This window comes from Tachysurus vachellii, chromosome 21 (assembly GCF_030014155.1).
Source record: "Tachysurus vachellii isolate PV-2020 chromosome 21, HZAU_Pvac_v1, whole genome shotgun sequence".
Classification (NCBI taxonomy): Eukaryota; Metazoa; Chordata; class Actinopteri; order Siluriformes; family Bagridae; genus Tachysurus; species Tachysurus vachellii.
The window spans coordinates 8,455,104-8,596,663 of NC_083480.1; the positions used below are offsets into that span (position 1 = coordinate 8,455,104).

Below are 141,560 nucleotides of genomic sequence, written 5' to 3' on the forward strand. Positions count from 1 at the left end.
TGTCAAACAGATTTATTTAATCTTTAATTTTATCCTAATCTAGTGAATGACAGATGCGACAGCTCTTTAAGATGGAAAGACTGAAAGATAAAGACAAATGATATGACAATATGCTACATTATATGGCAAAATGTTTTGAAAATCACTGAAGTCAATTCCCCCAACAAATCGCATATATATGGAATGTAAGAGGTATAAGAATAAAGACCCATATTATACCGTATTTCGCCTTGTTTCTGCTTCAACTGTCCGTATGCCAATGCAAGCAGATATATGACGACTGTTCCTTCACATTAAAAAACTCTGCATAGCCTTTTTGTCAGCAGCCTGAAATAGTTTAAGTGCTCTGGGTAAAATGTCACAGTCTAATTAAATGCGGATTAGTAATGGTTCTGAATCAGACTTGATTAAATAGCCCCTAAAATACCAGAGCCATAATCAAAACCATGTTTAAAGGTCCATGAGTCAGACCAAACGTTACTCTTGATTTGGAGTAGTCATAATATTCCTTATAGGAAGAGAAGGTGGGGCTGGTGGTCAAAAGTATCCAATTTCAAAAAATAGACAGAAGAAGATGGACACCTTATAAATTATCATCAGTTACAGTTGCTGCCAAAACTGTTGCTATTGCAGATACAGTAGCCTACTCATCAATCGATAGCTGTCCTGCTGTGTGTGCCTGAGATTGTAGCACTGCGGCAACAGGACCCCCTCCTTCCCTCACTGGCCGTTAACACTTTATGATTGATTAGGCATGCAAGGAAAGAACAGCCTGCTAAAAGCAAACAAATTTAATCTACATGAGTATTGAAGAGGGCAAACCATTTACATTCACACATTTATTTGGGTATGTGATAAGCAATAAGTCCGTGTTACAATCCAAACTGCAACAAATGTCAAATTCAGTGCAGCTGTTTCCATTTCAGGAATAGTGACACATAGAGATAAGAATGAAAACTCCAGCAAAATAGCTACAAGATATAGAAAGTTTGGAGATTCCTACACAGCCATCAGGCTTCCTGATTCAAATACCTGTATTGTGTTTTTTTTTTTTTTTTTTTTTTTTTTTTATGAATATACAGTATGTTGCTTATATGCGGTTTTAGGACAATCCTTTTTGTACCTCTGACCTCTCTGAATTTATGAATATTTTTGCTCACACTCGTGTAAATCTAGACTAGAGATAGAGGAAGCTATATTATATATCATGTTTATATTTACATTAGCTTAAAAACTCATTTGTTTATAGTTTCATATATGCACAGTACAAAGCAGAGGTGAGACATCTGGGTGGCAAAGGAATAGGAAGAGCACAGAGGGCAAAGTTTCCATGGCAACAGCATAAGGATGTACGTGTGTGTGTGTGTGTATGTGTGTGTGTATGTGTTTGTGCATAGCAATAACCAAATGGCATTTTTAGCACAGATTAAAACTGTATTGTTCCTGGTTAGCTTGCATGGCACAAGGCAGCCCAAGAAGAGGAAAAATAATTGTGGCGTGGCATTGCCGTCTCACAGCTCCAGGGCTCCTGGTTTAATCTTCAGCTCAGCTTACACTCCGAATGCTCTCTATGTTACTGTCTGGCTTTACTATGAGTCCTGTTTTCCTGTGTGTGCATGATGACCTGTGAGTCCCATCCAGGGATATTCCTGCCTCATGCCTTTTGGAATACTACTACTGTGACCCTGACCAGGCTAAAGCAAAATTACTGCTTAATTCATAAGATGGATGAATAAATGAACAAACAGCTTAAACACACATTTATGCTTTGCGTTTAATGATTGTTATTTATGAATACATGAAAACTTGTTCTCTTTCAAATTGAGTGAATCCTACATTATAGTTAATAGACTTTCGAATTCTAGATGGTCCTAATGGTCCTACACATTTGATTTTGAATGAATTTATGAGAAGAAATGCCTTAATAAAATGCCTTAACAAAAATATCTTGCCTTATCCTAACATTTGTAAAATACAATAAAAGAGAATAGTGGCAACAAAGCATGGGAAATATTACAGTAATATATTTTCACTATAAAATGTTAAGAGTACTAGTACTCAGTGTTGCAGTTATAATTAAGGAATATTTTATACAATATTCAATGCCATTTCTTCATTTTATTTTATTATATTTTATTTGACCATGATACGGTCCACAGTCAGTGATGTTTCAGTGTTAAAGGGACAGAACATTCATTATTGTGGCACTGAATATAACTTGATTATCTTGTGTTCAGTGACACACTGGAGACTATCGTGTTCATTTCTACTGGTCTATAATGTCTTAGTGTGTCTGCTTTGTTTGTAGTAAGGGCTCTGTCTTGTGTCCACCCACTGCCCTCTATACTGAGACACCTAAGTGAGCTGAGTCAGTATCATGTGTATTAAAAGTTAATTTGATTTAAACCAGAGTGAATGTTCTATAAATAATTGAGAAAAGAAAGGGACAAAAGTCTAAAATGACAAATTGTTTTATAATCTCTGTCAGATTACAAAATGACATTGGAAGATTGAAAAATGAAAGTTTTACTTATGAACAAACCTGAATGAGCAGGTTGAGGGAGCCAAGTCATGCTGAATATGATGAAGGAAATCTGTGCCAGGTATATCAGAAATCTACATTCAGAACAAGATTACATACATAATGTTTTATAACAAAAGGAATTATTGTATTTCAGTTTTCTTTCACTGTAATGCAGAGTTCCAAACCTGCTCCTGCATGACATTGCTCCTATACACAATGCAAGCTCTATGAAGACATGGTTTAAGTTTGGCATCCTGCACACAGCCCTGACTTCAACCTCACTGAACACCTTTGGTATAAATTGGAACTCTGACTGCAACTTAGACCTTCTCACCCAACATCAGTGCATATCAGTGCACAATTATAATTTAAACACAATATAATACACATTTCAAACTTTTAATCAATATTCCACTTTAATCAACTTTACAGACTTTTCTTGCTTGTGTTTTTTGAGTTTGTTCTTCATGAACGTGATAGGAATACGAATGACATAGGCCCTTCTTGGATAGTTAGTGAATTCGATGAGGAAATCCCCTAAATAATCCAGAAACTATTACAGATAGTGAGGCCAGAGTGATTGTGTGATCAGTCTGTTCTGAAGCACATTGTACAGCTGGATTAATTAGCAGCCCCCTGCATGGATAGATCTTCATCAAGCTATTTCCAACATTTATTGGCATGAAATCGTTATCTCTGTGATAATGATTCAACAAAGTTCCAGCAATTACACAGTCTTGGAGCAATCAGCAGCACTCCAGAAACTCTTTATTTCTTGGATTAAATGTCTCAGAGAATTAAAGGATCAAGTAATGACATTCAGACTCAGCCCTGATTTTAAAATGATGTGCAGAATTGGGTTTATTATGGAGAGTGGCCACTTTCTGTGTTCAAGAGTAATGCACATTGGCTCCTATCACAAAGTGGTGTTAATCAATGCTCACCATAATTCACTTAGCATCACTTTAAAGAACATTGAAAAACAGAAAAACAGGAAGTAGGAGAATGGAAACCCAATAATGTGACTATTGCTAAAAAGGTAAATATTTAGTGTTTTGTAGCAAAGTAGGGAAAATTGGGATAATATTTTTATTTACACATATTTTTAGTAAGGGTATGTATGTGTGTGTGTGTGCGTGTGTGTGTGTGTGTGTGTGTGTGTGTGCAAAAGACAGAGGGAAAAAAGAAGGATACTGATCATTCAGCATCTTATTCACTTTGTTTTTATTTGGTATTATACACTATGAAATTAGAGCACATAAGGAAAACCAGAAAGCAGAGACAGTGCCACCAACCATAATCACCATAATTAAGAAAACCAAGCAGACAAACTATAAATTCATCATAAATTTCTTTTGTGTGAAATATTTAATATATATTTCAGAATCTGGGCAGTATAAATTGCTGAAGCACAGGCTCCCCATATGACAGAAGGCCATTCTTTTAAGAAGAATATTGCAAAACTATTTTTTCTCACCTTATAATAACACATAAAGCAGATAAAAAGTAGGAAGACTCCCTGTACTCTTTACACATCTCATTTTATAATCTGCTGAATTTAAATGTTATTCTGTTATTAGTAAAATGGCCTGAAAAAGACTGAGAAATCTTGTACCACGATTTCACAACCATCTGAAAAACATTCAAATAGTAAGCAAGCAGAAATATATAAAAAAACGTAAATCTGCTTGGTTCCTTATTATGTCACGCAATATTTTTTCACCCAACAGCACTAGTCTCTCTCTCTCTCTTTTTCTTTTTGGTTGGAGACATCTTAGTCTCTATGTTTAAAGCTTTGGGGTTTCATTTTGAAGGACATAAAACAAAAAGAAAGCAATTGTTAAACTACAAATTCTCTCTTATTTGGTTCTAGCCTGCTAGCTGTCTACAATTTTTTTTCTTATTTTCATAAACAGTGGGTCAAAAGTGAAATATTTATAAAATAATTTTACTAAAATTATTAGTATAGTCATTTGTATTTTCCGCATTTAATTTTGGTATTAACAGATATTATGTTGAGAATAATCTCAACGTTTCAGATTATGAATAATAAATTATGCCTTTTAAAATAATTCTCTGCTTTTAAAATGTTTTGTGTCTTTATGAAATGTTGGTTCATTTGACCCACTGTTTTTCACAAGATTCTAAAAAAAAATTTCACATGCTCCTTCCACTGAAATAAAAATAGAATTCAAAAGGGAAGGAAAAATAAAAAAAATAGCAATAATAACAATAATAACAATAATTATAATATTAACACTTTGAAAAAAAAAAAAAGGTTCCTGACCCTTATTTTCTTTAGCTACAGTAAGTGCAGCTTTTTGGGGGAAAATGGTCAAAAAGAAAGCAAGTTCTACTAAAAGAACCAACAAACACTGTATTTCAAAAAAGAGAAATCTATCAGTCTACCACTGGAGAAAATAGACAAAATTCAAACAATCTTGTTAGACATATTTTGGTAGCATATTTGCGTCTTCAGAATAATGGACAGGAGTAAAACTTGGGGTCTGTTCAAGCTGAAGTAATCATGGATAAACCTTTTAACACCTGGTTGTGTAGGTTGTGTAAACCTTTGGCACAGTATGATATATTTACAAAACTAGATGTTCTTCTTTCAACCAGTGAAAGAGTTGGCCAGATCAAAATATTATCTAACCCTAATGAATGAAGTGTGCAGACTTTGGCCAACTTGTAAAGCTTTGCAAAAGATATCAGTCAATTTCCTGATAGTTCACCATAAAAACAGTTATGTTCTTTGGTTCCATTTATATGTTACTGTAAAAACACAGAATCCCTTTGAATCTGTTTTGTAAGGTAATCTAAGAAAATGTGACCATTACTGGCCCAAGGTTTAGCCAACTGTTATCCAATCACAGAGAACACACTTATACATACATACTGCAAACACTTATAATGTACATATATGCATGATTCTGTGCTTTGGTTAAGGGAGTGATATAAAAGATAAAGTCAATAAATGTTAAAATAGGTACAAGTTATTTGGTTACAGTATTATTAGTCTACTTATTTGGCAATTTCATTTCTATCATAAAATGAAGACACAATTTCTCCAATATCAACATAGAAAATCTCCTTGAAAATATATCCCATTTTCATTTTGGTTATTCTTTAAAATTTATATTCAAAAACGGTGACAATTTCATGTCAATCAAGGAAGTCTGAAATGAGGATGTCACTGAAAACGGACAGACTGTCAGTCAAGGCTTATTCACACATCCTCATCAAGGCAAAAAAATGGTATGAAGCTTTTGGTTTGCTTCAGTTAAAGCACTTTCACAATGACTTCCTTTCATAACAGGAACTTAATGGTGTATGTTTCTCTTAAACAAGGTTGGATGAGCAAAACAAAACAAAAACCATTTTCATTTTTACATCTTTGGGTATCATAAAGCGTGGTTTTCGTTTCAAAAGCTTTTTTGGAATCTGGTGCCATGCCTGTTTGTCCAGAGGGAAGAGCAAATCAAGGTCCTACATCCTCTCAGTGAGCTCAAAAGCTTGTTAGCCGTTACTTCACCACCTCCATGTTCCCATGGCTACCGATTTGGCATCTAAAAAGCTGACCTTCTGGCTTGGTTTGGATAACAATCTAAGAAGTGTCAGGGCAGCTTTGGTGCACATCCTGTAGTCTCCAGGCAGCATGTTTCAGAAGGATGGGGTTGGGCTTTTGGTTTTGCAGCATTGATAAGTGGTACTCCATATGAAGGCCAAAAACTTTCAAACTTCCCACTAGGCAAAAGGTAATGAATAAGGTCCTTACTTTCCTTGAAGCACTCTTCATATGAAATCTCTTCTGTTAAGTTGAAGCTCTCTGGAATGTGATTCCTGTCTCTGTTTACTTTGGAGGGTAGTACAAAGAGACAAGAGTCCTTCATCAAGGTTTGAATTTTGACAGGCTCCAAATCACTCTTAGTGCAATGTGGCTTTATACACACTGTTCACAGTGAAGGCAAAAGAAAATGTATGAAAGTGTTTGTTCTTCTGTTCCACCACTGATGTACTTTGTGCTCATTTGAAATGCAGTGTGACAATCAGTCGCTTTGGTCCACTAAGGCTAAATTTGGGTTAAAGGCAGCAGCAATGTGAAGTCAAACCAGGGTCACACTCTTCATGGCAGTAACCAGGTGGGCAATGGAGGGCGCTGGAGCAGGCACTGGCATGGGCACTGGCACTGGCATGCAGAGTAAATGAGATAGGGCAGCTAATAGATCAAACTTCTGATAGTGAGAGTGCTGAAATAATCACATAATCACATAATCATCTATCATATGATCCTAGGTCAGCATTCTTACTCAAAGAAATTTGATAAACCCAGAATCTTTTTTGGTTGAGGTAGGCTTGCTTGAACAGCAGCTGGCTTACAAGAGCAACAATGGCTCAGACATTCCAATGTAGCTATCTTTGGAGGTATTCAGCTTTTTGGTGGGTTACTTGTGGAAATAGGAAAGGGGCAAGGTACAGCAAAGGGACCACCTTTATGATTCCTCTATCTCAGTCTGCCTCAAGGCGTGTATGGTGTTTAACAAGGCAATGTATTATTCTTGGTACTGAATTAAGGTCAAAAGAGAAAAAAAAACCTAAAAGATAAAGCTAGTCACAATGTGGCTAGAGTATTTGGCACACTCTGTAGAGACTTCATCTGCCTCTAGCACATACGGTAAATATTTATTAGGCCTCAGTTTGTATAGTCCAAGACTAGAATGTCTTATTACCAGAGGAAAGCTTTGCTAGAATGAATTTTGGTTTAAGCAGAAAGTCCTTCGATATTAAAACATAGTTTGGGTTAAGTTGGCTCCAGTTTCACACCTATTTTGGTGCACATGCCTGACATAAAGCTCTCTAACACTAACTCTGTAATGTGATGAATACTTCCTAATAAGGTTATCACTTTGTGTTCCAATTTTCAAGTAAGATCACAAGGATTTACAGGTTTTAAAGCTTTGGTTATGAAAAAAAAAAGGTGAATTACTAAATCTTGTATTAGGTCAGACTAATTGTTCAGCACTACTATCATTCTGGCCCAAGACAGGACCAGTTAAGCCCTTATTCATTATAGCAGCATTTTTTTTTTTACACAAACAAGACATGTAAGTTGAGGGGGTTCAATGGAGGACTTTGGTTGGCAGGCAAGATAGAGAAACCACAGGGAGGCTGAGTGCTGCTGAAGTGGGTTTAGAGACTGTGCTAGCCAGTGCCCGCATCTGTGCCAGGCAAACCAGATGAGTGCTGCTCTATGAGAACTTGGCACTGTGTTGGGGAAGCCTGGTTTTGACCCTGGGATAGAAAGCAGAAGCAAAAGTCAGTAGGATTCATTTAGAGCAATCAGTCAGCTAATTGCCTGAACAGCAGTCCCTTAAACTGTAAACTTCTTTCTCTGTAATTCTCTCAAGTTACAATACATTACCATGTCACAGCACTTGACTAAACCTTGATGGTCTCACATTACTTAGTGAAAATGCTGAGAGCCCTAAGAAAACAAAATTCACTTATTCTGCTCCTCTGCCAACAATCTAATATTTCTAAGTGGTAGATCAAATGTTACAAGTATGTCTCATTACATACATTTACAGTTAATGGCCTGGAAATAATTTCTTGCCAAACAAGACAGATGTTTGACCTTATTTTAATATAATGAATACATATGGTTGTGAACTAGACCCAGAAGGGAAGATCTTAATGATTCTTTTATGTAATAAGTCTTACCTGAGGGACAAGTTCGATGGCTTGGGGATGTTGTGCCACATGTTTAGAAATGCCATTGTTTTGAACATGGTGTCCTCCATCCTCACTTCTGGGCACAGACCATCTGTCATGAGTCCTCTTCCTGCAGAGGAAACTAAAGATGCCCAAGATTTAAAATTTTCCACTCATGAACTAAAATATCATAATGATCATTTCAATGAAGTAATCTTACCTGTGGCGGTATCCAAACATAAGGAACAGCACACAGAAGATGATGCAGGCCATGCCGATGTGGATTCCAACCACCATCCCCGCTAGTGAACCCTCAGTTTCCCTACAGTTGCACCTGCTCTCCTCTCCTGCACAAATTGTAACATTAAATTGATTATCATTAGCACAATTCCCCAAACAGGTATCAAAAATGTAATATAGCAGGACATTCCAAAATATCCAAAACATCCATTCAATGAACTCTTACCAGCACTGGCTTTAGCAGCTGTTCCATCCTCTGCCAGTGACACCAGTCTCTTGGAGCAGTCACTCTCTCCATTACCATTGTAGGCCACCAGTTTAACTTCATACACAGCGCCAGCATCTATGGCACCATCACAAAAACATTAATCACACAGGCCACCAAAATATACTGAAGCTCTCAGAGATTACATTAAAACATTAATCACAAAATCACACCAAAACTATTGGACTGGATTTGTGCATGTACCCCTTGTCTCACTTTTCTGTTTTTATATCACTGTCTGTTTATCGCACTTTTCTTTACTTCCTGTCTGTAATACACTCCATTTACATCACTGCATTCTTTTATATCCATCTTTTAATGAGGTTAACCTTGTTCTAGGGTTAATAAATATGTAACGTAAATATATCATGCTCAGTGGCATAATCAGCTGTCAAAGAGTAAAAGCCCACTGTCATAGATGTGTGCCGTTTGTGATCTGTAAATTAATATATATATAGTATATAACATAACAGATTAATGACCTGTAAAGGCTGGTCATGATATTAAATGGGAGGATAGCAGCTAATATCTATCAGTACTTAATAATTAATCTGTCAAGGACAATGCATTATACTCTGAGTCTCATAGACAGAAAATCATGTGATAGGGAAATGTATACACACAAACACACACACTTGATGAATTAAAGATTTCCATTTTTAAGTGTTTCAATTGCCACTGTTGGTTTTATTATGTGTACAGAAATATTTGCATATAAGAACATAGACACTGTGTCCTTTTATATACTGAATGAAGTAAAGCTCAATAATAGCAAAAGTCAATAATACAGAAGCATTTACAATCATTCATAAGAACATAGTGTTGTCCTGGCTTAGGATTTGAAATATTGCATAATATGTGTTATTTACAAGAAACCATACATACAGATCTTCTATTCAATGAAACATTTTGTGAATACACCAAGAGCACACATTTATGTACAAATCAATCCATATAGAAGCATGTGATCTCACACATTCTTACACTTACCAAGTTGTGCAATGGTGTGGATATTAGTCTGGCACGACATCTGAACTGGCCCATGAAAATCTCCATGAGGAACTCGGCGGTAGGACAGTCTGAAACCCTCAACTTTCCCTGGCTTGTTGGGCAACTCCCACAGGACTTGCACTGATGTGACGTTCACCACTTTAGTGAAGAATGCAGGTGGACTAGGAACTAAAGACAGAGAGTGATATTATATGTACAGATGTAGCATCTATTTCAGAAGTGCCCAGCTCCATTTTTGGAGTTTTTTGAAGTTTAGTGATTTCCCTGTTTGGTGATGCCTGATTCAATTAATTACCAAAGTAATTCGGCATATTAGAGAAGAAAAATCACCAAAAATAAAGAGACTGTGATTCTCCACAATAGCAGCAAGGGATCCCTAGACTATATGAAGGCAGTGCTACAATATCCAAGTAAAAAGATGAGATTTAAACACAAATCTTTAGGGCATCCATAAGGGAACATCCACAACAGTAAAAAAAAAAAGAGTCACAAATGCAAAAGCTCCAAGGAGAAGTAGATCAGCAGGAAAACAGATGCTCAAACATCTGTACATTTCAGAATACTTAAACATCTCTGAATTAATGAAGAAAGTCTGAGAAGTGTACACATTTGTACAGAGAAATGAAGTGAAGCTATAGTCTATTCTCATAAGTAAAACATGAGCAGAAATCTCACCAACTAGATCTAAGTTCTTTTGGCATACACAGCCAACAGTTACTTACCGCCCCCTAGTGTTGTAGCAACCACAGTGCGGGTCTCCTGGCTTGCACCCACAGGTGAGTAGGCCTTCAGGTATATTGAATAGGTGGTAGCAGGTTCCAGGTTGGTGAGATCATGCTGGTAGGTTGTCTTGCTCACAGCCTCCTGAAGTTCTTTGTTTTCTGTCTCTATAATTAATAAATCATCAAATACACGTATGGTTATTAAGAGTTTTTATGGAATGAACATGTATAATATTAAAATGTAAAAATCTCAAAGGGGCTTATGGTATCAAAAATCAAATGAGTCAAATGTTAAGATGTGTATCAATTTAAATGGATCTTGATATTCAGACATATGACACAGTAATCCCACTACTTACCACCCATTTTGCGGATGTGTAAGACATATCCTATGATGCTGTCTGTCACCTCTATCGGAGGCTGAGTCCAGGAAAGCTGCAGGGTGTTTTTGGACAAAGGTGTGGCCTTCAGGCCTTGAGGAGCATCAGGCAGCTCTGTGGCCAGAGACACAGCCAGACGAGCACTTGCTTGGTTGGTGCCAGCGCTGTTCTCAGCTATGCACTGGTAGATGGCCTCATCTTCAGACGTGATACGAGTCACTGCCAGGGTACTGGACATATGTTTGTACAGAGACAAGCAGGATGCAAAGGGCACATGTGCATTAATATAAAAAAAAGCTTCATGGGTTTAACATTTTTGTCATTTGGTACATGGTGGTGGGAAATATGTGGAACAATACTCCAAATACTTGACTTATTACAGGCATGTTTAATACAAATATTCTGATGTCACCTGAGAAATATTGATGATCAATTATTATTATTATTATTGTTGTTGTTGTTGTTTTGTTGTTGTTAGTTTTTATTATTGAGTATTATAAATATATGATACTGCTACTACTACTACTACTACTACTACTACTACTACTACTAATAATAATAATAATAATAATCATAATATGAGAATGATGACAAAATATTTTACTTTTAGATTAAAATTTAAATTAGCAGCAGTTCACATCCTTTTATTAACTTGAGACTCAGTGAATTAAGTAGTAGACTGCCATCTTGTGGTGACTCGTATGAATTTCCCTAAACTTAGAACGGGACATACTATAAATTTAATTAAACCTACATCGATCAAATCTCACTGTGCATTTTAGATTACTTTTTGAGGATGAATATCATTAAGCTATTGTGCACCTGTTGTTGTTGGTGAGCTTGACATTGTCTCCAGGCGTGAGGATCTTGCCATTCTTTAGCCAGATAAGATGAGGCTCAGGAACTCCTTGAGCTACACATGTGAACACTGCACTGCCCCCTACTGGTTTAGAGACAGACTGTGGCCACTGGATAAATTCAGGAGGAGCTGAAGAGGCAAACAGATGGCATAAGGACAAACGCAATGAAAACATGGACGAGGGAAAGAATACAAAGAAAAACCTAGCAGAAAAACTGCAGTGTTAACATTTATTGCAATGCACAGTATGGATATGTGAAAAATTGAATGCTAATGACATGACACTACATCAGTATATTGTACACCTATGTAAATATATCTTGGTAAATTTAAAAAAACTAAATAAAACACTAATAGGTCCTATATTTGTCAAGGTGAATAAGGAACAGACTTGATGTGGTGCTCTTGTATTCTACTTTTACCAAAGGGGCTTTGAAAATGGGTTTAAAAATGACACTTTTATCATATTTGAGAATCTGTAGGTTTTGAAATCAGGTTTGTGTTAAGACAGCCAGAGACCTCATTTTCAGAAAAGGGAAGTGCATATGAATGAGGTTTCATCAATTGAGTCTACCATTCTTTGAATGCATCCTTAAATATTTGATCTTGAACTTAAATTTTCCAAACGTGCTCCGTCTAACAGAGTGATGTTTAAGGATCGTCCGTATGCACAGCGGGGCAGATGTGGGCTCGCCGTTCCGCATGACACCCTTTCAACGGCCTCACAATAGCCGTGCATATATATCCAGACCCCTGAACCTTGCATCTTATTAACCTATTGACACTAGCTAAGGCTAAACCCCCACCAGACCTCCAACACCCCCACAGAAGATCCATGACTCCCCAACCCTGGGAAGAGGGTCTGCGGGTGTCCATGGAGGTGAGGAAGGTCGAGGGTCAAAGGGAAGATTATTTCAATAGAAGACCATTCATCAGTTTATTCAGTGAAGCCCTTTTTTAAAGACTATAGACAAATATAGATCAGCTGGATGCACAAACACCCTAAAGGGGGAAAAGTTTAATTGTGTGTCTGAGCTGATTGATTATGGTTTCACAATTGAAACCAACTCAGTTAGAAAGATTATTTCAGAAAGGCAAGAAACTGGTGCCCCACATAAATTCTCTGTGTAAAGCGTTAAAATAACCTTTTTAAATATTTGCAATATAGACTTATTTTAAGAAACATGGGTCTCTAGTATGTCTGAATCCAGACAGAACCATGAAACATGGAGATTTAAACCCCCACATGACATATTGATATTTAACCCTGCATCATCAACCAAAAGCAAAGAATGGATATGTGTATAAGGTTGTGAAATAATTCTTGTTGCAAACCTTTCAAATTTTAGGACAGTTAATGTATTAATTTAAGATATTGTATAGGATTTATCTACTTTTGTCTACTTTATTTCCATTCTAAGCCTGTAGTTATTATATAGTATATCAGAAAACAAATACTGCACATGATGACAAATAAAATAAAGAAAACAGTGAAAGCACAAAATCCTGTCAGGATAAGTACCTGCTCTTAGGCCTGATCAGTTTTATCTTTACAGCTGAGACCTAACAGACAGCTTCACTAACCTTCACATCAACCAATCTTTCGAAGAGTATTGATCAGCTTTCCTGTCTGCAGAGACTCAGTGATGACCTTAGTGATGTCTGATCAGATCATTCCACATGCGTATCTATAATTGTTTTTTGCTTTCGGTCTTAATGTCATAAATTATTATTAGTATCATTTTTTAAGAACCCTTACACACAAGAACACATTGTATATAATAACATTTTAATAGAAGTTTTAAAGAATCTCTTGCTGTATAGAAAACTGAAGAAATTATAGTGAAAGCTTTGCAGCTCTTTTGCATTTGACACTCATAAGAACTTAAAGGGTTATCTCAGACACTCACATTGTAGAATAATATTTTCCTACATTTTTAGAGAAAACCTGGTGATCTGGCAGCTGTGGAATCTGCATTATAAAGCCAGTCAATGGCTTTGCTATAATATTTCATATGAAAATTTTCACCCCAGATATAAAGAGAATGAATATCAAAGGGTCTGTCACACAAAGCCACATGTCCCCCCGGCACCTTGAACTTCGTCACTCTCTGTTGACTCCCAGCTGTGAGGAAAACGACCAGCCCTACTGCTGTGGTAGTAAATGTGGGGGCAGGGGCATGGGACATGGTCACCCTTTCTCATTTGGGAGTCATAAATTTGGCTGGACTCCACCTCTCATCGGCTGTCTGTCAGACCAGGCTCCACCCCACCCCACCTCTTTATAACCGCCACTGGGTCAGTGTCAAAGGTGAGAACCGACAGGTCAAAGGCCAGAGGTGATAGCTCTTCACACTAAACACACAAACACACGTTTTTGTTGTGACTGACCCTTCCGTCTATTCTTCATTATACGTTTCTAAGTAGGCATCTGTTTGGACCAGGATGTCTGTCCAGACCAAAATGGGTCAAGTACACAGGAAAGTGTGACAGCTTGAGAGGGGTAGCTATGTAGAAGAAGGGATATCTCTAATGTTCTCAATCATCAATGTCTTAGTCTGAGACATCAACCTGTGCAGGAGGTTTAAACTTCAAGGCTTCAAACATACAATGTAATACACACAATATAAATAAGATTAAAAATAAATCTTTAAAATAGCCTTTAAAAGTAAAAAACTGTTGTGAGTGTACCTAGTGTGCATTTAAAATGGTTAGGCCATTATTATAATTTTTTTAAATACAGCTAGAATGTGGCAATAGACGTTCTGCATAAGTTCTTCTTGGAAGTGAAGTGAAATCCAAAGTTATGAAATTATTATGAACTTCCTGTTTGGAAATATCTTGAACTTCAAATCTGCAAATACAAATTTTTTTTATTTCTTATTTTGGTTGAAATAAACTCTTATAGGTAAAACTCTTTGTTCTACTCTTACCAAATAGTAAATCAATAAATTAATGAATATATTACAGATTAATCCCCATGGCTATATTGCTAAACCCGTTGCACAGGGCAGATTGGTAGAACTATTGATTGAAAAGGTTAAGTATGGACACATGGTATATAAATTAAAAAAAAAACAGCTGAGTGCAGGGATTTAGCAAAAGCAAAGCAGTATTAAGACTAATTAAACATAAGCTGATAGATTACTAGTTTAATTAAGAACAGTTAATTTGTCTCCGAAAGCACAAGATGAGCGTCACAGTTTAGAATATAACACCATCTTTGTGTTTACTAGCATCAGATGTTTTTGCAATGTTTAAGTCTCACTGAACATTATAATGACTTTTCCATCCGGTGTGCTATTTTCTGTGTGCTCTCTAAGGCAAGGCAAATTATTCCCTTGATAATGGTAATGCAATAAGGTTTAAATTTCAGGAAGAAAAAGTGTTGGTTTACAATTACAACAAATCAGTTTTAACAAAACTGAATACAGTCTGAAATTTATGATACGTTTATGGCCATGCTGTGTGTCCAGTTACCCTGAGGACATCCAATTAGTGAAGTCATGTCATAGAGAAATATGAGCAGGCTAAGCACAGAGACAGTGGCACGATGATGGATGAGCCATGTCAGCCTGAGGCACAAAGTGCGAGGCTACTTATGGCAGGCTTCATTGGACAGCATTAGTGCTTTGTTACCAAAATGCTAGTTATTTGTCTCATGGTTTACATGAAAAAAAGAAAATAGGAAGACACCATTCAGGTCTGGTGGGAGAGACTGAATACCTCCTCCTTGCAAAACAGCTTTCAGAAAGAATCACTAAACACAAGTCAGGTTTCATCCATGGACATTTTTGTACTCAACACTGCAAAAAAATGGCATCTTAGCAAATGAAAACATCTTAAATCTAGTCAAAAACTCTAGTCATTATAAAGCATTTTAAATTTCTAGACATATTTTACAATTTTGGAAGCTTTAGATTTTTCTTATTCTTTTAGCAAATAATTTTGCTATTTACTAGAAATAAGCACTTTAAATAGCAAGATCATCTGCTAACACAACAAGACAAAATTCAATCTTGAACGTAATGTTAAAGTGTCTTCTAATCTTTGAAAAGTAAATACTAGGTCATTTCAATGAAATTTCATATATTTTAACTTGCTATGAAGTCATTTTTTGCAGCGAAGGTGTCCATAATCTTTGTACCCTTTCATGCACAAATACAAGCATCTAACATGTGTCATGTAACTCGAGCTCAAGATTGTACATCGCCGCTAGAGTAATTTACATCTTCATAGTTATACATGTTGTACATCATGGTAGCTGTTTTATTTCTAACTATCTTACCTTGAACTACTAGCCTGCCAAGCGCTGTTCTTCTCATCCTGGTACCAGGACGATTGGCAGCGCACACGTACACTCCAGAGTGCTGCAGTGACACATCAGAGATCATCAGGTTCCCAGTGCCCAGGACCTGGATTCCTTCCACACCTATGGATCTGCCATCTGAAGCCCCACATACACAGAAACACAGGTGAACTACAGTACTGTATATCTGAAATCTACACACCTGTTCATTAAAAGCAATAATATTTATTAAAAAAATAAAATAAAAAAGCAGTGTTAGAGGTGATACACAGCTGTACAAGATGTTACAGGATTGTTCTAACCCAGTCTGCTCCAGGACACAATCGGTCTGGGGTTTCCTGTAGCAATACACTCTAAAATGGCTGTCTGATGGACGGTAATAGTGAGATTCTGGGGGCCAGACAGGATCACTGGTTCCTTGTAGATGCGTGGAGCTCCACCTGACAAAAATAAAATAAAATTGTGAAAATGTTACGGTGGCCGGGAAGTGCAAAACAAATTAACAAAACCGAAAACACATTAACAAAACCAAAAACACATTAACAAAACCCAAACCAAATTAACAAAACTGAAAACACATTAACAAAACCCAAACCAAATTAACAAAACCCAAACCAAATTAACAAAACCGAAAACACATTAACAAATTCGAAAACACAACGACAAGTCAGACAACCTAGAAACGGTAGTGTATCGTTTTTGAATGGAAACTTACCGATCATTGGACAAGACACCTGTCACTCAAGATATACAGGTATGGAATCTTATGTGTAATGTGTAAAGTTCTCCGTTTAAATAAAGTTCTCCGTTCAAGAAAATAACAGAATTAATCCACAGTAATCCATTCCATCAATCCATTCCAGCTTTTCCCTGTGGCAGACTGTTGAACTTCATGTATACTTTGAGTGACAGGTGTCTTGTCCAATCACAAACTATACCAACCGCTTCCGGGTTGTCTGAAATGTTGTTGTGTTTTCTGATTTGTTCATTTGATTTCTGATTTGTTAATGTGTTTTCTGATTTGTTAATGTGTTTCATGCACCGGTTTAGACAACCCGGAAGCGGTAGGTATAGTTTGTGAATGGAAACTTACCGATCATTGGACAAGACGACTGTCATTAAAGATATAAAGGTGAATGAAAGGTGTCTCCTCCGATGATGGTAAGTTTCCATTCACAAATTATACCAACCTCTTCCGGGTTGTCTGACTTGTTAATGTGTTTTCGGTTTTGTTAATTTGGTTTGGGTTTTGTTAATGTGTTTTCGGTTTTGTTAATTTGGTTTGGGTTTTGTTAATGTGTTTTCGGTTTTGTTAATTTGGTTTGGGTTTTGTTAATTTGGTTTGGGTTTTGTTAATTTGGTTTGGGTTTTGTTAATGTGTTTTCGGTTTTGTTAATTTGGTTTGGGTTTTGTTAATTTGGTTTGGGTTTTGTTAATTTGGTTTGGGTTTTGTTAATGTGTTTTCGGTTTTGTTAATTTGTTTTGCACTTCCCGGCCACCGTAAAATGTGGTTAAGAATCGAGCATTAAAATCGAATCTCCAAAATTTGACAATATGAAATCATGACATTTCAAACAATTACTATCGTCGCTGTATGATTTATTTATGATCAGCTTCATAAAATAATAAAGATGCAAAATGTCAATTATCATCCAATATTTTAAGAGAGATTTGTATAATTATTATTTTCTGAAGCACATATAGCTCAAACCAATTGATAAGCTGAAATGTCACAATGTCATGATATTACCAGCATGATTTCTATCTGTTTGTAAATAGGAATTGTTCACTGACCAGTGACATTGAGCAGGGCTTCATGGCTGTAGCGGATGTTAGCAATATTGGTGGCAACACAGCGGAAAATGCCAGCGTCTGATTTCTTCACCCCAGTGATCTGCAGGATGCCCATGGGGAGAAGTGTGTACCTGGATTTGACAGAAAGAGAGAGGAGAATAAGTGACTGTCTGTGAGGGAGAGAATAGGACAAAAAATATGAGTCCTCATATTACCTTTCATTTGATGTGCTGACGGCCATACGATCCTTCTCCCAGGTGATGCTGGCCTCGGGAATACTGTTCACTTGGCACTGAAAACGTGCCACTCCTCCCTCATCCACTGTCATGGACTCTGGATGAGTGTGAAACTTAGGAAGAGCTATGGAACAGACAGACAGACAGACAGACAGACAGACAGACAGGTGAGTGTCTTTTTAAGCTGATAGCATGTGTTATACAGTCAATACTTGTTTATCTCACTTACATGCCAGCTGAACACGGGCCTTACGGCTGACTAGCATGCCATAGCGGTTCTGGGCAGCACAGTGGTATTCTCCAGCATCAGTGGAGTCTCCATCTCGTTTCTTCTGAAAGCTCCGAATCAGCAGGGTGCCATTGGAAAGAACTGTGGCCCTTGTGCCACCTCCTGTAGGCACTGGTTTCCCATTCTTAAGCCACGTCACTGTAATGGGTTCCTCGCCCTCCACCCGACAGTCCAGCATGAGAGGTCTCTCCCTTACAGCAATCACATCAATCGGCTGGAGCAGAAAGGCCAACTCTAAGCCATGACATACACCTGACCATAAGAGAAAGAGACAGCTGTTTAGACATCAACTGTAGAAAACTATAATATTGGTATTATAATGTTCCATCTGTGTGGTTTTTAGCTTAGATAAAGCCTTATAATATTATGGTTAGATAATGAATTTGTTAACTTACAACAATGCAGTGACATTTCAACACTAACAGTTATTTGACTTCAAATGTAATATAGATCAGGGTTGCTTAAACTTTGTTAAATGATTAGTGTGTAGACGTTTTGAGTTTTAGTAACTGATGTCAGTAGTTCTTACTTACAATGTAGAGCTTTGAAAAAAGTGGTGTTATATCAAACCATGAAAATAAGATGAGTTACCAGACATAGAGACAGTAACTTCCCCTGCACTGTATGGTGTCCCTGCTCAGAAATGGATTGGACAAATTTCACAAACACCAGGCAACTACTGAAATGTATGCTCACACTTATCCTCATATAATCCTCATCATTTCATTCAGTTCACAGGTTTCATTTCAGTCTTTGTTAATGAAACAAATGCCAAGGTACACTGTTACTTGAGCAAAAACTTTATCTAATATTCTGAGATATAAACCTCACTCTCACTCACTCACTCATCTTCTACCGCTTATCCGAACTACCTCGGGTCACGGGGAGCCTGTGCCTATCTCGGGTGTCATCGGGCATCAAGGCAGAATACACCCTGGACGGAGTGCCAACCCATCGCTGGGCACACACACACTCTCATTCACTCACGCAATCACACACTACGGACAATTTTCCAGAGATGCCAATCAACCTACCATGCATGTCTTTGGACCGGGGAAGGAAACCGGAGTACCTAGAGGAAACCCCCGAGGCACGGGGAGAACATGCAAACTCCACACACACAAGGCGGAGGCAGGAATCGAACCCCCCAACCCTGGAGGTGTGAGCAAACGTGCTAACCACTAAGCCGCCGTGCCCCCGAGATATAAACCTTTAAACACCAAAAACAAATCACTGGAAAATATGTTTTTCTACTCCATGAATAACCATGCTCACATGGTTATAAATAATATTAGTAACTACAATATTCTACACCAGTCCTACTATATAAGCAAGCTTTAATTCATATCTACATTGCCTTGATAGATTGAGGTGATATATCCTCCATATCCTGTTTAGCTCTGTATCATCAAACTAAGTCTTTCTATAACAATAAGGCCAAATGCCATGTGGCCACTGAACCAAAAAGGTCTGAAAAAAGACAAAACAAGGCCTAAAAAGTGGTGAGGGTTACGAGGTCAAGTTAAAGCAGCCACTTTTGAATAAGCCCACACTAATGTAGTCAATAGCAGTGTCACAACTCCCGAAAAAACTGCAATCAGCCATCAGGAACCATCGGTGCTCCTCTCAGATTGGGCCATCTGCCCCCTACTTATGCAGACCCCCACCCTTCCATACCCCCACCCCAGAAAACATTTTCCTTTCACTCTGACTTGGAGGTGACTTTCCCATGCCACTTGCTAACCCCAGTCCTCTCGAAGTGTCAACCTTTACGCTACGGCTCTTTCCTTCATTTGCTTTTCTTTTCAGAGGGACGTCTCCAGACCCCCATCCACATGTATGCCCCAAAATGACCCAGGGAGATAGCCATTGCTTTTGGTCTGCTCTTGAACTTGCACTAGAAAATGTGCACTAAGCATCTAATGCTTCTGGACACACATCACCCCCAACCTGGTATGCACATTATGCACATCACAGCAGTGACAACTGGTCCTCGTAAACATGCACCTGCTTTAACTCCAGGGATTAACCATTATAATATATACAGCACAACATTTACCTACAACAGTTTAGTCTCAGGCTCTCAGTTTAATTGTGATCTGCATATTATTATTTATTATACATTCAATTATTATATATTCTACAACAATATACTGATGTGATTAGGTATATTATGTCAATAAGCATGGTAAAGTTGCAGGGCCTGAACCATGCAAAGTATTTATATGACCCACTTGTAAAGTGTATTAAAAGGATACTCCTAAAAAAGGAGCTAGTAAATTGTCTGTAGCTTGTTTTTTATGTAGGCTACTTTTAAATGATATGGATGAATCATATCAAAATAGACACACATTTACACTTAAACGTAGGAATTTATGCAGAATTTTTAGGTTCATTACCATATTTAAAACATACAGCTGCTTTCTTTATGAACCAGGCAACATGTGTAAAAACAGGAACACAATATTATGTAATGCATTTTCTTTTTTTTCTGATATTCTGATATTCAGGTACTGGGCATTGTTATATTATACTTTGTCTTGATATGAAGTCAAACCTGTGATATTGTGTTACTACTACATGACACAGGATCTAGTTTCATTACCACACACACTTTGGTCATGATTTTAAAAGATTATCATGCTCATTCCCTCTGTGATGATGTGTCACACTCGGCAGATGCAGAAAGCCTTGCTCAGCTGTGCAGTGCTGCCTTACGACCCCGGGTCCACCCCCCACCTGCCTTCTGTGGGGGTAATATAATTCAGAGGTGATTTTTGGGGAAGGGAGATTATTTTATAAACTGGATTCAGTCAGTTATTATAAACACCACATTGTCACAAAGCAGGTATCAGTGTTGTCCTTCATACAAAAGTCATTTTAAATAATGACTTTTTGCAAATAGCTACTTCCTAAAAAAAAAGTATACCATAATACACATGACAGGCCAGTGAATATAAACTGAATTTGTATAAACTGAACCTCAGTTTTATAGTATCATAGATTAAAGTCATATTTTAAGTTTCCTGATTATTAAACCTTCAGCCAATCTGCATGACAGAGTGTTCAAGTCTGAGAGGAATTCATTATCAGTCACTGTTAAAGAATAGCGAAAATGAGATTCTAGTATTATTGTTAGTGATGTCCAGCACAGCAGGAGTCTGCCACCCATCCCCACCCCCTGAATCATGGCCCCATCCTTTAAAGGGTCATGAGAGAGTTGGCTATATGTGAATGGTAGAAGTGGGGGCTTGTAAAGAACAGCCAGTGTCCAGTCATCATAGCCATCTCTATCCCTCTTTTAGTTTATTGTCTTCACTTGGGGTTGGCCCTGAACTTCACTACTATTTTGGTAGCCAGACCTCTCACTAAGCTTCCCCATCCCCCAGGCAAAAACCTTAACTGGGTCTGGACACCCATCAAGGCAAATATTAGCAAAATGTTCACTGATTTCACCCCAATTGCATTTTTGTAAGAGACTATCAGTAAAACCAAGATTTCAGAAAATGCTAAAAAATGACAAGTTCTTCAAATTTGATTTAAGGTTCTCCTTCTTCTTTATATACTAAAATGACAAATATTTTAGTTTGCAATACCAGTATATTTAATTTCCATTAAACATACATTGCATTTGGCTGAATAAAAGCCAAATACCTGTAGTTTCTTGTTAATCACTACTTTTACCACAGAACAAGAAAAATGATACAGAAAAGTCATTAAATAAATAAACATAAATCTTTGTGGATCTTAATTAGAGAAGATTTTGTCAATTCATTTAGACTTAAATAAAATACAGACATTTCAGAAATTAACAAACACATTCATTTGAAAAAAATGCTCAAATATAGCATGTTCAATAAAGTAAAAATTACACTAATATAAGACTTTTTGTTTCTGAACATCTGTGCTTAGATATGCTGATTGCATGCTGATGTTAAGCTTATTATCATTTCTTTATGGCCTGCTCCAACAAGAGTAAGTAGATTTGGTGATTCACAAATGGCCCCCACTTACTAAATGTGTTACAAGGCTTTGAACGGAATTCCAAATGCATATGCACATTCACAAATTCCTTTCCCTCCCTTTTTTCTTCCATTATGTCAATGACTGCTGCAGGAGCTACAACACAAACAATGGCTGAATACAAACCTTGGGGGAGGAATTGTAAAGGAACTGGGAGAAAAAGGGGACTTGCCGGGATTCGTGAAACGAAGTGGCCTGGAACTCTTTCTTTTGTACTAATAATGGGAGTTAAACTATCCCCAACTATGACTGCCACAAGCTCTTTATCAACGTGCTGCATTAACACCCCTCTGTGAGCTAGCAGGGAGGCCAGACTTTTCTTTTGTTTAAGAGCTAATTGTCATTAGCAGGCATATGCCAAGTTCAAAGCCATATAAACACCCATAGTTTCCAACTGGACCAGGAAACGTGTGTTGTGTTTGTCACACCTCTTTGATGTGCTTCAGTTGTTCCCTACTGTATCAAAACTAAATTATTTTATCCACTTCATTAAAATATTACTGTTTTTTACAACTGGCAAAACAAAAATATATTAAATAAAAAATGTATTATTATTATTATATTACTGATCAGGCTTGTTCATCTCAATAGGTATTAGTTGTGTCAGCTAAAATGTTCTTGTTGATTGGATTGGATTTGATCCTTAGACTCTCTTTTTGTAAGGCTTTGTCATGCAAAAAACCTTTAGCTTGGATCAATAAGCAATATTCTGTAATTGGGGGAGGACAACACATGGGTTTGGTCTCCAGTCTGTAATTAAAGGGGGAAGGACCAAAGCAAAGGACCTGCACTTCTATTAAGCCACAATTTCATCAAATTCTAAGAATGGACAAAATTGTTGGTTCACATTAATTTGTTATTAATTGTTCGAATGGCTCACATTTAGAGCTACTAAAAAGTTAAGAAGAATATAATAACTTATTTTTATTACCTAATCTGGTAAGACTGGGTTTGGGGGGTGATATATGGAGCCCTAAAACACAAACTGCTAAAGGTTACTGCCTAATAAAAATGACCAAGCCTCTTCTTTACTAGTGTTAAGCACAAAAAAGAGAATGGTCTAACAAGATTTCACTGTAATATTTTATTTAAAATATTAACTATCACACTGTCTGTTCAGCATTCTTTACAAAATTAAAAGTGTTCTTGAGTGTAAAAAATGTTTTTTTTTACATTTTTATGAATGAGTGTCCTAATACAAAATCTCAACCCAATCCCTTGTTAAAGTGTCTGAGGCATTCAACACCAGTTTTTAGTGTTCAGGGTTAAGATGTCTCAATCTGAATGAAGTACAATCACTGTGTCCACAATTAGAAAGTAATCACAACAGTTAGTGTCCCACAACCCTTACAAAAAGGGCAACTTGTGTTTAGGCCTGTGGGTTACACATCCCACAAACATTCCTACAGGAAAGTGTATTAGGAAGGGATTAGATGTACAGATCCATACTGTGATGTGACCTACACCTCAGGAACATAATTGTACCTTCAGCAGGATAGAGCCCTGCAGGATTACCTTAAGTCCACCAGTGATAGAGACGTCACACACCCACCTCTGTACCAGACTACTGTGGTCTAATTCACTCCTATTGTAGCATGGTGGATTAGCTAGAGGGGTGTCTTGTCTGAATTACTGGGTTCTAGTACGCCTGCCTGAAGATTGGGGTGCACCATGCAAGAGAGGAGGGGAGGCTGAACACAATCACAGGCAGCTGTGAAGGGGTTGCCCTAACACTCACAGATGCACACATGCATGTGCACACATGCTTTAATAAAGGTTTCAATCTCAGTGAATCTCCCCAGAAGGCCTGGCCAGTGTTATGGAGATGAGGGTGTGAGGGTCAGGTCAGAGGGGGTGGAGAAAACCGGCCACTATTGTCCCCATGGCTCTTTTTTTTAGACCCCTCTTTGGACTGCTCCACTGACCAGACGGGAGGATCCTAGAGGTTAATGTCACCCAAGGTCATCACGAGATGTTCTCTCTAAAACCACAAGTCTCCCTCCTCATTCATGGGACACACCAGCTCCTTCTGTTCCACTGCTTTAGCGCACTGTTTATTTATGGATCTTGGCTTTGAATACACACAACCAGATTTAGAGAAATAAACATGAACGTCTTACTCAATAAACCTCTTACTCCCATGCCAACTTTAATATTAGGCTGTCATTAAAAGTGCAGGCTGCCATTTAAAAAGAGTTCTCTAATACATTAAATATTTGTATGGATGAGAATAAAACCATGTTCATTTCCAAAGAATTTTTACTTTCCTTCAAAAGAAAAGTTTACATATAATGTGCAATTTAATGATTTTGGAACACAGTCTTTAAAGGAGTTTAATTCTGAATGTCGCTATAAAAATTCCCTAATGTATTGTTGGTAGGTAGTAGAAGGATTTTTGTTTCCAAAACCTTTTTCAGTCCAAAACATTTTTTCAAACGATCTTTTTAATACAATGTCCATCTCAATCTCAATTTTCACTCACTGGAACACAATCAATTGATAAAGGCAAATTAGTTTCAAAAATTCCTTTTTGGAATCATTTATTTTCTAAATGTGCCTCTATCCAAGTTCAACACAAACTTCTGAGTTTTACAAAGTGTAAAGACACTTCAAGTAACAAATAATAAATAAGTCTGTAACTATTTTGAACTATTTCAATTCTGTACCATAGTATACTGATGCTCATACACCACCATCAATAGTAAAACCTGTAGACTGTCCCTAAATGTCCTTATTTCTATATAAGTATATCATCATTCACTGCAGGGACATTTTAGAAGGATAAGAAATGACATATTAGCCTGGCCATTATGGACACCATGAAAGTCTGGAAACCTCTAGAATTTTCAATACAATGCACATTAAACTCATACAATGTACATTAAACCATTTCAGTAATGTCTTTTATGGTCCACAATTGAATAATAACTGACAACACAAACGTCTATAAGATGCTATTACTGGATAATTACCATTGGATAATACTAATTATAATATTCAAACAGTTCTGTGGCACCACAGCCATCAAACAGATTCAGGTTCATGCTGTCTGTTTAAATGTATAATTGATAAATAAATAAATAATTAAAAAATTCTAAATAATTAAAATAATAATAATTATTATTATTTAACCTGGTAGATCTCATTTTATCAGTTCTACAAATACGAAACAGCTTCCTAAATAAATCTCCAAGGCATTTGTGCCAGTGGTGATCATAAGTGCCAAAAGTTTGAAATAAAATATGAAATGTTTCTACAAATAAACAACTTTAAACAACAGATGAACCGGTGTGTAGGCACATCACATAAAGCACAAACCTTGTGACACTATTAAGACACTGATGTTTAAACAGAAACAGAGATTAAAAGCAATAAGCCTAACAATAATGCCATGATACTTACGTGAACAGATCAACGTCAGTAAAAAGGTCAGCAGAATCCGTGGCTTCATATTCACGTAAATCCAATCACAACAGGAAAAAAAAACTTCTTTGGACTTAAAAATGTGTAAAAACAAATGATTCGAACGCGTTTTTCACCTACAACACTCGTTCAGTTATTGTTTTAATTGAAGTATAACGTTGCTTATTTCTTTATTTATGTATTATTTATTATTTATTAAGAAAACATGTCTAATTGGGTGCAGTAGTCCAGCGGATGCCGGGCGGAGAGCTGCTGCTCATGTGCAAAGTCACCGTTAAAATGCTCTTCGCCTGCGTAACTGCGCGCAACGAGCCTTGGACATCAGTGCGCGTCTCCTGCCGTCTCGCTGTCATTCACACAGCAGTGAACACGGACCCTGACAGCTGCAGAGAGCCAATCAGGATCAGCAGGAACATGGGGGCGGGGATTAACACCATACACACCAGCACATGTTCATTAAGGCAGAGATCCACTTGTGCTTTTATACACACGTTTGTATCCATGGGGTTCACCTGACTCTTTTCTAACAGGGAAACGCTGCATAGACAATATGGCCATATGAACACTGTAACAGTTCACTTGAGCAACAGTAAAGAAAAGGGCTTTATTGGGCCTTGAAAGTGAACAAAATGCAAGTCTGCAAATTTACACATATTATATGAGCAATTTTGCAAATACTATTATATTAAATGTTTATTTTAATTGACGTTTACAGTCTTCTTCTTCTTCTTCTTCTTCTTCTTCTTCTTCTTCTTCTTCTTCTAATAATAATAATAATAATAATAATAATAATAATAATAATAATAATAATAATAACAACAACAACAACAACAACAATAATAATAATAATAATAATAAGTATTATTACATTATTAGTATTATTATTATTATTATTATTATTATTATTATTATTATTATTATTATTGCTATAAATAAGACAATTTAATGTGGGTGTGTATTTTTTTTTTATAGTCAGGCTTTATAAACTGATATAAACACCATAAACGAATGAGCACTGATATAGCACCATAAACAAATGTGAATTTGGCAGACTTACATCAGTCATAATTGTTTAGTGTGTTTAAACATTCAAGAAACCATGTTGTTGTTTTCCTATTCAAACAAGAGAAAGTAAATGCATAAAAAGAATCTATGTAAGTCTGAGAAATCTTTACCTTCACTGTTGTCTACAGTTCTATAGATAGATATATTGAGCATTTTCTTAAACACAAGTGACTGGATAAGTGATAACAGATTATGATCAATTCCTGATCTTGTTTTAATTTGTACCTCTAGATGGATGTTTTCACTTATTAAACAAAAAAATCACAAAATGAAAATGAAAATTTCAACTGAGGAAAAAGTTAGGACACTCTATACAATAATAGTTAGTATTTCCCCCCTTTGGCTCAAATAACCTCACATCAATGAGCTGTTTCTTCTGGTGTGTTTTTATCATGTTGCAAGGTCCAGTTCCACTTCAGCTTCAATTCTTTGACAGGTATTCTCATATTTTCCTGAAGCACCTTCTGGTACAATGTAGAATTCATAGTGGATTCTGTGATGATGAGCTGGTCGTGCTGCAGCAAAGCATCCCCAAATCATAACACTCCATGTTTGCACTTGATGTGAAACACCTGTAGGTAATTTTATTCATTTTAAGTACAAATAAATGTGGTGGTGTACTCAATTTTTCCTCACAAGAAATTCTAATTATTTTTAAATTACATTTTACATTTTTTTTTGCTTTTATTTGTTTTGTTATATTACTTGAATTATCCAATATTGTTAAAATGAAATGTAAAACTATTAAACCACAGGCTTTTATTAGGTGTTTTCATTTTTTCACATGACTTTATGCCAAACCTACCTGAAGTTTGTTGAAATAGTCTTGCAATTTGTTGATAGATTCCAGAAACGTACAGGCTGCCTCTTCAAAATTAATACACTGCTGAAGATTATTATAAAAATTTGTAGCATGCAGTTTACTTGTGGATTATTAGTGGCTGTCTTATTTCTAATCTAAAAATATGCAGTACTACTTTCCCCATCTATTAGTAAGTGTAAATCTCATTTAATTTACAGTGTAATTTAGCATACTCCAAAAAAACTTGAAAAAGCATTTCATTGCATGTTGTACTTTGTATGTACTGTATGTGTATGTGACAAATACAATTTGATTTGATTTGATTTGATACTCAAGCTCATTAAGTTCAGAAAGCAACACAGGGAAAGAAAATTCCACAATTTTAAACATCACCTTATTTTCTAATTCTCTTTTAAGTTCAATACTGCTACCAAATTTCAACAGTTCCCATTTGGTACAATATGAATTAAGCACCAAAGCTCTTTTCTAATTCTGCTCAATCGGTGATGTGACATTCTATTTAACATCTTCAAACTGGAATAGAGAATTTGTTTAATTTTCAGTTAGAAGGTGCAAAATTAAAGCATGCTGAGAGACTGACCCTAAGTTCTGTGGTCTGTAAGAGGTGTAGAATGTTGGTGAGTTACATCAATATAAAGTGAGCTTTCTCTCCAAATATCCACAACACTATACTGCATCATCAAAGCATTCATAGTTAGATTTATATATACAGCTGTGGGAGTTAATCATATTAAAATCCTTGCCTATGATACTTATAACACTTGGGTAATTAATTATCCAGTGCTGAATATTTTCACTTATCACAACCAATAAATTGTCTTCAGAAGAATTATATACATAAATGTTTACTAGACCTAAGGTTGACTGGCCAAGAAAAGCCACCAACAAAAGGAAATTACCTCGGGGTCAAAGTGTAATATCTCACCAGCAAAATGATTTTTCAGTGGTGCAAACCCTGCTGATCGCTCAGTGCCGCGAGATATCCATATATTATTGCCCCACTGGGACCTCCAAAATTTAACATCATCCTGTGTGGAATGGGTTTCTTCAAAACAAAACAAAAGATAAACCTGTGCTTTTTAACAAACAAAAAAGTGTGTTTCAGATTGTTTCTTAATTCTCATTCATTAACTAATTTCATTACCAATGAACAATGATTAAGAGGAATCAGAACAATGGATTCAAAGGAAGATAAACAAAGTCAATCTAAAAACATTCAGTTTGAATATGTTGAAAGTTCAAATGTAGTTGTTTTAGTTTAAAGGTACCGTTTTAGAAGAACATTATGGAATTTGTGGAAAAATCTCAACACCTTCAAAAAACACGTGTTTAATATGATGTATGATGAATGGTTAGACAGATCACCAACTAAATATGTTGTGCATCATTTGAATCTCTTTCTATTGGTGCCCCTTTGCCCACCCTCCAGGACCGAATTCTGGACCAGGTGTCACATCCAGAGAATGACAGGGGTGGCACTGGGACTCACACAGGCCGAATGAGAGCTCTGGCTGGAAGTGGAAGTACGATACAAGAACCATAAATCCGGCAGGAAAAACCACCACTGACCCTTCGCACCCTGGACACCACCTCTTTCAGCTCCTCCCTTATGGCAGGTGCTACATAACTTTGTTTACCAAAACTGCCAGACAGAGGAAAGGTTTCATTCCCCAATCACCCTGATTAACAACTCACCGTAATTATATTCCCTGCTTCATATCTATAAGTACTGCATTATCAGAACTGTCAGTCATCACATCCTCTGTATATATTACACACAGTACTGCTGATGTATATTGCACAAAAGCATAATATTGCGCAATACTGTTATTTGCACTACTATGCACTTCTCACACTTTATGTACATAAATGATATGTCACATATTCTGTATTCATATTTAATACTCGTACTGTCTATTGTATCACATCTGCATTGTCTTATATAGTCTGTTTTGTCTTGTCTTGTATAGTATAATGTTATTTACAGTATGTCTGTACTTTTGAGAGTCACAAACAGCTGGAACCAAATTCCTTGTGTGTGTCAACACACTTGTCCAATAACCTTGATTCTGATTCTGATTCTGATTCTGATATTACACTTTTTTAATAATCAAGGTTTCATAGATAATGCGATTTTACTGATTTCAGCTTTACAAACCGTGTAAGCAATAAGTGGTGTTCTTACTAAAACAGGTATCGTTCTTTCAAAACAAATGGTATTATCGGTTTTCTTTACAAACAGATATTTGTATTCGTTACAAAAACAAACAAACAAACAGGTATGTTTGTGTAAACTATAAAATGTAAAGGTGTTATTTTTTATGTACTTTGACACCAGGTGTTTGTGTTTTCATTCAGGTGTCTCATGTTTGCCTTCTCAGCAGTCACCTTTGTTGACTGCCCTTCTACCATTCAGGTGCATCTGTTTCCATTCCTACAACACCAGTATCCAAACCCCATAGCCGCTGCAGCTCTGTGAGGAACTCCAAGAATAATAGACGAAGGTACTAACGACGAATTCTAATTTTGAACCATTACTGTTTGAGGTGAACTGTTTGATGGCTTTAGAAAGATTAATCAACAAATAATAATAATAATAATAATAACCTTTATTTTCTATAGCGCCTTTAAAAGAACATCTCAAAGCACTTTACAAAAGCAAAATAAAAGCAACAAAATTACACACATAATATAAAGATTAAAATTAAAGCAACAAAAATAGACAATAAAATAGGCACTATGTAAAATTACAATTAGTCAAATTAAAAGCTACCCTAAAAAAATAAGTTTTAAGGAGAGATTTAAAAGTGCCAAGAGATGTTGCTTGCCTTATCTCAGTTGGTAACGAATTCCACAGTTTTGGAGCTAGTGAAGAGAAGGCCCTATCTCCCATCGATTTTAAACGAGTTAAAGGAACAGTTAAAAGACCAGTTTCAGAAGAACGAAGATTGCAAGATGGAATATAAGGAATTAAAAGATCAGCCAAAATTAGTTTCAATTATTAAGATGAAGATTGGTTGCAGCGTCATTGTGTGTTTATAACATAGTAATAATCATTAATAATGATCACTGAAAACACATTTACCTTAAAGGGGTATCTATTTCTTTTAAGTAAGGAATGACCCCATAGGTGTCCAAGATAAGGGGAACCTAGATATATATTGCAACTGGTCACAGACCTACTGAAGGATGAACTAATGTTTTATTAACAGGAACCTCACTCTCATCTTGGCTCTCTGTTTTTCTACCTCTGAAAAAGTACATTCAATTCAATTCAATTCACTCACTCTCACTCACTCACTCATTTTCTACCGCTTATCCGAACTACCTCGGGTCACGGGGAGCCTGTGTGAATGATCTCAGGCGTCATCAGGCATTAAGGCAGGATACACCCTAGAGTGCCAACCCATCGCAGGGCACACACACTCTCTCATTCACTCACGCAATCACACACTACAGACAATTTTCCAGAGATGGCAATCAACCTACCATGCATGTCTTTGGACCGGGGGAGGAAACCGGAGTACCCGGAGGAAACCCCCGAGGCACGGGGAGAACATGCAAACTCCACACACACAAGGCGGAGGCGGGAATCGAACCGCCAAACCCGGAGGTGTGAGGCGAACGTGCTAACCACTAAGCCACCGTGTCCCCAGAACAAAAGGTTATTATAAAGAATATTATAAATATTAATATAATACAAAAATGCAAGATTAATATTAGATATATTTAAATGTGTTTGTATTTATCCCTAATGAGCAAGTCTGAGGTGACTCAGGTGACTGTGGTGAGGAAAAACTCCCTTGAATGGTAAAGGAAGAAACCTTGAGAGGAACCAGACTCAAAGGGTCTCATCCTCATGTGGGTGACACTGTAGGGTGTGATTATAAATATACATAAAAATTGAATAGACATTTTTGACTGAACTTGCCTTAGAGCGCCACCTGGTGTCCAATGACCTCCAATTCCAAACACTACCTGCATGCATGCACTTTTGATGCATGCACATAAATGCATGTTTATGAAAGGTACATGCACATCAGGATGACAGTTTATTTTATGCTTTAATAGCATCTCAGAATCATGATGTGGTTACACGTGTCCTCTTAGAGAAACGTCTCAGTGCAATACAATCAATACAAAGTTTTTCTAACTGATCACATTTACTCATCATTTCTCTTCTCTTCCGGCATAACAACGTCTCTATCCACAGGATTTAATGAAAATTTGATGACGATAACAAAATGTTGTGAATATGAAAATGTGTTCTGCGGTAATAATTTCAGACGATTTCAAGCTTTACCGTGTTGTTTAACACACGTCCTCTAGGTGGCAGTAACGCTCCAACGAACGTTCTGCCATAAACCACAAGAAGAAGAGAAAGATTTTGCGCAATAAACATTATTTGGATAAGGGGACTCTCATAGAAAAGAAACGACGGTAAGAAAAAAAAAGCATTTTGATAAAAAAAATAACGTGTTCAATTCTACAAATTATGTTCTAACCTGTGCAGGATGTTTTTGCCTTACAGTTACTAGTTACAGTTACTAGTTCTTGCTAACATTCTAGCTAGCAATGTAAACATACACTAGTCACTAGCTGTCTTTAACATGTTAGCCAAGTTATGGCCATAATGATGTGTTTATAGGTTTATTATTTTGACGTGTGAGATTAAGGATTAAATATCTCCTTGATAAAATACTAACATATACTGCAGCTTGGTTTGTTGACTGTCCTGACTAAGGTGTTTTCTGTGTTTCAAATAACTACATTCACAATACAAGTGCACTTGATGTAGGATGAAGGAGCCATTTGAGATTAAGCCCAGGCCTAATTAAGCCTGGCTAATTTAGTCAGGTGTTTTTATTCGTCATCTTTTCACCATGTTTTTTCTGTTCGCTGTAAATTACGCCAGATGCTAAACGCCTACCACAAATGTCATCTCAGATAGCAAGTCGATTCAAGAAGCTTTTATTGTCATTTACACCATATATACCTGTTACAGTACACAGTGAAAAGAGACAATGTTTCACCAGGATCATGGTGTTATATAAAACAAAGACAGAGCTATAAGGACTTAGTAAGTTAGTCCTAGATACATAAAGTGCATCTGTGCAACCTGGTATAAACAGTGCTGGACAAGACAGACAAGAAGATAAGACGTGACAGTGCAGGACAAAAGACAAGACGTGACAGTGCAGGACAAAAGACAAGACGTGACAGTGCAGGACAAAAGACAAGACGTGATAGTGCAGGACAAAAGACAAGACGTGACAGTGCAGGACAAAAGACAAGACGTGACAGTGCAGGACAAAAGACAAGACGTGACAGTGCAGGACAAAAGACAAGACGTGACAGTGCAGGACAAAAGACAAGACGTGACAGTGCAGGACAAAAGACAAGACGTGACACAAGACAAGGCACAAGAGACAGTGGGCTAAAATGGTTAAGGTTTATCTAATACCTCAGCTAAATATTGTATCTGTGCTGTTCATGCAGTCACCTTAATAGACTAATAAAGTTTGTGACACTCTTTGGTTGGACATTTATGAATGTTTGTTGACTGTCATATTTGATTTGGGTGCTCTATTTATTTTTTTTATGTTATTCCTCTGTGCATTGTAGATCTAAGTGAAAGCTTAGCTCCAGAAGGCCAGGCGTGATCATGGGGAAGGCACTGTCCCACCTGTTAAAGCAGACATGCCATGAGGACGGCCATGCCACCATGAACTCTGGCCCTGAGTATAACCGCATGCCGAGTGAGGATGTCAAGGGCAGTGGAGATGTTTCTCAGTTTCCGTATGTGGAGTTCACTGGCAGGGACAGTGTAACCTGCCCAACATGCCAAGGCACTGGGAGAATCCCACGAGGTAAATGTTACATCATAATTTGACCACCTTTACTGGGTGGGACCTGGATAGAGCTAGAAATGATACAGATTTCTGATTGGCCAAACGCAGTTGTAAGATAATTGTTGAGAAGTGAGTTTCATTTGTTTGGGAAAAAAATATAGCTGAGTTTTTTTATACATTTGTTAGACAAACTCCAAGCTGCTTTCAGTATAGACTACACACAGTATAACAATGCATTAAACATTTTGTGAACTCAATTTTTATAACAAATTAAAGGAATTGTAGGTACCTCTCATCCAGGTAAAGAGCACTTCCCTTCCACATAAAATGTTTCAGCATCGGAACAAGGTGACCGATGTCCCCATGTCCAGGGCATGAGGCCACACGGAATGGTCTGATGAGCATAAAAATGTCTTACATTCCCCATTTACGTATGTGGAAGCAACAATAAAAATATAAATAAGATTTAAAGAGCAGTAGTTTGAGTCTTGGCACAGCTCTAAACCTTTCAGAGGTTTATTTACTCCATATAATCACTTTATTAACTCCCAAAAAAGAACTATATGACTAACAATAATAGTAGTTAACAAAAATCTAATTTCAGGAGGGGGCAAGGGCAAAATAAACAAACAAAAAAAGAATAAGAAACACGTGGCTAACTTTCTTCCTGGCCACAAAACAGAGACCTGACCTCAGAAAACTCGCACCCACCTCCCTACAACCTCCAAATAAATAAGCAACCCTTACAGGTAGCAAATCTATTCAATACTACAATGGCAAAAAAATAATAAACTCAAAATAAATAGAAAGGACTGATGAAGGTAATTGGTAACATTTAGTAGCTAGCACATTCAACAACCAGACAAGGAGCTACAACAACAAGCTGGGCAGGACAAAGACGGAGCTCTGAAGATCTTGGGGGAAAGTAGATTTTTCCACCTATGGCAATTTCTTCTTAGCTTTGTGCAGCCTTACTCATGACTGGTAAGCTGGCACAGCCGAGGACAATCAATGGCCTGTCAAAGGGTGTGAGTAGGAGCAGTCAGAAAAGAAACAGAGGGAGAAAAAAGGACACAAGCGAACACAATCCTTCTGACGCCAGATAACAGTAAGAATAAGTCACTAGGCGTAACTCACATTATGGCCTTCACAGTCACCAGTTTGCTTCACAGTTAGCTCTCAATCTACTTAAATGCCTGGAGGAGATTTGGGTTTATTACCTTCGTCATCAAGACTCACTGAGGGAATACCGGACACTGTGATTTTACTCAACATTCAGTTTGTTACCATGAAGGTGGAATTATTTTCACATTTGTCTTTATTAGGGTCTTGCTTGCCGTGAGAAGTGACACCACCATTTACATTTTAACGTGTTTTATCCCATTTTTATCTTGTGTTAGGTAAAAACGTGAAATTCGTGTGTTGTTGCATCAATCGGTTAACTTTAATAACAGAATCGTCCTTCACAGTTTCACAGAGTTTCACAGTAGGAGGAACACAGGCACTTGACTAGGGTACAGATGGTACTTGATTTGATTCTACTACACCTGTCTCATAAAAATTGCTATAAACGCTATCAAATTGTTTTTTCTTGCAGGTCAGGAAAATCAGTTGGTGGCGTTGATTCCTTACAGCGACCAGAGGCTGAGGCCAAGGAGAACGTAAGAACCATTTGGCTACAATGCTCGTGATCTAACTGTATGAACTTTATATATGTTCTGTAGAAATGTCATTGGAAGTATACACACGTGGACAAAATTGTTGGTACCCTTCGGTCAATGAAAGAAAAACTCACAATGGTCACAGAAAAAACTTTAATCTGACAAAAGTAATAATAAATAAAAATTCTATGAATGTTAACCAATGAAAGTCAGACATTGCTTTCAACCATGCTTCAACGGGATTATTTAAAAAAATAAACTCATGAAACACACCTAGACAAAAATGATGGTACCCCTAACTTAATATTTTGTTACACAACCTCTTGAGGCAATCACTGCAATCAGATGATTCCTGTAACTGCCAATGAGACTTCTGCACCTCTCAGCAGGTATTTTGGCCCACTCCTCATGAGTGTGGGGGAAATTCTATTCTATTAATCAGAAATTATAGTTCAAGTGAACTCTTTCCTAAGTTGCAGAGAAGAACGCAGCAGAGTCCCGTGGAATATCAAACATATTTATTCAATACATTCGCAAGTGTGAAGTCAGTCTGTCCCGACACTGCACACGACAAACGGACACGACTGTCGGATTTCGCCCCCTAGTGACAGTCGCACGTAATGTGCAATATGATCGTGCAGATGTCAACATGGGAGAGAAGCATGATTCTCGCGGTCTCCGAACACCCGTTACTTTATGATCCAACTCTTGAATCATACAGAGATGCTTACAGGAAAAATGAAGCATGGAAGCGTGTTGCCGAGATTGTCTGTCTTTCAGGTGTGTTTCAGGTATTTGCAAAATGTGCTAAATGTTTGCAAACTTAATTAGCTTGTATTCTCCCTCCATTTATCATGGTGAATGAAGTTAGGAGTACAAACAATCAATGCAAAAATAAATCCAGAAAGACCGCGAATAATTTTTGAGGAAACATGGGAACAACGTTAAAAACAATACAATATAAATATTAATAATTTATTACTTTTTTATCAGTAACAATGTATTTAAAACAAAAAGATTGTTTTTGATAAAGTTTAAAAATTACTAAAGTTTATAATAATACTTTTTAATAATTCTTATCACCTCGCGCACACGAACCTGATTGGACAACGTTGGAATACATCACATCCGGTCGGCATATCAGATGCGGTGTAGTCGCACAAGTTCAATTTTTTTAACGGATCCAACGCTCAAAACGGATCCGAAAATTATGGATCCGCAGATGGTCGGCACCTCACGCAGCGGCCTTGCGACTCTCCATAGGAAATTAATGACTTCCGGTTTATCGGCGGTCGTTTGTCGTGTGCAGTGTGAAGGCGGCTTAAGTCTGAACAGAGTGAGTTAGTTGGTTTGTAAAGCAGTTCTCTCTTTATACAAGATGCTAGACTCAAGGTTCATAGTAATGTGTCCGTGTGGCCTCTTCCACTGATCTTGTCATCCTATAATCTTGTCATTTCACAGGCAGGGCAACGGTCACACTGTCATTTCCCATACATCTGCAAAGTTCTTATCTTTCATGCTTAGTGTGCAGGTTGGAAAACAGTTCAGTCCCCCTTTGTTATCATTGCTGTTCCTAATTTCAGATGTGTGAGTGTATTGATAAAGAATGTTCAATGTTCATTTTTGTTATTCACAACAATTTTCTATTACATGAGCAAACTGCTCCAATTGTTTCCGCTTTGAAGGGTGTCTTTTCCAGAAGGCATGTTTCAGCTCCTTCCAAAGATGCTCAATAGGACTGAGGTCAAGGCCACTTTAGAATAGTCCAATGTTTTCCTCTTAGCCATTCTTGGGTGTTTTTAGCTGTGCTTTGGGTCATTGTCCTGTTGTAAGACCCATGACCTGCGACTGAGACCAAGCTTTCTGACACTGGCCAACACATTTCTATCTAGAATCCCTTGATAGTCTTTAGATTTCGTTGTTCCCTGCACAGATTCAAGACACCCTGTGCCAGATGCAGCAAAGCAGCCCCAGAACATAACAGAGCCTCCTCCATGTTTCACAGTAGGGACAGTGTTCATTTCTTGATGTGCTTCATTTTTCCGTCTGTGAACATAGAGCTGATGTGCCTTGGCAAAAAGTTCCATTTTTGTCTCATCTGTCCATAGGACAGTCTCCCAGAAACTGTCCTCCTTGGTCGTCTCCCATGTAGTCCACTTTGGCTCAAACAACGACGGATGGTGCGATCTGACACTGATGTTCCTTGAGTATGGAGTTCACCTTGGATCTCTTTAGAAGTCTTTCTGGGCTCTTTTGTTACCATTCGGATTATCCGTCTCTTTGATTTGTCATCAATTTTCCTCCTGCGGCCACGTCCAGGGAGGTTGGCTACAGTCCCATGGATCTTAAATTTCTGAATAATATGTGCAACTGTAGTCACAGGAACATCTAGCTGCTTGGAGATGGTCTTATAGCCTTTACCTTTATCATGCTTGTTTATAATTTTCTTTCTAATCTCCTGAGACAACTCTTTCCTTCGCTTCGCACTGACTGATTACAAGATTGTAGACACCTGTGATGCTATTTAGTGGACACACCTTGAATTAACATGTCCCTTTGGTCACATTGTTTTCAGTCTTTTCTAGGGGTACCATCATTTTTGTCCAGGCCTGTTCCATGAGTTTATTTTTTTAAATAATCCCGTTGAAGCATGGTTGAAAAGCAATGTCTGACTTTCATTGGTTAACATTCATAGAATTTTTATTTATTATTACTTTTGTCAGATTAAAGTTTTTTCTGTGACCATTGTGAGTTTTTCTTAACCTAATGATGCTTAAGAGATACGTAGTTGTACATAGTTGTAGATTCAAGATTCAAGATTTTTGTTTGTCACATACACAATTATATAGGGCATATATAACCAGCAGTAAAATGTGAGTCAGGTTCACATGGACATTGCACTTATTAGAAAAACACAACAATGAAAGAATGAGATAAAAGTAAACAATGAAAATATAAGAATAAAATATAAAAAATATGTATACTATAGAATGGAAAATACTGTGCATAAAAGTAAACTGTAGTTATAAATATAAGATACACAGGGATGTACAAGAGGCAATATGCATATGTGCATTATACTGTAGTCTTAAATATTAAGATACACAGGAATGTGTAACAGGTTGACACTTTCAGTATGTCAATGTGAGGTAGTGGATGATGAAAATCTTACTGATAAAGTGAATATTAAGTGGAGACATGAAGATGTTAAGAGGCTGGTTTTGAGTTTAGGAGCCTGATGACCTGGGGGAAGAAACTCCTCCTATGTCTCTCGGTTTTTGCCATGAGGCTACGGAAGCGCTTGCCAGATGGCAGCAAAGTGAAAAGATGGTTATTGGGGTGGATTGAGTCCTTGATGATTTTAGCAGCTCTGTTTTTGCAGCGTTTGAGGTAGATGTCATGCAGAGAGGGGAGAGCAGACCCTGTGATGCGCTCAGCTAAGTGCACAACTCTCTGCAGGGCTTTGCAGTCTTGACTGGAGCTGTTCCCATACCACACTGAGATACACTGAGTCAATACACTACAGTTACTACCTGGTGCTTTAAGGAAACACCTTTCTCTTACCTTAGTTAATATTTTGTCAGGACTCAGCCCGGACTTTGGCCATGTGCTTTTGTTGATGTTCCGTGTTCCGCCTTTTCTTGTCCTCCTCGCCTCTGCACACCTGTTCTTCATGTGTTAATTGTTGTTAGTATTTAGTTGAGCGGCATTGAATTGAGCAGCACGGAATCCTCCGTTGTCTTTTGTTGTCATGTCGTTGTCCTGTCGTTTTTTTTCTAGTCTGTGTCCCTGCTTCGTGATTTTTTTTAAGTTATTAAATCCTGGGTATTTTACGCTATCTTGCATTTGGGTCTGTTTTTATCCTTGCGACGCTGACATATTTAGACAGTAGGAAAGTTCACAAGCGCACTTACATGTGACACTGGAATCTGGCCACCAACATTTTAGTTTCAAAGTACATTTACATTTAAATTTAAAGCTTGATTGAAAAATACGAAATATTTTATGACGTGTTGTTGTTTTTTTTGGTAGAATTATTGTTTTTTGTTTGTCTAAATTCTAGGATTTGAATTTAAACATTTCTTTATCACCCATTTATACCAGATAAAAATGTATTCATTTGAAAATGCATCATTTGTGATACAGATTATTAACCAGTTTTAATGAAATCTGATGAATTCTTATTCCGCTTAGTTTTCCTTATGTTTTCTGTTTAAGAGTAATACAACAATTTATGTATGTTATGTTATCATCATGTGTGTTTTACAGAAAGCTCTATGTGTCTGCCTCAGTCGTTGTTTGCCTGCTGCTGTCAGGCTTGGCAGTGTTTTTCCTTTTCCCACGCTCCATCGACGTGACCTATGTGGGGGTGAAGTCTGTATATGTCACCTACGACCAGGCCAAGCACATTGTGTATCTCAATGTTACTGTAAGCATTTATCAGCATTTCAGCTTAATCTTTACCGAAGCAGATCTAGAAAGCTCACATACAACCACAGTATAATATATATGTAGTAAAGGGAAGGTTCTGGTTTCTTTTCTAGAACACGTTGAATATCACTAACAACAACTACTACTCTGTGGACGTAGCCAACATCACAGCTCAAGTGCAGTTCTCCAAGACTGTGATCGGAAAAACACGCATTAGCAATATAACCACTATCGGCCCACTGGATATGAAGCAGGTAAGCGTTTTACAAAGAACTTTAGATTGATAAATCATATTTCCTGTTAACTGCCGAATCCTCTACGCGGATCTCTTTCCGGATCATTTTGTTTTCAAGTTCAGAATTCTTCATTAATTCGCTGTATAAAGATATTCTTTCTGTGTTTCAGATTGATTACATGGTGCCTACCATTATAGCTGATGAAATGAGTTACATGTAGTAAGTATGCTTGCAGTTTGTACACGAAAACACACCAAGCTCGATGGCACACATCTCTACAGAGCACTTTTTAAATATGTGAGGAGACTTGAATAGAATCAGTCTGTCTCATTGCAGGTAGAAGTCATAAACATTCCCATGGCACTCTAGGTGGATTTGTACCTACATGTCCACTGATAGGACAGTTGCACATCCACAGTCATGCCACCGTAGCGACTATAGCAAAACCAGCAAACCTGAGGAGCTTAATCCTTCTGTTGTGGTTTTGTCAATTTAGCCAAATTTCCTAGTTGTCCGTCCCCGTCCCCGTAGGCATCCCCCCACCCCACCCCCCACCAAAGTTTTCATTCGGTACAGTCTTCATGATACAATAAGACATGGTGCAGTGTCAACTAAATTTGTAAGGCAAATTTGACCTAGCAGCCTAGCCTTTCATAATCACCAAGCAAGTTTTTTTCTATGGTTTGTGATCTGTAGTTGTAAAATTAAGCAAATTGTGGAGTGGCATAATTACAGTTAAATGTGTTTTATACACAAATCTTTTATGTGCTTACTCAAGCAGTATAATGCAACAATAGGCACTAAATATTAATAACAATAAATCTTTTTATCAGAGTTACATCTTAAGGCTTTTTTCCTCCTTAACAGGATATATCCATTTTACATTCAGCAAAACTTATTTCTTCCCTTCTTTATTTATTTTTCAGTGATTACTGCACACTACAGACTATCAAAGTGCACAATGTAGTGATGATGATGCAGTAAGTATTTATGCCGTAAACACTTGGATTTTCCTGAAGTGAATCAGAAGCACGAGTGACTCTAATAGTTGTCTTGAGATAATGTTTCACTTGTTTGGACTCTTTCAGGGTAACAGTCACCACGGTGTATTTTGGCCACGCTGAACAGGTCTCTCAGGAGATGTACCAGTATGTGGACTGTGGGGGAAACACTACATCGCTGCATGAGTACAATCTAAGAACTCCTGCCTCAGACTAATGCTCAAGCTCGAGGGTACACTGTGTTTGTCCCTTTTCTCTGCCATCACCATGTCCGTTACATTCGTTCAAACCGCTTGACGTGCGTTTGTTAAATAACCAGGAGGTTACAAAATTACGAGCAAAGCACTTTATTTTCCAATCTCCTAAGACCTCTGAATTCTGTAAAGTACTTGGAAATAGGAAAACTGAAAACCACTCACAGCTGTACAGTATATTCACATTCTCTTTTAATGTCTTTGTCAAAAACACTTTAATCACAAACACTGTAATATTTGATAAAACCACTGCTTCATGTTTAAAATTCAGTTAAAAAAAGTGCACTTTGAATACTTTTCTGCTCTAATATATATAAATGTTTATGACTGACAGAGTATCTGGACTCTAATAGATCCTGCATGATCTGTTTAAAAGTATGTGCAGCATATTACTAAGTAAAATTATTTATTAGATATGTGTTACCTCCTGGCAATCACAGACCCTCATCTGCTGCGTCTGCAGTGGATATAGTTGTTTTCTATGAGGTGAAGATTTGCACTTATTAGTGCACTTAATAGGATTAAGTCTTGAACTCTTTCTCTTTTTTCAGCTTGCTAACAAAGCCCTTTTTTTGTGCTGTCAGTGATGGAAATGACCTTGAACAAACATTTGTTAAAACACAATGTATGAAAGAGCAAATTGGTTTGAAAAAAGGAGTAATTACACTGTCAAGGTTTGAATTTATGCTCAAACAATCCAAAGTACAACCACACAAGCATTATACATATGTATTTACAGACTGTATAACATTGTGTTGAACCACATCAACATTTTGTGTTGATGAATCGTGCCATTTTTACATTGTACATCAAATGTGGATGACAGCACTTTTAAAACTTTTAATCCAACTTTGTATAAAAGCTTCTGGTACAAACATTATTAATCAAAAACTAATGAACTGTGTTATGTATCAAACACATCTCTGTAACATGTCTGTTAATCTTTTTGTTTATATGAGTTACAAAAAAGTGATGCGTTATTAATCACCGAACCCAATGAATATTTGTTTCAAAGTCATATGTTTGTTCTTGCACTCGTCTGATAAGGATCCTGATTTTCCTAATCTAATATAGCCAAAATATACAACAGAAAAATGGCTGAGGTGTCATTATATTTAAAAACTGACAGTGTGTGGAGTTTGTAACTGTTGTAGTGTTGTTTCAGCTTAAGCTTAGTTTGCAGTTTTAACAAAGAGATTAAAGAATAGTTCTAGATGCTGAAAGTATTGTGTAATAAAATGACTTGTAAAAAAAAAAGAAGGGAACTAATAGTTTTGGTTTAACTGAATCCTATTTTCTTGGCTTGAATAAAGGTATAAATCCTCTTGTGACTTCCATAATCAATTTTGCTTTTTTTTTGCTAATGTTCCATAGATATTGAAGAGCTGATAGAGAAGGTAAAAATTGCAATACCATTATGTGTAAACTCCATGCTATTTTCTATTCATGAAAATATAGTTGCTATACAAAAGCATGTGATAAAATCTGATACCTGTAAACATGACATTATTATAACAGTATTACAGGCTAAGTTGTTGATGTAAATGTCACTGGCTTTTGTTAGCATGGTTTAATGAAACGTGCAATTCATTGTTGCAGCATATCCATAATTTATAGCCAAAGCCCAACCCATAATAGTTTATATTATAGCTGGGAATTTGCTCCAATATAAACCTTACCGTAATTCCTAAATTGCATTAATCAGAAACACACATGCGGTATATTCCAGTCTCCTGCAATCTTACTGATAGGATATTTGCTTTATGCTGTCATAAAAATCATCATTCATATTAATGCTGGTTTTCTGATGCACAATGAACTTTGCTCTGCAATGATGTTAACTAAACATTTTATTATATTGAGCCTGTTCAGCGGGGTAATTTAGACTTTGATATATTAAACCTCACTTTAAAACAAAAATAAATAAATAAATAAAAATAGTTTGAGTCAGTCCTAAATTGACTGATAATAAAAAGGTTTGGCCTTTTAATGTCAAGTTAACAGACTACGTAGGTCTGTAGACTACTATTAGGATAAATAAACATGTCTTTACTATCCCCAGTAAGTCTGAGGTTTTGCTGGCAAAGTCCTGGCCAGGGCTATTATAAAATTATAATATAAAATTAAAGTACATTACAAGAAAAGAGAGAGAGAAAAATAATTGTTAAAAAATAAATACCAACATTTTACACCAACAAATATCCAGTATAAATATAAATACCAACATAATATCCAGTGCTTTACTTATGTTGAGCAACAAAACACTGACACCTGGTGATATCAACAATACTGAATATTAAGTAAATCCTGATGTTATATCTTAATATTAATCCCATATTGTGAGCGGTCATGATGTTAGCGTACACTAGCATAGCTTTAATAAGTTGATTAGCGATATCTGCACTAGCTAACCCGGGAAAGGGATCTGTTTTCTACCTGCTGTACTGTTCTTCTATCTCCTAACATATGCAATGGAATGCTTCTGTGATTGAAATGCTTGAAAGGAGTTTTGGAGTAAAGAGAAGCTGAAGAAGACTTGCATCTATCAGTGGTGTCTTTGCTGTTATAAGTAAATAGGGTTCATTGAGTTACTGTGTGTATGTCCAGTATCTGTGCAGGTTCCCTCCAGGTTCGTCGGTTACATTTAGCTTCCTAAAAACATGCTGGTAGGTGGATTGGTGACTTTGATTGGTAAATTGTATGTCACGTGTGTCTGGGATCCCTTCCATGGTGTATCCTTGCCTCCAGGAGGTATTCCTAGGGTAGGTTCAAGACCCACTCTTACCAGTATGATGCATTTATTGAAGATGTATGAATGAATAAACGATGTATTATTCACAGTTCTTCAGCTTTGCTTCCCTTGATAAACCCATAAAAAGAAGTAGAATTTTCTATTCATGTTTTCAAGAAGCTTACTGAAGTTGCAGTATGCGATAAACTGTTATATAAAATGGATTTATGTAGGTGAATGTTTTTTAAATTGGAACTCACTGTTAATCTCTGACTTGGGCAATGAAGCTAAAGTGACTCGTAAGCAGCGACAGCAGGATTACAGAGATGTTCAAGCTCTGTGTTTCTGAGGGATGAGTACAGAGCACAGCGTAAACCAGTTTTCAAAACTTGTCAGTTTCTCACCACACACAAGCAATGTTTTCAGTTCTCATCCCTTCTCGACGTACCTGACTCATTTAGGTGTGGTAGCGGAGATGTTCCAGAAGCCCTGAGGGCTGGAACCCTGGCATGTAGTGGTGTGCACTGTTTTGGAATACAGACAGCATGCAAGCATAATAGAAGGACTTTGTTTGAAAACTCAGATCCTTAGAGACGTTTATGAATTGCTTGACTGTACAAGAATTTGACTGCCATATTTCCATATTTCACCCTTCTTCTTCTATTTACAGAGTTAACACTTTTTTTCTGATTCATACGCCTTATTCACAGCTTGTGTTAAATTTGATTTGTGTTACAGGTTTTTAAAAACTTTTGACATTTTGCAGTGACAGGACTTTTAAACTGCATTTTGTTCTGCTGTGTGCTTTAGGAAAACAAACCTGCTTCAGTGACCTGCCTCAAACACAAACAGCTTAGAGGGTTCTGTTTTTACAGTGGTGTATTTATGTACACTATCATGACTTACAGTCATGTTGCATCACATATATGTTCAACTTCACACCAGTTCAATTTTTGTATTATATTGTGTTGTCTTTTACTTCTTTCATTGTTGAACACATGCTTGTGTTGTATTAAGCTTCTTAATTTGTATGCATCAATTCATATAAATAAATTACAGCAGTTAGGGTAATAACCCAGTTTATTAGCTTTTGTACTTTTTTAAACAAAATCTGAACACATTGCTCTCTAAAAGAAGACTAAAGAATCTGTCTGCCTGTTTGTCTGTCTGTCTGTCTGTCTGTCTGTCTGTCTATCTATCTATCTACCTATCATTCTATCTATCTACTCTTAAAGTTATGTTTAACTGAAGACCAGATAAATAAAACCATATAGCCTTTAATTGGATTTCTCCTTCCATGGAAATGTGGTGTCAAATCTGTTGCTCTCTGTCTCTTTCTTTCTCTGACACTGTCCTCTGTTTCTGCATACATCTGTCTACTTTGGGTTGGAAATTTGCTGAACACACCCACTTGCTCTCTGAGCTCTCTAGAATAGTGCTACTACTGACTCAGTCCTGACAGGCAGCAGTGTCTCACACCGCACTCTCAGCTTCATACACCTAGACTACTCCCTGCACTTAGACATGGCTGTTTACCACAAGGAGTTTGAAAAAGCAGGTAAGAAAGCAGGCCTACAGATCTGGAGGATTGAGAATATGGAGCTGGCTCCAGTACCAGAAAGCCTGCATGGAAGCTTCTATGTAGGTGATGCCTACTTAGTCCTTCGCACAGTCAAACAGAAGAACGTCTCCGTCTATGATCTTCACTTCTGGTTAGGTGAGTAAAAGAATGTCTATAGCTCATGTAATTTATTGTCTGACATGAAATTGACTTGTTATCTTATTGCACTTTGAAATAAGAACAGTTTTCTTATGCTGTAAGGATTTTATAAAGGGCAATTCAGGCTATACAAATTGGAATAACATGATCTATTAAAATGTAGGTGACATTTCCCTGTGCCTGCCTGTGCCTGTTAATAATCCTATTGTGGTCACTGGGGGAAGTAATGCTTAATATAATCTGGATAGTGGGAAGTATATCAAGTTCATTTGTTTCTCAACTGCATGATTAATCTCTTAATAAAACAGGCAATAAATCTAACAGTAGAAAGCTAATGGTAGAAGAGTTGCAGAAACGCTGCATGCATGCATGCATGTGTGTGTGTGTGTGTGTGTGAGTGTTTGTGTGTGTGTATGCGTGTGTGTGTGTATGCGTGTGTGTGTATGCTTCTTAATAATAGAAATTGAAATGCATGCCACTGAAAATATATGACATGGTTTTGCACACTGTTTGAACTGGTACTCAAAGCAAAATGAATAATTTATGTACAAAGACAGCTTACAGAAATGCCATCTTTCTCATCTACAAATGAACTGTATGATCTGTACATCTCCACTGACTGCTAGGCTGATGCATTAATTTATACTAGAACATACTGTATTCTGATGAAATGACTGTATCAGTGAACAGCACAACCAAGGATGTATGGCTCATTGGTTTCTGAGGAAGTAAGACTGCACACTGGTTTTGTATAAGTCAAACCAATTTTCACCTCCTATTGACTTACTGTCACTGAAAACTTTCAAAATGACATCTGAGATATGTTAAAATTTGTAAACAATTACAATCAGATGTGTTTTAAGCTATTATCTTCATCTTCACCACCTTGCTCATAAAGTTAACACTACTGATATTTGCTGCCATGTCTCTACTCTAAACTTTTTTCAAACCCACACCATTAAGCATCACTGACCACTAAGGATGTAAATGGACTCTTAATTGATTTTCTGTCTATCACATCTTCTTACTAGGAAATGATTAAATCTAATGCAGCTCACAGCATAATGGAGAGAAATGCATTCAAGGCCTTTTATGGAGAAATCATATAAAGCAGAAGTGCATTACAGTACTTCCTGTGCATCATGTAGTTCAGCAGCAAAGCTGTTGACAAAGCATAAAAAGTGGTAGCACAGTGAGTTCTAACAGCTTTGCAAAGGTGTTAAAACAGACACATTTCTCAGTCACAAACCAAACTGATGCTGATTCATGTAATATTCATGATTGAACATTTTAAATATTATGACATCCAAATATAGTGTAATATATGAATATTTATGAAGTCACAACCTTTAATTTGTAAATAAATTTGCAGACTTTATTACCCCCATCCCAATGCACAGCAATGTAATAATGAAAACTGTCTTCAAATGTAATGTCTTTCTATCCTTGTGTTTATTGTTCTATCTATCCAGGTAAGGAGTGCACTCAGGATGAAAGTACAGCTGCAGCCATATTTACCATACAGCTGGATGATTATCTTGGGGGAAAGCCAGTTCAGTACCGTGAACTCCAGGGCTGCGAATCCACTGCTTTCACCAGCTACTTTAAAGGAGGGATCACATACAAAGTATGTTTTCCCACACAGTTGCATCAAATGACACATGGAGTTAAAAAGTAGTACATTAAGTAGGATAGATAAAATCATTGTTTCTTTATGACTTCAGGCAGGAGGCGTGGCATCAGGCTTCCAGCATGTGATCACTAATGACATCAGTGCCAAACGGCTCTTTCACATCAAGGGCCGGCGTGTGGTCAGGGCTACCGAGGTGCCTATGGACTGGGCCAGCTTCAACAAGGGCGACTGTTTCATAGTGGACCTGGGTGCAGTAAGGGCCCACAAAATGATCCATTTCTTTCAATGTTGTTGCATTTCTGCTTTAAACATTTGCTAATACCATCACTTCATTCTAGAGAAGGCAAACAGTATGTCGTTTCTAGTTACACTTCAGTACACTCTACACAGTACACATGTTTGATGAAACAGGATCTCCTGAACACCACTTGTGCTGTTTATGTACAGTGGGAGGGAATTCCATGGTTATTGTCAAAAAACTCAGAGATCTAAAGATACAGGGCAGGATTAGCAGTGACATGAGGTGTTTATTTTTGCTTAAACAAGGTGTCTTTTTTGGCAAGACAAATATACAGTGTAGAAATATATAGTGTTATTGGTGTGCTTTTCTGATTTTATTACAAAAGAGCTATCTGAATGATAGTTGACGCTGGTCAATATGCTGAATATATTGCTTTTCAGTATACTGACCAGCTTCAATTATTATTCAAACAGTGTTGAGTGAATAAGAAACCTGGTGCTTTATGTTGTATTATTATGATGCCACTAATTTAAAATAACCACCTAAATATTAAGAATTTTTCTTTCCCTCTGAGCCTATTCCAAATGCAATAAGTTCCTTGCATGTGTGTACTGTGCAGTAAAAAAACAATCAGTAGTAGTTGACAGTAATTAAAATATACATGTATCCTTGTTTCAAACATGAAGATGAAGACAAACAGGTTAAATTGCAGTGAATGTTTGAACAATCGTAATCTGATCGCTTACTCTGTTTCTTTGTCTTTCATGCTCACTCTCTCCAGACTATCTATCAATGGTGTGGCTCGATGTGCAACAAGTTTGAGCGGCTGAAGGCAGCCCAGGTTGCTGCAGGCATCCGTGATAATGAACGCAATGGCAGAGCTCAGGTTGTAGTTGTAGAAGAGGGAAGTGAACCTAAGGGGCTGACTCAGGTAATGTTAAGCATTTAATCCTAAATGAAAACTATAGAAATAATAGCTTTGTTTGTGCATGCCATGCAGATTATTAGAAGTAACAGGAAAAGCTCTTCTGTAAAACAACAGGAAGGAGGCACTGTTTGTGAGATAAATTGTGATGTTAGTGTTAAACCTGCACCAGCCATTGGTTATATCCCTTGGTTAAATGTACACATCTTGCTGTATTCTTAATACTTTTCATTTCACAGGTTCTTGGGGAAAAGCCAGAGCTTGCAGATGGTGATGATAATGATGACATTGCAGCTGATGTATCTAACAGAAAAATGGCAAAGCTTTACATGGTGAGACAGTGCAAGTTGCACCACAACACAGCAAAATAAACAAATACAAATCCATACATGCATCTTTAACATTGAATTACAAGGTTAAGATTGATGTTGTTAATTAGGTATCTGATGCCAGTGGAAAAATGCAAGTGACACTTGTTTCAGAAGAGAATCCTTTCTCTCACACTCACCTGTTGACTGATGAGTGCTTCATTCTGGATCATGGGAAAAGCAGGATGATCTTTGTGTGGAAGGGTGTGTACTTTAGCATCTTATTATGTACTTATGTAGATTCAGAATGAATGAAAATAGCTGATAAAAAAACCCAGCCTAAGAATTTTTACATTTTGTTTTCTTCTTCATCTCATACTGTATCATACAAGACACTTTCTATCTGTCCTAGGCCGCAACGCAAACCCTAGTGAGCGTAAAGAGGCTATGAAGACAGCTGAGGGCTTCATCAAACAGATGGGTTATCCTGCAAACACACAGGTTCACATCCCTATGATAATAATACATTATGTGACGTCTAGGAAATCCCTTGACACATTGAAATGTGTTTTTCCCCACATACATTTAACAGTTAAGAGACTGTATCGGAACCTTGATTTTTCATAATTATATTTACTTTGAGTTGCCAAGTCATGTTTGTCGATCAAAATACAAAATCAGACCATGTAAAAGGTTTTCCTAAGATGCCACTGTTATACTTGATTATTTTTACAACTTAATTAAATGCATCAAGCTTCATTGAGTCATTATCACTATGTCTTTGAAAAAAGAATGGTCAAATAATTAAAGCCCTATTTTCCCAAACACAGATCCAGGTGCTTCCAGAAGGAGGAGAAACTCCCATCTTCAAGCAGTTCTTTATGGACTGGAAAGAGAAAGACCAGAGCGAAGGACTGGGCCAGGTCTATGTCACTGAGCGGATTGCTAGAATTCAACAGGTGGACTTTGATGCTTCTAAACTTCATGAATCTCAGCAAATGGCAGCCCAGTACAACATGGTGGATAATGGCTCTGGAGAAACACAAGTGAGCAACATGGATGCAGTCATTGTTCCATTAATCCCAGGGCTGTTCAGAGAGTTTGAGGTTACTTTATTTATAGTCATTTATAGTTCATTAATAGTTTGTTTTATAATTGCTTTATTTTTTAGATTTGGAGGGTGGAAACTGGGAATAAAGAACAGAGCAAAGTCCCCATAGATCCAGAGACATATGGACAGTTCTATGGGGGAGACTGTTATATCATTTTATATACCTACTCTAGAGGACAAATCATCTACACCTGGTATGAGTTACACTTTTTCAGTATTTGTCTAGGACTAAATTTACCAATTTAGTGACTCTTAGATTACCTGTAGTGTATTTATTAGATTAGAAGTATTATTATTATTTATTATTATTAGAAGTATAGCTGTTCTGTTCTCTCTTTAAAGGCAGGGATCCAGCAGTACAATAGATGAGCTGACGGCTTCAGCCTTTCTCACTGTGGAACTGGACAAGTCGCTGGGAGGAAATGCAGTCCAGGTGACTAGATGGACACACTTTAAAAAGAAAAAAAGAAAAAAGAAGTATATTTTATTTAATACTCTATTGTGGTAATAAGGTAGCAACACCTATACACAGGGCATACTACAATGTCTAATGAGCTCGGTGCGTCTGATAAAGCTGAAGCTGGTTTATAGTAATGATTTTACAATGATTTAAAAGTTAGTGAAAATGCAGTGTGTTGAGTAACTATTCATTACCCTTAAACATGTCTGCATTTTGTAGTTAGTAGCGGCTGATTAGTCCCATAAGTTTTAGCTGGTAGCCTTTTGGTCTTGCGACAGTGTAAGTACACAGCACTCCAGAGCTAGTTCAGGTGTTTCATGGCAATGGGGGTAAATATTTATTCAGCTTCTACATTTATTTACTTATTAATATGTTTGTAAAGATAGATTTACTTATTTACTGATTTACTACTTATGCTAGTCACTGTAAATGTAGCAGACGTGACTCAACCATTAATACTGTCCATTGTGAAGGCCAAAATTCTTCTAATAAAAATGTTAGAAAAGACCCAAATGTAGCCCACATAATTTATTCAGGAAAAACACTGCCATCTTGTAGTCATATTTTATCCTGTGCATCATGTGTAGGTTCGGGTGACCCAAGGGAAAGAGCCAGCACATTTGCAGAGTCTGTTCAAAGCCAATCCACTGGTTGTGTATAAAAATGGAACATCCAGGAAAGAAGGACAGAAGCCTCCACCCCTGACCCGGCTATTTCAAGTGCGCAGAAACCTGGGTACTATCACCCGGATATCTGAGGTGAGGTCCAGCACAGGTACACAAGCGCCTGGTATAAAACATTTTATTAAAAATATTATTAACTAGAGATGCATTTTCATGTATGTTTTCTGACAGGTTGATGCCATAGCAGCTAGTTTGAACTCCAATGATGCCTACCTATTGAAGGTGCCTAATGGGAATGCGTATCTCTGGGTAGGCAAGGGGGCGAGTGAAGAAGAGACACGTGGAGCGGATTACATGAGTACGCTACTGCAGTGTAAACCCCAACGCATTACAGAAGGAAAGGAGCCAGGTACAGTAAGAGCTCTTGACGTGTAGGCACACTTACGTATACCACAGCACTGTTGAATGTTCCATATTTATTGGTCAAAAGGTGTTGATTAAATTTTTATAACAGCACAGCCTTGACTATAGTTCCTGGTTAAAGGTTTATATGAAAGTGTTTATTCTAATATGTAATTATTTAGTAATAATAACTTACTACTAATAATAGTGACTTTGTATGCCATACACCATGGTTTGCTTTAAGGTGACATTTATTTAGCATTTTTTTAAAAGGAGTCTCCAATGTCAGCATTTTGTACTGGTCAGAGTTCCGGGTCACAGAATAGAGTTCTGGTTCTTGGTGAAATGTGAAACATGGTGAGGACTATTTGACTATTTATAGTTGCTTTAATAGAAGTGATAACATGATCTAACTTGTCTCTTAGATTTAATCATACAAGCCCGAATTCTGGCTTTATTAAAATTTGAATTTTCAGGGTTTATATTAAATCAATTGATTGAGCACTTTGACAGTTTCTGCTAGAAGGGCATCTTAACATTAGGGTCAAGAATACCTAATGAATCATTACTGACTGAGCAATTTGTTATCTACAGCCTTTAACAAAATCTGATCAGGATTCTAACTATGCTAACCCCTTGTCCAGGTCTTCTCATAATAAATTAATGGGGTAAAATTTTACTCATGCTTTTTTCTAGCTGTTTTTACTATTAACCCAGTCTTCAACATTTTCAGGTTGAAAAAATGGCATTCCTAATTGTTCTTTTATTATTATTATTTTTAAGATGCATTCTGGAAATCTCTGGGTGGACAAACCAAGTATCAGACATCAGCGAGGCTGGAGAGCAAAAGCATTGTACGGCCTCCTCGCTTGTTTGCCTGCTCTAACAAAACAGGAAGATTTATTGTGAGTATTGAGCCTATAAGAAATTAACTCTGTATAGTTTTGTTTGCTTTTTTTGCTCTATATGAAATGAGGAACTTTTAAATTATAGCTTATCTTGTGTATCATGGTGTACATGTTTGGCTAGACAAAATATTTGCATCAGATGTAATTTCTGAGTGTATTCTGTCCTTTCTGCAATTCAGCAATTTTTGGTTCCTGCGTTTTGTGATCTTTTCATATCTTTCTTACTTTGAATAAATCCATGAATCCATGAATGAGGACCTGAATCCTAAACTGCTTAATTGTGTTAAAAAAATGTAAATATATATTCAGTGGTACCTCGAGGTACGAGTGCTTTGACATACGAATTTTTTGAGATACGAGCAAATTTTTGAGATATGAGCATCCGAGCTGCCGCCGCTGAAAAAACAAAGATCCCCAACAACCACGTGTGCTCTTTTTCCCCCGCCTCAGCTTCCCGCGTTAAAGCCGCCTTCACACTGCACACGACAAACGACGGCCAATAAACAGGAAGTCATTCATTTCCTATGGAGAGTCGCAAAGGCGCTGCGTGAGGTGCCGACCATCTGCGGATCCGTAATTTTCGGATCCGTTTTGAGCGTTGGATCCGTTAAAAAGTTTAACTTGTGCGACTACACCGCATCCGATATGCCGACCGGACAGGTTTTCATTAAAACGACCGGCAGATGTTAGTGAGGAAAGAGTGACAAAAAAGGCAAAAACAAGTGAAGAGAAAAGCGATGAAGAAAATTAAGCAAACTTAATGTAAAGAAAACAGAAATTGTAGCAATTAAGTTCAGTTAAGTTAAGAGAATTTCAGTTCAGTCAGGACCACTTTGTCAAATGAGAATTTATTAGATGATATGCATACAGTTAGTGTTGGTGGTATGGTTCTGTTCTGGGCAAAAATCCACGCGCCGTCCGTGCGCATGCGTGGACAGAGCGGGGAGAGCAGCGACTAGACCCCCGTATAACAGAACCACTAATCATGCATAGTATTAGATATGCTTGCTTACGCGTTTTTGGAAAGTAATAAATGAATGAATGGATAAATAAATAATTGAATAATTAGAGAGAGAGTTGGAGAGAGGAAAATATGTGGAGATTTATGTATGACGTAAACTGGTACAACGAACACAGGTTCCGGCATGGTGGAGTCGGGGTTGGAGGAGGGAGTTTAGATCACGGCAGCAGCGAAGCACTAGAGTGGCTCTATGAATGGGAATTTAAATGTTCGGGTAATATGGATGTCGTAACCGGATTGGTGGCGTCGTGGACAGCTGATTAACAGCTGATGCACACTTGACAACGTGGCCTGCCAGAACTAACACAATGCTTGATTTAAGTTCGTTAATTTTAGTGAAGTTCCATTTAAGTGTAAAGTAGCATTAAGAGTGTACAATAGCGAGTAAGTGAACAAAAGTGAAAGAGTAATTCCTCCTAACTCCTCCGCCTGTTTACTCCTCCCTCAACCTCCATGCGCATCTTCCGTAAAGTAAAACCAGTTTATTTATTTACTTTTATTACTGTATGTTTTTATACAATATTTGTCATTTATATATACAGGTACTGTACATTTTTCATATTCAAAACACATAAACAAAACAACTGGAGTGGAATTTTGCGAGCTGGAACGGAATAATGGGATTTCAATTAATTTCAATTAATTTCAATTAATATATATATATATATATATATATATATATATATATATATATATATATATATATATATATATATAGATAGATAGATAGATAGATAGATAGATAGATAGATAGATAAATGTAAGTTGCTCTGAATAAGAATGTCTGCCAAAGGCTGTTCATGATTTTTTAACAAGCCAGACAAAATACATCCTTTTGAATAATCACATTAAGCAAACAATGATGAGATGTACATTAATTAGTCCCCCTTAGGGGAAATTCAACACAGCAGCAAGAGAAAGTAAGAGGAGTAGTATCAAAAGTAAAATCTATACATAAGAAATATTGCTGAATAAAAAAAAACAGTATACGATAAATAGAAATTATAAAAAAAATAATAATAAAAATACATCAATGTGTATATATGTATCATAGAGTTCTAATAATTATCCAATTTCTAAATACTACATGCTGACTTTTTTCATTTTAGAAAAAAATACTGGCATAATAACAACTTAGTCATGTTTTATAGCATAATAACTGTAAATAAATCATCCTCTTATGGTTCATACTCAGATTGAAGAAGTGCCTGGTGAGTTCACCCAGGATGACCTGGCAGAGGATGATGTAATGCTGCTGGATGTCTGGGATCAGGTAAAATGATTAACTTATTTATGTGTTTTACATTCTGACAGGTGAATATGATCATATTAAAAAAAAAATCTTTACCACTCTCCATATTCATCTGTGATCTGAATAAATTATTGGACTGTCAGGCACTCACATTGTGTTTAACAGGTGTTTATCTGGATTGGAGCTGATGCCAATGAAGTGGAAAGGAAAGAATCAGTAAAGTCAGGTGAGCAGCTCTTACACAAATGTATTTCCCTGCAATAAAATCCAGCACATTAAGCTTGATAACATATCAGTGCCATTTAACACAATTATGTGTGTCAGGATGGAGCACTAATACCGCTCACATGTACACATAATGGCATTAAAATACATTACAGATGAAATCACTGCCAGCATCATTTTGGACTGTTGTAAAAGTGTAGTGCGTGTCATGTTCAGTGTGATAAAAAATAATGGAAGAAGCGCTGGGCCTTACATTAAGTTACATTACCATACATTCACAATCAGATTTTTTGGGTATGTATTTTAACAGAGTGATTTAATTTTATTTGAGTCAGGTTTAGTGTCATTATAGTAATGCTACAGTTTTAATTCTTATAATAATATTTGGTTTAGTTTGTCTGGTTGCTTAGATGTAATATTGAATCAAACATCACATATATACTTAATTTTTAATTAATATGCCGATTGATTTAAAGACATACATTTGATGGAATACGTACTTAATAGGTAAACTCTGGAGAAAAGGATGTTTTCTTTTATGTTTTCTCTGATAAATCTTTTTTGTTTATTAGAAAATATAGATTATGAAAATGTTTATGGATATTGGCCATTATGATATAGACCTGGATAAGTCCGACACAATGGAACAGCCATGCAACAATCCAAAAACTTTCAAATAATAAACAGCACATGTAAACACAACAACAGTACGCTAATGTCTTACAGGGTTAAACAGAAATTTACATATCTGACAACACTGCAATACACAATCACACACCAAAGTCAAGGTAGGCGTCTATCACTGAAGTATGTGCAAACTGCATCATACAGTCCAGGAAGCACAGACCTCCAGAGGTGTAAAGGTGAAAGATCTCTCACTGACTGATGATTTACTGTAACATTCCTTTACAGCCAAAGCGTATATTGAGACAGACCCATCAGGTCGGGATAAGGGGACACCGGTTGTGACAGTGAAACAGGGCCATGAGCCTCCTACCTTCACCGGATGGTTCCTGGCATGGGACTCCTCCAAGTGGCAGACTGGGGGCACAAAATGAAGACACAGCATGTTGTTTTTCAACTCAGGAAGACTGAATGACTGTGGCCACATCTAGGTGAAGACATGCTATGCCTTAAAACTAACATATCATTTGTGCCTGTATTTCAAAATAGTGCCTCGTCATCGGTTACATCTCCTTGTCACTGCAGTGGTGTACAGCTTTTTTACCTTTATAGTGATTACTATCAAAACTCAGACGAAATTTAACGTAATCCAGTGGTTCTGAATTTGAAGTACTTTAAATCCATTTAATTGTGAAGTACACGCATGTTACTATATAAAAAATACATTCCAAAGGTACAAAAGTTTTGCATCCTTTTTTATTGAACTTGCATGCAATATTCTTCTTTGTTTTGCCTATTGTGTCTGACTTATGGTATTTTTGGTACTGCTTGATAATTTGCAAAAAAATATATATTAAAATATTTAAAAGTGATCAGATCATTTTGCGTTTTCTTTGAGCCACACCTTCCACAGTGATGAATAATCGTCTTGGTGATTAACCTTAGGCGTAGGCTGTCAGTTAGTTAGTTTAGAAATATAATCAAGATCGATAGTGGTTAATGGTTAAGGTGTTGGATTACTGATCTGAAGGTTATGAGTTCAAATCCCAGGTCCACCAAGCTGCCACTGTTTGGCCACTGAGCAAGGCCCTTAACCATCAGTTGTATAAATTTAAATAAAATGTAAATCACTCTGGATAAAGGCGTCTGCTAAATGCTGTAAATGTAAATGATATCAGTTGTAATACTAGCTACAGTTTCTGGGAAAGTGACATGGACACCAGTGACCGCTAGATGGCACACACGAGAAAGAGAAGCACCAAGAAACCGAGCACATGTCCTACTTTTTATTTCTCCTTAGAAGAGAAATAGTCTCATTGATATCCGATTATCACTATTTCACTCCCAAAGACAGAAAACAACGGCTGTGTATTTGTACAGAACACATTATAGACAGACTGGATTCTTGTTATTTGCTGCTTTTTAAGTCCAAACACGTGTTAATGGTCGGGTGATCATTGTTGATGGATCACAAGACACCACCTCTTTTTATCAATTCTCACTTTCAGCAAAGACCAGTTCTTTACAAGTTTCGTTTAGTCACTGAACCAATCACTTTTGTCTTGTCTTGTATAGTCCAAGCTAAATAGTCCAAGTATAGTCCAAGCAAAATGTATAGTATAGTGTTATTTATGTCCGTGCTTTTAAGAGTCACAAACAGCTGGAACCAAATTCCTTGTTTGAACACACTTGGCCAATAAACCTGATTCTGATTCTGATTCTTTGTAACTGAAATATTTATATATTATATTAATATATATGTGTTTTACATGTTTGAGCACACTACAAGACAAATAGGCCAAATTTAGACAAAGGCTACAGCTTCAATGCACTTCCTAAAAATATCTCAATAATAATAATAATAATAATAATAATAATAATAATAATAATAATAATAATAATAATTCAATTTATGAAGTGTATTTATAATTAAATTAAATCCAAAATAAATCCAAAATTAAATGTGTATTTTTATTATTATTATATTATTATTATTTTTTTTTTTTTTATCCTGAACAATATTAATGTCAATTTAAATTTTAGCTATCGCGTTTTTTTTCCAGTTATTTAGTTATTTATAGTGCCTTGTTACTATAGTACCTTGAACTCATATCTGCACCAAATCCCAGAGCTCATGAATTCAACATACTATAGAGTTCCCTAAACTCCGCAAGCGCGCGCAAGGCGGTAGGCGTGTCCCGGATAACAGATTAGCGTGACTTCTGACCAATCATCATACACCAAACCCCCGAATTTGTATGGAAATGGACCAATCAGGAGCTCCTGCCTGTTGTCATTCGAGGCAGTAGGGCTCGAATAAACTGGCAGGCGGGTTGCTGTATCAGTCAGGGAGTCAGTGATCCGCGGTGCTGTATAGAGACACTGTGTTTGTTGTAGTTTTCTTATCTCGAACGGTCTTAATAAGAAAATACATCACCGTGGAAACAGACGGAATTATCCTTTCCACACACTGAGTGAGGTGAGTGTCACTGTTCTATTCTGCCTTCATATACACCTGTCTGTAATCTACCTGCAAATGTATTCTGACATTTATTATCATTATGATGATGATGATGATGATGATGAACACACCGCAGCAGACTGATTCATTTGATTCCGAGTCACTTGTTGGCAACAATTACACATTGATTCGCTTTTTATTTTACGGCAGCGTTTCCCTTAGCAACCGCACTCACAGATGGCCGGCGACAGCGTCTTAGTTGTAAAGCAGATTATACGCGATTTATCGTCATTACGTTTAGTTAATCAGTGACCAGTGAACTAACGGATTTCCATTTTTTTTGGGAACCAGCTGCACTACATTTATCCTGAAAAAAAGTGTAAGGAATAGAAAGGCAGTGGGCGGAAAGCAGCGCGTTCTTGTTATTCATTGGCGATTTTTATTGCAGTTGTAAGGGATTAGACGCTGGCCATAGAGAACATTAGCCTATGAAACCTCTGCGCTCTCCAGAGCTGCTACATGTGCAAATGGGGTCTCGGGCTCCTGCTGATTTTATCCCACATTCATCCTTCCTGACACGAAGTGACATCCAGCTAAGGTAAAAACTGTGAATGACAAAAGGGATAAAGCCAGGCCCACTTTAGATCCAGTTACTAAAGCAGAAAACCAATGAACTGTGTGCTTGTTAGGGACTCGCACTGCTGGCCTCATTGCATCAGCTCTCTTTTCATCTGGTTTCAGGTTCTTGTGATCTCCAGGGAGTGAACGAAGCCTTCTGACTGCTTAGTAAAGCAATAGTGGCTTCTGGTCTGCTCGATCTCCCTGTTCACCTTTGTCAAGATGGGCAACGGCTTATCAGAGCCCCACACCATCTTCCCGGGACTGCCATCGTTCCAGGCCCTGCATATTGTCATTCTTGGACTGGATTGTGCTGGCAAGACAACTGTGTTGTACAGGCTACGCTTCAACGAGTTTGTGAACACTGTCCCAACTAAAGGCTTCAACACAGAGAAGATCAAATTGGTGCTGGGCACAAAAGGCCGGACGGCAGCCTTCCACTTTTGGGATGTAGGCGGTCAGGAGAAGCTGCGGCCGCTGTGGCGCTCGTATACACGCTGTGCCGATGGCCTCGTGTTTGTGGTGGACTCTGTGGACGCTGAGCGCATGGAGGAGGCCAAAACGGAGCTGCACAAGATCACAAGGTTGCAGGAGAACCAGGGCGTTCCTGTGCTTGTGCTGGCCAATAAGCAGGACCTGCGTAGTGCTCTACCACTGGGTGAGCTGGAGAGGCTGTTGGCGCTCAATGAACTCGGTTCCAACACACCCTGGCATCTCCAGCCAGCTTGTGCCATCATTGGAGAGGGCCTACAGGAGGGTCTGGAGCGTCTGCACGGCATGATCAGCAAGCGGAGGAAGATGATGAGGCAGCAAAAGAAGAAAAGATGAGTGAGAGGGCTTAGTCAGGTTCAATCATCTTGTGATTACATGCCTCCTGTCACTGTGCACTGGTGGATTCATTAATTTCACTGGTTGAGTTTTATCAGCCTGATTGATGAAGCTGGAGGGATACAGTTTGAAGATTTACCACTGTACACTATTGATTTGTCACCCTAGTCATGGATGGGTGGGCTGGAGTTGTCCCAATGACATCACAGGACCTTTTACATGATTTCAGTGGACATGTTGTTTATTGATTTATTTTTTTATGAAGTTAAACACTGGAGAATATGTTATCTATTGAAGATGGATCTCTAGGCTGTTTGATGTTCTTTGACCTCCAGTGTTAAATATTCTGTGGTCCACATGTGAACTTATGAAGTGAAAAGATAAATTACCAAAGCCCATGTGGAGTGTTCTGAATTATCAAATGTACACATAGTGGTGATATTTCACTCCTGTTTATGTGATAAACACAAGCCTTTTTTATTGGACCATTGTTGCACAACAGAGGTGGGGTTGTACGGAGAACCAGGATAAGCTTTATGCGTCACTACATGGGAAACACACAAACATTTAAGTATAAAGTCAGAGAAGTGGGTGCTTCACCAGCCAACACACATGCAGTCCTGCACTATCAGGTGTTTTGTTTTAAAGTTCAGCATTTGGTAGCAGGACGTCTCCCAGGGTTCCTAAAGTTTATCTGTCTTTACGATCGAAGTGGAATGATGGTGTTATTTGTATTTCAATACACCATGTGTGCTTCCCTCTACATTTAAATGCACTTTAGCAAACCCCTTTTGTAGGCTATGAACATCAGATTTTGTATAAAACCTATGACATTGCTTCAAATGAAGCGTTTTATAAGTCCTAAGTTGTTCCATGTTCAGGTGTGTCATTTTGTCACTCAGTATGTGTGTGATGGAGGGCTTTGTATGTGTCAAAAGTTAATACGCCTTGAATAAAACAACAGATTCAATCAAGAAACCTGAATATGTTGATTCCTGATAGCATATTACATGCCTTTCTCTGTTTTTTATTGCTAATCGTAAGCCACTAATATTTCTGGAATTTATCATCTACTGATTTCTAATCTGATAATGATATCTGAAGGTCTGAAATCGGTGGACGTTGACCTTTTAGCCTGTGGTGTGGAGAAATGGCACCATGCCTAATTTAAAACACTTTTGCTCTATGTGAGTAACACTTTTCTCTTTTCCCTTCATTGGCCTCTACCACAACAATGTATCAGCTGTTTCTCAAAAACACACACAAACACACACACACACACACACACTTGTCTATTAGCAGTTTTGAAATGCTGTTTTACTGGAAGTGGGCTATTTCAAGGCTATTCTCAACCATACAGCAAATCGATGAGGTCTCTGCATATATTAATTACATTATGGTGCTTTAGAGATATCTGATGACACAAAAGTGGCCCAGAGAGGCTCAGAGGGTAGCACTGCTACCTCCCTGGTTTGATCCTGAGTTCAGGTTACTCTCTGTGCTGAGTTAGTGTGTTTCACATCTATCCTATATGAGTTTCCGCCAACCTTCCAAAAAACATGCAAGAAAATGCTAAAGTGCTCCATGTGTGAACAAGCGTATTCCTTCCTTGTGCCCAGCATTATAATCTGAATTCATAGTGACCCAGATAAAGTTGTTATTAAAGATAAATGAATAAATTAAATAAAATGTATCCTGAATACACATAGCAAAAAAAAGCTAGTTCTTAGCAACATGTTCAGAAATTCTTGCAATATCTTCTAATTATGTTCAAGGAAAGTTTTGAGCTCTAAACAGTGGATATTTGAACATTAACTTAAACTCAAGCTCCCAGTGGTTGGTTTTTAGCTGAAATTCCCACAGAGGTGTGTGTTGACTTTGGAAAGGACCTGGCATGACTCTGTTTAGGAAACACTTAGCTTCTCTGTGAACAATGAGGTGCTAACATGAGGACAGGGGCCTGTCCAGCAGCTGACACATCAAAACAGGACATTTGCTGGACTTATTTGTGCTGTGTAGTGTTCCTGTTTGAGGGAAATGTTACAGAAGAGATAGAAGGGGAGCTGTGCGGTGGCTATGCCTACAGGCTAAAGAGATATAGGGAATAGAATTAGCAGGCTGCTAATTGTGGCTTGGTTCAAGAAATATGCAAAACAGTTTTTGTCTGTGTGAGATGCTGCACCTTACAGTATGGAAAGCAAAGGTTCTGTTTGGAACGATTATGTGGAGACTTTAAAATCCTCAATCCCAATCATCATTGAATTTTTTTAAAAGATAGCCCAAGACTCTGTTATGAAGCATGGATTGCTGGAGGGCTTGGATTATGGCATGGATGGAAGGAGCGAGAGAGAGGGAGGGAGAGCTGTGTTTTTCTGACTGCTTTGGCTATGTGTTTTGAATGGTTCTGAAAAGAGGACTAGAAAATCACACCTGACAGCCTCTGCCTCCCAAACTATGTGGACTTGCTGAGGAATTTTAATGATTTAGAATACCGGCCTCAGTGTTTTCATGTAAAATAAAGTAGTGCTGTCGTTGCGGAGATGCTGGCAGTGCGCCAAATACCCAGTGATTTGTTCAAAATGTGTTCAAGCAGGGCCTGGTAGTTCCCATGATGGTGAGAGGAAGTAGACCTGGTTTATCAGACTGTCCCTACTGCTAATAGGTCAGTTTTACCCATACACCCACATCAGGTTCTTCCTGTACTTCTATGGCCTCTAGCCTGAGAAAATTTCCTTTTGATCATGTGATGTCATTAACAGAGGATTAAAGGGCTTTGTGTGGCACAGTCAAGTTTATTTTGCTTAGCACACTTCCTGTTCCTCTTGTCCCAGAGCTAGAACATACTGTCTCAGGCTATGGTGTACTACTATTCAACCCCCACCACCACACTGCTCAGCCCTTGTATGGCACCGTGCTACTACACCATAAACAAGCACTTCAGACACCACAAAAAGTCACTCATGGTCATAAAGTCCCATCTACACTGTCATTTCGATCTTTTTAAGAAGAATATTGGGTGGATTTGCTGTGTTATTTTCACAGCAGAGACTGATCGTGATTTTCAATAAGTATGATAAATATTGCAGCTAAAGAAAATTTGACCCCCACATAGAGAAGTGTATAATTCACTCCAATTATAGGCTATATAGTGCTTCAGACAGTGGAGTGAAGAGAAAATTTTACAATGAATGGAAAGAAGAGATCAAGGAATGGCAGACTGGCTCCATACTTTATGACAAGGCTAGGAACACTTCCTAATTTGGGTAAATAAACCTAGCGGAACCTACCAGTAATAAAATCACTTTAAAAGAGCAGCTGATAAAGGTTGCAATTATGGCACTCAATTTGAATCCATATCAGTTAATGTATTAGTGTCTCTGTGGTTTCATTCACTCAGGCTGACTCCTTGCTAAAGAGACAGACCTGCTTAAATTTAGATTACCAAAGCTTTGAGCAGGATAGCCTATCACAGACGTCTAGCTGTATGGGTGAGGGTCGAATGTGTGTGTGACGTGAACAAGAGTGGGTGGGGTTGGTGGCTTCTTAGCAGAAGGGAAAGCAGACAAAGATAAGTCTAGAACCACTCCCTGAGAATATCTGTCTCCCGCCCTCTCTTCTCAGAATCTCTGGACGGTCGTCTCAATCTATCCGTCTCTGTGTGCCTAATGCCTCTGACTGTTGCATTAAGGTTTTTTTTTAAATCTTCATTGTACATAAATAAATAGTCTGCATATTTTCATCTCAGAAATAAAATAAATAAATAAATAAATATCTTAAAATCTTAAAAAGGAGGCATTCTTAGCTGCAAAATTACTGCAGTCATTTCATCTATTGTTGCAGCTTGTAATAACGAGAATATAGTCATTACATAAAAAGGCAATTATTCCAAGTGCTTCCAGGGCTTTCTATTTTAATCATAGATCATTAATTTGTAAAGGCAAGATCTGACTTTTTGCACTATAGCCAGCTTATAATACAGTGGGAACATTCTTGAACTTCATTTAATTATCATTGTTTTTTTCCCTAGTAGATTTTATATTGCGTTTAGCATCTGATTTAACACATCTGGGCATTTTGGGTTAACCGAACACATGTGCAGCTTGATTGCTAAATCTATTGCAGTTTACATGAATCTCTCAGGGCTTTTCTGGGTTTATTTGGATTAACGCTGCTTTGGTCTGGTGGCTGCGTGAATCAAGCTTGCATGAAAGCCACATGTCTAAGATTGCAAGCTTCTTTTGAGGAGAAAATTAAACATAAATGTAAAACAGAGGAAAGTGATGCCTTCCCTCTTTATTAATGCTGAATTTCATGTTGATTGGGAGTGAAGTCAAAAAGTGTGACGGCACAGAAGAAGCCATAGTATGTGTATTTGTCTTGACTTATGTTGGACAGGAAACAAGGGTCTGCACCACCTTGTCCATTTCCTCTGCTTCTCTGATTAGAGGTCAATGGTCATGAAAATGGATTTCTGAAACCTTAAACAACTTAGTCAACCAAAAACAGTTACAGTAAGTTAAAGTATTCTTCATTTCCAAATGAAGTAGTATAACATGACCAGATAGATTTCAGTAATCATTTGGGTTTTAATTCAGATGCTTGCTAGTCAAGTGTGAAAGGGGAAAGTAAAATACGAATCATTATAGAATTATTCAGTTTGATCGTTGCTGTCCTTTAAAAAAATCATCAAAACAAACTGGAATACTTAACAAAAAGCAAGTTGAATTCAGCTATAGCGTGTAAAAATAAACTTTACTTTGATCAAAAGCACATCATAACATTTATGAATTATGCACCGAATATGGTGGAGCAGCTCAGTCTTTTTTTTTATCTTGCAGTAACGTGAATGGGTGTGGGGGGATTAACTGGAATAACTGTTAGCAGTGGATAGTCATTTGTGGATCATATACAAGGATTTGGAATTCAATTGGAATTCGATTCTTGGCTTCCAGGGTCATAATTTTAATTAGTAAATTAAGTGTTACATAAGACTTTATAATTCCTTAGACCTGATTAAATATGAGGCTGAGCTCTGGGTGTGGATTTATAATACTGAATGAGGAAGTATGGATAGGAAGTGTTCTGTTTTGTCGTTTGGGCAGCAGGTTGGGGATGTCCTGAGCTTTCTATAACACAAATGAGGTGCTTTAGATGATTTTTAGAAATATATTTATAAAGGGAATGTCACAATTTATGAATACAAATAAATAAGCAGATTCAAACATGTTTGCTGGATCTTTTGCCGTCATAGCAGGTAGATAGCTAATTCACTGCTAATAAGCTAGCTTACGTTTGACACAGGTAGACATGAGTGGTATTTCAGTATTAAAGTACTAAAATATTAAAGTTTCTGTGGCTAAAAGTGTTTGGTTAAAACATCATACTTTATAATTAGTATTTAATCAACAGAGGAAACTGTTGAATTCTCAAATCTGTTTGTTCAGAAGGTGGGGCTTAATTTTGTCTCTCATTTCTAATTCATTTAATTCCATTCTAATATGGTATGGCTTCTACAGTAACAGTTCATTCACAAGGACCTGCATGGCAGAAAATACATGCTGTTATTTCACAACAAATGTATAATTATTTGTATGGAGAACCATGCTATAAGGAGGCATTTATTTAACACTCACCGAAGGAGTCTCCAGTTTCAGTACTTTGTAACAGTCAGTAAACTTTCCATTCTGAGGATTCTGTGCTTTCATTTAGTGACATTTTTACTTTTATTAATTTCATGATAGAGCAAAAAGGAGAGGCTTTTGAAGGAAGTGTTTACAGCTGCTATAAGAGACGGGATTACTAATCTTTTGGGATGTTCCAACCTGTATCTATAAACCGCAGTGTTGTTTCATTCATTAATGTTCTCATCCTGAGCTCATAGATAATGTATTAGTAAAGATAAAAATATTCTGTTGTCTTATATTTACCTGTGAATTTAATGCCAGCTTGTCATTTCCTCAAATATCCGGTTGTGTATATCTTTTTAGACCTATTTCTCTCCGTTATTAGATAATAATACTAAATATGGAAATGATTTAAAAGCCCTTGTTCTCACATACTTTTTTCACTCATCTGGAAGACGTTGTAACATTCCGACATCTGAGTTATACAACTCTTTTTGGCATAGTGGAAGAAAGACAGTGTGGGTGCCACTGGAAGCACAGAGGGTTGTCACCATCTTGGCTCTACACACCAGCTATTAATCTGGAAAGCTCAGGTGAAGACTGATTGAATAACCATGTGTGAAGAGCTGTGTTTGTGTAGGATGGTGTCGTGTGGCACATGTTTACCAGAGTAAACCAACAGGACTTATCCTCTCAGCAGGACAACTCCAATAGGCCTGGACTCGTTATCACTTTAGATTGGCATGAGGAAATGAGTCTGAGTAGTCTCTCACTGCAAACCACCATTTTGCCTGAAAAGGGTATAATGGCTGTGAGTCACACAGCACAACTGAACACAAACTATAAATTGTCCCAGAAAATGCAGCTCTTTTATTATATTTGGATATGGATATAAAATGGAGGACAATTATACAGCTTACATATATATGACTGGAGAGATTTGTAGAGATTTATTTCAATAAGAATTTAGTTCAAAGATCTAATATTTTTGTGTTAATGTACAAAAAATGCGTCTATTCTTGTGATGGATGAAGTCAGTTCCTGTTTTCATTGGAGTAGCCAATAACAAAAATGTGAAATATAATTATAAATATCAAACAACATAGACTCATGGTACACATAAGGAAGGAAGTGCTAAGTTACTAAAACCTCTTAGCTGTGATGCCGTATCTATTTCTCACATCTTACATAAATCCGCTGCCATTTCCATCTGTGTGTCTGTAGCTCTCTGTCCTGTGCAGAGACAAAGTCTTGTCCAGGATCCAGCAGGAGCCACCTGTGTTTTTGTTAAAGACCAAACGACAATTTGTTCTTGTTTTGCTGGAACAGACACAGCAGCCACAGAGCCCTGGGCACTGTCTTCACCCATAATAATATTTTTGGTAAAGTTGATTAATAGCTTTTCTTCATACTCTGATACAATTGCTCAGGATGGAGACAAGCAATGTTGCTAATCTCAAAAGACTACTGGTTGCACGTAATGTATAATTCAACTTGATGGGAGAATTGTATTATACAGCAGGTCTATTAATTTCTCTCTCTTTTTTCCCCAAAGCAAGAGACATAATGTTAAAAGACATGCTTTTATTTCATCTGGTGTGGTAATATAATAATAATAATAATAATAATAATAATAATAATAATAATAATAATAATAATAATAATATGTGTTGAAATCTGATCATTCTGTAAAAATAAAGTTACGTAGTCAATGAAAAGAGCATGCAGAGCTAAAATACACGTAGTTCTAGCTCTAATCTTTTCCCTCCTTCCTGTTCCGTGACTAACACTTCTCTTATCACCGCATTTTCCTGCTCTTTCATATTCCATCAGTATACCTTTTCCTCTTTCACTCCATTTTCATAGCCTTCCATTGCCCTGTACTTTTTCCACATGCTATCTCCTCTATTTGCTTTCCTTTCCTTTCCTTTCCTTTCCTTTCCTTTCCTTTCCTTTCCTTTTCTTTTTTTATAATAATATTTTGGCTTTTTCTCCTTCTCATCTTCTTTTCTGAAGTTATAACCCAAAACACTTCTCTCTTAGCTTAACTTTTCTACTAATCACATTTCTACTGTAACTCTCTTCCACCTCCATGTCTCCATCTTTCTCCTGTCTGTTAAGGCTGGTTGAAATGAAGATAACTGACCCCATGGTGTGAGAACAATAGCAGGAGAGGAGTTGTTTTCCCTTATCCTGAGGTCACAGCAGGGGGAGGATGCAGCCAGGGGCCTTTAGTGGTGCCAGAGCGGTGGTGTAGAGTTTAACTCTGTAACTGATCACCAGCAAGCAGATTCCATGTTTGTTCTTGGGCCAAATCACATTTGCTAAGAGGCTGTCCTTGACTCTGTAAACAAAGTGTTATTGCACAAGGGTAAATCCGGTTAAAATGCAGTACAAAGGACAAAACAAAAGACAAAATGCTCACTCACCTTATTTGAAGTAGGCCGCATGAGAGACCGATAAGATCTTGTCTCAGCCACTGACACTGAAATTGTGTTATGTTTTGTCTACGATTTCAGCTCAAGGTATCTCTGACTGGGGCATCAAAGCAACTCTCCAACATTTTTCAATCTAATCTCTATCAGCAGCCAAAACTGGCATGTTGCCCCATAGTGAAAAATAAGGAATGAGAACAAACACATTTATTTATAACTGAGTCTAACTGTTGTCTAAAGCAGTATATAATTCCTAAAGATTTGCAGTTTAATGTTTTTGAAAATTAATGTTCAAAACTGTATAATTCTTCTTAAGAGCAGGAAAGACGTTAGAGAGAAGTATCTGAGTTTTTGTTACCAGTGTAGACACGTAAACCTAAACACAAAGCAGCTTTTCTTGTCTGTCTCATTTATAAAAATAAGTGTTCTTTCAGTTCTTTTGAATTTGCATTACATAATTGCGTAATTTACAATTTGCTATTTGAGTCTCTGATGTTACATTTACAAATAAGTTCAATATAATTTAAGGAACATATATTTGAGTCACACACAAACTTGCAAAATATAACAATTGTACTTAAATTTACAGTTGATAAACTAAGATTATGTTTTAGATTTACTCATATACTCATAAAATTGTTTTTGTAATTCTTGTTCATGGTAATCTCACAAACCCTACAGAGGCAGTGAATAGAGATTGGGTTGATAAAAGACTAGAGAGAAAAAAAAGGTTAGTGTTGTGTCCGATTTCCTCTGATTCAGAGTGTGTGACCTTGTGCTCATGCCACAAATGTGTTGGTTTTGTAACGAGACAGCTGTAAATCCGGCAGCTCCTCATGGGTTGGGCTTTCACATCTGACCTGTATGTGGAAAATTAACCTGCTCCTCTAGAGTGTGATTTCTCTTTCCTTTTCCTCCACTTAGGGTATATAACTAAGTTTCCACACACCCTAGGTTCCCAGCAAGCTTGTGCTGGGACTGGCTTACCTATCAACACTTGCAGAAACATAAGGAAGATAGGAAACATCTGTTCTTAACCTGTATTTGGTCAAATTTTACCCAAACATTAGCATCTCGTATGGTAAGAGGTGGAAGGATTCCTGGTACCAAAATTTGAGAATAAGAAATTTGGACAATAACTGTGCAAATCACTTTAATATTCTTGCCAATAAATGTTCTTTCAAAATGTCAGACTTAATAGGGGTCAAACTGCCATATGGCATTTTGTTTCCTTTTAATTCTCATAAGGTTGGTGAATACTATTCTTGCAGTTTAACGATTATAAAAAAGTATATTCTTAGGGGGTCGAGTTAAAGAGCTAGATGCCCTTTCTGGCCATAAGTATGTTAACACCTGAATGTAACACCCTTAAGTAGGTCTTCCCCAAACTGTTGCCATAAAAGAGCACACAATTGCTGTTTCTGTATGCTGTTGCATGGACCTGAGGTTCTTTAAAGACATGCAAGGTGTAGTGGATGAACTTGAATGACCTGCACAGAGCAGCGACCCACTGAACACTTTTTGTATGAACTGGAATGCACCGAGCCTCTTCACCCAACACCAGTGCCTGACCTCACTAATGCTCTTCTGGCTGAATGAGCACAAATCCCCATGGCTACACTTGGAAAGCCTTCCAAAAAAAGTGGAGCTTATTATAGCAGCAAAACATGACCACATTTTTTAAGTCATTAAACCATTTGACCGAATTGTGTATCTAATATCTGCACCACAGGAAAAAAGACCCACTTGATCATTGTAAAAATTGTTCTTGTATAAGGATGGACTTAAAAAATATTAAAATATTATTTTGGAGCATCCTGTGATATGGGGTGAAGAAAATCCAACATTAATCGTCCCTAAAGCTACTCATATTACAATATGGACCACTCAATTCATTCATCCATTCCTTCATTTTCTACCGCTTATCCGAACTATTCTCGGGTCACGGGGAGCCTCAGGCGTCATCGGCATCAAGGCAGGATACAACCTGGACGGAGTGCCAACCCATCGCAGGGCACACACACACTCATTCACTCACGCAATCACACACTACGGACAATCTTTTCAGAGATGCCAATCAACCTACCATGCATGTCTTTGGACTGGGGGGGAGGAAAACGGAGCACCCGGAGGAAACCCCCGAAACACGGGGAGAACATGCAAACACTTCACACACAAGGCGGAGGCTGGAATCGAACCCCCAACCCTGGAGGTGTGAGGCGAACATGCTAACCACTAAGCCACCGTGCCTCCTGGACCACTCCAGTATAAAATAATTAATATTTAACATGCACAATGTTTATGGCCCATGATCTTTTTTAGGAGAAACCCCATCTGTCTCATGTTCTTTACACATTCTGCATGTGATGTATTAAAAGTGCATAACTAATAACATTTTCCTTCACCATTACCATCAAGCCAAACAACAAATACAAATCCTACACAGCTGTTAAATATGCCAGGAGGTCAAAATGTTCTGAGGGTTTGTAATCATTAGAGTGGTTTTACGTCAGAAGTCTCAGAGGAGAGCAGGGAAAACAGGTAAGGATTACCCAGCAACCTCTTAACTCTCTAAGTCCCTCTACCCCAACTACCATCGCAACATAGTTCACTTTTCTCTTGCCTGGCAAACCATGTTTGTGTGGGTTTAAAAAGAAGACAGAAAATGTATCGGTGTATTGTATATTGTATTCTTTTTAGGGATCTGTATTTGAGGCTTGTCTGTGTGCTGAGTGATATGAAGTAACTGTTTAGTGCTAGACAAGTAGTGCTGTAATACTGTTTACAACAATCTAAGACTGAGCTGAAATACACACACACACACACACACACACACACACACACACACACTATTTTGTAGGAAAATCTCAGAAGAACAGAGCTTTCGTTGCAGAGTCTTTTAATACATGTGGGATTGACTTTCTGTGTGTGTGTGTGTGTGTGTCTGTGTGTATGTGTGTCTGAGAGAGAGTGAGAGTACTAAAACAACATGTTCAGGGTCACATCCCTAAAGGCAATATGAGGAACAGAATAACACACTGAATTGCTAATACAATTACATTGCGTGTATGTTACATAGACTCTAGTTTTGAAATGATCTAATTCATAATTAACCTTAAACCACTCATACAGTGCTCTTTACTAGAGATGAGCCGGATACTCGGCTGAAACGAGTATCCGGTACAGATAAAGCACTTCTGCCGAGTACGAGTATTATACGAGTAAAACGAGTCAATATCTGTGCTCGGATTGAATGAAAATCATCATTGGGTATCTGATTGTGTCAGCGTTCTGTGATAGGCTAGTCACAGCGCCCCTCCCCTACACACATACAGATGTATTGTGTTGCTGTGTCTCGCTCTGCTCACTCACAGTCACACACAGAACAGCTCTCTGTCTCTCCCTCAGTCACTCGGGTTCGCGGGTCTTTTCTGTTATCGTTTAGGGTTTCTTCAGCTTTTTATTTTCGGGTTGTAACGTTAATAATACGTACTTACTAACCAGTAGAGTTCTGGTAAACGTGGGTTCGTTCAGACGTGGTGCTTGCTTGGTAGAATGCGACTCGCATTGCGTCTCTGCCTGTCGGAGATTTTTTTTCTTTTTTAAACCTTCAGCTGTCTCTAACCAGTAACCAGACACTGAGTATCTGACACGTTTTTGCTGTATTTCATAAAAACATAAAGGTAGTAAGCTAGTGTTATAAATATTACAAATTAATTATTACCGTGCCTCGGGGGTTTCCTCCGGGTGCTCTGGTTTCCTCCCCCGGTCCAAAGACATGCATGGTAGGTTGATTGGCATCTCTGGAAAATTGTCCGTAGTGTGTGAGTGTGTGAGTGAATGAGGGTGTGTGTGTGTGTGTGCCCTGCGATGGGTTGGCACTCCGTCCAGGGTGTATCCTGCCTTGATGCCCGATGACGCCTGAGATAGGCACAGGCTCCCCGTGACCCGAGGTAGTTCGGATAAGCGGTAGAAGATGAATGAATGAATGAATGAATGAATTATTACCGGTTAAAGCCCCACCCATCTCAAGACAAGCCCCGCCTACTTCCGGGTTAGGCCCCACCCACCCCGAGTACGGATACAGATACAGATAATGCTGTACTTGCTCATCCCTACTCTTTACTTGTGATTAGAAAAATACTTGTTTGAATATGACAAACTGAGTTTCCATGACAAAAAATAGGTGATAAAGGAAAATCAAGTGACTCTGTTATGCAGTGGAGGCATTTTTCTTAGAATTAATTCCACTTGTTCCCTAAGAGGGAAGAGTCACTTCAAATCAATACTCAGTTCCTCTGACTGAACTCCTTTATCCTATAATGAAACATTTCTATCCTGAGAAGATGACATCTTGTCCAGGAAGTCAATGTCCACAGGGCATGAAGGATTACTGAAAGGATTGATGAGGATGAAAGTGATGTTAAATATGATCCACATAATATGGGCTTCACACTTTCCAGATCACAACCCAGACTAAATATCTATTGGAGATTTTGTATGGGCATGTTTGACAGTGTTCTACAACATCATCATCTCTACAAAAAAAAGAACTAAAACTGAATATATTTATGAAGACTGCTGTTAAGCCCTTCCAATACAATTCCAGAGAGTTGTGCCAAATTAGTGCCAAGACACACTGAATCTGTTCTGGTGACTCATAATTACCTCACAGATTCAGAGTAGATTCATGATGAATTTTACTTAAAGATGTCAGAAAACGATGTTTGCAAAAAGGAAAAGTCTTTGGAAGGTGATCACTACACTGCTAATGAACTGTACAGCTGGACTGTGCTGTCTGGTGCAAAAACAATTCTAGCCAGACATTCTGATCACATTTGACCAGCCAACATTCTGTACTACTTCTACCAATGTGACTAATATTTGTACATTTGGTTCCATAAAAAGGAGTACTCAAATTCAGCAGGGGTACCAGCCATGGAAAATCATGGTCAAGTGCAAAAGTGTTTTTGAATGCAGGTATCCATAAAAACCACAAATGCCATTTACATGCATGCAGCTTCACCCGTAAACTTCTGGTTTCTGGCTAAATATTCTCACATACAGTAGTGTGATGTAATCTCAGGTTGTTAACATAGAGTTTATATATAAATATATATTCGCCGAGGTGAAATTGGTTCAACAAGTGTCATGGACCATCTATTCAAAAATGTGTCCCCAGCTGTCCAACTCTATTTTTATAAATTGCAGCCTCCAAAATCATCATGGTTTCTGGGTCACCTCCAGAAAGAAACTGCAAATATAGAAGACTAATGGCTAACATGCTTTCTTAATGACACATACTGTCTTTTTCACCATCCTGTCACAAAATACTCTACGTCTTGGAATCCGCTGTTTATTTTAGTTTATCTTCATGCTCTAAAAAACCTCAACTGGCAAAAATCATTATTCTGATATGGATTCTGGAGTTCCAGGGTTATAAACCACCTTCCCTTAATCTACCTAAATGTTTCAGGGCTTTGTAGCTTGCTGTACATTACACAAAAGTTAACATTTAATAATATTACTGGTGGACATTTACCTTGCATTTCGGCCTGGTGTCATCGTTTATGGCATTCCTTCTAGCCACCATTAATCTGCCGTGTACAGAATCAACATCAGCTCTGATAATATTCCCATCTGCATGACCAATACTTGTAATGTGTTTGCTCCAATATGTTATTGATTAATAGCTGACACAGGGACTTGTAGGAGGATGCTTGACATAAACAGTTAAAAATGTGTATAATCATCAACATTCTAATTTCCTTACAAAAGATACAAAAGAAATAAAGATTTCATTTTAAATTCTCCACCAAAGTTTGGAATTAGGACTGTGTCAGTCTTTGACAAGACAAGCTGCATTTTCTGTCACAGTAACCTCAAGAGAAAGAAGAAAGGCTGGTGAGGGAATGATTGTGTATAGCTGTCATAATAACATAGATAACCACAAATGAATCTGTAAATGAAATGAAACTATAAATGGAATGTGACATCATTATATAGTAACTTAATAATCATTACGTTTGCTGTCATACAAGATGAATTAAACCCTTGAAACATTCAGTTAGGAAAAGTTAAAAATATAACCAACATCAGGGTGTAACTGATAAATGTGTTCAATCATGTCAAAAAATGTCTGGATAAAGTTTAATAATAATAATAATAATAATAATAATAATAATAATAATAATAATAATAATGGTTCTAATTCCTAATAAATTAATTTTACTGCAAAGGTATTAAATCATTATAAATTTGCCCTTGTTATGATGTCATCATTGCTTTTGTACAAACTAACCTAACAAAATCACAGAAACAAAAATAAGTCACATAAATCCTCTCTCCTGTTTCACTGGTAATATACCTAAAGTGGATTTTCTCTTGGGGCTCTACTCTAATATGATATCTCAAGCTAACAGAGTTGTTTGTAGCTTTGTGTGTGATAAAAGCTTCCAGAAAATTGCTTTACATCTACTGAGCAAAGATTAGCAGCTGCACAGGCTTAAGGGAACACACTTCACTTAAATCCAAATGAGAGTCATTTCTCTGGCACCCTGCAGGCTTGTGTGGGGACAACACCTCCACGAAAAGAGGCAGAACTCAGTGGGAGGTAGATCCCTAACAAACTAATCAGTGTACACATATCCTTAAACAATTACTGCTCAAATCCCACATCAACATGTGTTCACAGATGCAAAAACCATAGTTATGTTTAAGCTAATCCCTACCATTTCACACTTAACCTCCAGTTGTGTCCATGTAGTGTGTGTGTGTGTGTGTGTGTGTGTGTTCAATATGTGCAGTATGTATTCAAGCTGAGGGATAAATTGTGAACTAACAAAGAGTTTAGATATAGTCACTATGTAACGTGTTTTTGCTTGCATCTGTTCTGTCCTGCTTCAACCTTTGCTAAAAATTCATCTTTAATTAACTCCATACTTGAAGGATCAGCAGTGCATTATTCTCTCTCTCTCTCTCTCTCTCTCTCTCTCTCTCTCTCTCTCTCTCTCTCACACACACACACACACACACACACACACACACATTCTGATTAACAGAAATTCAGGCTGTAAATAGACAATGCTTGACTAATAACACTACTTGAGTTACAAATGCTGTGAGTTACCACTGGAAATATAAAACAACCTGAGGAAACCAATGCAATATAAGATGTACTGTCTATTTTGAATATCCTAATTCTTTATCACATACAAAAGGAAGTAGAGGGTCAAAAGCACATGCTAAGCCTCTTGGGTTCCCCAGAACAGTTCTACACACAGGTCCAGGTATGCTAGCTCAGCGCAGCAGCACACTTCTGAACCCCTGCCAATTCTGAGACTAATAATCTTCAGGTCACAGGTGCAGATATTTAATCCCTGAGTTATATTGGACCCAAAAGTTAGCTCACTGTGGAGATTTAAACTCAGGATCTTCTGTGAACTTGGCAGCTACATTGACTGCCTAAGCAAACATAAGTCTCCAAAAGCTTACAAAGAATGGTACCAAGCTTAAAAACATTTCCCTCCAGTTTGGTGTTACCAGTTCCCACTCACTTCTATCACACAATCACTTCTAACTCTGAATGGTGGGGCAAAGTCATACTTCCTCCTTTACATTCAAAGCCAATCACCATATCTTTTCAAACTGATGTCCATGCTACATCACAGGGCTTGCTGACCTTCTTCTACATACACAAGCGCACAGATGACTGATATTAATACGTCTTTTCTTGAGATGTTCCTGTCTTCACCGCACTTCAAATGACCAGTTATAAAGGACTTTTATATCACCACCATTAGCTTTTGCTTGCAGGTAACAAAAATGTTTAAAATACTAAATCAGTTATTTATATAGTTAATGTACAGCACTTATACAGTTGAGTGTGAACAGATTTTATTATCATGTGTGAATATGATTCTAAATAATTTTTAATACCTGGTATACCTGATGTTTTTCCTTATAACTGGCTCCAAGCTCTTTGTATATCCCTCCAGCAGCTTTTAAGTCATTTGTAACATTCTTCATGAAATCTCTGAGCTAATAACTACTCCTGATATCATTAGAGAAATATTGTTTTTCATTTCTCTTACCAATTGTTTTTTAAGTAGATTTTGTCAGTTAGGAATTTTTGTTTTGTTACAGGAATGTTTTTGAATTTCTTTCTTCCCATACTCAGAAGCCATGCATTTTAGCATTTTAGCGTCATATTTTAAAATTGAGTGTACTTAAAGGTTTGAACCACACACATACACACACACACACACACACACACACACACACACACACACACACACTCACATTAGTGGAGAGACAGGATTTAATAACACTTGGAACCAGAGCTGGGCACAGACCCGTCCCTCCATAAATATCTCAAATAAAAAAGGAAGCCTTCTACTGCTGACTATTAATGGCAGCCCTGCTGCTGTGAGTTCCTGTTCCGGGCTCATTCCAAATCACCATCTCGTTAATCTTTTGATGAATATATCACCCTCGTTCTGTCAGGCCCCCAAAGCCTGCATAGCTCTAAAGGGCTTTTTAAGGAACAACACTTCATCATTTTGCTCAACTCTAATGTTTTGGATGACTGCATTAGCTGCTTTGTCACAGTTTGTCCAGAAGAATGTATTTTGTAGCCTGGAGTTTGTAGATAGGAATAACTTGTTTTGGCTTGTGGCATAAGGTCTGAGTTCCTGTTGTCGTTTTATTGCATCTAAAAGAGTAGCACATTCCACACTATTTCCTTATACTCCCTCTGAGATCTCCATTTTTCTTAAAGGCCTGAGCTACTTAGCTTGCATAGGTATGTTTAGAAATCTCTCTACAGCATGTACAATAGGTTTATGACTAAACATATACAGTATATGGTGTGTCTGGTGAGGAAGGATTCGTACTGTATATAATGGGGAATCTGTATATCAGTCAATCGCCTGACAATTATTAGCCATTTATTTAATCATTCCTTTCATTCTAAATAAAGATTGCACAAGATGTAACAGAAAAAGGGGATAAAATAAATAACAATACCACACAATAATCAGTGACAAAATATTCTGATATAACATCACATCTCGTACAAAAATGAGCCTTCTTTTATTTATTTTTTTTTATTATTAATTAAAAACAGCTGATGATCTCCTTTTGAAGTTCATACAACAACAAAAACATAAACAAGAAGTGGAAAGTCCCTCTGATCCGATGTCTTTCCCATGGCAGGAAACATACTAACTGTTACAAATTTCTGACACTTGAGATCTTGATGAAGAAAAAAAGAGCTGTGACTGTAAAAGCATTAAAGAATACAGATACATTAATGAAGACAGATGGCATTAGTATAAAACTACTGCCGTTATAGAACAGTAATCTCACCCTTTTGACCAATTAGATTTGAGAATTGTATTAAAAACCGAATAAAATTTAAATTACACGAAAACCTCATTTAAATCCCAATAACAGTGACATCTATTTTCAGATATCTAATATCTGAATATATTTCCCCTTTTCTTAAGTCTAAAAAGTTAAGACTAGCACATTTACTAAAGAAAAAAGAGGTAACATTATGGTTTTGTCACTGCCTCGACCGGTGATGAGATCTTTCCCTTAAAATGAGAAGACCATTACTGGACTCTACAAGAAGGAAATTGTACACAGAGATGACGCAAGCAGCCATCTCGCAGATTTCAAATAACATGCCTTTTTTTCTTTCTGACGACATTTCATACTATAAGTTTCTGGGCAGGGCAGAGGTGTTAGGCAGACAAATGCATAGCTAGAAATTTGACATGTACACCAGTTATACCATGCTGCATTCCCAGTGTCTATTGCAGTAGAGAAAGCTTGCATCATATATCCTTCCTTGTACTGAATTACAGTCTCTTAGTTTCACTTCTCTGAGTTTCGTTCAGAGTAATGTCTCTGTGGTTCACCTCTGGCAATAGTGATGCTGATTATTAATAAATTACTTTTTCAACTTTAATCTTTCAGACTAACATTCAGTCACATTATCAAACTTAAGCAGAATCAGTGGACAAAAAAGAATGAAAATAATAGATGTGCCAGCAGGGTTTTTGGAGGGACTTTCCTTCATTTCAAAATGTGGACATGTACATGTGCATTAAAGTTGTGTGAGTAGTTTAGCTGCTGTTACAACACAATAATAAGACACATGGGGAAGACAAAAATGAATAAACGGAAGGAAGGAGAGCAGTGTGGAGACAGGAAGGCTGTCTGTCTGAGACCTGTTTTTGTGTTTGTGGGTTTGAGGCAAACATATAGACAAACACAGAGAGACAGAGAGACAGACAGACAGACAGACAGACAGACAGACAGACAGACAGATAGATAGATAGATAGATAGATAGATAGATAGATAGATAGATAGATAGATAGATAGATAGATAGACAGACAGACAGGCAGGTTTCTCTGTTCTTGATGGAGAACATTACACAGAAGTTGTATCCTAGAATAAGAACTCAAGAAAAGACCTTATGAATACAACCATGACACTCCGACACACAATTTATGTATACCAATATTTTACTAATAATAACACATTTATTATAGCATAAGAACAGTAAAATTAAATCAATGTAATGATCCAGACTACCACCATAGTTACCTTAAGATAGCACGGTAACATTGTTACAGTACTATATTAGTTTTTGGGGTTTTTAGCTCGTGAAACAAAAACAAAAAACAACCCTAATACATAGTTTTGCATATAGTTACAAGTTCAGGTGAAAAGTTTTTCTAAACCGGTTCTACTTAAAAGAAGATACTAGAGAGAAGGGAGGGAAAAACTGAGGAGGTGTTAGGGTTTCTCAGTTTACTCTTATTATATACAAATTAACTTTAAAGCACTGTAAAAAAAACTGTTGAAGTATCACAGATAAATGTCAGGAATCTACTTTTATCTACTTATAGTTAAATGTAATGTTTGTACAAGAAGTTAGTTCTTGATTTCACCTGCTATGACAGATACTATAAACAAATGTGTTTATTCACAAGTCTAATTTAATAAGACAAAAACTTTGATAAGACAAAAATGCAGTACTGAATAAATCCTGAATAAGTCCTGAATAAGTCCTGAATATTCTGTGGAAGAAAACTTACTGACTCTTACAAGGCTTTAACATCTGCAATACATATCATTGTAAATGAGCTGTTACTATACAAACCATGACCTATTTAAACAAGTGGTTAACATATTGATAATAAAAGGATTTTCTCTCAATATTTAAACTTAAATATTCCTTATTCCAAAATAACAACTTTTCTATTCTGTCTTTCTGCACGTTGATTCAATACACGTCCCCCTTGGCTCGGTTGCCTTCTGCAGAAATATTTTCTCACCACAGGCTACGTGGTCTAGGGTGTGTGTGTATGTTTGGCTGTGCGTGACCTGATACGTCACACAATGGCTGCAGGTGTGTTTGTGTTGTTCAACCTTCCAGTGTCAACATCTCCCAGTGCCAGCTAGTCACTGAATCAGCAAATCTGCTTGTGTGAGAGAGTGATAGAGACTCTGTGGAAATGTGCCTGAAACAAATGTGTGATTTTGTATAAAATATGAACATGAACATGCGAATCAGAAATGGGATTAGAATAAGGTTAGAATTCTTGTTGCACTTTAAAGACTTTATTTTTCTAACTAACATGTATATCTTGTCTGTTGTGTTTCTGTGTGTGTGAGTGTGCAGAAAGACCTGGCCTTGTCTCAAGGCCTATTATACAGTAATTCACCTCCTGTGTTAACAGATGGAGTGTGTGCTTCTGTGTATCGGCAGACTGCACTGATGGAAGACAGAGAATGTGTGTGTTTTGTGTGTGTGAAGAGAGGACACAATGAACAGAGGACACGTCAAGGCAATGTACAGCATCAGACACACAGGCAGGAATCTTACTGACAGCATGCAGCATTTACTGAAGGTCACATGGCAACAACACAAGCAGAGTATAAATTAGGTCAAAGTTTGGGAGATAGAAGTCACCAGAGCACATTCACATCTGAACAAAAATAAAGAAGAACATTCTGTATTAAGATACTAGAGAGAAGGTTTAAGGGTTTTCATAGAGGGAAAAACTGAGGATGTGTTACGGTTTCTCAGTTTACTCTTCTTATATACAAATGAACTTTAAAGCATTGTAATAAAACTTTTGAAGTATCACAGATAAATATGTCAGTAATACAACACCGGGGGGAATGATGTGATGCAGCCTGACACGAAGCAGACATACCAAACAAAGTCGATTATTCTCTAATAACAGCATGCCCTAAAGTGTTTTATTCCTCTTACTGTACTCCTTACTTTTAACTTTATTAAAAGTAAAACTTTATTAAAATTGAATGTTTGTAAAAGAAGTTTGTTCTTAACTTCACCTGTTACATCACACTATAGACAAATTTAATAAGGCAAAAACTTTATATAAATCTTTACACTTTAAAATACAATTTTGGATTGCAAAAATTGTTGGTGTGCTTTAAACCAGTTCAATAGCATTAGGCAATGATAAGATATTGGTTATAGCTAAATAGTTAGATAGGTCTTCTATGATATTATATATCCATATCCAATATATTTGAATCTATTACTGAGATTAGGAATACACTGTGGTGCAAATCCAAATTGCTTTAAATCAGCTCACTTTCTATTCCTGCCAAAATATTGCCAACTTATAATAAACTTTAATTTAAAATGACTAGAACCACTGAAATGATTTACACATCACACACATCTGATCCATGTCTACTGTAAATATCAACTCCTCTGAACTGTTGTCCTCATTACTATAGATAGGTTGTTGGGTAGATATTTAAATCTAGAGCTCCAGACATTTCTAAAATGGTAAATATATATGTCGTGACTTATGCCCATGGAGCTGTGTTTCACTTTCATCAGCAGCATGCCTCACGCTCCACTGACACACTCCTCACTTGAGAGTCCTCACAAACATGTCACACAGTCTGTGCTATAAGTAGCAACAAATGGACTACGAACCATGTGATAAAGCGCGACTCCTGATACGGACAAGCGCGCTCAGAACAGTCCAGGGTCAGTATGTGGTTGCAGTATGTACAGAAACAGCTGAGCAGATGATTAAATAGAGCAGTGAGCTATCAAAAACACATTTCAGTACATACGCAGAGCAATTCTACTGTGTCTATGGAGTCACTCTTTACACGCTACAGTAAATATTTCAACTGAAGACCTTTTGGTTAAATATGAATATTTCAGACTCTTGCCTTTTTCATGTCTTATATCTTATATCAGTGCTGGCTTGTTAGGTTTTTGATGCCCCCTTCAGAGAACTTCAGAAGGCTTTGATATCAAACAGAAATCAAAAGGAAAATCAAAAAGGCTTGCTATATAAAGCGATTGTGGTTTTGGTACCCTAAACATGATGGCTTAGAGAATCAGCTTGAGCCAAGATTTGATTCTGACACTCGATTAAGTGTGTGTGTGTGTGTGTGTGTGTGTGTGTGTGTGTGTGTGTGTGTGTGTGTGTGTGTGTGTGCATAAATGAGTGTGTATGTATGTCCTAGGCAGAAGAACACAATGACTGAGATCAGTGTGTGTGTGCATAAATGAGTGTGTATGTATGTCCTAGGCAGAAGAACACAATGACTATGATCAGTACAGCCCTAAGGTCCTGGTATTCACTGTTCCAAGACTGAAATGAATGAATGAATGAGTGAATCAGTGAACATTAGTTTTGTAACATTTCAGTACAAATTCATAGCTAATACAACAGAATATTTTGAAGTACAATATATGATGTCTCTGTGAACTGATGGCTGTTTTAAAATATGATTAAATTCATCAAGGAGTAATGTGCTTTAGTGGATAATTATGTGAAGTACATAGGAACATTTGGATTAGAGTAGTGGGAATTGTGCATGCATGTATTGTTGGAGTGTGGTGGGCTTGTTCTGGGATGCCTTTTCCTCATTAAATGTTTGTGCACAGGCCTGAGAATGACTTGGAATGGGTTTCATTTACACATTATTATTCACTTCTAAAAGAAAACAAAAATAGCATGTGTTATTCATCTGATCTGAAATGCAATGCACAATGTAGTCTATTGTCTGGGAATGACAAATAAGATGCCAAGAGCTTTGAGCATTGGCTGATATATGATACAAAGCCGAAACTTGTGTACTCAAAGAAACTGACTAAAGTTATCCAAAATGTCACTGGTGTGATGGCAGGCTTTATTGTCCTATGTTCACATACAAGATATGAGCTGTGTCTGTCATTTATAAGAACAAATATATTACAGTTGAGTAGAATGATAAAAAATATAATATTTGGCACAATACCAATCCAGCTACCTCATGAATACAGTGGTGAATATAAAAGTGTTGTTAATGTCACAACCCAAAATAATATTAATGATCTGACCTTCCGATGTGGGTTACAAGCTTTGAAAAAGGAAAAATAAGCCGAGGAGTGTAGTCAGGAGGCACACAGAATCTTCTGATCTAGAACTTCTGCTGGAGGCAGCTAAAGGCCCGTAAAATAAACCACCTCTCTCTCTCTCTCTCTCTCTCTCTCTCTCTCTCTCTCTCTCTCTCTCTCTCTTTCTCCCTCTTTCATTCACTTTCTCTCACTTTCTCTAAAATCTTTCTCACTCCTTATCTGAGATGAGTGGGCAGGAAATTTGGAAATAGGTCAAATCTGTGTAGGAAAAACATTCTTCCCAGTAGACAAGCAAGTGACATTTTCCTTTGAGAGCAGAACAAATATTGGTTAAAATTGTTATAGTCAAGATGTGTCAGCATATTATATCTTTATGAGCTTTAATGGCATCATACAATACTCAAATATATTACACGTATAAGTTTTTGATGGTGGTTAAGAGGGTGATCAGAAACCTTACAATCACTCATCTGCTCTTATATCAAATCAGTTGGCACATGAGCTCATTGTCATCGTTCTTATCCAGAGAGATGGTGATGGAGAGGAAGAAGCAGTTCTCACTGCTGTGTGCAGTAATGAGCTCATGTCTGTCCCCTCTCTCTGCTATGCACAGCCTACTGTTTCAGAGAGGGAGATAATCAGTACGCAGCCATGCTTCCGCTGATTGTGCCTCTCTGCTCCCTCCTTCCACTCCTCTTTGCTGTACCGCCCTGATAAGCAGCTCTGAGAGTCTGTGAGCAGGGCTGTGGCCCGTTACTGACTTGCATGTGTATTTTCTGTGTGCATATGTGAGTCTGCACGCATGCATGATACAATAAGAACAGATGTCCAGTGAAAAGACCAGCTCTTCTCTTCATCCGTGGTCCTTCCTAGTTGTCATGGAAACACTGCTGCCTGTGTGTAGTAGAGCCATACAACCCTTCTGTTTGTACTCCTCTGCTGTGTTTAGGCCATCACCAGCTTCAGAGTGTGGCAATATCTACAGTTAGAATCAAAAGAATCCTATTTATTCACTAGTGCTTATCATTTAAATGGAGTTACTACAAACCACAACACAGCCATATGATGCCCAGAGAACATACATAACATACATCATGGTGGTCTGATAATAAAATGCATGGTTCATTTATTATTATTAATTATTATTAATCCAAGTCAGAGTGGATCCGGGGCCTACATTTACCAGGAACATTGCATTTGAGGTGAAAATATACTAAATATACTATAAATAATTTCTTCATACTATTTATTTATTGAAAATATACTAAATATACTATAAATATTTTCTTCATACTATTTATTTCACCACAATACCCTGTTGCAAAACAGAAATCCCTAATGTATAATAATGTACAATGTGAAAATACTATCTTTAAATATATGCATTGAGTTCCTTTATAGAAAGTTAACTAAAGTTTTGACTCTCAATCGATATGACATATTTCGATAAAAACTAAAGTTAATGTTCTCAAAAGACACTCTCTCTTTCTACCCAGCCAGAGGAATCCAGAAATTGTAAAAGCTCCGATTGTCTTCCGTGCCATGAAGATTTTGGACTTCCACTGTGATGAGGCCGACTCTGTGAGGATTCTGAGGCATGTAGAGATTTACCGGCTCCAGTTGGACTCTGCTATATTAAGAAGAGATGCCAACTCCATGTGGTCTTTGAGGACAACAACCTCCTCGTCAATCACAGCCTCCAGTGTCACCCACATGAGGATGAGACCCTTTGAGTCTGGTTCCTTTCAAGGTTTCTTCCTTTACCATTCAAGGGAGTTTTTCCTCACCACAGTCACCTGAGTCACCTCTGACTTGTTCATTAGGGATAAATACAAACACATTTAAATAGATCTAATATTAATCTTGAATTTTTGTATTATATTAATCTTTATGTTATTCTTTTGTATTAATCTTTTGTTTTTGTTCTGTAAAGCTGCTTTGAGACAATGTCAATTGTTAAAAGTGCTATACAAATAAATTTGAATTGAACTTGAAATTGTGTTCGAACATGTTGTAATTTCACCGCAAAGCCAAATACTTTCTTCTTCTCATATACCATTTAAAAAAAAAAAATCATATATTGAGCTCAAACCTATAGACCTTTTATCTTTTCATCTTAAACATATAAACATATAAAACATATAAAATCATTCATTTTAAACATATTTCTCAGAAACAGAGAAACTAAAGAAAAATCTGGTGGCTGTGTTATGATGTAAGAATTTTGCTGGGATATTTTGGGTCCACTTAAAAGGAAGAGTCCCTGCAAATCAAGTAAAATACAAATCATGTTCTTCTGCATAATCCTCTATATCTTTATCCTATGATGAAACATTTCCATTCTGCATCCACAGGACAGACACAAAGACTCATCAAACTGTTTAATCAGCATGAAAATTATCATACATTATAAACTTTACAGTCACAAAACCCAACCCAAATGATATGGTGATAAAATTTAGACGAATAAATCTGACAACACTCTCCAACATCATCATCAAAACTTTAACTGAGGGAAACTTTTTTTTTTAAACGATGGATCTGGAAGTCTTGCATCTATGACATGGAACATTTTAGCTGTTCTGGTGGCTCATGATGGTTCAACACTTTACTCAGAATTGTTTTATCCTTTAATCCTTTATCAACCATCCATTTGATGTTAAGCTATTTCACTGATAAAATGTGGTTCTTTCCTCACAGGGCTAAAGTGACACAGTATCTATGTTTAATGAATCAAACATATTTCATCATTTTAGAGAAGGTTCAGAGTTTTCAGTGCTGACAGACACAATCGTGTGGATTTGGCTTAACTTGATAGATTTCATATGGCTTAGAGACAAAAACATTACTGTGGGTAAAAAGGAAACTTTTTAATAACATGAAAACTATTATGTTTACTCCTAAAACGTGTCTGTATCTCTCCAGCACAATATGAATCTTTCCTACTATTATTTTTATACTGTAATATAGTATACAGGTTTTTAACTTGAATTCAATTGCTTGTTCAGTACTTAGGTGACGTATCACGGGATGTGTACAGAAGAACAAGAATGCTACATTAATCATGTGAAATGTAATATGTAGGTTGGATCAACAGATCTAAAGAGTGTACACCGAGCTTTAACCTAGCATTTAAAGGAACATATTTGGGCGGTTCTGGTGGTTTTAGTGGAATTAAAATATTTGCTAAGTGAAGATTTTGCAAATGTTACCTTGGCTGGGTGTGCTTGTTTGTGATCTTATTTAGATGGATATTTACCCTGAGGGGAGCTAATGGGTTTTTTGGCAGACTTGACATCACCTTGTAGTGTGTGTCCTTGGAAAGAGAGGCAGCACAGCCAAATGAGGTGAAGTGGCAACATGAGAGACAATTTTCTTCTAGAAATGGTGGAGTTATAGTAACATAAACTAAGCCAAACTATGAGGGGAAATTTTCCTCTATAGAAGCTACATGTATTTGTGTTACTACTCTTAAGTGCCATGTCAGCAGTCACGCAATGTTTTTCCTGTGAGATGAACAGCAAGTGAGAGTAACACAGGTGGCGTTCTGGCTGTGACCTAAATCTGTCACATGACACTTCTTTCATAACCTTTACCAATTAATTCCACCTAAAATATAATTTTTTTATTCTCATATATAGTAATGGTTAGATGTCATACATAAATATGTAACCTTTAGTAACTTAGCATATATACAGTGAACTAGATAGATTGTTTTCTAGCATTAATACAGTTTAACCGAGCACTAATATTACAATGCTGAATATAGGAAATATAAAAGCTGCACTGGATAAAAACAGGACAAGACAGTATCTAGTTTCCTATACAATGTGGAGAAATATCGATGCAGGAAAAGGTGGATCACCTCTTGTCTTGAATGTTGGAAACGTGGTGTCTGAATACTATTCTCCTATCATTCATTCATTCATTCATTCATCTTCTACCGCTTATCCGAACTACCTCGGGTCACGGGGAGCCTGTGCCTATCTCAGGCATCATTGGGCATCAAGGCAGGATACACCCTGGACGGAGTGCCAACCCATTGCAGGGCACACACACACACACTCATTCACTCACGCAATCACACACTAGGGACAATTTTTCCAGAGATGCCAATCAACCTACCATGCATGTCTTTGGACCGGGGGAGGAAACCGGAGTACCCGGAGGAAACCCCCGAGGCACGGGAAGAACATGCAAACTCCACACACACAAGGTGGAGGCGGGAATCGAACCCCGACCCTGGAGGTGTGAGGCGAACGTGCTAACCACTAAGCCACCGTGCCCCCCCAGTTATTCTCCTATCAGTTTCTTTATAAAAACACTCTTTGTTTATGAATATATTGTTCTTCATATTTATTAAGTATTAAGTCGTAATACATAATGTATGTAATTAAATGCACTGGCAGCATATTAAATAACAAAAAAGTGTCTAAATACTCATTTCCCCCTCACTGTGTCTATTCTTATATCTATTTCAGTAAAGATATAAAGTCCATTCATTAATCTATCCATCTGTCCATCCATCCATCTATCTATCCATCCAGTATTACTCATTTTTATGAATTAATTTATTTTAATGAATAAATCTTGCATTTTTAGGAAGTCATAGTTAAAGTGTGTGTATGTGTGTGTGTGTGTGTGTGTGTGTGTGTGTGTGTGTGTATGTGTGTGTTATATTAAGGTCTTTTTAGTTCAGAAAAATACTTTCCATATTGGATAAAGGATTTCACTATTCATGTATTATTTCCAATTTATCTCAAAATAATACTCCTTGAACCCTTCTTTACTTTCCTCGACATTTTTTAGCTGGGTGTATTCCTGCCTTGTGCTTGACATGAAAGACATGTTACTGAACTTTTCTACCGCCTCTAGGAGCACAGTAGGAAACTAATATGCTACAGAAGATGAAAAACCGTAGGCACTAATACAGTGTTTGTCTGATCGAATAAGCCTTTCAGTCTGTGTTTATTCAGTATTTCAGTCGTAGTGGGGTGCATTGTCTGATCCCAAGCCGAAGAGCTTCATTTCCTGTGCATGGTTCATTAAAAGTGACCTACATAAGTTTAACATCTAAGGTGAACCTTGTTTGCAGTGTTGTGTGCGTCTAGATTTGACCGGTTTTAATTATCGGGACCTGGTGTGTTAGCTTTAGAAGGATTAAAGAAACTTTTACTTCAGCTAAACACTAAGTCAGTGTGTGCACAGTGTAATTTAACAAAAAATTATTCTTACTATTTGATTAAGATAAGCAACGTGTGACGTTAATTTTCAAGCAATGTTCCTTTTAAAAAATTTTGGTTCTTAACGAAAAGTCCCAAAAATTCGGGGTGTGACATGACGTCTTGTACTTTTTGCTTGATTGGAGTGGCCTAATGGCAGGTTTGTTATGAGTTACACCATGTCCTAAAGAAGATTAGAGCAAGATAGCAACACCAGGCCATGACCTCCTGCAGAGTACTGTACAGTACATGTGCCTAAGGGCCAAAGGCTATGCTAATCATTATATAATAGGAGGTCACCGGAGGCCGTCTAGTGTCTAGACCAATGGTCACAAAGCTGACCTGAGGCTACTTCTTTATCTTACATATCACCCCTGCTGCTGAATTAAGAAGAGGCTCAAGAGAACATTGTCTAGAAGTAGGGCTCGGTGTAAGACCAGAGTCTGGTCTACAGCATGGGGTGAGTTTATGATTCACAGAGGATGATGATATTAGGGAAACTCAAGTAAAGTATTCTCCCAGTAAGGAAACCAAGTGAATGAAGAATATGGACTGTTATCTGTGTGGTTTTTATTACTTGGTTAATCCCCTCTAATCATTTTTAAGCTATTTTAAGAAAAAGATTAGACTGTGCAAATTACAAGGTTTTTTTAGGAGTATTACTTGTCACACTATATGAGATTATCCTAATAAAATCTTGTCTGAATTCTATAGTCGAATAAGAGAGATTATATAATTATACGATAAAGGTCTTATAATGATAGACCTTTGATTAAAGGGAATTACTATGCTACATCATTAATTATCACATTCTGCTCTCGTACAGAAAATGGAGTTGCATTAACAACACCATGGTACAGAGAGAGCTGGAGGTTATAAGGATTTGTTTCTGTCCATTATAATATTTCATTCACGTTTCACCATTGACACTACTGTAAGTGGAGCTCTCCCATAAGATTGCTGTAATCCTATACATCCTCCTACTGAAAGCTTTTAAATGAATATAATTGCAATCTTCACAAACTGAGATTTTGATTAAAAATACAGCATTTCAACATTGTTTAAATGTTGTCACAGCATTACAAAACTTTAACTGTCAACATTTCCATTTCTGTATTACATTTACATTTTTAAGCGGTCAGGTGTATGTATACAGTGTATGCAACACTGCAACCTGTTTTGGTCTTTAACTACATGTACAATACAATAAAGTATGCTGAATCATTTTGGATAACAATGTGTCATCACTGATTCAGGTCCCTAGAACAAGTACATTGTCATCCTTGACCAGTGAGTTTGGATGCCTGTGTGTGGGTGGCATTCCCTTGTACTCGACTAAACTGTGTGTAAACCTGTTCTTGTCAGACCACATACTCACAACACTCTATGTAAATATTAACCTCATACAGTAGGTTTAGATGACTTTGTTTGAGGCCACCCACTGTGGATAGATCCATATATCAGCAAAATGAATAGACATTGATGACATAATGATGAGACCCCATTATTCAAATCTCAGGCAAGTTATCAGCAGTACTGCACTGTAACTCTCCATGCTGCGATCATGCACAGCAAATTATCATTTATTATTTTGCTACTTGGTCTATTGTATCTTGCTAGTGCAAGGACTTGATGACTGGTGTGGAAATAAATCACAAACACAGCACATGCAGCCTTGACCCAGTTTAGACAGAATGTGTCGCCATCAAACATGGAGCTCTTTCTCTATGTGCTATATAAGCATTCATTTTAAATGATCTATTTGTTTACTGTCTCTTGTTGGAATTAAGATGTTAATTCAGGTTTTAAAGGACTCTGGAACTAAAAGAAATAATGAGATAAAATGTATAAGCAGTGCATTACCTTTTAAAGTGATTCCAACAGAAAACATGACATGATTTGAGCTCAAACCTATAATACCGATAATACCAACATAGACTTAATCACCAGTTATTAGAGGATACTGAACTAGCACACTAAGCTATCCATCTATCTAACTGACGGGCTTAGTTAATTTTATTAATGAACAAATACATTTTTAAACGTTTGGTACTACTAAACAATTGCTGATGCCAATGCTAATTGAGACTCCAGTAGCACTTGTACTGTATTTACCTTGTCATTTACTAGTAGTCAACCAGCTGTCCAGCTATTAGGGATATCATAAGGGAAAAATGTTTACTGTTCTTGACAATTTAATGACAGTTCAGATGAAGAGATAATTTAATTCCAGTAGTCACTTAGGAACAAAATCTATATACATGGCATGTTTTTATATTAATTCTCTATGCAGTATTTTTTTTAACCCTTGTTGTACCCTAAATGGTGCATTTCTTGTAAACACCATAAAGTATTGTTCTTTCTGATATTTTATGCAAAGAGCATGCTCCATAGATGTGATCTAGCTTCTCCTTATCAAGGCTTGTACTGCTTTTCTATCGCTGCCACTCATCTCCCTATACAGCATGAGGTCAGGAACATGTGGAGTGCATAAATATGCACAGTATGATATGAATCTGCTCTGTCACTCTGTTACACACAGGGGGCAATGAATTGACTTTGTAACCCTGATTGTGGCTGCTGGCTCTCATACAGTACAAATGGCATTTGGCTGTCTTACCTTACATTTGACGTAACTGAATTTTCCTTCTATAAATCTCTATCTAAAAACAAGGGATGGTGTGAACACGTCTGAGCACTGACTGATACCGGAGAGCAAAACAAAGAAACAACCTAACAACTCGGTGTCAGTAATTATGTTCTAATTATCATTAAGTTTATGTGTTAAGTAATAAATGTGACACTACCCGACCCTGATCAGATGGTTACTAAAACACCATGACTAAATTAATAGATCATTATAGGCCTGTTTAATAATTTCAGGTAAGAAAAAATTTCATCCTTTATACTCTATTTCATCCTATATACTTTTTATACTCTATACTCTTATTCAACTGCCATATTTTTGGTGGCATCCCTAATAAAGACAGTTAACTGATGTTAACTATATACACGTCTAATTTTAGCTTTGCCAATATATTGATCGATTTTATATGATATTAATGAAGTCAAATTACTGAGGATTGAGGATTGAGCTCCACAAATCCAGCCAGGAGCAGGTGAAATGGGGGAAGGGGCAGGACTTTCAGTCAGCATCTGTTAATATTAATATTTCAAAGCATCTGTGCAGATCATTCCAGATTAAGATATTGATTGAGCCATGTCAGATTTGGGGGGAAAAATTACCATTATGCCATATTTTAAATTGTAAAATGTGTAAAGGTCTAGCAATATAACTCAGTCAGAGTAAACACCACTAGATGCCATGTGTAATATCATATAGAGATAATAAAATCATTATATCATACAATATATATGCCTATATGATTATAGAAATGAAATCCACATCCACAAGCTACTGTATGCTTGTTATTTAATAAAATCCGAATATAGAAAGACTAATAAAATAAAGCATATATGGTGATATAATTAATAGTGTTGTGATTAATTTGCCACAGTACATCTTTACTAAGCTCCTTTGTTTCTTATTACAACAAGCAGCTGCTGCTGATGCAAACCTAAATATTGTGTTATACAATATACTATTGTATTGTGGATGTGGAAATGAAAACTGTTTTGACTTTACATTTGGTCTGCGTTAACATGAGGAATGCTGATGATTTTTGTTCTTTCAGTTTGAAATGTCATCTCATCTTTCTATATCCTATTTCAAGTCAGTAAACTGTGATTGCAGTGTCTTGTGATAGATGTTACAAACTGTTTATAATAATGAATACATCTGGTTTCTGTACGGTAATGTGTCCCTTATTTTAGCTCAATACATTGAGCAGTGTATATCAGCACTGTTTTGACCTGTCTGCTTTTCTTCGCGGCTGTTACTAACCACACTGACCTACACACGTAACCCCATGATCTGAACTATTCTTCACCTCAGACTGCTTCATGCCCCAGAGGAACAAGAAGATAAACACTGTCAGGTAGAAAGTAAACAAAGAGGAATCAGCAGCACAGTAATCATCAACATAAGATGTCACCAGCTTGCTGCTTTCTACTGTTTTCTACTGCTGATAAATTGTGAAATGGAAACAGTGGCCATAACCCTTCAACATGTTTATGGACCTGTATATGTTTGCCGTATTTATAGCTGCAGGGTAAAAACTCATTTGAACATATTCATATCTGTTTTCAACGCTTATTCCAGCCAGATAGAGTAGCAAGGCTGACTGAGTGCTACACTAATCTCATCCTGACCAGGGATCAAACAGAGCAATAATCTTCACTGTGTGGCACCATCAGGTGTGTGTGTGTGTGTGTCTGTGTGTGTGTGTGTGGAGGGGAGCTTACGGATTTCCAGAGACAAGAGCAGTGATTCCCTAGATGGACACTTTTCCCCTCGTCATAACACAAACAATCTGCTAAGGCTTACAGTGGGCAGATGTGTGGAAAGCAACCAGATGAAGCTTGATATGCTGGTCATTCTGCCACAGTGCTCAGGCTCGGCCAGAGAGTAAGTAAACGGCTCCTTACTTCCTCGCAGATAGAAAAATCAAACACAGAATAGATAATCAGTGATTGCAAACCGAAGGCCTTTTTAAGCTGCAGCTTTTACTTCTTACGCTTTTATTCAGGAGAAAGATAGCTCAGCCATAATTGACATAAATTCCCTAATCCCTGAGTTTCTGAGGATTGGTGGGGCTGGCTTGTGGATCTGTATGAAGCTAGGCAAGAAAAATTGAAAATGGACCTCCCTGAGACAGGCTTACAGCAGCGTATTGCTGATCATTTGGGAAATATAAGTGTGCTGATTATGAAGGTATATTTTCTCAGACTGATATTGGCACCTGCATAGATATAACCACATACAGAATATTCCTATTCCTTTAGTGCGCCACCTGGTGTTATACTATTGTGTATAGCTAATTTACTGCTCATTTTTTCAGTTTGTGATATAAGCAAATGGAAATGTAAATCACAGCATGAAGTATTAGTGTATAAAAATAACTGTAATTATAAATGTAATCTGTTTATACTGCTTTATGAGAAATGTTTGGGTTTTAAACTCCTAAAATTCATTCCGTTAGATCACAGCAGATCTTAATATCATGATGCATATTTTGTTTATAAATTATTTCATTGCTAAATGAAATTTCATCGAAAACATGAAATCTGGTCACCCTATTGTATATAGATTTTTTAAACACATTAATTTAAATACATTTAACTACAATTAGCAGGTCAGAGATTAAAGAAAACAATGAATAGCTTGAATTATGAATAGTTAAAATCCTCACTTGTGTAATGATTTTATGTTTCATCTCTGAGTTTACCAGTGAGGTTTTTTCTCTTTTATTTATTTATTTTTGTTTCTCTCATCTCCTTATCTGTAAACTCAAAAAGATCAGATTCTGAAGATTCAAATTTCACATGCTCTCATAAATTTCTGCCTTTACCATAATGAGCAAAATAACATTTTTAGTCCAATTTTTTTACAGTACTGGATTACAAATCTCTCTCTCTCTCTCTCTCTCTCTCTCTCTCTCTCTCTCTCTCTCTCTGTCTGTCTCTCTTTCTGTAAAAATAATATTTTATTTATAAAAGTAAAAGAAGTATACACAGATTAAAGCTTAAGTAAGGTGCTCAGTGTGTTGTGTGGCGGCAGGCAGTGGGGGTTATGGTGTTGTTCAGGAGTCTAATGGCTTGTGAATGGAAGCTATATTGAGTCTTTTTGTAATTGATCTAGACGTTATGTACTCAGTTCTATTTGCCTTGTTTAGATTTGTTAGAGAGTATTGTACAGTATTGCACAGTTCTGGAATAAAGGTTATACAGTGATAACAGAGACACCAGAGTATTCCCAAACAAGTTGAGGGAAGCTGCTGGATTCGTGTTTGAGCATGCAGAAGAGGAGAGGAGGAGTGGCGCTGCATCAAGGGAACTCCTGTCAGTCATCTGTACCAACACTGTGCTCTGAAGGCAGGAGGATAGAGTGGGATGTTGTGGGAGTGTGGTGCACTTTGAAACATCTTGTATCATGAGGAACACTGAGACTGGAGGTATTCTGTGAGGATGTGAAGTATATGGGAAATAAAACCCAGTCTCACCCATTTCTGACTGTGTGAATATTTCAAAACAAAATATTATGTATTTCTCTCAGCCTTGTCGTCTTCTTTGCATATTCTGCCTTAGACAGAACAGACATCAAAGCTTTCTCTGCTCTTGCACTCTCCCCCTCCTGAAAAATTGAGGCACGTAAAGTGAATAGCAATTGCCTGTATCTCCTATTTTTTTTTCTTTTTTTAGGTATTCTTTAACACTCTTATGTGAAAGCACTAGCTTTTATTCTTAAGCTCTGCTTTCAGTCTGTGTTCCAGCTGCAGTGATGCCAGAACATTCTCACAATCCGTCTTCTCCTCCTTTTCATCTCCAGAATACTTTTCAACACGACACCGCGTCTTATTTCTTTCTTTGAAGCCAAAACATATGTCCACCACACTTGCCTTTCAAGAGGATCAAGCAGATTTGGAAAAATCTTTACTTATGAACACAGTTTCTACTTTATCATATTTAAATTGGTTTCAGGAGGATTGTTTTTTATCTTGTCATCTGGATCTCCTAAAAGCCAACTGCACATAATGCGATTAGTGTTTTACATTAATATTTCATGGTTTCTCATGATTTATAACTATCATATGCATTTGATCATGGAGCCTCTCTGCTCTTGTTGCACTTCCAGGTGCTATTCCAACTCCTATTCTATTTTCTCCTTATTTCCTTATACACTATACCCTGTTCACTTAAATGCTCAAAATTTAAGTGCACCCAAAGCTTTCTTGCATCCTGTCTCTCATATTCGGGCCAAAACAGCTTTTCAACCAAGCCTTTGCCTGCCTGGCATTCCACTGTGTGTCCTATACATACTTTAAATAAATCAGAGAACCTCCAAAGCACTGAGAAGAAAAGAAGCAAATTGCAAATGATGCCTAATCATTCAGTGTATTTATTGGCAGCTGGTATAAATGGGCTAGCTGGGACGCTGTGCCTGTCTTTCAAAGATAATAAACATAAATATAAGGTTTTATTTTTAGCATTCACATCAGAATATTTGCTGTTAACAAATGCTTTAAGGTTGATTATTTTGGACTTTTAAAGAGCAATTAGCAATTCAAGAGGATGAAAGAATGGTGTTGGAATAAACACATTCATATGAGCTGTTAAATTTGATGCTCTAGTTATGATTCATGTATCCCGGACTGAGAAGCTCAAAAGTTTATAATTTATATGTTGACCAGTAACACCTGCTCCAAAAATTGTGCTTTTAGCATTTAAAAAAAATACAAATAAATAAATAAAATAAATGTGATTCATGGTAGATTCTATGCTAAATCCAAGATTAGTGGTGGCCATGATTGTTGTGCCGTTTTCTGTTTCTTATCCTTACTCTAACATTGCCCTTTTGCTCTGTTTTGTTGTTGTTGTTGTTGTTGTTGATGTTGTTTTATTTAATCATTTTTTTAATTGACTAATTTTTAAAAATGTTGACACTGTTGTCAACTTTACAAAATAGAGTCAACATTTTAAAAAATTGGCCAATTAAAAAACTGATTAAATAAAAGATGGCAGCAGTCTAATCACAGTCTAAATAATTACTTTCGTGTAAAGTTTGCCAAGGCATTAACCTCCAGTAAGATTTATCAGAATTAAACTAAGCATTTTGTATTGTATAAGGAAGATAACAATTAAACTCTTTACACACTGGACACTAGAGTGTTTCCATCAAGCATGACCCATTCTTCACACATCTCCCATCCAGGATAGTTTATTAAGGTCCATGTGAGAGGTGAAACAGATTCAAATCACAAACCTTTCTATCGCTCAAAAAGCATCCTATCTTCTTTCATTCCAAGCTGTTGTGTTGTGTTCAGTAGTGACTCACAAACTAAAATCAAGCACAGCGGATTATGAGTGTTCAGTGAGGCAGATTGAGAGCACTTTTCCCTTAGACCTGCATTTGTACATCTTCTCAGTAATAACCTGGCACACCTAGCATGCAAAAAGAAAAACAACAAACAAACATACAAGCAAAAAACAACACCAACAATTTTTTTTGTCCCAGAGCAGTAAATTTATATGTTGCATTAATTGTATAAAGATTAGATGAAGATTAGATATGCCAGAGAGCTCTTCTGGTTTGGGATTTAAATTGAAAATGGCAGCTCACAATGCCTTTAGGCGTTGCACTTTGGTTCAAATCAAGATTACATCAGGGAATGACACTCTTAAGACTCTTGGTCTGCCTAGAGATAACACTGGGTGTGTACAGTGGATTTGACCTTATCTAGAATGAACCCTGATGGTGAGATATGGGTAGAGACTTGTGTGGTTTAGTAAATAGGAGTTCATTATGAGTTCCGACACTGGTTAAATATTCAACTGATAATCAAATTGTCCTCTGTGTGCAAAATGTTCTACTACAATGTACTGCACACACGTTAAGACATAACTTCTAACATAGTAAATAACAGGGATTCAGGAGTACAGCTTGATTAAATGATCAGGTCTCTCAGATTATGGCATCTGGGAGCCATGGACAATTCCACTAGAATGTAATACTACCACCTAGTGGAGCATTAAAGTTTAAAGGTGAACAAATTTGGACAAAAATGTAATTTATATTGATAGTCTTATTTAGTATAAAATATCCTCTATGACAAACACAACAGTGTTCTCTTGTATATAACACTATAAAGATTTTTTATCATTTGTTACATTGTTTGTCATTAATTTTTGCCATCACCAAAAGAATGACCACAAAGGGGTGCTGTGTGCCTGCTCTATAGGCTCTTATTCTCCAGTAAAGGAGTTTTGGGGAAAAACTACTACTACTACTACTACTGCTACTACTACTACTACTACTACTGCTACTACTACTACTACTGCTACTACTACTACTACTACTACTACTACTACTACTGCTGCTGCTACTGCTACTACTACTACTAATAATAATAATAATAATTGATGTTGCTGCTGATGATTATTATAATAATAATTATTATTATTATATTTGGGGTGAGATTTATAATGTAATCAATTAATTATTAGTTCTCAATTGTTAATTCATGTTTGGAAGAATCTCATAAATAAATAAATGGATAAATATATTAAAAATACTTATATTTTTATATCTTATACTTCTACTACTACTTCTACTACCACCACCACCACCACCACTACTACTACTACTACTACTACTACTACTACTACTACTAATAATAATAATAATAATAATAATAATTAGAAGAAGAAGAAGAAGAAGAAGAAGAAGAAGAAGAAGAATATGATAGAGAAGATGAAGAAAAAGAAGAATAAGATGAAGAAGAAGAAGTAGTAGTAGTAGAAAATAAAAGCTGCTGTATTAATGATAAAATTAGAGATAAAGACATTGTAATGCTATAATACAAGTCATGTGTTGAATTTTGGCAAGTTATGGTTTGCTTCTGCTTTTTGACTACCAAAGATGATTTCAGTCATAGACAAACAGACAAAAATCAGTGATGTCAGTGCAATCACAGTAGTACTGGCTTTAATACAGAATCAAATTAACCACATAGAAGACGGCCTCAGCATGAAGTCATGCTATACATACTCAGATGAAATGCAGTTCTCTTTCCTGGCCCTTGTCGTAGTGCTGCCTTATATCCTTCTGATACAAGTTGTGTGTTGTAATTTAGTATTAAATATATTTGAGCATTACCGATGAATAGGATGAAGAGGAAGCTCAGTGGTGAGCACAGATAGCCCAAAAAGCATACTGAGGTTCATTAGGTACAAGCGATTACCTACAAATCAGGTCTAATGTGAGTAATGTTAAGTAACATATCTCTCACATTCCATTCATTCACTTCCAAAACAATCCATTTGTCCCAGGTTCAGATGCCATAGCATAAGCCATGCTATGTTTAAAATTAAGATAGTTGTTGATATTAAAAAAATATTTTTTTTCTTTTCCAGTAGAACACTCAAAAAAAAAAAAAAAAATCTGTGACAATTACATAATTTTTCCAGTCTATTAATAAAATAAAGCAAGATACCAAACTGCCACCTGCAGCTAAAAAACGTACACTAGCTTGCTGAGAAATGGTTCATGGAAAAAAATTATAAATTAATAATTTCATCAGCTATTTTGGATTATTCCAGTTGTCAATTGTGAATTTTACAACGGCCTGAGGCAATTTAATTTTGAGGTGTATTATTTCCTTTAATTTATATTTGATGCTCTAAACTGCTTCATGTTTTATAGCAATGTGACTATATCAAATCTGTTCAAATGACGTATTATCCGTTAGCTGTGAGCTTGTTAATTAGTTTGGCTACTGATTTTTATTTGGTTTTTCCACTGGCTGGAAGAGTTCAAAAATGAGGTTTATAAGCTTAAAACCATATTGTTTTCAGTCATAAATGAATAAACTTGGACCAGTGTTTATCTATTTTGTATATGGAAACAGAGATGTCCCAACTGCTCATCCAAAGCTCTGACTAAAGCTGTCCCTTACGAGAGATAAGCCCAACTCAGCATGCTCACCTACAGAATTTTTCATTTATGATCCATGCTGACTGAAAGCAGGAACCGGCCGAATCATCTTTTCATTTTTTTGTGTGTGTGTGTCTTTGGCTTCCAAAAGCATTGGAAGCAGCTTACAGTAAGTTGGAGCATGCTGTGGTTTGCAGAAAGTGGCAATTCTTTAATCCAAAAGTACCGCTGAGCTCTGGCACATTCCCACACATTCTTGAGCTCTTCTCATAATTCATTTAGCACTTTTGCCCCTCCTGTAATAAAAATAATCTAGGAAGACTGAGGCAGTCATTCAGGATGATACCTTTTCATTTAACCGTGTTCTATAAAAGTGTCTCAGTCTTGTAATAAAACTAATCCCTTGCTTTGGCTATTACAGGAGGAGAAAGTGGAGCAGATCTCATAAAAGAGAAGACAAGAAGAAATGGAAGCAGTGTATTATAAATCACATTTGGGCTGCTAAATATGCTCAATTGCAAATGTGATGTTGATTACAAGTGAATGTGGTGTATTGGTGATTTAATAGGGTGGGTTAATTGGACTGTCAGGTGAACTATCAGGGTGTGTGTGGGTGTATCTATAGAAATTGTAACTGGAGATGTGTGTTTGTGTGTGTGTGTGTGTGTGTGCGCGCGCGTGTGTGTGTGTGTGTGTGTGTGTGAGTGTGTGTATGGACAGTGAAGGGTTAAGGTGGCAGCCAGAGTCCAGAGGCCTGGAGCAGCTGTGCTAGTGACTGAAATGAAAACAGGGCCGAGGCGAGCCTGTCAGTCGTCTGATGTACGACTTGTAATGGGTTGTTTCCAGACCTCCTCTGTCCATATGGCTGCCGACACGTTCAGAAACACCCACCGCCTACAGAGCCTGGGACTCTCGGTAAAATACATCTGGCCCACAGACGTGCACATAAACACACACACACACACACACACACACACACACACACACACACACATTCACACACTTCCTCTAGTGCTGACAAATTAAAGTAGAAATACAGTGTCATTAATTTGTATAGACATGCTTTTTTTATTTCTCTGGATGAATAAGAGATTAGCTGAAAAGATTCTCACTGAATCATTAAGTATCAGTGTAATCTGAGATTCCAAATCAAATAAAATGAGTACATTTTATGCCAAGTAAAATATTTCACTTCTAGTAAAAACAAAAGCAAAAACAAAGGAACTACACATGATTGTATTTACATACAGTAGTGATGCAGGCCATTTGTAAACTGTTACTTATTTACACCTCTTATAGAAAAATCAGCAGCACCTTCTGATAAGATCAGGCTGTTTGATTTAAGGTGCAGAGTGTATAACTAAACAAAGTTTTAGAAAAAGTTTGCATCTGCATCCAATATGTTCATCCTACAGCCAGGCTTGTTGCTTTCCTACTTGCTGTGCTTGCTCTGGCTGTAGCAGCTCATCTCTGACTCTGCAGCTGTGTGTCTCAGCACCCAGAGAACCTACAAATTCCCTAATCATAACACGGCCCTTCTGTCAGCCACATCCGGTATAGACACCTCTGAAAAGCTACACTGAATAGATGTTTATTTAATGTGAATTTATCAGATTAGGAACTGACTCATTATTAAATTGTTCTAAACCTGAACATATTCACATGTAAAATAGCGAAGATAATATCATGTCCGAAAACCTCATTTTCACTGAGTTGTTCACATGAGAATCTGATTGGAAAGTAAAAAGAAAAAAAAAAAAAAAAAGATGTGACGAGACGCGAGTCTGATTTTAAATCTGCTAACTTTTACAGACCAAGTAACACTGTAACACTGATAAACACCACAACATAAATATATACCAAATATATGTTCAGTGATTGGTAGCTCAACTGACTCAACTAAAATAAACAAAATAAGATTAACAACATGCATCCCATAAACAGCCTGGCTATTGTGAAAACCCACGGTACCTTTACTGAATTTCAGACTAGCCAATAAAAATGATGCTATGCTACACTGTTTAAATACTAATTTGAGCAATAAGCATCCAAGCATTAGATGAGTCTGACTGACTGCAGGAACTTTCTGAGACACATATCAAGGCTGAAGGATTCAGGTGTTTATGATCACATCAACTCATTATAATGCGCCCGCACAGTCACAGCTCTGAGGCTTTGAGCTGTAGTACAAGAGTCTGAAACTTGCTGGTGGGCAAGAAGGTCTGATCAAGACTACTGATAAATAATTAACACGCAAAACTAGGCAGTGAAAGGAAAAACACTGATGACTGACAGGGGTCAGTGTGATGAGGACAATATTATTATTATTATTATTATTATTATTATTATTATTATTATTATTATTATTATTTTCTCATTGCGTTTAAATTTTAATTTTAATCCATTATATTTTTATTTATTTATTTATTTATTTATTTATTTATTTATTTATTTATTCATTCAGTTTTCTTTTACTGATTTTTTCTTTTACAATATACTGTAAAACAACCAATTGAAGATAAAAATGGTAAAATGTTTTCTATAATTCATTAATTCATATGCACACAATTCATATGCATTTAGTTATTAACCAGGTGAGATGAACTCTCTTATAGCAAAAAGGTTTTTCACATCTGATTATGAACTGTCTTGATTGGATTAAACCATCAGATCTGTCTAAGAGAAAGGGCTTAGCAGAGGAAGACATGCAGATAGGGGAAAGGCGCCTAAATCAGAGTCGGTTTGCTTAGTAATGTGGAGCAGCTCACAGTGTCCTAACCCCAGGCAGCTTGTAGACTGCCAGGCAGGTGGGTTTTTATTAGCTTTCCTCTGAAATGGCTTCAAATGACTTCACTGGTGGGTCAGGGCCAGTCTCCATCAGCGCTCAGGGAGAATGGGTAATTACTGAGGGAAATACCGAGGGCTGCCTTCAAAACCACCCATCCAGGGCCAAGTGTTACATCATTAGAGAGCAATCACCGCACACACACATTCTTAAAGCACATATATTCATGTGATGGCTTTGTGAGGGCTGCCACTTACTCAGTAAAAGCAGAAAGCAGAGCAGATGTGTGTCACCCAGGTTTATGGCGCAAACCTGGTGGTATTTAGTGAGCAAGCACTCATGCCTAGCTGTGGCAACACCACAGATATATATCATGCAGTATAGGCAGAGCTTTAAGGTGCTGCCATAGCCATAGTCTGTTTTACTTGCACTTTTTTTTTTTTTTATAACAAATGCAATTAAATGCTATCCCACTCTGCTCTTCCAAGTCCTTGGGCTTACCCACAGTTAACTGACTGGAGCGACTTCAAAACAGCCTTCATGAAGCAAAAGCCACGACCGTTCACATCAAGGGGTGTAGATACTATATAGTTAACATATTTATTCCATGTGTAAAGGGTTGCCACATAATCTCCAATCCTGCTAGGATAAAATTTATTACTGTCACAGAAAAAATGACTTTGATGATAACCAATAACTGACTGAAATACCATCCAGGCAAAGTATGCACAATATATAAGATATTCAGTCTTTATAAAATATTTCCCATGATTTAATAAACTTATTAGACCAATATAAAAAAATGAAATCTTCACTATATTTTATATGTATGATTATTTGAAGACATTTATTAGTAGCAGAAAGTTCAAAGTGTTATTTATGTATGGCACAATTGTGAACAAATGAAATAAACAAATTTTGTAAGTGAATAAAAAACAATATTCTATTCTTCTAATCTAGCTTCTAATCAGCTGGGGAAACAGCATTGGAGCTGGAAATTCAAAGAAGCTGTGTCTTAGAAATACTTGTATGTATTTATTTATGTTTAGAAGCTTTTAAATGGATTTTATCCTGTTTGTCTTAAAAATCTCAATTTATTATTCCAGCCTTTGACATACGGCGCACTATTACAGTCTCATGAACTACAGTGAAGGTAATAATGCCATTTACCTTTTATATCTGTGATGAGCATACGGCCATCAATGTCATATAAATCCCAAAGGGAATAAACTCTCAGAGGATTTGAGCACCGGAGCCTGAGTGAGCAACAGATGGCCTGTAATAATAAAAAGTACATCAGGCATCACGTGTGAATCAAGTTCTCCACTTCTCGTTAACGCAAGACATGTGTAATTGATTCCAGATGGATGGGCTGGCAGGGGACGATGTCAAATAATGAGAGGTCATGGTGATCTGCACCCCTGGCCAAAGCCGCTGCCACACATCTTCAGCAAAGCACTACAATTTCATGGTCCATTGGGCTTTTCGGATGGAGGGACAAATTGGACACGCAGAAGGCTTCCAGTAAATGTTAGTCATTGACAGAGTCCACTTAGATGCACATCAAAAGAGAATAGGATGTATACTACAAATGCATACACATGCACCCAAATACATTCGCATATAAAATAAACCTAGTTGCTGGTACATCAGACTTTCCAGAAGGAAGACACAGAGTGCTATTCCAGTTTAGCTCATGATAGAATAGCACTGTCACTGTGAAGCAGAACAGACACAAAAGTTTCAATTACTGTCTGGAACTGGTGTTTTCATCCTAATACCTCAGACAATGGGGTATCTTACACTTTTGTGGAAATACACCACCTTTCTCTAACACCTAATGGGTCCAGTGTCATTTGTGCTCAAAGGTGCCTCATTGCTTCATTTAAATACCTTTATGATCTATAAACTATTTTTTTTACAACTTGAAAGCTTATGTTCTTTTAACTTTTCCCACTGTATTTAATTAGGAATTAACTGATATTGCAATAGCCACAATATTATTTACAATATTCAATAATATTCCATATTCCTTCCAAACGTATAGGCAGTAACCTATTGGTTTGTTATATGTGCAACACTGTGGCACAATTATTTAGGAACTTCAGTTCAAATTGCCAGACCACCAAAAGCTATAAACCTGCTTAGGCACAAGTAAAAGGCATATGGACTAAAGTTAGGACTATTTGCCTGGAAAGCCCCGGTGATTGATGGGACTTAAGGATAATTCAGACAGGAAATGGTTGCTCTTACCACACAAATATTTCCCTCATCCTCATGGACCACCAGCACTCGCTCCTAATTCCCAAGAGGTGCCGAGTGAATCCTTGCAGACAGGAAGAGGAAGGAGTTACTACTCTCCTGAGCACTGACTGAAGTCTGAATAAGTCACATTAATTGGAAACCAAAACGATGAGTGTCTGAGCAACATGACAAATACAAACACACCCTATAGTGTGAAGAAATCTTTTCAAGAACTTAATGCTGAAATAATGGATATTTATTAAGCCACTTTAAACACTAAACATAGTCATATGATGTTCTTAAAGATAAGAAGATGCACACAAACAATACACTTTCTAAAAAACACAGTAAGATACAATGGTTTGCTTTACACCTATATACTGCTAGGACAGTGGAGCTGTGATTAACCTGATGAAAAATATCCTGTAAGATAAATCTAGGACAATAAATTCCAGCTCACTCCCTGGTCACTGAAGCAAAGTGTAAAAACAGATATGTGTAATAAACGCACACCCACATGAAGTGAAAGAGTACACTTGTGCAACTCAGTGTAACAATAAAGCCTTATTGTTTGAGCACGAGTAGCAGACACAGGTCTGATTGTATCCCCGAGGCCATTATGGCTTCGCTAGGACTGCTTATAGGGATCATAGCTTCTTTCTCTGAAATTTAAATCCTCTCTAGGTGGTTAGGGGAATGTCTACTGGACATCAGGCACCATATTATGGTTCAAGAGGGATTTCCAACCAACTCTAATAATTCAATGATAAATGTGTTGGTAAAAAAAATACCAATCTAATACCAATACAAATCAGTTTAAACACCGGAAAGTCACTCTCTTAGTGGACAGCTTGATTTTCTTTCTGATACTAAGAACAATAGCAAGTTGTTCCAATAAAAACAACAAAAATAAAGTTCCTCATGGTGAACCAGTCACAGTCCAGTACACCAAGAGATAATCAATGGTCCTTAGCATAGTATATAGCTCTTAGTGTAAATGCAAATCAATAAAAAAAAAGACACAATTTAACCCCCCATTTAATTCTGTTTTTATTTGTATAACATTTTAACAATAGAAATCGTCACAACACAGCTTTACAGAAATATAGAAATTCAGTTTAAGTTTAAAATTTAAATATATATATTATATATATTAAATATTTACATTTATATATAATATAGTATATATAGTATATATACTATATTATATATAAATATAGAAATTTATACATTTATATATTTATCCCTAATGATTAAGCCAAAGGCAACAGGGGCAAAGAAAACTCCTGGAGGTGACATAAGGAAGAAACCCTGAGAGAGGGAGACACTTAAAAAAAAAAATTAAAGTTACATGATTTAATATTATTTGTTATTTGTGTTTTAAATCAGCACAATGATTTTTTTTTTACTAACAAATTGTTACTGTTCTATATAAGTCAATTTATGATGTTCTTTTAAAGCCTGATGTTTTAATGATTTAGTCCTGATTTAACCCTGTCTATAGAATCCATCAACCTTTTGAATCTCTCCAGTTTCTTCAGTTTTGACCTTACTTAATCCTTACTCAACTTCTATGTTTTTTTATTTTATAAGTTCTCATTTTAATAGTGTATTTTTTGGGAAGATTGTTTATAACAACATTGTGATTGATACTTTTGCAGCACTTTGACCTAAACTTGATTCTATAGCTCCTTTCTCTTTGTTTAGACATGTTCTCTTACATCATGCAGTCACACTTTTTGTTTACTGGCTGCAATGGTGAGAAGCAGGATTAAGAAATCTGTATCATGGATTTTTCTCATTTCAGTTTGAAAGCTATCAGCTAGTTACATTTATTGATATTGAAGTGGGAATTGAACTATTGGAAGTTTACTACTGGAGAGGAAAATTAAGGGTAGATTTAGTATTATTAGTTTATTTTTTCCCTCTGGGGCAGCAGAGTCTACAGTGGATCAAATTGTCTCAAAACTCTTGGATTGATCCTGAGCTTGGGTTTCTGACTGCTTGTTCGTCCCCTCTGGGCTCTCAGATTACCTTCTACTGTTTAGAAACATATATGCTGCTGCTAGGTGTGAATGAATGGGTGAAAAGGGGTGTGTGTGTGTGTGTGTGTGTGTGTGTGTGTGTGTGTGTGTGTGTGTGTGTGTTTGTGTCTGTGCCCTGGGATGTACTGGCATCCTATCCACTATGACTTCTCATGTCTCGTGACGTCTCGTGTCAAGTGTTCCCAGGATCCACTGTGACCCTGCTTGTGATAAAAAGGTTACTGACAGGGTATCAAAGAATTCTATTTTCTGCATTTGCATTTCTGCGAATATTAAGAGAAACGGTCATAAATTTATGTTCTAACAATATTCAAGGTGACTAGGGGCATCCATCATCATTTAAGTTTAAATACTCACACAAAGATATTGTTATATCTCAAAAAATACTGACAAGGGTGTCGGAGAGGCTGTGAGGCTGCACTATTTTTTATAGGCTACTTGTTATTCTGACTGTGTTTTATTATGGTTGGAAATGATGGCATTACAATGAGGATAGTTCTCTCACAGCTGGCCCACAGATAGCCTAACACCTTAAGTTTACTTCCTTTTTTCACATATGGTGAAGTAAAAGATGCATTACCTTGGCATCTCACATTATACTTGGGACTAATTACATGCTTGTAAAGTTTAGCGGGGCCCAGACTTAATAATGGACCACCCACTTGTTTCAGCAATTGGGTTTAGGTAAATCATGCAGGCCAGGTTCTTACAGCACTCATAATGCCAAGGTTATCTTCTTCATACGGTTAGTAATCTGCTCATATGTTAACAAAATATAGGGGTGAATTTAGAGCTGTATAGCCAGTCAGCACTGTGTCAGACAAAACACTACACTTTAATAGTCAAAACAATTGTGGATGTTGAGTAACATACAAAACTTGTTACATGATTTGACTCAAGTCAAAATAGAATCTATTAGTAAATCTCTTATGTGGATTCATCATGTTGAATGTCTTGATATCCATTGTTCTTGGCCCAGATGTTATTTTCTTCCAGACAGCTTTATTGGTTAGATAACACAAACAATGCAGCTGCCAAGCTACAAACATCAGCAGTAGAAAAACGAACCTTCCAGTGTTTTTGCCCTTCATCTGGATGAACATGTAGAAAGACTGGTACAAGATTTTACTGGATGTACGAACAAGTAGACTTCAGTGGAGTGTATCTCTGCTGGGAAGTTGCACTACTGCTATCTCCTATACACGAAAAGCCAAAGAGACTAACCGTCTAATCAAGCAATGCCAAAGCCTGAAAATATGAATTAGAAAAGGAAACTGGATATGTTGCTACCCACGATGTTGGAATATTGCCATATTAAACATGATGAATCTCACAAGGAGTGGGTATCATGTGTTTGATTATACACCATCTAATGATAATGTTCTAAATCTTCATTGCTGTTCAGAAGGATAATATACAGTACCACATAAAGAATATAGTCCATGTGTAATTACCAGTGGTATCAAATGAGGCATTGATTTGCAATCTGCTGAGTAACTGGACGCTCTGCCAGTCGTGTTATCAATGGGCTGTGAAACCTTTTTCATATTTGGCACATAGAGCTCTTCACATAGGGTGCCAACTTAAACAGCAGCTTGAGCCCCATGACACTGGACAAACCGTGCATTGTCATCGCAATACTTCATGCTGTCTCCACCACTCTGCTGCCAAACGTACAAAATTAGCTGTTTTTGAGAGAGGCAAAGAGAACGCATGAATAGTTTTGACTGAGTCTGAAAAGGATTCTTTGAAAAATTAGGTTACATGAGGTGATTTGTTTTATTACTACATATTATAGACTATTAGATGAACTGCACAGAAAGTTGTTTTACTTAAAAAAAAAAAAAAAAAAAGGCTATGAAGCTCACAGCTAGGGACTATTTAGTTTAGTCCACCATTGTGTTTAGTTAATAATATACAGAGTCATGTTCTTATTGTATTTTACTTGATAACTTGAAATATAATTTCACTGTTTCAGTCCTAATAAGCATTGAAAAAGTTGTAATGGGTGGTAGAACAATTAGATGTAGTTGTTTACACTACTGGATCAACCCACTCAAAATGAGCTGCTAGATGTTGTTGCCTTTCAGCCAGAAGCGCTTCAACTAGAGCGTTGTGCCCCAGTAAAACTTTGTATTGCACAGTAAAATTTATCCTGAGAAATCATTGTCTAATGAGGTAGATTACAGTAGAAACATGTGAAATAGGCTTTCCTAGTCACTGAAGATTATTATCTGTATTTTTCAAAACATGAAGTCTGATTGTAACACCAGCTAAAATGAAAATATCCTTTGCATCCTCTTTAATCATAAACCTAGCCCCCTTCGCTTTTGACCCATAGAAACCTCAACTTAGAGTCAGACAATAATTCACAATATGTTACTTTATAGATGAGGACAAAGGAGAAGCAACTACCTAGTAAATACTTATCTGTGTTACTGAGTAGTATGTGTTTTGAAAAGAAGTCTGCCACAACCTTTTGGTGTCTACATATTGTATCCAAATGATAGCTGACAGAATTATAACAGCTATATCAAAAAAAAAAATTGCCGAAGTATTACCAAAAAATCTGCCAAAGTTAGATGCCAGGAATGCTGGCAGTATGGGTTTATGGTATCAAATGGATAAAGAAGCAGTTGAGAGAATATGAAATGGTTGTTGAAAACATAAACATACAAGTTATTTTTCAGTAATTTTTCCACTATTCCTAGGTTAATGTGCATTATTTATCCACAGTAGCATCATAGTATCCTCTTACCTTCTAAAACATGCTCAGAGTTTGATTGGTGAATGAGTTATACACAATGGCCTGGAGTCCCATCGAAGGTGTGATCCCACCTCATGTCGGGTGTTCTTGGGATGCTCTGAATTCACAGTAACTAGGACATATATATATGAAGGGCTTACTGAAGAGGAATTTTTTACTATTTAAAATGAAGGAAAGAACATTAATGAGGCATCACACACTAAATTCTTTTATTATTGAAAAAATTATATTACTTTGTATTTTTCATTTTAACCTAAAGGAATCTATATGAACTATGCTATCTTCCTATCCAGAATCTAAGAGCATCTTGAAATTTTGACTGTAAATAAATTATTAATATTTATTTCCAAAATTGATTTCCTAATTCAACTTAATTATGGCACAAGAATGAGAATAATATAACATATATTTATAATAATAAAAATTGCCATTATGCTGTAGGCAGTTAAAACCACAGTCATATGTACATTATCATGTACAAACAGGTTAAGTGATCTCTCTGGCTCTTTGCAGTGTTTGGGGTCTGGCCTGGTGTTAATGTTATTTCACGGCCCCTTGGGCCAGTTTGCAGAACAGTCTCTCCACATCCTGAGCACTCGACTGATTTTGTCCACTCTCCAACCTGTTCAGCCAGGAACTTCCAGTCACAGGCCAGATTTATGAATCTGCTCTCGACAGGGGCTCGCCCCTCTGCAGCTGTAACAGGTTTGTTCTTCAAACAATAACATCTAATGCACAGGAAGACCTTCTTTCTTTCTTTCTTTCTTTCTTTCTTTCTTTCTTTCTTTCTTTCTTTCTTTCTTTCTTTCTTTCTTTCTTTCTTTCTTTCTTTCTCCCTCATGCTGTAAACAGGACATTTCCTGAACATCTAAATCATGTCTGTATAAATGTATCTCAACCGTTATCTACTCTTGGGACTATTTACTGATACTGAATAATATTCATACAGCATTTGTTCTAAGAGCCCTTCTGAATGTAAATAGAAAAAGATCTCACTAAAATACATTTCCACTTCTGTCCCAGGTGAATATTATGAGAAAGGATATGAGATGTGACTCATACTATACCATTTAAGCTTTTCAGTTCATTCAAATGGTCCCAATAATTCCACTTTCTCTTTTCCTCATTTAATTTCTTCTCTTCCTTTCCACTCCAACTGGCCCACTTTCACTCTCCATCTCCTACTTTCCTGCTTTTCTGTTCCGGACGGTTTAACACACGCTAGACCTCGCAGAAATGTGTGGAGAAAGCAGGGGTGATGAAAGACCAGTCAAAACATGTGTGGGGAACTACCATTAGTCCATATGCTTTTCTTGTGAAACCAAATAATGCAAGTGAACTCCATGTCTTATGAATTTGCTGTTATTAAACTGGGTGAGGCGCCTTTCAATAAAATGGTCTGTTCTAATGGATTGACGGGTGTGAGCACCTCTAACCCTCTTAAATGTTCTTGATAAACTAAGTATGGTCCTCTTCTTTTTTGCAAACATAATTTGTTTTTAAGAAACCTCAGGTCACAGGGTTAAGGGTTACATATCAAGATGTGTTACAGGATTATTACATGAGTGAATGAGTGCACTGTATGGGGCCAAACCTAATTCCCGTTCCCATCATTACAACTCAAGACAAAATTTTGTGTGTTACTTTGCTGAGTAGCACAGATTCTGAGCGTATGATCACCTCTGACCATATTTCTTATTTTCTTTTATTTAATTTAATGGTTAATTCACACTCTTTACAACAAGAGCCATTTTAAGAGCAATTTTTCAGTCATTTTTAGGTAGCAGAATTATCATATCACATGTTTGTTGAGTCCTCTGGTTTCCTCTCACCTGCTCTTGAGTTAACCAATTTCATATGATGGAAATATTAGGGATTAGGGATCTCCTTCACCACATTCTGTTTTTAGCAGAACCAGATCCTGGGAGTTTGAGGAAAGAGAGAGTCAGTCAGATTATATATCTCATGTTTTTTGTTAGCTCAGCTGAACTTTATGATCTTGGTTTTATGCTCACTGTTTGTCATGTTTGTGACTCTATCTATTTGCTCCTGAACTGTCCTCCCCTCTTTCTTTTTTCCAGACTTCTTCAATCTCCCAATCTACCTTCAGAACTTCTTATGCTTTAACCAGAGCTATACTATTTAGGAAAAGTCTTTAAACATCCCTTTTCATAAAAAAAAAAAAATCACCAACAAAACAAAGCAGAAACATACTTATGCTCATAACACCTACCATTACTTTATTTAATGTTGTACATATACCAGCATCTTCATCTGCACTTGTTCCTTTGCACATTTATTTCTACTATTTGCACTTCTGATAGATGCTAAATGACATTTATTTATCTATCTTGCTCAGGGGCCCAGGAGTGGCAGATTGGTGAGCCTGGGAATCAACCTTCTGATCAGTAGTCCAACACCTTAACCACTGAGCTACCACTTCAACTGTCAAACAGTGACTGCTTTTATTGTCTTTTGTGGGCAGCATGCACTAGTGGATTTACAGATTTGCAAAGCAAGCTAACTGGACTAGATACAGTATGTCCACTCACCAAAGGAATCAATGATCAGCTATTTCCTTTCAAACCTTATTTTTCTTCATGGTGTCTCTATACACATTCGAGAGACTGTATATGCCAGGATTTGATGAAACCATGGTTATAGTTTTTCTTCCCCATTTTTCTGTGTCACACAGTAAATGTGAAGTAATTGCACATTGGAAATAAATGTTGTCATTGGAGAAGTGAAGAAATGTCAGACCACACGTGCCAGAGGTTTGGTGCAAGAAATCATGTCAATTCAATTTAAATGCCACTTGTTGTTCTGCTACTTGCCACTGCTGCTGAAATAATTGTGCTAGACCATTCACACATGTATTAATGGCTGTCTGTTGCTTTAGTGGCAGAAAAACCCATAGGCTAGGCAATACTCAGAAAGACAAGATGGTACACTAATAAAGACCACAAAACTAAGACCAATAATAAAGGTAACAGAAGCTAGAACTCATCACAGACACAAGGTTGGACTTGTAAACAATTGAGACCAGTTAGTAATCAGTTCACTGTAAGTGGGACAGGTGCTTGACTGGAGGTGATATCATGGTCAGTAAACTGGTCAGCACTTTTTTATGTTTCTATCCTGTAGGGTATTGTACAGCATTGTCAGTCTGCATTGTCTTTTTTCGTGCAGTGTTTGCACTAGGTTGCACACTAAGCATGGTATTTTGCTAGGACAACTTTTTAGACCTTAGCTCTGTGTTGTTTTATGCAGCACCATGGTCCTGGAGAAACGTTGTTTCATTTCACTATGTACTGTGTCAGATATATATGGTTGAAATGGCAATAAAAGCTTTTCGATCTGCCTTGACTTGATGTGATAAGGTTGTGGACTAAGGATCATGGGAGCTGTAGCACTGCATCTTTGAGAGTGGTTCATAAAGTTAGAATTCCAGGACAGACAGAAAGCCATTGTTTAACAGAGTATTATTTATGGGCATTGACAAGTAAAGTAATAATAAAATGTAAGCAAAAATAAAAAGGAAAATAAGATGAAAATAATAATAATAAATCCAGGAAATAAAACTTGCTGACTCAGATTAATGTTGTGAATTTGACATGATCCATGGAACTGGTTTCTTTGTGGAGAAAAATGAATTAAGAATTACAAACATAAATCCTAAAAGCTCTCATCTACAAGTAGGGATGATCTGATTTTCAGACATCTGAATCACAGGTGTATATCAGATCTAAATAACAAATAGTCAAACTGCATTTTTCCAGACCTGCCTCCTGTAGCGATATCATTAACATCAGAGCTATTTACGATGTCTTTCTTCAATGGCACAGGTAGGATGACCTAAACTGTGAAAGCTAACAGCTGAACATCTGTTGGCCTTAAAACATCTGGATGGGCCAATAAATCATTTTCCTTTGGTACTTCATCGAAAATGTTTGTTTCCATTTTCATCTTGAGGGTTCCTCAGACTGTGGTTCAGTGACAAAGTGAAGTAGAGGTGCCATTACAAAAAAAATATTTAAATCCAGAACTCTCAAAGTTTTTTTTTTTTTTGGTGTGTCTTTCTGGAAGAATCCTTCATCATTCTATATAGAACCCTAAATTATCCCAAGAACAAAGAAGGAATTTTATTAAATGTGTAGCGCTAAGATTGTTGGAGAAATAAATATATACTATATGTGTAGCAGCCTGGAAAAACCCTGTAGGTGGCTAAATTACGATACATGCTATAAGTAAGTACTTGCTATGCTTTACAGATCTAGCAGTTATTTTATAGTGACCTGAAAAGGGGTAAAAATGCATTTGAAGATGAAATATTCGAACGCTACTATAAGACATTTCTGGTTCTAAATTTATAACCTGATCTACTGATCTACTGATCTTCTTACTGATAAATTTGCAAGAATTCGAAGTTTACAACCAGGTCTCATTTTGCCTCATCATTAGAGAAATTGTTTTTTTTTTTTATTCCATTTAAACACAAGCCTTTATAAGTGTTTTGTTTATTCTAACACTGGCAAGGAAATAATCACTGATTAATTAATTCAGTTTTGTATCTTGTTTTAAATATCTTGTTAAATAATTTAAATATTGTAAACCTTTGCTTTGCTTTGCTTTGCCAAGTTCGTAGGCATTCATCTTTGATTTAATGATGAAGTGATGGTCCAGGAGCATCGCTAACTGTTTAAAAGTCTGTATCGCTAACTACCTAAAAACTATCATCAAGTCATGAGAAAATCACGCTCAGGATTTTCTCTTGTCATCTGTAGACAGACTAATTGTCTTAAACACTGTGTTTGTTAAACTGGCTCCTTATTCTATTTTTGGAAGGCTAACTAGCCAAGGCAAGACATAAGTCTAAATGCAATTGTTTTGTGAAATAATTTGAAAAATTGATCATTTTGGTTTGCTTCAGAATAGAAAGTGCTTTAGCCATGTTTTTACACAATATTTTCTTGCACATACATGTGACTATCACTTTGGCCACATGAGTATTTAATTTTCAAGATTTAATGCACCACTCCACTAGGGCAATGATAATATTTAGTAAAAGGACCTAAAATCCATCATCCCAAATCCTGTTATGATATTCTTGCATGACTCGATGATTTTGTGGTCCAAAGGAGTAATATGTCAGAAAAGATCATATTATTATAGATATTGTTGATGCCAGAGTAAGTGATGCAATGTAGTTGGAAATCAGCAACTGTTACTAAATCCAGAGCAGTTAATTTTGAAGGTCATCATAATATATTGCTAATCATGTTGGAAATGTCTTTTACTTATGTTACTTATGTTTACTTACAGTATGTTACTTATGTTTCTTTTTGCCATTTCTTTCTTTTCTTTTTTTTTTACTGAAAAAAAGAGCAGCTGCTACTAAACTGGTCTCCTGTATTTCCAAAATCATAATCCATCCACTTTTTAATAATATCATAAACTAAGAGTCTACACTTTGCCTTTGCTGATTTAAATAAAGATAAACCACTTTAACTAAGATGATGATGTTCTATTTTCCAGTATTTCTTCAGCTGAGAATATTATAATAAATTGTTGACATAACATATTACAGTTTTATATGATCACCAGGATCTGGACCACTTGTGGGACTCATATCCAGCTGTTCCCATGTTATGATTTAAACAACAGCTCTGATCAACTGACAAGAATTACATAGCATGTTATAATTATTTTTACAATCCAGTAATGCCCAGCTTTTAAACCAGCATTGTTTGATTCTCTTAGGAAATGTACGAAAACAAACTAACAACTGTTTTCTGAACAGCATCACCTGCAGACTCTAAAGTGCTTCCCGGCCTTCTGAATGTTTTAGACGACTGTTTTGAAAGGAAGTATAAATCAGGCTGTAAAGACTTTATCACAGAACCCGTTGGATGTGCTTGCTTTCAGAAACTCTCTCCTCCAGGTGTGCAGTTCAGCATCAAATCCAGAACGCACGCAGACGTTCTAACAGAGATGAATCAAAGATGTAATGATTTTGCAATGTCGATTGAATCCAGTGGGAATCTCAAGACAACCTTCATCACTGCATCGAGAGCCAAAAGTCCAAAAACAATTGATCTTGGAATTGGCATATTTACAAGCATGAACCTAATGACTGCACCAGTCAAGTTAGAATGTGGGTGTTATAACCTACTGGGACTGTGGGGGTTTTGGATACTGAAGTTATTCATGCACAACATAAAACAGATCTTCCTCCACAGAAAAGAACACAATCCTGTGTTTTCTTACTTCAAAGAAACTTTGCTGTGTAATTCACAGTAGCAACAATAGTCTGTAAAAAAAATGACCCAGTCTGATTTATTAAATAAGCTGATTAAATAAGAAGGGGTTTAAAAGACCTAGAAATATACAGAAAGCTCCTGGCTTAGAATGATGTAAGGATACTCACCCCACATTCCCACCCACTCCAGAAAGAATTCAGACTAATCACACCCATTCATGTAGGACTTCTGATTAATCCCGCCTGCCTCAAAGGCATTCTGACCAATCCTACCCACTCACTGAGTTACTATTGTCTGTACCTGCCTGGGATGTTTTCTAATGTGCAAAATTATCAGTAACCCTGTGAGTGACCACAGTGAGTGCACTGCCATTTTTGCACTGCCATTTTTTTCAAACCATCCCCATAAAAGTAAAAACATCCATCGATACGACCTTTCTTCCACGCATAAGAACGAACATAATAACAAATATGTAATAACAAATTATAATAAACAATCTTAACAATAAAAAAACAAATGATCATGTTCCTTTTCATACATGTGTTGTGGAGGAAGGCTCTCCGGTTGAATTGGTGGTCTTCCACTAGAGATAGGGAGTGTTTGGGAGTGCTTTAGAATGACAGGAATGCCATAGTGTGTGTACACAGGTGCACTAGGAAATGGGATAGGATTGGGATCAGACAGTTAATTGGGAACTAAATGGACATATAAAATAAGTGCCTATACTTTTCTGCAATCAGTCCATACAAAAACATTTAGTCCACATATGAATCTGGAAATAAAGGCAACCAAGGGTTATAGAAATCAACTTACTGGCTCAGCATAAGACAATTATTGGGAGAAGAGTGACGGAAAATTATAGTCTGCACAACTCTGGGAGAAACATGGACAATCATTCATAATTTTCATTGTTGCTCCATTCTCTGGAAAAGATTAATGAAGATGCTCAGCTTCTACTTTAATGTGATTTGCAATTTAAGATGAATCAGGAAGATTACAATAAGTTGTCCTCCTAAACCCCATACATTAAGTGTTCGAGCTGTGCCAGATTTAAGACTAATTTGCTCACACTTCCATACTACTACTAAGTCTTGGACTGCGGTTCTGGGTGGAAAATGACAGCATTTGCAGAACAGATGTTTGTGTTTTCTGTAAAGCCTCAGTTTATGCATGAGTGCTGTTAACAGAACCGTTTAAGTGACATAAAACATGAACTGCTAATTAAATAAAGTAGAAAGAAAGAAAGAAAGAAAGAAATTGTCTTAAGCACAAAAATAAGTTTTAATTGATTATGGTTAAACGTGGTCTTAATACTTTCACAGAGATTTTGAAAGTAATGTTAAAAAATAAATGAATACTTATTATTTGTAGTAAATAATGTCTGCCACAAGATTCGATTCTCATTTCTCTTTAAATATCTGTTTTTTAAAAGTTTTTTTTTAGCCTGATTAGAGGCTTATCACAAATAACAAACATATGTTGAACCCAAGGAACACATTGTGAAGTTTATATGGCTACTTTTTCAGTGCCTGAATTGTTTTTCTGGAATGGCTGTCTGAGTCTGATAAAATGTACGACTCTTATTTCACTTTATCACTCAATCATTTTCTAGCTTTTGTTTTAGATTTGATATGTACATCTCTTTTTTTTTGGTCGAGAGGTCATATGCGTGACTCGGGCTTTTAATGCTCCAGGTGTGAAGTCACATTCTGCTCTATTTCCTTCAGTTCTTGGCCTAGGTCTACTGTAGTTAAATTTGCTGTTGTGCCAATAAATAAGACTTTAAATGGACAAAACAGCTGTCACTCATGGTCCCCTGCCAGTTTATTGGAGGGGTTGTGGTTTCCTGCATTTCGTCATTCGATATCATCCGGCCATAATCTTACGATTCGGAACAATTTCCTGAGCCCTAGACGATTCCTCAATCTTGGATACCGCAGCATTAAAACCGCACTGAATTTTGGATGTAGGATTTGTTTGAGTTGCTATAATAATCTGTCCAAGAGCATAATGAATTCAAACTCTTTCTTAAACACTTGCAAGGGAATGTAGATCCAGTTTGCCAGTTCAGAATTTTAAGTCACTGAAAAATGTGACATGGTTAAACCATTTTATTATTACACCACAACCACCATTTGTTTTTGTCTGGAAGCATGACAGTTGACTTTTGCTCAGTAACAGCCATGGAATGTGATTAAGCCTAAAGATCTGTGATGACACCTGATCTCTAGCTTGTGCTCAATTATTTTTACAAACATGTACATTTCTTGTGGACAGCAATTTTTAATTTGTCCCATATGCGCCGTGAGTTGGCTTCAATCCAGACTGTCTGTGGAAACAGTGAAAAATTCAACGCATCTCCTACTGCAGCAAAGTGGCTGTTGGGATCTAATTTAATGTGGGTGTTTCATTATCTACACCCTGTTGGTGAAAGATTTGTTCTTGCGCCGTGCCACTGGATTCAGAAGCCCACAACCACTGTGACACTAGCTGTCACAGTTCAGCATGGATCATCCATCAGCACCTTCAGTTCCACTGAATATGATCCTAAATCATTTCACTGAGAGGCCACGCAGACACCCAAATTCAATGTGGAAAACTCTTCAGTTGGCTGTGTTGTTCTTGGCATGGCACAGTGAAATGACTACATTTCCCTTCCTGCTAAAGGAAAGCTGTTCTCTGTGGGGTCAAGGTAGATGGTTCATCCAAGATCAAAAGTAACATGGACCAGAGGCAATCCAAAACAACAGCAGTTTTATCATCCTCTTGCATTGCATGGACTGACTGAACTTGGAAAAGTCAGACCTTGTAAATACCCAGGGAGACTATATACAACAAGACAATCCCTTAAAAGTAAGGGTAAAGAAACCTGATCATCCTGCAACTTTGTAAAAAAAAAATGAGGATAATATTATGTTGAAATATTTGTTTAAGTACAACTAGCTAGTTTTAACACTCTGTGTTGAATTATTTAGTCTGATTGGTCAGGAGGTGTTTAATAATGCCCTATAACAGCAGCTCTGACAGTAGAGCCAGCTGTAATGGTAGGTTTATAAAAATAAGCTTGTGGTAGCACCTTATCATTTCTACACTAACACCTCATTCACAAAGAGGTGCATGAAACTGTCCATGATAATAAGCTAAAGCTAATAATAAACACATTTAAAAAAAAATATTGTGTGGTGAATTCACAAAAAATAAAGATTTTTTATTAATAATAAATACCATTAATAATAAAGATTTGAATAAAGATCGGTTGTTGATATGGTGACGCCTTCTGTAAAGAAACACTTAATAAAAAATTTTGGATGAAGTTTCCAGCATCAGTGCTTTGTTACTGTGTGATTTTAGGACTGTTTATTGCTGCTATAATATAAATGAAAATAGGTATTAGCTTGTTTCATGAATTTTACATCACAAAACGAAATCTATAAATGTATAGAAAATACACTGTCTTGCTTATTAATAAACAATCAATCACTTTAGGATGGTAACAGAAACTCCACGTCAAACTCCATCACACCACCCTGTTGCTGTTTTCCTATAACACACCTTGTTATGTTTTATTACCGTTTAACTTCTATTTTATTCTAGAGACCAAATCTACAATAATACAATCAGTATGGTTTTCAATTAGCTCTTTACCACTCAGTCACAGAGAAAAACATATCATCCAAAGTTGTTTGCTTGCTTTCATTTTCTTTAATGATCTAGATTGTGGCCTGTGGTATACATCTCATACCTAAGTCATGTTTGTCTTGATTTGTGTTTATTTATGTAAGTTTTTTATTGATTTGTTTGTCCATAGCAACGTCTCCCAGTCCATATTACTCATGTCCTTGTTTAGACATGCCTATGATCACGCTACAGCTAAACATATTTGCAAGGAATTTCTTACAACCACGAGCTGTTTTCTCAAGAGCATTGCTCAGTGTCTCGCTTTGATCACAGTATATCTTATACAAACATCTAAATTGTACAGCTAATCAAAACCATCTTGCACAGAGAAAAAAAATGCATGGCTGCCTTTGACCACAGCTGAAAACAAATCCACTTAGACTGGGTTTTGCCAGAGTGTCAGGGGGAACAGTAAAGCCACAAATCAAATCTCTCTAAGTTTTGGAGGGATAGAATCACCAGCTTCTCTCATAAGTAAGGACTCTTCAAAACTCTGAATGTACACTGCAATCATAGACATGTCAAAGCATAATATTGGATTTTCAATATGGCTTTCCATCAAATTTACATCATATTAACTTATTTAGAGGTGATGATATTTATACAGAAACCAAGATTCTAAAAGGAAAAAAAGAAATAGTTTTTAAAAACCTTGTGGTAAATTTATTCGGTCAATGGATCAACAAAAATGCAATTCTTATTTATTCAAAAGGTAAACGTATTAGATTGAGGAAAAAAAAAAAAGAAATAATCTGTTTATTACATCCAAGAGAGTAGATCAGAAATGGTATAAAATGCACTGTTGGTATATTAGGCATAACAGCCTTCATGCTAGCAGGACTTAAGCAATGCAAGTACTGTAAAAACTGTTAATTTTGTCATTAATAGGATATTTGATCAAATTATAATATTTAAATAAATGTACAACGTAAACTGTAGTTTTGGTGCTTAGGTCAGTGAGAAATATACAGCATTCTGTTAACTGCCCTTTACAGGATATTTATAGGCATTTAATAGCCAGTGGGATTCAGAAAATGACAATGATGAAAATGATGATGATGATGATGATGATGAAGATGGTTATGATGATTCTTGTTGTTGTTGCTATTATTATTATTATTATTATTATTATTATTACTGCAAGTGTTCATTTACATCATCAAATTGAAGACTAAGTCAATACAGTAGCAATCAATAAAGGCAATACTTAAAACAGTGCAACGTTTTTCCCCAAGGCACTTAAGTGGAATGTTCCGAACATTTATTTACAAAATCCACAGCTCGCAAGTAAAAAACAAACAAAAAAAACAAACAAAAACTTGCAGTCATTTATCTTCAGCTATAATCTCAGTCTTTTTTCTTTATATGTCCAGTCTTTCCATCTCAAAGATGTTTCAGATTTTGAGTAAATGCTAAAAATTGGCCCTAGTTTTCAAGGCCTATAATTCAAAGAGTTGTAGATTCCTGAGGAAAACTGTAAGGTTCAGGTGTAAGTTTCCAGAAGGTCATAAGTGAGCATGCTCAGAGCTCTGGTCACTGTCATGACTGTCATCCTCATTGGTGGGGGAGCCTGCAGGGTGATGCAGACCCACCATGCCTGCAAACTCGGAGGGCAACAGGGTTCCTTTCTTCACGTTCACCAGTTCTTTCTCTCGCGCTGCAGCTCCCTGCTGTCCTCCTTTCACTCGCTTCCACTTCATCCTTCTGTTCTGAAACCACACTTTCACCTACGCAGATTGAAAACGCAACAAATTAACTCAAGTTTTAGTTTAAGCACAGCGTATACTGTACAGAATTTTAAACGCAATACCCTCTTGGTATCATAAAGTGGATAATGACAAATGTACACAATATTTACAGGTTTTGTGTCTCCTAGCAACATTGACTTGCCAGAACTGCCTTCAGAGAAACTCAATGCCCCTCGGTGCGTGCCTGAGCAGACGGGTGTGATACTTTTGAGAAGGAACGGTTGTGGCATATAAGCCCCACCTCTAAAACCACCATCACCTCTATGTGAGAGGTCTCTTCTTAATGTGGGTGTACAAACGTATGTGTTTCTGCTTGATTTACAAGCTTTTTGTAACAGAGCACTGAGTGCACAGGGTTCAGTTTTACTCTCAATTGTTCACTTTATACTGCTTTTACATTAGGCACACACACATAAACAGCACCTCGTCTTCCATGGTAGGACTCGGCAGCTCTTCGATGTCACACTTACAGAAGATATCTTATTTTAACAGTGTGGCTATTTTTCTTCATGGATTTTGGATGAGTGTATGTGCAGCAACCTGATTGGTGCAATGGGAGTTGGCATCGGGTGGCCAGGCTATTTACACCTGGTCAATAATGTGCTGATACATGGCGCCTGGGGGCGTGCTGGCCCATGGCCCTGACTCATTTGCCTGACTCAGCAACTTGCACTGTGTTTGTGTCACTCAGTGATGATTAAGCTGCTGCCTAAAACAGTCTGAACACTTCCAGACCCCAAGTTGGTAACCACCCCCCAACCTATATGACTATTTTAGGGGTAGGTAGTTATTTTGGATGGCAGGTACTTTAGAATGAGCTGCATGAACATGAAGTTTGTCTAATATCACAATTGCAATATTCATATTCCTGCATATTTCTGAGTTAGCTAACTGAACAGACCATTATCAGATGTTTCAATAAGTTTTCAACATTCTTTTAAAAAGGTCAGACTCTGACATTTTTAATATGCATGTGTGTGTGTGTGTGTGTGTGTGTGTGTGTGTGTGTGTGTGTGTGTGTGTGTGTGTGTGTGTTATATAATGTATGAAATAAAACACAGTGGGATGCCCTGTTAAAGGAAAATAATCAACAACCTGGGTGGTGGGATGCTTCACCATATTAATATTGTTCATTTCTTATGATTTGGTTATGTGTAACGTCAGCAACATATGTCCATGTGAATGAATTATTACTATGGAAATGCCAACATATTTGCGCAGCTGCATTAATCTTAGCAGCTGGAACAACTGTCAGAGCTAAGTTGTTATAGGACATTAATCAAGACTTTCTGACCAATCAGTTAAGAGAATTCAAAAGCCCTGTGATATAAAGTGATTTAACCAGTTATTAACATAATGGTTTACTTTATTATGTCATTAAAAAGTTTCTCAAAATATGTAAACTTTTAAACAAGAACTTAACATTATGAGCATTAGTGTTAGGGCTAAAAATGTAGTATATCATATTGAAGAACCGCTTTGCTGAACAAAACTCGTGTGCTGAGAAGAAAAACCGAAAACAAAAGGATCTGGTGGTACTACAGTAGGAGTACTGAGAATACTTGCACACTGACTGATTTATCACTCGTTACTTTCTTTAATATTATGTGATGAGTGAACACATTAACTAGTGAAATTTAGCTGTTCCAGGATCAACCCACACACAGATTTATTGGACCGGTGAAGGGAATCTTCGAGAGGCAGTGTGTGTAGGAGTGCGGAGGGAAAATAGGGCTGAACAGGAAGACTTGAATCCTCTGTGAGTTGTCTGGCTTCTTTGTCTTTTCATTGGGCCAAGGTGCTCAAGATGGGTTTATCCTACAGGTTTTATGGATTATGCATGGGTGTATGATCCATAGGCTGTGGTGGATAAATGCAGTCTATCAAGTAAAAGTTTGATTTAGGCTAGGATACCATGGAATAAAAAGGTAGAGTCAAATCGTGGTATGTTGTTTAAAAGAAAATTCAGTAGGTTTTGGTTGTATTTAAGGGTGTCAGTATTAAGGGTGTGCGTGAGAGAAGTAGTGGAAACATTTGGCTCTTTTCGGGCTCTACAAACAGCAGGAGAAATACGGACAAAACAGATGTGTTAAAAACAACATTTAGTGTTGCGTTTTCAACACATCTGTCTGTCTAATCAAATATATCATATTTGTTTACTTTTTTAATACATCTGGTGTGTTTTCAGGCAGGTTGTTTTTGCTTTAAAATACAGTACAGTATTTTAAAGGCTATGTTCGTGACACTCATGAAACCTCAACTTATACATGCAAACAAAAAGCAGATATGTAGATGTGAATACTGGCAACATAAAAAGTGTGTGAGACCACATGATTTTAATGAACGCACACACACACACACACACACACACACACACACACACACTGGATGTACAGCTTGTGTTTTGAAAACTACTAGCCTCAGAGAGATATCGTGCTTTTCTTTTTCAAATGTCAAAACATTGCTTCATGTTGTAACCTTCTAATCAAAATTAAATAGGTAAATAGTGTTTCAAGTATTATTTTACATACCCTAAAACCATGTTTAATTTTTTTGGCAATTTAAAAAAATGCCACAGCCGGATTTCACCCTATGCAAACATAAATATTCAGCAGAAAGCAAGCTCAGTATGGGGCATACTTGTCTCTCTGTGAGGTCAAGGTTGACAGCAATTTCGTAACGTCTTAGCCGTGTCAGATAGTTGTGGTGGGCAAACTCCGACTCCAGTTCCCGGATCTGCTCCTTGGTGAACGCTGTGCGCTCCTTCCTGGGCTTACTGCTCACGTCTGACTTATAGCTCCCGTCTTGGGAATCTGAAATGAAAAACAGAACATTTTCCAGCTGTGGGGGGAAAATTCGCCGAAACTAGACAAAAAAAAAGTTTGATTGAAAATACAAAAGGACAGAAATAAAAGACCTGGGATTGTGTGATAAACTACAGGAGCCCAGGAAAAATGAAAATAAAATGAGAGCTAAACAATTAGGGGTTCCAGTCACCTTTTATTACAGCGATATTGGTCATGTGTTTGCAGAAGGCCATCAAGGCCAGGCGCAGAGTAAACCTGGACTAAATCAGAACAGCTCTACTGTTCTCTCTCATTTCTATATGATCCATCTTACATTTCACAGTACTTTACTGTATATCAGGTATTATTTTTATCGGATTTAATATTTTATAGTTACACAAGATATTTGCAAATGCAGAAAATTTTCTATTCATGCTATTCATGTTTTTGTATTGTACTTTTAGATGCATCTTATAGCTTGATAATTAATTATATAGTATTATTCATTTAATTGTACTGGTATTAAAAGTAGCTAAATGTTTACTGCTTCTTTTTAATAGTTTTAACAAGGTCTGACTCTTACTTATAGTAACCCGAGAGCACGGTGGGGAGATTTTGCTAAGTGGAACAGTAAGTCGTGCGTGTGCTAGCCAGTGGTGTACAGGTTTAATGGCCGAGTCTGGTGCTACACCGGGTCATTCCTTCATCAGCCTCAGAGGTATAACTTGCTGTGGCATTTTCCTTCAGAGCTTTAATGGCCTACTGGTGAAACTGGGCTTTAAATGCTTGCGCCAGTCACACCTGTGCTTTTGATCCCGCAACATGTGTACTGCATTTTGAACCACAAAATATGTTTAATGTTCATGCTGAAAACTGTCATTTATTGTTTTATCGCCTGCTTTTCATTTTCAAAAACATAAATACAATTTAAAGACAATCTTGAATTGACATTGTGTAGAAGTCATTTTACATCTTAATAAATGCCTGACATTACTGATATTAATGAACCTACAGTAAGTCAATATTTTAAAATTGGTTTACTTCAAAGATATTGGTTTTTTTTTTGTCTAGTTTTTCATAATCACCCTGCAGGAAAGACACTGGTTAGCATTTCCCCATTCTACGGCACGTCTGTTACTTAAAGACTTTTATGCTGGCAGTTGAAAATAAAATTCATGTCTGAAAGAGTGGCCCATAAATTATGATCCAGCACTTTGACGCCTTGAAATGTATTATTTAAAATGCCCCTGTGAAGTTAAACCAAAACTAACCCCTAAAGTGTTTTCATGAAAGGGATAAAGGCACCATTACAGAGCTGAAACTGCTGCCTCTCTTCAAGGAGGAGGAATAATTTCTGAAACCATATTTTTGTCCTGACCACATGAAAGTGATCTGAGGAAAATTACAACCCACTTCATTTATTGGTACTGAACTTGCAAGAGTTGGTCATTTGGCTATATGGTGCCACCATTCATTTAATCAATGTCTCTAGCAGCACCTTTCAAAAAAGAACAAAGCAGAATAAAAAAAATGGTAATGATGAGAATTGCACACATTACATTTCATACATTTTTCCAACATTTTGATTTCATTTACATATCTAACTAAAAATGGTTAGAAGGACGTAAAATTACAAAACACCACAAAACATTGTCATTTTATGTTAAGTGTCTGTTATTAATAGATTTATTGCATTAGTCAAAGAAAGCTTTACACTTTACACCTGATTCAGTTTAATGTTCGAGCAGCCTAATATGCTGCTTACCAATGTTTTTAATAGTTTGTTTATGTGTTTGTTTTAGTCTTTGTTTTAGTCTTTTTTATTGCTTTTTGGATAAATACTATAACTGTTGGGACAGTCATGTCAGAAAATGTCACGGAATTTGTCATGGATTTGAATTAAAAATTAATTTAAAAGACTTTTTAGTCTCTGGGTTGTTCTTTACAGACAGCCTACTGTATTACACTCTAATAAAATAACAAGACTATACTACAAAGAAAGAAAGAAAGAAAGAAAGAAAGAAAGAAAGAAAGAAAGAAAGAAAGAAATTTTAGTATAAAATCACCTTTCAGAACTGACATGACCTATGTGGAGTAAAAAAGCATGCATATGTAACATAAATAAACCTCACCAAATGAGTGTTCTGACAGTTGACAAAAATCATAATAGAATCCTGAAAGAGGGAAGGATCATTTTCCTGGTTAACATCATTTATTATTGAGTATGGAAATAGAATGGATAACTACCAAACCAAAGCTGGCTTAGAAAACTGAAATACATGCTGCAATTTTTTTAGTCGTTAGACAACGCAGATGATAAAACAAAAATAAAATGGCAATAATTATCACTGACGCTGATATATTCATTCCATCTCATGGATTAGAATAGAGAGTATTCAGTGCCTTCTAATATACAATAATCATGAAAAAAAAAGAGTATGCAATTTTTCACAGTTGTGTGATTGGAATAATTATTCAGGTTCAAAGAATTAACTAGTTTTTCCGTCAACATAATTTTTTTCCATACATATACTAAAGTTGCATCCCATTACACCTGAAGAATGAAAATTACTGTTAAATTATGCAAGAAACATCAAATAATCCGTTTGAACTGTTGTGGAAATCACATTATAATAAAATAATAGGCATAATAATTCATAACTTCCTGAGTTACCTGGGTTTTAAAATTATTGACTTTTATGGGTCATTTGGTAATATTTAAAATTGTTAGTGAATTAATTATTTTTCTGTAAATATATTTTTTTAAAGTTTATTATTTTAAATATATTTTAATTTTAAAGTTTAAGAATCTGGCAGTATTTATAATATTATTCTAGCAGAACAATGCAGTTCTACTGAATAAATATCACTTGCTTACCCGAGTTGTCACTCTTTCCTTTACTGTTCCTTCTCTCTGCTTCGATGGGTGACATTGTTTGCCGCCCGTAGTCCCCAGACCCACACACTGCTCCCGCTGGGTCAGTGTTTCCTAGGCCCGTGTTTGCTGTGCACATATTCTGACTCGCTGTTCCTCCAGACGTGCACAGCTCTGTGGCAGGAGTGTCGGGGTGAGGAAGGCATGCGGCGTGACGAGTGCTGCCAGGTGAGGGCATCTGCTGGATATGCCAGGTGGGCTGATGGTGTTGTTGATGGGGCAGTTGATGAGAAGGATGGTTGCGTGCATGAAGTGCTCCAAAACTTCCCTCCTCTCCTGTGTAGCTGCACGGCGGTGAGGTTCCTGGCAAATCAGGGTAGGAGACGTGATCTGAGCGGCCATGCAATGCCAGCGAGGACTGGGTAAAAGCCGGGTGGAGAGTCTGAGCCGGAGCATGTGGGTTCCGCAGGCAGCCAAACAGAGAATGATCCATCTTGTTTCAATCACCTCAAATCCACACTGAAGTACTCCAGACCAAAAATCACAAAAATTCACCCTACAAGACTTAACTGAATGTCAAACTAGAGAGAGAAAATGCAGAAATGTGGTAGTAGGAGAACCAAAAAAACCCCTAAAAATCACTCTGCTCCCTTCTGGCCCCTCTCGTACGGCTCTCACAATCCAGGACGTGAATGGCAAAAGGAAGAGGCAGCAGGCGGTGATGAAAGACGGGGCCTCCGGTAATCCTGAGCATGCAGCCCCTGTTGCCAGGCCGAGCAAGGGTAAACACACACAGCCTGCTGGAGGCTGCTCGGGTGACACACAACATAAAGGGAGGGAGAGAGAGAGAGAGAGAGAGAGAGAGAGAGAGAGAGAGAGAGAGAGAGAGAGAGAGAGAGAGAGAGAGAGCAGGGAGTTTAGGGGCGCTTCCTGAGAAATGGAAAAGGAGAGCAGAATAGACGGAGAAAGAGAGATGGGGAGGCTCAGAGGAGGAGGTGGTAGGGCTGGATGTTATATATAGGGCGTAACTTGAGAGTGAGGCCGGGTCACTGGCTGCTTGCTACTGACCACATGCTTATGGTCTTCCTCTAGAAAGTGAGAGACAATAAATTTGAACCTGGCCAAGCAGGTCTGACCTCAAGGGAAACGCAGGCAATTTATTTTGGATCTCAGCTGTCTGATCTTGGCTGGCACATTTTCTAAGAACATTCGTGTCAGGGGAACTGGGGGCTCGGATATGGAGTGGGTAGAGACTGAAACTCAACTTGCTTTGTAGGTGCAATATAAGAAAACTGGCTAAAGCTAAAGCTTTTACTTTATGCATCAGCCACCATTACCACCACCACCACCTCCACCACAGTGATGTGGTCATCATTATCTTCTTTTCTTCTTCTTTTTCTACATATAAATTATTTGACAAATTATTTTTTGCACACTTTCTGACATCTACAGTGTCATCAATGTCTTCAAACTACATGGAATCGATGATTCTTATATTTTCCTAGTGTAAGAATCCTACAATGATCCTTATATTTTAAGTGAAATAAATAATATAATTTTTAGAAAATCATTAAAAATCTGCTCTTCCTTCAGAAAGTGCTTTTTAAAATTGATATATAATTCCTGGTCAAATGCCTCCGTTCTTCTAGACTGATGCATTCCATAAATATGGACTAATCTGGAAAACAAACGCTGTTAATATTCTTGTTTATGTGCGCCACTGGATAGTAGACAATATTTCACTCTGAGAGTTCTCACTGAAAATTCAGTGCTATCACTGCTACACTACAACAGGAGAATTCCATACAGAAATGAAACAAATCAAAAATCAATTTCTGTCTTTTATTGAATATTCATATTATAAACTTATTTATGTTATAGCTTAGATTATCAGTTCTATTTTCTATGTATATTATTCTGAAATATATTATTCTGAAACAAATTATATTTGGTATTTTTACCAAAATATCTAAATCTATTTTTTAAATGTAAACTTTGATGATGGAAATACTGCTTACAAAAGGTACAGTGATTCCACATGTGGGGCTCTTTAAAAGTACCAGTAAAAAAAAATAAAAAATATATAAGAATTGGGAAAAATTTTATAAATGTGTTATTACATATTGGTTTATTTAGCATTTTATTTGTATATATTTCAAGTGTATATAAATTTAACAAGGGTTGCTTGTGCTAAATTTATTTGCAACTTAATTAAGAATGTTAAAATACAGTTTTTATTCCTTCATTATTGTTTTCAGTGGTCTCTTACTGAACATCATTTTTCTCAGAGCTTCTTGTCAAGTGAAAGTGTATAATACAGAAACCAAATTTTAAGATAGATCAGTGATGTGTATGATATATATAACTCACGGTGAGCTAACTAACGTTGTGTTTGGTGTGTGTTTTTCCCTCAATGCTCCTGTCTATCATGTTGTGACCACCAGACTTGTAAAGCTGAACCAGGAGAGGAAATTAGATTCATTTTGTAGGTAAATGACTTTAGCAGAGCTGACGTGGTGTTATTACCATCCTGTGTCTCACCGTTTGGAGAGATGGCTGCACAGGGAGGTCTTGTATTAATACCTAAAATAAAATGCGGTGTTTGCTTAACAAATTAAGCCAATTAGTTGTTATGTAAAGTGATCTGCGAGTGGAGCCCCTGGGTGTGTATAAATGCTCATATGGTTTTGCTTTAGCTTCAGTCACTGTGCCATAGCAATGCCCCGCAACCTCCGAGTGGTTGTGCGACTCTCCCGCTCCTCTCCTTCTCCATTTCTCTCTCTCTCTCTCTCTCTCTCTCTCTCTCTCTCTCTCTCTCTCTCTCGCTCTCTCTCACTCTCTCTAGTACAAGCCCTAAGACTCTGTAATAACCAACTGCTAATTTGACAGCTCCCAGTGGAGAAAGGATATTCTGCAGGTGAGGCCTTTTGACCTTGGTGATCAAATCTTTGTGTGTGTGTGTGTGTGTGTGTGTATGTGTGTGTGTGTGTGTGTGTGTGTGTGGCATGTGTACATAAATGAAGCTCTGTTTTACTCTAATTTTAGAAGTGGTTTTCTACTGACAGGCATCACATATTAGCTTTATATTAGCTTTTTTTTATATTTGCTTTGCCTAGCAAAACTCACTTAAAATGTCTGTCAGTCAAATCAGCTGAGAATCTTTCCTGAAAATATCACTGAATACATTTTTTGCGAGTTATTAAAAGTATTATAAATTTATGATGCTTCATGGGAGATGATTGAGCAATTTCAAACATAATTCATCTTCAATTCACAACTTAATAAGCTTTAGCCTTTTTTATTAGCATGTATTTATTCCACACTTTTGCCCTCACACATTTTTGTAATGTCTTTTGAACGTGTAAAAAATAATGAAATTTACTGATAATTTAAATGTCAATGATTCTGATCATTACTGATAATTTAAATGTCTTTTCTTTTTTCCCCAGAGAAGAATCTGAACAGTTAATCTGACATTAAATATAATCCTAAATTAATTAAAAATTAAATGGATTTGTTCCTTATTGCTGCTTATGAAATATTACAACATATTAACAATAAATGTTAATCAGGGGTTTAACATTAATAATAAAGACAAACATATACTTCATATGCATTCATGTGTATTTGAATTTGACTTGGTCTGTAACACAAATAATGGAACTAAAATATGAAATTCATTTCTTTCTAAAGAAAGCATTTCATTATCAGATTCAGTGTTTACATTATAAAATTTGCCATTCAAAAAAAACACAAAGAAAATGCAGATAGTCTTACACAAGACTCCCAATAAAAATTATAGCATCAATTCAAATTATATTTATAAATGAATAAATTCTAGCATTTCAGATCTTCTTTTCTCCAAGCCTCTGTTGAGTTGAACTATGTATTGTGCTTTATTAGTTGTAATGTTTAACGGTTCAAATATCTACATTATGTGATTAAATTTCAGCAGTACATTCATTATTTGTAACTAGAACAACTTTTTTTTTGTTCTTGGTTTAAAAAGCATATCATAGCAAATCATAATTGATGTTTTTCATAATTTCTAGATTTATATCTCAATATCATTTATACTCTTCTGTCAGCAAAATTTTGTTCAATGACCAACTGTGGATTTGTGAGCTCAATTGTACATGTTTGCTGAACAATGCTGCTGGTTAATTCTCTATTCTGATTGGTCAGAAGGTTAATTTTCTAACCCAGCAGTCATTTATGTGGCTTGTATAATGGATGTGGCACATAATCTTAAGTTAATAATAAACAGATTATAAATTTTGGTATTTAGGCAGATTTCTGTAAGGATGTGTTTATTTAATATTTAAGGAAAGCTGGCTTTTTTTTGTAAAATGTCAGTTATGTTTGGTTTTTTATTAACTTCAAGAGAAAGACAGTGAAAGGCTGGTAAAAGGATTGTTCATAGCTACTACAACTTAAGTGATAATAGTAGCCTACTTTTTTGTGGAAGTTGCAAAAAAAATACAACATATGGTAAAAATTATGAAATGTTGATTCAAAAATTCAGTATTAGTATAAACGACATATTGCTGTCACATAAGACAAATATTTAACACCAGATTTTTTTTTAAATTAGCAAAATTTGGGATTGTTAAAGCATCACACCACCAAGTCCTTCATTTCTTTTCCTCTAACAGTAAGGCCTGAAGTGTTTTACTCCTACCTTCCTTACATAAACCTATGTAGTGAATACAGTTTGTTTACAATGAATGTTTAAGTTGTAAACAATTCTAAAGTCAAATTTACAATCAGGCTCCAGCAGTTTAATACAGTTACTGAAACTGAAATCTAATTGACTTTTCATTTAAGGGATCTTTACACTTTGATGATTGAAGCTATACTGTGGTTCATCAGTTAGCTGCTGAATCCACGCCGAGTGACTCAGTCTGCTGTAGTGTTTATAGCTGAGATTGCTATCCCATGCGATGCCTTCACTTTGTCTCAGCCTTTTAAAAGCGAATTTGTCTCTGGTTGGCTGAAAGTGCCGCCATATGTCAGTAGTTAACACAAATGAAAAAAACTTTATCCTTCCAACTTAGCTTTCTACCTTCTATGACATGTTGTTCTAATACCGATAACTCTAAAAAGTGATGCTGACATTGTGTGATTTAACTGCTTCCTCTTTTTCTTAGTCCTTGGTGTTCTGGCCAAGGTTCTCAATGGAATTTGACTTTTCTGGTGTCTTTGTACTGTTCATGCCTCTTTCATTCTGCAGATTTTTTTGGTCACATTTCTGAAACAAATGATTTTCAAACATATGATTTAACCTGGGAAATATGACTCACATTCAAACTTAATTCTACTCTCTGAATTTGTTGTCATGGCGTCAGTCAATGTTTTCTGAGCAGATTTATGTATTAATACAGTTTTGACAACTAGTGCTGCCATAAGACATCAAAAACAGGACCTGTCACTTGGCCGTTTTTATTAGTAGAGTAGTCTTGTTGTACTCGATTAAAATGGATCAGGAATTTCTGAAGAGATGAAAGAAAAGGAACATTAATCCTTGAAGCACTGTCTATTAATATTACATATTATTTGTCAGGATTAAAAATGTCTGCATTGTGTAGCAAAAGAAAACTTTGTTACTGTTAGGTTTAGGATTTGGTGTAGTTACATACATACAATATACAACAATATACAATACAAAAAACACATTGATCTCTCTCTCTCTCTCTCTCTCTCTCTCTCTCTCTCTCTGTATATATATATATATATATATATATATATATATATATATATATATATATATGTTATCATGCCCTCTACTGGCACAGGTTAATTGTAGGCTTACTCTTAAGTAAATAAAATAATCCCGTGGCTGTCCTCTGACTTTTTGAGATTTCTTTTTTCACAGCTAATTCACAGAGTTTGATCATATTCAAATCTACAGTATTTAGATGAGTTCAAAGCCTGTCTGAATAGCTGGACATATAGAGTTCAACCTCAACTTGGCAAGAATGGAACATCTTCAGGCACATTAATAACTGAAACAGGTTTTTCTAAGCCACAGAAAAGCCAGAAATACTGATTAGGCATCTCCAATGACAGACTACCAGTGGAGCATCACAGACTAAAAAAGACAGATGCTTCCCTCATACAGTGTCCCGTATTTACCCGTTGAGGTTTTTCACATCAAGTCTTTTTAAACAGTATCCCACTGAGGACTAAATACTCCAGTCAGCCAGCTAATGACTTTTCTTATACACTGCCGAATGTTCAGTTCTCTGTGTTCTTTAATCAGGGCATGATTGTAAATTTTTGCCCTCTAAACACTAATCCTATTTGAAGATTGTGTGTAAACATCATGTGTGACTTGTGCCATCCTGGCACACTCATTTTGAGTCTTGTAAGTATATGTGTTTTTTTCCAAAAAGCCACAGTTAAATTGCCTTGAATTCAGCATTTTCTTAACAAATGGGCCGTATCGCCCCACCATGCTGTGTTTACATGGAATAGGGCTGACCTCTTGTCAGCGCTGATTAATCCAAAGAGAAAAAAATAACAAAATAAGGCAAGCCATAGGAGCAGTAGCAATTTTCTCTTGCCCTCTCTTTCTTTAGCTTCATGTAAATTTTAAGACGGACGGTATATTTTGTTATACTGTAAACTGTGAAGCAGTTTGTCTACATAACTAAGTATCCAAAAAAGCCACATAAAATGTAAATCTAATAACGTGAAGCAGCAACTTTAAGTAGTTTAAAATGCACTGGCTTGCAGGGTTCTAAAAGAGAGACATGACGTCAACACAGCATAAATCCCAGTGGAGCCACTGTACACTCAAACAGATTTGTATCATTCGGACAGCACATTCGTTTGTTAATGAATATTATTTTTGACTGTTATAATAATAGTAATAATAATAATAATAATAATAATAATAATAATAATAATAATAATAATAATAATAATAATAATATTGTTGTTGTTGGTGTCATTTGACTTCATTAACCACTTTAATGACACTATTTCTTTGCAGCACACCATTAAAACAAACACATTCACACTTATGGACAATTTTGAGTACCAATTCCATTGCCATTATTTTGGAAGATGAGAGGAAATCTACATATAAATTTGAATACATTGTATTTTGTGTTTTTTTTTGTTGTTGTTGTTTTTTAAAATCTTTTTTAGTCTTTATGAGGTAGGAGCACACACATTTACATCTAGGGGTAATTTGGAGTTGGCATTATTTTGGGAGATGGGAGGAAGCAAGAGAACTTGTAATCCACAGAGATACAAAGCCAGCTTGCTCTGCTCAACCAGGGACCCTGGAGCTGTGAGTCAGCAATGCTACACACTGAATCACCATGCCTCTCTATTTCTGCTATCATTACAGAAATCATGAGCATGAGGTCTTTGCAAAGAGAGAGCAATCTAGAAGATATTACAGATCCATGTATTCTTTTTTCTGGAGTCAGTCATGAAATTAAATATGCCTGAAGTAATGACCACAGGAGTTCCAACTTCAGAGCTATGGACATTGGCATATGGATTTATTAAACCATAAATATATTAGACATATGGATTTATTAAACCAGAACAGAGAAGTGGGTCATCATGGAGACTGGGAGAGGAGGAAATATCTTATGGATGGGATAGTATCTTGATACTATCCCATCTGGTCTGCCATTTATTGCCCTCAGCTCCTCTGAGTGCATGGAACGTAGGGATGTGGTAGTTCAGTGGTTAAGGTGCTGGACTACTAATCAGAAGGTCATGAGTTCAAATCCCAGGTCCACCAAGCTGCCACTGCTGAGCCCCTGAGCAAGGCTATTAACCCTCAGTCGTATGAATTGAAGTAAAATTGTAAGTCACTCTGGATAAGGGTGTCTGTGTCTGTGAATGCCAGAAATGTAAATTAATGTAGTATATCATCATACAGGCTGTACATACCTGCAGTATATTCTCTTACCTCTCATGTCTGTCAGGGTCACCTTAAGACAATCAGTAATTAAGGACACAGACAATCAGGTGCTTTCTCTTTCTCACACATATACAGACTCTTATACCCCTTGACTCCCCTGCTTGTTGTTCACATACACCTAGACCAGGGCATGACATCAACACTGGGTAAAAATATGGCATTTTAACCTAGCATTGCTGCACTGTTCTTTGCTGATGGCACGAACCCATGTGGAAGCCTTGGCTTTGGATTTATGGCATGCTTCCCTTCACCAGACGTCTGCGGTGAAGCAGGCATTCTGCCGGACAGCTCATATGAGACATCCATCATTGCAAGGTCATCATAGTGGGAAGAGCCGCTTCACAGGCAGTGCTGCATGGAGTACCAGGCAAATACAGACTGGGCTACACAACTTTATTTGAAGGTTGGAAGGATACTTCTAGCGCAGTGTAGGCTGTATTTTACTCTAATGAAACGTTTCCTGAGGTTTTAGTTAAGTGCATTTTTCTGCTGTAGTTTCGATTTGATTTTCCTTAGGTGCTGGGGAAAATTTTTATTTTGTTTTTCAGTTCTAATTTCAGGTTGCTTTTTTAGTCACCATTCCTGCAATCTGATATAATTTCAGACGACTATCGGTAGTGTTTTAATTTCATTTGTAGTTGAGAAGTTGTATGTGTTGTGTTTTTAATATTACATTAGGCGAGTCAAATTAGTATGCCTGGATAGCTAGTTATTTATCTGGTTCATATATGATTTGAGACGATTGATTTTCCCATCAATTTCCTAAGCAATTTAATAGCAATTAGGAAGAAATTAAAGTTGAACAGGTAACACGGTCAGCTGTATTTAAGCTACACAGTACAGCAATGTTCTGTTTAACATTATTAACACACACATGTTTCTATATATGAAGTCTTTTGTTAGAAAGTATTTTCTATCACAGCTCACTAAACACATATTAAGAACTTTAGCAGCATGTGTAAAGAGCACCATCTAGTGGAAAAAATGGAGTGGAAAAAATAGATGCCGCAAAATGTTACTCAAATATTGCAAAGAGTCATTCTAGTGTAATAACAATATAAATAACAGTGACTGCTCTTTCTATTTGTCTGCAACCTCTCTGTCTCTCTCTCTCTCTCTCTCTCTCTCTCTCTCTCTCTCTCTCTCTCTCTCTCTCTCTCTCTCTTGCTCTCGCAGACATTCTCTCCTTATATTTCTTCTTTTGTATACAGTGTATGATTCACCCTCTCAAATCAGACATTCTGTGTTTTTACTTATATCATATTCTTCTTTGATTACTGTGGTATAAAGACTGCTTTTCAGTCTTAAAGTTGTTTATAGAAGAGATGAAACAATTCGTGGATAAATCCACAAGCACCTGGCTTGAATGCATTATTTGAAAGCATATATAAATATATATTATATATTTATATATGCTTATATATATATTACTAAATATGTATTTCCCTTTCTTAATTGTATTAGTTTCTTATTCCCAATTTGTAAAGCAGAAGCTACGATATCTTTCAGCAAACAAATAAGTTTAAGAAGTATGTAAGGTACAAAAGTTCACCTAGAAACATATTTCATTATTTTTATTCATCTTCCCTACCTTACTACAGATGGCTGCACTGTACTTGGGCACACATGGCCCATGGTCAGTTGCTGTCCCAGTCTATACAGGTTTCCTTCAGGTGCATCTGTTTGTTTTTTTTGCCATCTCCCAAAATCACCCTTAATGTGTGAACAAGTGTGTGAATGCATGTGTGTACATGCGCGCGCATGTGTGTGTGTGTGCGTGTGTGTGTGTTTGTGTTCATGGTGCTCTGCAATGGATTGCAATTTTGTCCAGGGCATTTTCACACCTCATGCTCAATGTTCCCAGGATTATCTCAGGACCCTGTCCACGATAAAGCACTTATTTAAGCTGAATAAAGAGTAAAGTTTGATTTATTAAAGTTTATTAACTATACGATATGTAATTCCATAACATTGACTTTACACACTTGTTGCTGCATGTGCATGAAAATAAATACCTAATGTTTGTGCTTAATGGATTTCAGTTGCCAAGAGATGTGCATAATTACTCTAATCACAAATGGAAACAGACAGTCTTTTCATCGCACTGATTTGATTTGCCTGACGGCTGAATTAATTGTGAGTGACTGTTAATCAGATCAAACTGGGCGTTTAAACAACAATCCTGTTGTGATTTCTATTATTGGATCCATGCTTGTTAGTTGAGAGATACACTACATCAGACTGTAGCCAGAGTTAATTATGTTCTACTGCACATTGCAAACAATATCCACTAAGGTCTATGTATATGGGGTGGTTCTGCATCTGAGTGACATTGTATGTTTTTTGACTATAGAAAATATCCCGAAAAGAGGAACTATCAGGCTTTACATTTTGGGCAAAATAGCAGATGAAAGTTTTACTGTGTATACTGATAAATGTATGAGTTCAAATGAATCATGCCTGAGTTATCCTGCGGCTTTGCAATTTCTTAATGGAGATGTCTTATTATAGGCGTACGGTGGCAGAGGTCTGGCACAGATTTCGACTATTCATCATTTTCCATTATTCTCAGAGATTCATGATGGGTGACATTCATGAAGATTTCAGCACCTGTGTCTGTAAGCCCACATGTCTTTTCTTTATTTCAACACCCACAATCAGTAGACGTCATCACTTGCATGCTGTTGAAAACATGAAGGGCTGTTTTATATTAAACTCTCTCATCATCATGTAGCAGTAGACTGTATCCATGGTGATGTGAAAAGCACAGAAGTAATGAATGATTAAAAAACATTAATGCTGTATTATATCGAGTCTCAAGATTGGCCACTGCTCTGGCCAAATTGCTCAGATTTATTTATTTATTTAGTTAGTTTATTACAAAGGAACAACATATACAGTACTGTTTCCAAAGGCCGTGATAAAATATGGAGTACAAGGGAGAAGATCTTCTCACAAAATTACATGAAACATAAATGCAAATTTATATGTAAATCTAAAAATGTTATACAGGAACAACATATGAACTTAACATTATAACTATGCACAGGAAATCATAACCTAGAACCAGAAGGTATGTAGGTGGGTATCTGTACTGAATACAATCACTATATTCACTACATCATTTTTGTGTACATTTTAATTTTAACATTCCATTATACTCACAACAACAATTTTCAATATTTTGGGACTATGTATATGAGGCAGGCTTCCCCTTTAGCGGGCAGTAGATATAAAATATAATGGATAGGGAGTCGGTTCCAAATTCTTTTGCTAAGAGGACTTGCTAAAAATAACCTTTTTTTAAAGCTACTTATTACTTTAGCCTTGCATTCCACTTTTCTGTTTCATTTTAACATTATGTTATTGTAATGAGATGATGAAAGTGAACTTTCTATCTATGTATCGATCGAATGTGGCTCTGTTTTGCTTTTCTGAGTGAGAACATGTGATAAAAACCAGAACTGCATCATCAAATATGAATAAAAGTGTGCACTACTAATGTACAAACTCTGTACAGTATGTCATTTCTGAGTCTGGTTTAACTGCAAAATGCATAATTACACTAATGTACTTTGGTTAATATCATTCATTGTATCTAAACAGCCTCAAGCTTCGTCTGACTGTTTAAGCATGCAAGATGCTACTTGTCTTTGTGAATTAAGCAAAATGACAACTTTACCTCATGTCACACTTTAATTTGCATTAATCCCTGTGGCAGACAATCTATATCAGCTAGAACTAATAATGCACTGATGCAGAAACATGAATTTTGTTATTTCAAAAATAAAAACATTTAATCACTGAAATGGTCGCAGCTTCTGTAAGGAAATGTCTCAGGTGTCAGCACTTTGCTGAGCTGGTAATGTTTTCTACCACAGGAAAGTTTTAGTACTTTCTGAGTAACATGAAAAGCTCCAGTTTGTGTTTTATTAACGTCAAGAGAGAGAAAAAATTGTTTGCGAAGAGCGAAGAACTATTAGCTACTATAATATAAGTGATAAAGAAACCAACTTGTCTCTTAAATGCTAATTAGAATTATTTCATTATTATGCTGTGGTATAAGAGGAATAAAGCATTGAGATGTGTTGTTATAGGAAGTCAATAAACAGTAACTTTGCATTGTTGTATTGTTTTTCTATAATAGTGCACCACACTGTGATTTCTATATTAGTGCACCACACTGTGTTTTCTATAATAGTGCACCACACTGTGTTTTCTATAATAGTGCACCACACTGTGTTTTCTATATTAGTGCACCACACTGTGTTTTCTATATTAGTGCACCACACTGTGTTTTCTATAATAGAGCACCACACTGTGTTTTCTTACTAAACTGACGCATGGGCCCAGTACTTCCTTGAAGTAAAAATAATTCGAAGCTTGTGACTTAAATTAAGTGTAGAGTATGTACACCAGAAATGTAATTAAAAGCATTCTTATTTATAAAGTGTGACTCACAGTGTGATGCAGAGAAATCTGATGCTACCAAACACGAGATCAGAATTAAAGGATTAGTGTCAGGTGTTTACACATTGCACACCTTCAGCTCTGACACATAATCTTCAATGATGAACAAATAGCACTATTTGTCATTTAAACCACATTTCCTCTTCCTGTATTAAATATCCCTCTCAGCAAATTGGTCCTGTGTGTGTGTGTGTGTGTGTGTGTGTGTGTGTGTGTGTGTGTGTGTGTGTGTGTGTGTGTGTGTGTGTGTGTGTGTGCGTGTGTGTGCGTGTGTGTGCGTGCAAGATGCATAATGCAATAATGTGCAGTACTGAAGATCAGTGAAAATGTAGCCTTTAACACCTCTTAAAGAATTTATCAGGCTTAAGTAGTGACCAGATGCATCTGACTTAGATGAAAGCCAAATAATTGAGACTTATTTACATTTCTGCACAAATACCATATCTTTATTCTGTCTGTACTGCACTGTACATGTAAAAATCTATTGTTAGTCACATATGTTAAAGATTACATTAGCAGCTTGCGATCAGTGGTCAAACCACATGAAATATGTTACTCGCATTAAGATGTTAGCACACATCAGAAGTGCTGAGACTAAAATACTTACAAACTGTCAAAATAACATTATCCTGAAGTATATTGCAATGGTATTAGTAGTCAGGAATACATGAAGTCAGATTCAGACAGTCAGATTGCTCTACCCCATACACAAAAGTATATATCCGCTACATGTTATAGCTACGAAGAGTACAATCTACATGGAAAGTCTTTATTTTGTGGGGATTAGTATACAAAAATATTTAATGTACTAACTAATACACCTCTCCTTTAATGTTATTCAGGTATCAGTTTTCATTGTCAGCTCCTTATGTTCTGAAATGCTAGAGTGTTGTTGTTTTTTTTTCAGAAATAGTAATCATAGTAATTAATTAAATAGTTTTTCTTCGAACATATTTAAAAATTTGTCAACCAATAACCTTAATTCGGGAGCCAAGTAAAATCACAGCTACATCAAGTTTATCATCTTTCCCCATTCTCAAGTTTAGGAGATGAGGAAGTAGATTCCAAAACCAAATCCTGTTTAATTGTTAATAAATATAATTTTGTTGTCATATAACTATCAGATGGCAGTTTGTTGATGCTCATCATGGGGAGACGATAATACTAGTGTTTGACTTACTACTGTTTTCTCCACCTTTGACTATTTTCCCAGCATGTAGTAGCATTGGTGCTGTGGATGCAAAGTAATGGTAAAAAAAGGAGACTGTCCCATTCTGGGACACAAATGTCTCCCTAAAACAACTGTATGCTACACAAAGTGGACAATTATTGTGTAGAATTGATGTGAATATACAGTGTATTTCTATTCTGTCATATTAACCGAAACAACAAGAACGGATGTACATGCAGTTCATTTTTTACTGGAGTACTAGACTTTGTTTCTGTTTGTTAGTTATAACATATTTGAATCGTATACTTACTTGGTGTAAATTTATTCAGAATGGTTTGAATGTGCATTTTCAGAAAAAAGAAAAATTTGTTATTCATGAAAATCCATTGACATTTTGTATAAATGTTTGCATTTCTTTTAGGTGAACCTTGACTGATAGGGTTCAAATAAAGTAAATGGTATAATGTACAGTAATTTACTATACAGGATTTGTTCCAAACATATCCAGAAGAACAGCATCCCATGTGAAAACATTAGTAATATACTGTATTTGTTTTCAACTTGCAAAAGCATTTACATTTAAAATCATACAGTGACACAAATAGTCCTTTCTGGCCAGGATAAGAAGGTTTAGTCAGAGCTTCATGGAGGTTGTGAAAGCAAGATTAGAAATATAGTAGCACTTGGCTCGATGAGATTCTGGTCTGGCCTAATGCCTAGTAATAGCTGAAGATTATAGCATGATTAATTATGCATCATTACTGGGGGATTGTTACCACATGCAGACTCTTAAATCATTCTTCAGTCCACGCCTGCTGACGGGAGGATTTATATTTGTTCTCTTCAGTGTTAAAGTTCACTAGCCATGCAAGGCATAGCTTGATGAGAGGAAACATAGTTCTGAATATGTTTTAAATTCCCACTTAAATGCAACTCTTTTAGCTGCAAAATAAAAGACTTAAAAAACAAAAATGACTCAGCCCTGGAAATGATTGTGCTTAAAATTAAATTATTTACAGCAGCTTCTTTTTTGCATGCTTGACAATCTGTAACATGGCAGTTGACAATCATGAGATTAAAATCTTCCTGGATCAGAATATTATTATTATTATTATTATTAGTTCTTTTTTTTTTTTTTTTTTTTTTTTTTATGGATGTGTTTTTGAGAATACTTAAAATCGTGATCTCATATCCATCCATCATGTCCATGCCATCTGCCAGCAAGTGACAAGTGGGTATGACTCCTACTCCCAATCCTGAGGTTTTTACTCACTGGTGTGAAGCTTTCTGTACTTTAGCCAAAGGAAAGATGGAAAGAGAGAGAGAGAGAGAGAGAGAGAGAGAGAGAGAGTGAGAGTATACTGACATGACCTGACACTGACAGAGGGAGTTACAAACTGAAAGAATGAATTCTCTCTGTGTGTGGCTTCACCTGGAGCTTTAAGAGATTGTGGCTGATTGTGGTTGTTATGAGAGACATGTAATGGAAAAATACATATGAACTAAAATTAGAAAAAGGGAGATAATGAACTGATGAACTTAAATGTGATACATAAAGCCTTAAAGATTATCACAAAGATCTTTAAGAAGAAAAGAACAGAAAGAGGTGTGTGTGTGTGTGTGTGTGTGTGTGTGTGTGTGTGTGTGTGTGTGTGTGTGTGTGTGTGTGTGGGGGTTAATACAGGCCTAATGGTATAATGATAATTATTTGAATATAATGCTTACTCAAATTTACAACCATTATACTATAAGTCCCAGTAAAGTCAACTGGAAGGAAACGATCATGAGAGAATGTATAAGCAAAGCTGTGCGTAGACTTATTTCTTTTAAACTCTGGAACAAAAAAGTTAATTCCATGTGCCATCAGGCAGAACTGAGTGGAAGTTCTTACTTTGAGCTACAGTGACTACTTTGTGAGCATGCAACTGCAAATTATTTTCATTCATGTTCAATAACCACTTTATCCCAGTCAGGGTCATAGAAGAACCAGAGTCTATCCTGCGAATACTGCACATGACACACACTTATTGTCTTATGTAAGTCGATCTGGATAAAGGCATCTGTAAATTTTTGGAGCAGGGAGAAAACCAGAAAACCCAGAAGAAGAACAGAACAAACTCACACAGTCAATAACCTGAGCTCAGGACTGAACTGTGAACTGAGCAATTCTACTTCATGTGCCATCTTACTGCACACCACAAACTCTTCCCTCTGAGTAACTATCCCCATCTCTGAAAGTATTAACTGATTCGAGTTTAAATTACCTTTGCAAACATACAATTGGCTGATATATTCATGGGAGTATTTTACAAAAATTATTAATAGAAATCTTTATTGACTGCATCACACCTGCCCTTAAACCTCCATTATAACATAGTAAATACTGTAGGTTTGCTGTTCTTGTAGGTAAACAGGTGAAGAAATCATTTAGGCAAGACCAGACTTTATTTTCTTTCCCATATTTTATTCATACTGAACTTATTTCATCTCCACCCAAAATGTTTTGTGCTCAGTGTCACTACACTGCTGTCTATAGTCAATGGAAAACTCTTGATGAGCTACTCAAAACAGAGGCCGGGGGGTAGGTACTGTGTAATTGCAAAGCAGTGTTGCTTTTAAAAATGTGGAATGAAAGGGCCAAGAATAAAAACAACTGTTCAGTAACATGTTACCACAAAGAGAAGCTGCTATGCCTTGGGCTGAGGGTAGCCCCTCATAAGAATGAGTCATAAGGTTTCTTTTTGACTAATTCATCTTTTGCAAATCCACCCTTGGAACACCAACTTATGGCTGCTGGGTGCAAAATTATTGACAAAAACCATGAGAAAGAAGTTACCAGATTTATTGCACCCAAAGCAAATATTTTGCCAACAATGGTTATATAAAAGGGTATATAGGTTATTTTAAAAACATTAAACAGAACATTGCAAAATATTGTGCCAGTGAATGAAGTCTTAATATCTTCACACGTGAAGCTTAATTTCTCCGATTAAAAATGTTTTCATTTCATTAATACCCAAAGTTAACATTGCTTCGGGGTTTAAATGAGGTTTATATGAGATTAATCTGCTGCTCTTTCTCACGTTATTTCAGAAGAGCTGGTTGAAGTACACAGTGATATGAGACAACGTTTCTCCATGATCCTGGAGAAATGTCTCATTTCACTATGTACTGCAGCAGCTACTGTATATATGGTTGAAATGACAATAAAAGCTTCTTGACTTGACTTGAAGAAAATAATGTAAAAACCTCCTTCCAAAGTGTTATCAATATAATTTCTATTTAATGAAAAACTGTTAAATGTATGGCTTTGAAAGAGAGTTGCTGT

The 141,560-nt window shown here is 36.8% G+C and overlaps 6 protein-coding genes and 2 long non-coding RNA genes across 11 annotated transcripts in view; 4 read left to right on the plus strand and 4 right to left on the minus strand.

The window, feature by feature from the left end:
• Positions 1-7,711: 7,711 nt before the first annotated feature.
• On the minus strand, positions 7,712-25,815 carry si:ch211-57n23.4 (immunoglobulin superfamily DCC subclass member 3). Its single transcript, XM_060897643.1, has 15 exons — positions 25,781-25,815; positions 19,919-19,932; positions 18,282-18,593; positions 18,032-18,176; positions 17,817-17,947; positions 16,325-16,462; positions 16,002-16,160; positions 11,677-11,842; positions 10,834-11,084; positions 10,475-10,639; positions 9,732-9,920; positions 8,703-8,819; positions 8,457-8,583; positions 8,246-8,378; positions 7,712-7,816 (listed from the first exon to the last, which is right to left on the minus strand). Exons 1-15 carry the CDS (start codon positions 25,813-25,815, stop codon positions 7,727-7,729), a joined length of 2,172 nt encoding a protein of 723 aa, XP_060753626.1. The 3' UTR covers positions 7,712-7,726.
• Positions 25,816-32,012: 6,197 nt separating this feature from the next.
• tmem106bb (transmembrane protein 106Bb) lies at positions 32,013-42,351 on the plus strand. The gene is made up of 8 exons (XM_060897610.1): positions 32,013-32,115; positions 33,301-33,545; positions 35,125-35,188; positions 39,458-39,617; positions 39,733-39,873; positions 40,025-40,074; positions 40,782-40,835; positions 40,944-42,351. The coding sequence occupies exons 2-8, from the start codon at positions 33,341-33,343 to the stop codon at positions 41,071-41,073; spliced, it is 804 nt and encodes a 267-aa protein (XP_060753593.1). The 5' UTR covers positions 32,013-32,115; positions 33,301-33,340; the 3' UTR covers positions 41,074-42,351.
• A 2,922-nt stretch (positions 42,352-45,273) lies between these two features.
• scin (scinderin) lies at positions 45,274-56,166 on the plus strand. The gene is made up of 16 exons (XM_060897238.1): positions 45,274-45,558; positions 47,034-47,188; positions 47,286-47,447; positions 48,217-48,366; positions 48,600-48,692; positions 48,800-48,932; positions 49,081-49,169; positions 49,499-49,714; positions 49,840-49,973; positions 50,122-50,212; positions 50,827-50,997; positions 51,094-51,271; positions 52,048-52,169; positions 54,389-54,466; positions 54,611-54,671; positions 55,583-56,166. The coding sequence occupies exons 1-16, from the start codon at positions 45,366-45,368 to the stop codon at positions 55,726-55,728; spliced, it is 2,172 nt and encodes a 723-aa protein (XP_060753221.1). The 5' UTR covers positions 45,274-45,365; the 3' UTR covers positions 55,729-56,166.
• A 1,409-nt stretch (positions 56,167-57,575) lies between these two features.
• Positions 57,576-60,179, plus strand: arl4ab (ADP-ribosylation factor-like 4ab). Of its 2 annotated transcripts, XM_060897564.1 has the most exons (3): positions 57,576-57,773; positions 58,204-58,353; positions 58,497-60,179. In XM_060897564.1, the coding sequence occupies exon 3, from the start codon at positions 58,596-58,598 to the stop codon at positions 59,199-59,201; it is 606 nt and encodes a 201-aa protein (XP_060753547.1). In that variant the 5' UTR covers positions 57,576-57,773; positions 58,204-58,353; positions 58,497-58,595; the 3' UTR covers positions 59,202-60,179. The 2 variants fall into 2 exon arrangements, with proteins under 2 accessions (XP_060753547.1, XP_060753546.1); XM_060897563.1 differs by lacking the exon at positions 58,204-58,353.
• Positions 60,180-65,842: 5,663 nt separating this feature from the next.
• Positions 65,843-73,705, minus strand: LOC132863816 (uncharacterized). Of its 2 annotated transcripts, none has more exons than XR_009650150.1 (3): positions 73,628-73,705; positions 66,972-67,169; positions 65,843-66,101 (listed from the first exon to the last, which is right to left on the minus strand). It is a non-coding gene; the product is annotated as an uncharacterized LOC132863816 (long non-coding RNA). The 2 variants fall into 2 exon arrangements; XR_009650151.1 differs by lacking the exon at positions 73,628-73,705 and adding an exon at positions 67,255-67,370.
• Positions 73,706-91,285: 17,580 nt separating this feature from the next.
• Positions 91,286-111,140, plus strand: LOC132864173 (uncharacterized). 2 transcript variants are annotated; one of them, XR_009650188.1, is made up of 3 exons: positions 91,286-91,431; positions 107,810-108,001; positions 109,656-111,140. It is a non-coding gene; the product is annotated as an uncharacterized LOC132864173 (long non-coding RNA). The 2 variants fall into 2 exon arrangements; XR_009650187.1 differs by lacking the exon at positions 91,286-91,431 and adding an exon at positions 100,986-101,770.
• Positions 111,141-118,494: 7,354 nt separating this feature from the next.
• meox2b (mesenchyme homeobox 2b) lies at positions 118,495-125,166 on the minus strand. Its single transcript, XM_060897656.1, has 3 exons — positions 124,647-125,166; positions 121,623-121,795; positions 118,495-118,961 (listed from the first exon to the last, which is right to left on the minus strand). The coding sequence occupies exons 1-3, from the start codon at positions 125,134-125,136 to the stop codon at positions 118,740-118,742; spliced, it is 885 nt and encodes a 294-aa protein (XP_060753639.1). The 5' UTR covers positions 125,137-125,166; the 3' UTR covers positions 118,495-118,739.
• Positions 125,167-141,117: 15,951 nt separating this feature from the next.
• Positions 141,118-141,560, minus strand: part of sostdc1b (sclerostin domain containing 1b) — a 2,442-nt gene continuing 1,999 nt past the window's right edge. The window contains exon 2 of the mRNA XM_060897590.1: positions 141,118-141,560. This exon is cut by the window's right edge and continues 550 nt beyond it. The gene's annotated coding sequence lies outside the window, so the exon portion shown is untranslated.

Excerpts from the sequence above, each read along its gene's own strand:
- scin (XM_060897238.1), top strand. The coding sequence starts at position 45,366 with ATGGCTGTTTACCACAAGGAGTTTGAAAAAGCAGGTAAGAAAGCAGGC. Across the intron at positions 49,170-49,498 it reads GTTATCCTGCAAACACACAG|ATCCAGGTGCTTCCAGAAGG; the intron begins GTTCACATCCCT and ends TCCCAAACACAG. Across the intron at positions 51,272-52,047 it reads TACAGAAGGAAAGGAGCCAG|ATGCATTCTGGAAATCTCTG; the intron begins GTACAGTAAGAG and ends ATTATTTTTAAG.
- tmem106bb (XM_060897610.1), top strand. The coding sequence starts at position 33,341 with ATGGGGAAGGCACTGTCCCACCTGTTAAAGCAGACATGCCATGAGGAC. Across the intron at positions 35,189-39,457 it reads AGGCTGAGGCCAAGGAGAAC|AAAGCTCTATGTGTCTGCCT; the intron begins GTAAGAACCATT and ends TGTGTTTTACAG. Across the intron at positions 39,874-40,024 it reads GCCCACTGGATATGAAGCAG|ATTGATTACATGGTGCCTAC; the intron begins GTAAGCGTTTTA and ends TCTGTGTTTCAG.
- si:ch211-57n23.4 (XM_060897643.1), bottom strand. The coding sequence starts at position 25,815 with ATGAAGCCACGGATTCTGCTGACCTTTTTACTGAC. Across the intron at positions 18,177-18,281 it reads GGCCCGTGTTCAGCTGGCAT|CTCTTCCTAAGTTTCACACT; the intron begins GTAAGTGAGATA and ends TCTGTTCCATAG. Across the intron at positions 17,948-18,031 it reads GTCAGCACATCAAATGAAAG|GTACACACTTCTCCCCATGG; the intron begins GTAATATGAGGA and ends TGTCAAATCCAG.
- arl4ab (XM_060897564.1), top strand. The coding sequence starts at position 58,596 with ATGGGCAACGGCTTATCAGAGCCCCACACCATCTTCCCGGGACTGCCA.
- meox2b (XM_060897656.1), bottom strand. The coding sequence starts at position 125,136 with ATGGATCATTCTCTGTTTGGCTGCCTGCGGAACCCACATGCTCCGGCT. Across the intron at positions 121,796-124,646 it reads AGGAAAGAGTGACAACTCGG|ATTCCCAAGACGGGAGCTAT; the intron begins GTAAGCAAGTGA and ends TTTTCATTTCAG. Across the intron at positions 118,962-121,622 it reads TTGACCTCACAGAGAGACAA|GTGAAAGTGTGGTTTCAGAA; the intron begins GTATGCCCCATA and ends CAATCTGCGTAG.